At 46.0% G+C, this 141923-nt stretch overlaps 1 protein-coding gene across 1 annotated transcript; it reads left to right on the forward strand.

Annotated features, from left to right (window-relative positions):
* Positions 1-5749: 5749 nt before the first annotated feature.
* Positions 5750-121665, forward strand: GPN1 (GPN-loop GTPase 1). The gene is made up of 14 exons (XM_078650126.1): positions 5750-5923; positions 25717-25810; positions 31451-31490; positions 35874-35940; positions 36484-36518; positions 37252-37330; positions 37648-37742; positions 39300-39345; positions 51277-51423; positions 88523-88605; positions 109013-109052; positions 112093-112183; positions 120221-120328; positions 120708-121665. Exons 1-14 carry the CDS (start codon positions 5792-5794, stop codon positions 120815-120817), a joined length of 1167 nt encoding a protein of 388 aa, XP_078506252.1. The 5' UTR covers positions 5750-5791; the 3' UTR covers positions 120818-121665.
* The last annotated feature ends 20258 nt before the right edge of the window (positions 121666-141923 follow it).

The raw sequence follows: 141923 nt of genomic DNA on the forward strand, positions 1-141923 counted from the left end.
CTCACATACCAAAATATATTCTCTGCAATGAGGCCGAGGCCAACACTGCCCCCCCCCCGCTTCCATGGTCAAGCCTGTATGTCAGTTTACAAGACTAGATTGTCCATGTTATATTCTCGGAGGAGTTGGGTGGGACAGACACTTGCGTAGCGACAGAGGCAGTAGTCTATTATCGTGCCTTGAAACTAAGTCAAATGTTCATATGCTACGTCCGGTGATGACTATAGCCCTAATGTGTGTGAAATCGCATCACCTCTACTCTTCCCTAGCCATTCTACCCAGGAACACCTCCTTATCCCCGGCCATCAAATTGACCTCAAAGTTCTCCTCCCTAAAAGATACTTCCAAATCAAAGGTGCCTTCCCTGGTGAGAAGGGAGACCCAAAATATGGAGTGTTCCATGCACCTTGACTATGGAAGTATCCTCCTCCGTGACTAGTGGATTGAGAGTCTGCCAGTGATTGCCGTGAATCCTTCTACCTATTAATGGTGTTCATTTGTGACATGCACATGTCACTTATCTTGTGACACACTGTTTGCTACCTTTTGCATCGTGCTTGCTTCCTATACTTGCACAAGTGCCAATATTGCTTACGTAACATTTGTACTTGTGTAAGACTTCTGCCATGTAATGCAGTTATACATCTACTTTAACAATGCACGCTTAAGTAACTCGCACTCATGACACTTCTTCCTCCTGGGAAGCACTGATAGCTACTTCTTGTATTCTTTGCCCATGTAAGTCACTATGATCCCTGTAACTAGTGTAAGATTTTGCAAGGTGCTCACTACAAGTGCTCCCATGTACTAGTTCTGTCCCTAATGAGGAGCGCCTGACACCTTCTGTTCAAGACCTTGCTAACTACGTGCCAAATAAAGGCGAGATAAAGTATGAGTACAAGACAAGAACTGCACAGGGCTGTACGAAACGAGAGAAGCCGGTAGGAGGAGCGAGATGTCCACCACAGGGACAACGGGCAAAATACAAGGGGCAACGGCTGAGGCACAACTGAGCTCTGCTCATGACTCCACCCGCAAAGAGAACTAAAGAGAGTGCTCCTAAATGATGGAACAGGTCTGAGTGTCCTTCTGCCTACACTCAGAGGACAGGCCCAGCCAAACCTTCCGTCGCAAAGTGTTATTACAACTCGCCCTGGAAGAAAGAGTGATGCCCCAAGGCAACAGAAAATAGACTGCTTGGAGTAGGCGCTAGATAATAATGCGGACTGATTAACCACAACCTTGCGCTCAAATATCAACTCATGCAAAGAAGTCGAACAAACCACACCACCATGAGGCCACATTCCATAGTGCCTGCGACCGTGCCACGCGCTAGAACTGTCTGCTCAAAATACGTGATGAGAAACTACCGACGAGGCAAGAGCAGCCCTTTGTCTAACTGAAGGAGACATGAGACCCCGCACGCAGTAAGTCCTAGGGGATAAGCATAAGAGACCAGGGCAGCCCAACCCCACACCTTGATAAGCAACAACAATCTAGAATCAACAAACTCGAGCAGAGATGTATAACAAGTGTTGGAGTCTTGTCGTCTCTTCGATAAATGGCGAAGCAGGCAGAAGGAATCACACAGGAAAAGGAATGACTCAACTTTGATTTCCTGCCCAATGCACAACCTCTGCCGAACACTCTGTTATTATAAAACCCTTGCAGTGTCTTCGCATTGCACTCAAGCATGATGCTGTATGCAAGACACTTTGCCCGACTTCGACCAAATGAGTCCCGGCACTTCCCTAACTAGTAAGTCTCTAGGACGCGCCAGTGCGACAAGGGGGGCATCCTATTGTAAATTAAGGACGCCAGAATAAACAAGACTGCAGAGGCACGTAACCGCGAACCTGGGGACCTAGTGATACTGAGCACCCCGCGAGCGCGCCAAGGGCAGTGCCACAGCCGAAGGATGCTGAATAGTTACAAGAATAAGTTAATAAAGGATTAAAGCGCTCCTCAGGACCAAAGGCCCACTATTGCAATCAGGTTGCCCAGAAGACGATGCAAAACAAACATGGAGCCTTGAACACGCCCAGGTACTAGTTCGCGCATCCTTAATATTTGGAGCCAATTAACAATTTTCTATGCTCCGTAGAGGAGGAGGGGGTCTCAAACATGTGGGCGCCATTTTAAAATGCAGGTGGCCCCTTGGCAGAGTGCGGGAGCCTGGTTCCCGTGGCGGCATTTTACAATTTGCTCGTGGGCCCCTGGGTTGGGGGCCCGGGCCCGTGGGAGCCATATCGCAAAACGAAAGTCAACTCCTGATACCGGGAAGAACCCGGGAGATAGTTCTACAGACTAACGATCCCCCAATTAAGCCAGACGGCACCAGACATTGCACGCAACAAGCCCGGCCCAGCTCGATACTAATCCAAAGATAAAGAAACGCGTCTTGTCCGTGTTGAAAAACTAGCAAGTTCCCACAACATTAGGACACTCGAACTCACAGCATCCCGAGACCGGCAAGAGACCCTCTCCACGAGGCCACAAAGATGCATCATCCCCGGGCGTCCCCCCCCCCCCCCGCAAGGCTTGGACTTGCAGCTTATAGATAAGGGCTGCTGACCGTCCCCGGACCTGGGAGCGATCAGATGACCGCAGGAGTCTTGTATAACTAGTTGGAAAACACAATGAGGAATAACATACCAGGAGCAACCGATGAATGATAATTTATGTACTAAGCCTTGCAAGGCATCAAATAAAAGGTTACCGGAGCCACACGCCACAGCACCGTGTTTGAGACCAGGGGGGAGGGGAGTGTGCGGGACCGGAAACGTACGCACCGTAGGCAGCCCCTTGAAGCCAGAGGGTCTGCCCCAACGCCTCGCTACTAAATGTAAATGTTTTTGAGCTTGTAAAGCGCACTGCTACCCGTCCATAGGTCTCCTGGCGCTGTATAACTCTGGGGAACCCGTCCTGGCTTTCCCTGTAGGATGGTCCCTTCCTGGGAGTCCCCAAGGTGGAGCCAGGCATCCCCGGAATTGGTGGGGCCGTTGTGGAGATTAGGCAAGCTAATGCCCAGAGTTGCCGAGTGGAACCCCTGATTAGAGTAAGCACCGAAGCGAGAATTATCGAGTCCGCTGACCAAGGTCCACGACCCTGCCACGTCGGGAATTGAACCCTCGTCCCGGGCCGACTTCTGCTCTCGTGCCTGCCGCCTCTAACCAGTGAGCCACACGACTCCACAATGTCCCCCATTTAGCCTTCGACCCTGCCCCAAGCCAACGATCGCTACTTGCTTGGCTACCGCAGACCCTGCACTGAAGTCCCAGCACGCCCGATAACCCGCGACCTCGGGGAAAATAAACGGGCCAATTCCAGTCGTGCCAGGGCCCCTAACCCCCAATGCAGCAAGCTCCAAGATAGGGATCCCCGAGGAAACAAGACATAATTACCGCAACTCCCCGAAGCCACGTCCAAGCAAACTAAGGAATAAGATGCCTAAAATGCCAGGTGCGAGCTATAATTCCGGAGAAAAGGCCAGGAGAAAAGCCGCCCGAAAAGAAGGGAAGAGAAGCCAAGATGGCCGCACCCCGGCGCCATTACACACATGCGCGGTACACCTATGTCGCCTAGGCTAGGCTGAACCTAAGACACGCATAACACAGGTAGTACACAGAACACTGTGCCAGACGTGCCAGACGAAACCCCGAGCTCGGGGGCTCTGGTGACCACAAAGACTTCCTCTCCCGCCCTCTCGGACCCGAAGGAAGAAAATGGCCACCCGCGTTGCCGCCATTTCACCGGGGCCTCTCCAAAGTCAGCCGAAAGCCTAAACACTTGTGACTCTCTCGGCCCATCCAAGGGAGGGTCCTTGGGCACAAGGGGGGGACCGGCAAACGCAGTAATGTGCCAAAAACAACTGATGCATACAACCGGCTCCCAAGACCCCTCTGCCTCGGCCCAGACTAGGTGAAGCCGCGAGGAAGACCGCAACACCTCCCCAGCCCAATTCTGGGACCCAGTAGCAAGGAGGGAGGGAAAACGCGGGTCGCAAGGCAAAAAATCCCCTCTTTCCTCGTGGCCTACGAAGGCACGTGCCAGAAGGTCAGACGAGGCTGTGCAATATCCCCCCCCCCCCCCCGAGGACCATGCGGACACCGCCGAAACGTAAGCTTGTTAAACAAACAAGTAGGACCAGTGACCACATCCCCGTGGCCAAAAGCCGAACGGGGAGCACCAGCGCCGTGCCCAGATCACCACCCCCGAACCGCACAAATAGCACACAATAATAATAATCAATCATCAACATTCCATGCCAGCATGCCCCAGCTACAGCGGCCCGCTAATATGCAGGCGAAGGGGGTAAAAACGCTCACCTCGATCCAAGCGATTCCTGGGCACAACCAACAAACACCCGATGCTAGATTGCGCTGCATAACATCGCCCCCTCGGAGCAGACTGCTCCCACCCCCACCTAAGCGCACCGCCACAAACCTGGGCAGATACCGCTTAGGTAACACGGCTAGTAGTGGGCAGTGGATCACTCACCACACACAGCTCCTGAACACGACCGAGGCGATGACAATGACAACAAAGGGAGCCCCAACGGCGAGTACGACTATCAAAACGGCGTCAGGGTGAGGGGGCAAAGAGACCGCCAGGGGGGCGTGGGAGGACTTTATACTACTCCCCGCCCCCCGGCCCGACCGAAAGTGACGAGCGGATCCACTGGGGTCCGGAGACACTAGGCTGCTCCGTGTGCCATCTTGTGGCACTAAGGGGGCCGCTCTCTTATGAGGGTCCCCTGCATAGGCAAGCTTCTTCTTCTTTAGTAAAGTCTGTTGTGCATATTAATTTACACAATACAAGGTTAACACGGGGTTAAAAAGTTACGTGAGAGGATTGCGTCCGAGCAAGTCTCTTTTCTACGAGTCCTTGCTCCTTCATAGCACTTCAATAACTTGATTGGGTGCTGAAGGCTATTGGGGGTCTATGCAATATGGTACTGGGGGTAAATTGAGTTCTCTGTCAGAAAGGGGGCTACTGTCAGTGGGGCTCTGCACTCAAACCTCTCAAATTCTTGAAATATAGACTGTTAAAGAGGTTTGTGCTATAGGCTTGATGAGGAATACTATGGGGTGCAGTCATATATTATTCATAGACACATAAAACAATTAAGGCCATGTAACTGCCAGCCGTAACATGTCACTCGACATGTCACACGTATGAAAATGTCACATCTCAAATGCAGGAAAGCCACACAAAATGCAAACTGAAAACTTAGCAAGCCCAGAACATAAATAAGAGACACGCCAAGCATTTAAAGATGGCCGACAGCTGGGCCTTCTTTTCAGTCGAGGCGCAAATAGACACGACTCCATAAGGAAGCAAACATTTCAAATGCGTCAGAGAGCTTGATGTCGATCTTGCTGACTTCTTGTTAGGTGTGTTTATCTAGCAATCAAAAATTCTAGATCCTTTAAATGATTCTAGAAATATTTATTGCATTTGGTTTGAATTTACAGAGCAAATATAACCGTTTTCTAATTAGATATAGCTACAGTCAATTAAAATACATTTTAAGTAGTAAAATATGTTGATATGTTTTCTAATGTATATCGAGAAATTCTGTAGGACGATAATGTATGCAAGCATTATAAAACCGACTACTAAACCTTATAAGTCCGCAAGGGCTGCTAAGTGCTGTGCAATGTTCCACACCACTTCAAGATGGCCGCTCAAGAGCAGCTAGCTGATCGGTCTTGTCCGTCGTCCAGTTTTACGCCCCTCTGACCTGTCTCCCGGTGTATACTGGAAGCGGCGCGAAGCTACGGAGAGCATGGCGGAGGCAGCTGCGAGCACGGAGCCGGCAGGAGGGGCGGCACAGGCCGCGGGGGCAGCCACAGAGGGCCCCCCAATCTGCCTGATAGTGCTGGGCATGGCGGGCTCTGGCAAGACTTGCCTGGTACAGGTGAGCAGAGCAGGGTGCAGGGCAGAAGAGGAGACCAGCAGCCAGAGGTGCATCCCTGGGTGGAGACCAGAGAGTAGGTGCTGGGGAGGGGAGTAGAGGCAGGTGGATGTCGGGCATAGCCTGGAAATGAACAGCCTGACTCACATAGGTGAGAGAAGCCACAAGCAGAAAAGTAAGCTAAAAAAAGAGGTAGTATCACCAAGCCTGGACATCTCAGTCAATCAGCAACTGGTATTGGATCTTTGAGGTTTGATGCATGATTAAACTAAAAATACAAGTTTTCAATGCATCATGCATTAAGCTGTCTGCTAGAAAACCATAGCCGACTCGATACCACCCGTGCTTCTTTCTTCCACCACACTATTCTCCCACCACACTATTCTCCCTGCCAAAACTCACTCTTGTGGACTCTTTTTTTTTCAACCCCATTTCTCTTTTTTTCACTGTTTTCCATGACGCTGGCGTTAGTGTCTTTTAGGGCGATTATCTTATTCGCAGGCTGAAGTTAGCATCTTATTAGGCAGCATCTCAATTGCATGCAAAATGTTATGTAAAATACATTCCGTTAAATGAATCTTAAATACTTAACCCAACTCGATTTATCAGACTTTGCATTGCTACAATAGGATTGTGTTGCAGTCACAACACATAGTACTAATGCGTCTATTGGAATCTAGTCTGAAGGAAGACCTTTTTCTAATATAACATGGGACATCTCTGCCACCTTCAAAAGTCACGTTGATCCTAATGAATGGTTCAACTCGCTACATTGTCTATATGTAATTGTCTGAGGTGGTCTAATTGTGTCACAACAATATATGTGGCAATGTTTCAGAACAATAAAGTGGGAGATTTTGAAAAATAAACCAGGGAAATGTATTTCCGCCATTGACTTAAATTGATGCAGATGCAATTTTGGGTAGGGGATAGCCTACACAAGTTATTTTTCGCTTAGAATAAGGGTCTGTTGACATGTATTCAACAGGTGACACCAAAGTGCTCGCCCTCACCTCAGTGCATTCCCGTGCCGTTATCTTCGAATAAGTAATCCTACTTGTCCTAAAAAAAATTATGCAGGCTCACAAATATTTGTTTTCACATAACACCCACCTACAAGGTCCAAGAGGATTTGACCCGAGCCAAACAATTTCTGCAAAACCATTGCTGTACACTATCTGTACGTAAATTGTGTGAGGCGAGTGAAATTTATTTCAACAGGTGACACCAAATGGGCCACCCTCACCTCAATCGATTTCTTGAAACACACTTGTCCTATAGGAATATCACTTCAGCGAACAAATATTGTTTTACAAATGCATCACATCCCCTATAAGGTCAGCCTAACCCAAGCAATTATTCAATCAAAACATGGGCCAACTTTACCATCGTACTTCCAGTGCCTTAATTTTCTCTGATATCAGTTCATCTGAGTTCTTGGAGATTCCCGTGACATAATAGTTGTATTTGTTGGAAGCTGGCTCTGCATATGGTATTATTTCCAGTAGGTGGTTGTACCATGCATAGAGTTCAGGGGCTCCCCAAAAGTGTACAGGGCTCAATGTAAAACCCAAAGTGCTCTATTAGGGGTAGCGAGCAGCCTAATACAGAGGAGTGCAAGACATTTATTGCACAACATTGCCAAATAATGGACATATGACTCAAGAAGGAGACATTATTCTTTGTTTATATTTTATTTAAAGACCAAGATCTTCGTTATAAGGTAAGTACGTTTTTTAAGGTAAGTACGTTTTTAAGTTGAACTACTTTTCAGTTTGAAAAGTTGACACTTTAAAACTTTTCAGAATAGTTTAGTGTTACCCTATGGAGAAAATAATATTGCGGTTAAACAGGTAAGGAATGCACTTACAATTCAGGACCAAAAGTCGGCAGGGGCCGGTTGAGTAGCAAAACTGCACCACCAGCAGCACAGGGGAGGCTTATTAAAAATAAATTATTGGAATATTGTGATTCATTGATGCACATTTTTTTATTGAACGATTGTCTGTGGTGAATTATCTTGGAAGGTAGTTTATTATAGGGAAGAATAACTTAGATAAACATTTGGTTATAATGATATATTATTTTTCCTCATTAAAGAATATTATTTTAAAAAGTGAAGCAAAAGTGGGTTTTACTTTTTAGCAAGCTAACTGAATAAAACAAGTTTAATTATAGCTGTATAGCAGGGAACATTACTTTTTGAATATTAAATATTGCTCTTTGTATTTAACAAAGCAAAAACAGGTTTACATATGTTCTCCAAAAATGGCTTCTCAAATTTATAAACTTATTTAAAATAATTACAATTTTTTTTTAATATATATTTATTTTCTTAAACAACTATAACAAAGTAAACAAGCATTGGAAATGCAATAGGTCTCGCAATAACGCGAGTCTGAACTATTAGCATTGTAAATGATAATGCCCTTTATTTTTGCGTTCTGGTTTTTGGAACATAAATAAAAGGCTTTGTCATTTACAAGGCCTATAGCTTAAATTTGCGTTAAAACGAGACCTATTGCATTGCAATGGTGGTGGTGCTGCTGAGTTTTTTCTGAATCTGCACTCTGAATCTGCACCCACAATCTGCACCCACAATCTGCACTCTGAATCTGCACCCACAATCTGCACCCACAATCTGCACTCTGAATCTGCACCCACAATCTGCACCCACAATCTGCACCCACAATCTGCACCCACAATCTGCACCCTGAATCTGCACCCACCCACAATCTGCACCCACAATCTGCACTCTAAATCTGCACCCACAATCTGCACCCACAATCTGCACTCTGAATCTGCACCCACAATCTGCACCCACAATGTGTGAGTGGCGTTGCGTGGCTGAGTGGCGTTGCGTGGCTGAGTGGCGTTGCGTGGCTGAGTGGCGTTGCGCTTGGCTGAGTGGCGTTGCGCGTGGCTGAGTGGCGTTGCGCGTGGCTGAGTGGCGTTGCGCGTGGCTGAGTGGCGTTGCGCGTGGCTGAGTGGCGTTGCGCGTGGCTGAGTGGCGTTGCGCGTGGCTGAGTGGCGTTGCGCGTGGCTGAGTGGCGTTGCGCGTGGCTGAGTGGCGTTGCGCGTGGCTGAGTGGCGTTGCGCGTGGCTGAGTGGCGTTGCGCGTGTGAGTGGCGTTGCGCGTGTGAGTGGCGTTGCGCGTGTGAGTGGCGTTGCGCGTGTGAGTGGCGTTGCGCGTGTGAGTGGCGTTGCGCGGGTGAGTGGCGTTGCTTGGGTGAGTGGCGTTGCTTGGGTGAGTGGCGTTGCGTGGGTGAGTGGCGTTGCGTGGGTGAGTGTGGTGTTGCGTGGATGATAGTGGGCTTGCGTGGGTGTGAGTGGCGTTGCGTGTCTGTAAGTGTTGCTGTGTGGGTGAAAGTGGCACAGAGCCTTTGATGTGGCCTGGCGCAGGAGAAATGCTGCTGCTGCTAATTAAATACAAGAGCGGCCGGGAAGCGGCCAGGAAACACAAGTACGGCCGGCCACATAATTAGGGGAGGAGAAGCCGCACAGCACACGCTGGGAGAAGCCCTTTGATGTGCTGTGCGGCCGCGATGCGCGCTCTGTGCTGGGGGAGGGCCATTAGCCTGAACTCGCGGCAAGATCAAACGAAGGGTGGGAGGGACATTGAGGAACAGATGGCCATGAAAGTGTATGGGCCAAATGCGCGTGCCTGTACGTGCACTCGAAGAAAACGCCACGGAAAAAAGCGGTGGTTTGACAATCAGTTCGAGCACTTGAATTCTCCCCCATTTCCCATTGCTTCGCAATGGTAAAGGACGAGACCTAAAAATAAAAATGTTAATACAACATTGACTTTTATTTATGGAATGCTTTTTTAATTTAACCAAAAGTAGCATCCAAGTAACTGACTAGCCTATCCACATGTACTTGCATGTTTCACTATACTAATTCAACACTAATCCTCTATGGGTCCTGGAGTAGCGTGCTACTCGCCGAAAAAGCGCTTCGACGCCTCGTCAGGGGTAGTAAGCGCTATATAAATGCAATTACAATCAGTGTTAGAAGTGGGCGGGAACGGAAGGGCAAGGCGTGCCCCTACTTCTAAAAATTATGCTAGTCCGTTCCCCTACTTCTTGGTTTTGAAAGACCGTACCGGGACTGTAGGAAGAGCCATACTTTAAAATGACACCTTTTTTTCCCCATGAGTGGTGCAATGTGAATATTGACGAAGGTCGGGCGCGTGGCGCAGCGTCAATATTGACAAAGGCCTCTGCAGTGCGCCCGACCTCCTCCCCTTCCCTGCTGTGTCTAGGGGCCTGCAAAGTGAGACTGAAAGGGCCAACAGTGTAGCATATAGCGCGAAAGCGGCTACCTCTGATGGCCCTGCGGCTGACTGTCGTGAGCCCGTGATTCACACCTCATTTGTGAGGACTCTTCCAGGAGAAAGGCTTCCAGGAGAAAGAGACTGCTGAGCAGCAACGATCAAAAGGGTTGCTGGCAGAGCAGCTCTCAGGAGACATGCTCAGGTATTTTCTTTCTCTCGTGCTCGTTGTGCTAAATTAGTGCTGGACAAGTCCTCCGCATGTCTTCCAGCTGTAAAGTTTCATACTGAGGGTTCAGAAAGTGTTGATCCCCCAAAGGTTGTCTTTACCATGTCTCAAAGTTTAAGCACTTTAGTTATGAGTTAACGTGAATAGACGTAAAGATTAATCTAAGAACTCCTAAAAAAACATTGTTTATAGATAACTTGCACACTCCGTTCTAATGCATCGCATGCCGAAAAAACAATACACACCTAAAGACACCTGTGCATACCTAATCAACCAGGTTTATTCCAAGCAATGGTTGAAGTCCATAAATAAATTATGTGAAATGTGACCCTAAGTGCAATCGAGGCTGAATCAAAAATGTGGTTACAACGAATAAAAAATTCTATAACTATTTTTTGGGTATTTCATCTTTAGGTAACTGCATATAAATTAGCGCACATACTTTAAAGAAAAAATAACAATGTAATCAATGGGAAATGTACTCTTTGGTGTTATGAATCCTCAACTGGTTAATGCGACCACTACATATGCCTTTTTGTATAACCAAAGTCACAGAATTGAATCCTGGTTGGACTTGTATATTAATCGAGCACGAGGTCCATGCCTGTGTGAGAGACCACTGTGAATATGCAAGCAAACATTTTAAAATTGTATTACATACAGTAGAAGATATGCTGCCACAAAATGTGCAAACATTTGGTGTTAAAGATAAATGCTTTGAAAATATAGATTTCAGTAATACGCAATCAGACTATACCTAGAGCAAATATTTTTCTGTTCAAAGTAAATGTAAATGTATGAAACTTATATAGCGCAGGACTTACCCTGGGGCATCTCCGCGCTTGCTTAGGGAACCCGTCCTGGTATTCCCCTGTGAGAAACCCCGGCAAGGTATCCACAAGGTGAAAGCCAGGCATCCCGCCGCGAGGGGCCGATGTGGAGATTAAGCAAGCTATTGCCCAGAGTCGCAGAGTGTGACCCAGTGAGTCGAGTAAGCACCGGAGCGAGAATTGTCGAGGCCGTGGAATTTATGAGCCCGAGACCCGCCGAGGCGGGGAATCGAACCCTGGTCCACGGTCGATCTCAGATTCCGGGTCTGCCGCCTCTAACCACTGAGCCACACTTCTCCACTCCACAAAGCAGTGCTGGACTGACTTTACCTGGCATTGGGCGTTTCCCTGGAGGCTGGAAAGGTGAGGCCTGGTTTTGCAGTGGTGCTGCGATATCCTCCCCCAGTAACAAAAGCAGCAAGCGTTTCCAGCCTCCCGGGGCCAGACAGTGCTTCGCCAGGGGCTGGTGCGAGAAAATTGCCAGGGCTGGTTTGGTATCCCTATCCAGCCATGATTCCAAAGACCAGTCCTGAACTCCGCTGGTAACACCCTAACATTACCTCTCAAAAAGAATAAAACTTCGTAACCATAAAACTTCCATTGATCTGATTATTAAAACCCATAATGGCTCCCAAGCAGCCTTCGTAGTTGATGTTTAACAAATTGCAGACATTTACATTTCTTCCAGGTCGCAGGTACCCTTCAGAGGAGACTTGTTTCTTCCGCAGGTCTCTGTCCCTCTCCTTTACAGCACAGGAGAATCCACTCCTTCACTTTAAGCCAGTGACAGGCACCGAAGGTCGGCATTACCTGTCCAGAGGCAGTTGTTTTTCTACAAAAAGCGATGAATCTTTACAAAACAAAGTTCATCCACCTCAGCTCCACCTGGAATGTTTTGGGTTGATTCGTCAAGCGGGGTCTGAGAAAAAGGGTCCCAAAACCCGTTTCCCTCATGCAATTCTAATTAGGAATTTTGAACACCACTACTGCAAAAACTGATGAACAGAATTACACCAAGTTTGGTAAGAAGCTAGACACTTACCCTGAAAGTGTGCTTTTTAGGTCTCGCGCCTAGCATTGCAGAGTGCAGCACGAGACATTTAGTAGGTGAAAACGAAGCGTAACCTGCAATTACAGTACCGAGGCTCTGCTGATGCCCTTCAAGTCTTTTTTATGCCCGCTCGCCCTATGTGCCCCCTGGGCATTTTGCAGTCTATGGATGATATGCCAGGAAGTGAGGGTGGTGAGGGAGGGCTGGATCCGGGTATACTAGAAGCAGGGTAATGAGAAATATCAGGAAGTGAGTGGGAGCTAGGGGAGTACAGGATGTGGGTATGCTAGAAGCAGGGTAATGAGTGATGCCAGGAAGTGAGGGGGAGCGAGGGGAGTGCTGGATGTAGGTATGGTAGAAGAGGATAATTCCGGAGAGCATGGGTGGTGAGGGAGGGTTCAATGTGGGGACGCTAGAAGCAGGGTAATAAGTGATGCGAGGAAGTGAGGGTGAACAAGTGGGTATGCAAGAAGCAAGGTAATGGGTGATACCAGGAAGTTTGGGTGGCGAGGGAGGGCTGGATCCCGGTATACTAGAAGTAGGGTAGTGAGTGATGCCAGGAAGTGAGGGGGAGCGAGGGAATGCCAGGATGTGGGTATGTTAGAACAAGTTTAATGAGTGTTGCCAGGAAGTGAGGGGGAGCGAGGGGAGGCCAGGATGTGGGTATGCTAGAAACAGGGTAATGAGCGTTGCCAGGAAGTGAGGGTGGCGAGGGAGGGCTGAGTCTGGGTATGCTAGAAGCAGAGTAATGATATGCTAGGAAGTGAGGGGAGTGCTGGGTGTAGGTATGCTAGAAGCAGGGTAATTCCAGAGAGCATGGGTGGCGAGGAAGGGTTCGATGTGGGGACGCTAGAAGCAGGGTAATGAGCGATCTGATGGTGAACAATTAGGTATGCTAGAAGCAAGATAATGGGTGATACCAGGAAGTTTGGGTGGGGAGGGTGGGCTGGAGTTGGGTACGCTAAATATAGGGTAATGAGCGATGCCGGGAGGTAAGGTTGAGGGGGATTGCAGGATCTGGGTATGCTAGAAGTTGGGTAATGAGGGATGCCAGGATACAGAGGGGTGAAGAAAGGGCTGAATCTAGGGATGAAGAAGCATGGTAATGAGTGGTGCTAGGAAGTAAGGGTGGAAAGAGGAGAAATGAACCATGTAAGCTAGAAGCTGGGGGAATGAATGATTCTAGGAAGTGGGGGTTCCGAAGGGAGGGCGAGATCCAACTATGGCTAGACCTAGGGCAATGAACGATCCCGGGCAGTAAGGGTGGCGTGAGGAGGGTGGGACCTGGGTGTTCTAGAGTAGGGCAATAATAAGCGGTGCAAGGAGGTAGAGGACGAGGGAAGGGCTGAACCTGTCAATGCTAAAAGCAGGGTAATGATGTCTAAAAAGTAAGGGTAGTGAGGGGATGGTTGGATCTGAGTATGCTAGAAGTAAGGTAATTTGGGATACCTTGAAGTAAGGTTAGCAAATAGGGTTTAACTCTAGTAATGCTATAAGCAAGGTAACTAGCAATGCCAGGAAGTAGCGATGGCACCGGAAGGGCTGAATCACTCCTAGGACTAAGGTAAAGAGCAATGCCAGGAAGTAAGGGTGGTCAGAGGAAAGCTGTACCTGGTATCCTCCAAGTTTTGTAGTGAGTGATTTCAGAAACTAAGCAGGACGAGATGAAGGCTAGATCTAAGTTTGGTAGAAGCATGGCAATAAACTATAACATGAATTAAAGGCGGTAAGGGAAGAGCTGAAGCTGGGTATGCTAGAAGCAAGGTAATGAGTGCCAGGAAGTAAGGGTGGTGATGGGAGGGCTGTATTTGGGTATGCTAGATGCATGGTAATGACCAGTGCTAGAAAGTGAGTATGGTGAGGGGAGAGCTGGCTCCTGACATCCTAAAAGTAAAGTAATCAGTGTTGCCTTAAATAGGGGTGGCAACAGAATGGTTTGATCCTGGGGTGCTAGAAGTAGGGTAAAGGACAATGCTAGGAAGTAAGGTGACAGGAAGGATATATCCTGTATGCAAGGAGTTGGGTAGTTAGCGAAGCCAGAACCTAAGGGTGACGAGATGAGGGTTGGATCTAAGTATGGTAGAAGCATACTAACGACTATGCCAGGGGCTAAGGGTGCAAGGGTAGGGCTGAACCTGGCTATACCCTAAGCAGAATTTTGTTCAATGCCAGGAAGTGAGAGTGGGCGAAAGCAAAGCTGGATCTGGGTATGTTAGAAGCGGAGTAATGTGCGATGGCAGGAATTAAAATTGGGGAGGGCTAGATCTGGGTTTTCTGGAATCAGGGTTAAGAGTGAGGCCAAGATGTAGGTTGGCAAGAGGACGGCTCAACCCTGCTATGCCAGAAGTACGATAATGAGCGATGCCAGGAAGTAATGGTGGCAAAGAGAGGACAGAACATGGGTATGTATAAAGCAGGGTATTGATCAATGCCAGAAGGACGGTGGGAAGGGGGGGCTCGATCTGGGTATGTTTTGCTATTTTTAGCCACACCTCCGACTCCGCCCACTAATCCAATCCTCTGCCTATTCCCGCCCCCTGAGTCTCCGCCCACAGTTCCCCTACTTTTTTGCTCCCACTTCGACCACTGATTACAATACAATACAATGTGTAGAGAGGTAGGGTAATAAATTGTATCCCCCTCTACAATATCTGTACTTGCTGATATGTTTATTGAACTGAAGTTAGAATAGTAACCTGAACCCCTCCCCACTCAAATATTTGAACTTTTCCCAGTGTACGTGGGACTGGAGCTAAAATAGTAATTCTATGCCCAAGCAATATTCTCATTGTTCCCAGTGTTTGTCACTAGAGTTAGAATAATGAATCTGCTGCCACTCCCTGCCACCGACCCTACCCAAAAATGTATTTTCCAATGTTTGATGGATGGGAATTACTCTAGTACATTTTAGCAATTTTCTTTATATATAATGTAATCAATGAATGTGAGGATGGGGGTGGGATAGTATAACAAATATAATCTAAAAATAGTTATTAAAATAATAGTATTTATGTGTTACTTATAATATTGAGTGATCAGTGTTTTCACATTTTTATTGTTTAAATCGAGATGATATATTAAATTAACATTCAGTTTTAAAATGATTTCCCTTTTTTTAAAGGAATAATTTCTTTTTTTTTTTTTTTTATTTTTTTATTTTTTTTATTTTTAAAAAGATTTTTTTAACCCATTTTTACAATGTACACCAAAATAGCACATAGACAATCAATATACGGAGAGAAAAGAAGAGTAATAAAAACCAAAAAAAAGAGAAGAGCAAATCATGCAAATCAATCTCAAAAAATAAAATATTCAGTGACAAAAGAATCCAAAACAATACAAATACTCATATTCTAATGTGTTTTGATATTATCTGCATACAATAGTACAAACTAGTGCAAACCTATCCTGAGCGTTATTTTCTGACTTTTAATCCATTTCTACTCGCTCCCGCCTTGAGCCTTGCTCTGCTTCCAGCGAGTTAGAGGTTGCCAAATTCTTTCCCCCAGCACTCTCGCCCTCCTACCCTTTCTTTCGTAAATAGCTTTTTCCAGATTGTAAGTGGAAATCAATCTTGCTATCCAGAGTTCAAAAGTGGGGGGGACCTTGTCAAGCCATGCTCTCGCGATTCCAATTCGATACACTGCTATTGCCATAAACATAAATTCTATATGATGCTCCTCTATTTCGCCCGCGATTCCTAAGATTATAATACCATCTGTCAGCTTTTGTGTGATTCCCAACGAGTTTTCCAAGAAGTTCTCAATTGCCCCTTTTACTGTATGAAGTTGTGGGCATTGAGCGAACATGTGGACAATATCCGCCTCTGATGAGTTGCAGCGTGGGCATGTGATTCCATTGACCCCCCCCCATTGTGCAATTCTTGCTGGCGTGTGGTATAAAGAGTATATAGTTTTAAAATGCTGCGATTGTAATGTTGCAGAAGCTAAAACTGTATGGCCTAACTTCAAAGATGTCTGTAAGTCCTCCATGGAGGCACCCACCTTTTCCGCCCATTTAGTGGCAAATTTAATTATATCGTCGGTTTTTAATGTATACAATTCTGCATAGAGCTGTCTGATTGTGCATCTATCCGCCTTCTCTATGTACTCCATGATTCTATTAGATTCGAACCCTATTGGTCCACCTCTTTTGTCTGCTAGATAACTTCTTAGCTGTAAATATTTAAAAAAATTGTTCCCACTTATGTCATATTTCCCCCTTAAGTCCTGAAATTGTCTAATTGTCCCCTCAATATCCATAAGATCTCCTATCTTTCTAATCCCTTTGTTATCCCATTCCTTCATAATTGAATCGCTGAATATTTCCCCTGGTAATGAATGATTATTATATAGTCGTGTGTAATGGTTATATCTGCCGAGCCCCAGCTTCTTTGCCACCCCTCGCCAGATTTTATAAACCGCTTGTAAAGTCTTGAACTTAGTATGTTTAAAATAATTATAATCCACTGTTTTCAGCAGGCCATTCTTGGCTTCATCCCCAATAAGTGCTCTATATACATTTGTGTCCTGCTCCACAGTACTCCCACCGCCTAGCATCCCTTGTGCGTATTGCAGTGATGCTGCCCAATAGTAAAGTCTAAAGTCCGGAGCACCCCACCCTCCCTTCTCCCTTGGGAGAACCATGTACCGATACGCTCTTCTCGTCTTCCCTTGGGCCCAGATTAGCCTATTAAGTATTGCTTCCAGTTTCCGAAACCATGATTGTTCAAAAAATAATGGGATCGCTCTAAAAAAGTATAAAAATTTTGGGAAGGTGATCATCTTAATAACATTTATTCTCCCCATGAGCGTCAGGTGTAGGTTGTGAATCCTTTCGGTGTTCCTTTTAACTTTATCTAATAATGGGGTCATATTGATTTCTACTAATTTATCTAGGTCCGTGGTCACCTTTATCCCTAAATATGTAGCTACGGGGACAATTCTATTGTCTTGATGAATTGTATATTTATTTTGAACGATCTGGGTTTTGCCTTTATTAATTGAATATCCTGCAATCATGCCAAATTTCAAAGCCTCCTGCTCTATTTCAACTAGCGCCCTCCCTGGTTTTGGTGTTATAATGGCCACATCGTCTGCATAGGCGAATAGTTTGTACTCCCTCCCGTGCAATATCACTGGGTGGATACTCCTATTAGCCTCAAATTTTCTAAGCAGGGGATCTAAATATAAAGCAAACAGCAGTGGCGACGCTGGGCAGCCCTGCCTAGTCCCTCGTTTGATCTGAACTTCCTTCGTATAGTTTCTATTTATTCTTATCCTGGCTATTGGGTTTTCATAAAGAGCCTGAATTGCCTTAATGAATCCCTCTCCTATCCCGAACCATTTCATAACCCTCCATAAATAGTCCCACGAGACCCTGTCAAAAGCCTTCTCAGCGTCGAGAAATATGGCTGCGACAGGATCTCGCAGTACCTCAGCTGCATCCAGAATGGTTATCATCTGCCTAGTGTGATGTGTCGTGCCTTTTCCAGGAATGAATCCATGCTGTGCAATACTAACTAACCCTTCTATGATTTTACTAAGTCTTTGAGCTAATGATTTTGAGAAGATTTTTGTGTCTGCATTTAGGAGTGTGATTGGTCTGTAAGACCCTGGCTCCATTGGAGGCTTGTCTTTTTTGAGAATCACTATTATGTCTGCGCCTGCCCATGACCGTGGTATCGAGCACCCGTTTTGTGCCTGTCTAAAGGTTTCTAGCATATCCCCTCCCAGTTGCTCCCAAAAGATTTTATAAAATTCTGCCGGGATCTGATCTGGTCCTGTGGCTTTCCCCCCCGGTAGATGACTTACGGCCTCCCTGATCTCCTGTAGTGTTAGTGGTAGATCTAATTCTTCCTTGGCTGCAGTGTCTAATATATCATGGTGTATTCCCGCCAGATAGTCTGTGATTTCTCCATCCACGTTTCCTATACCTGAATCGTATAGGTTACCGTAGTAGCTTCTAAAAACCTCCTGTATCTCCTCTGGAGTGTCAACCACGTTGCCTAGCCTATCTTTAATTTCTTTTATATCCCCTGCTGACAAGTTTTGTCGAGTGCGTATTGCTAATAAGTGTCCCACCCTTTCATTAAACTCATAGCATTTTTCCCTCTTTGCTAAATAGTTCCCTGCCGCCTTCTGAGCCAGATTTATCCCTGCCTCTGCTTTATTTATTTCTATTTCTAGAAGTATTTCCTCCAGTGGGTCTCGCTTGTGGATTGCTGTGATTAATCTTTCTTCTAGAGCCTCCAGTTCTCTCATCCTTTCCTCTGTCTTGATCCTCTCTTTCTTAGTTCTTTGCAATGTATAACTTAATGTTTCTCCCCTGATCCCAGCTTTGAATGCGTCCCAAATCATATTAGTAGTGGCTGTGTTCCTATTCTCCGCCCAATATTGTGGTATCCATTCCTGCATATGTCTTATATAGCCTGGATCGCTTAATAAACCTCTCTCAAATGTCCAAGTGCTATTTTTACCCACGCTCCTAATGGACATTGGAATACTCAGCACTAGTGGATTGTGATCCGAGACCACTCTCGGTAGTTTTATTAATTTAGCATCTTTTATGATCGATCTAGAAATGAAAAAGAAGTCTAGTCTGGCCACCATCTTATGCGGGGCTGAGTAAAATGTGCTCCCCGACCCAATTGGGTTGTTTTCCGCCCAGACGTCAACTAATGCATTATGCCGCACCATATAATGTATGGCCTTACACGTTTTTTTCTTTCTACCATTATACCCTCCCCTGTTCGACAGACTCATCCCATTTAGTCCATCAATGTTAAAATCCCCACAACAAATTATTGGTTCCACCCACAGGGCCAATTCTCCATCCAGCATTTCAAAAATATCTGGTTCATCCTCATTTGAGGCATAAACTGACACTATTGTGTAACAGCTCCCCTGTACATCCACCTCCACAATTACCCATCTTCCCTCCTGATCTTCTTTTTTCTTTTTAAGTTTTGCGACCCCTTTTTTAGCTAATATTGCCACTCCTCTTGTCTTTGTCTCTTGCTTTGAATGGGCAAGAATGTCAAACCCCATTTGTCCCAACAAGAAAATTTCTTTACCTGCAATATGTGTTTCCTGCAAGCATATTATCTCTGATCTAAGTGATCTCAGCAAAGCAGCGACTTTTTGTCTTTTATCCGCATTGTTCAACCCGCATACGTTCATGGAAATCACCCTTAACGCCATTTTAAATCACAAAAATGTCCCTACTAAAATGACAAACTCTTCGACAGTGACATACTCTTTTAATATTTGCCAACCAAATATTTACTGATGTTCTTTCCTCTCCAGTATATTCTTTCCTCCCTTTTCTCGCTATTTGTGCTCTTATCCTACACCTTACAACCTTCCTTTTGCCCGCCCACCCTCCCAGCGCCCCACCCTCAAGACTCCCACCCTCAGGACTCCCACCCTCCCCCCCATCAGCCCTTCCACAGGCAAATAGGTCACACATGACCTATATGTGGCTGCTATGTCCTGTAGAGTCGCTCCCCTCTCCCTCCCCGATTACATATCCTGTCTTCCTTGCCCCACACCCTGTGTTGCCAACCTGTCTTACCGCTACCATTTAGGCCTTTATCTGTTTCCCCCTCTTCCCTTATTTTTCTCAGTAAGCTCTGTTAAGTATTCCCCGGCCTTTACCTCTGAAAAAAACATTCTCACATAGCCCCCCACGATGGTCTTCAATTTTGCAGGAAACATTAAATAAGCCTCCGCTCCTTGCTGTTGGAAAGGTGTTATCATATGCCTAAGTCGCCACCGTCTCTCTACCGTTACGTGGCAGAAATCGGGGCGAGCAAAGAAAGTTACTCCCTGGGCTGTTTTCTTGGCATCTGGTCTAGCTTTTTCTATTATCTCTTGCCTTGCCAGGTAATTGCCGCAGAAGACCAACATGGCCCTAGGCTTATTATCCTGTCTCTCATCTTTCCTCTTTTTGTTAACCAGTGGGAACCTGTGCGCACGTTGTACTTCTAGTTCCCATTGCCAAGGTACTTCAGGGAAGACCTCTTTCAACAATTTAATGACGAATCCCCTGGGATCCTGTCCCTCCACCCCTTCCTCCAGTCCAAGAAGTCTCACATTACTCCGTCTTTGCCGATTCTCGAAATCTTCGATTTTCCATTGCAGGTCCTCTGCCCTTTTAGTCTGTTCCATTTTAAATGCTTGCCAGTCAGTAATCTCGTCCTCGACTCTGCTAGTCCGTTCCTCAACAAGCCCCACTCTTTCTTCCACTTCCTGGTATTTTTTGTTCATTTTCCTGATTGAGGTTTGAATTTTCTTAGTGTCATGCCTGGCTCTTCTGCTCTCTGCCCTTGCCTCGGCCTGCATCTGTTTAAGAGTGTCAAACAACGTGTCCATCGTGACATTTTGTGAGAATTCCGGGACCCCTCCTCCGTCCGCCCCACTACCCCCTGTTGGGGTTTCTTGGAAGGCGCTTGCAGTACCTGGTGCTCCAGCTGCATCTTGAGAGATATTTATAGAGTGATTATCGAGGGTGTCGCCTAGCTCTTGGCCCTGATACTTTTTAGCGGCACTGCCATAGTCCCATAGCAATTTCCTGTTTGTACTAGATGCGGCTCTATCAATGCCTCTTTCTCTTCTTATCATAGTGCGCCTTTTTTTCCGCTGTGTATCTTTATTTATCTGACCGCTTGTCTTGGACCCTTCAGAATCAGACTCAGAACCTATTGAGAAGTCAGTAATGCTATCCTCCTCCTCATCTGAGGAATAATTTAATTGTTTTAGAAATTCATGTTTAAAGACAGTTTCATTGTTAAATGGCATGAGTCCATATTTTTTACATTTATAAATGTATTTAGTTATAATTTTCCTTCTACTTTTTGATATTGTGAAAGCTTTTGTAGTTCGTGTAAAATTAAATTGAAAATGTATTGCGAAAGCATAGCTGTCTAAAAATGCAGATATACTGTTTTAATATATTAATCTTTTCTTAAATTTATTTTAAAGTTGAATGCATTTAATTTTATATAGATTGAATGTTTAACCTATTTTTTATATATATATATATTAGCATTAAATACTTTACTCGAAATTGGAATACATTAATTGAATTTTTTTGAGTACTGTTAACTATATTTTTTAAATATTACGGTTAAATCTGTTTACCTTTTTTTGCACTACCGTCTTTTTCTACTTTATATTTTGCAATTGATATTTTGTTTCTACTAACCATATTTTATGTTGGTTACATTGTGAATATTTTAATTTGCAATGCCTAAAATCTATATTTTGGACATGATCTTATTTCAAAATATTTTATCAATATTCTGACATACATGTGTAGGAAGACTCTGTCAACCTTTTGAGTAAGTGTGGTGAAATTTCTACCTTTGGTCTTAATGACCTGCTCTTCTGTGTTTGGGATATAATGGGGGGTTTCTCTGGGGGTGTGGAGAACAGGGAGTGAATGAACAGGTCCCAGGTTGGGGGGAAAACAAACTGTCCTCAGTTTATAGCTAAATGTTACTGCAAGGTTTTAGGTCTGGATAATTGCTTCTAACTCTTTTAAATTGTAAGCCTAGTTTGAGGGAACTATGTCTGCTCCTGTGTTAGTAGGTTGGAAGAGCATTAGCTATGAGACCTATTGTTCACGAAAGCTTGGTCTTAGGTTATTTTTCAGTAGATAAATATTTCATCTGGCCAAAAAATGCTTTTTAACCCATGGCTAGAGGAGTTAATTGCCTTCTTACAAATGTCAACTATCCAGATGGTGGCTGTATCAGTTATTAAAAATAAAAAAAATGCTGGAGGCGGTGATCTTAATCTTTTAAGAAGGATAATAGCTGTACTTGAGGATCTGCCAAATATAAAAATTAATTTTGCTAGCTTTCATGCTTCCCAAACGGATATCGCTGTATCTTTATGTGAGCTCCTCTCATTTCTGACGAACATACTGGGCCTTGTGTAATCTCCATAGGAATGCATTTGCTTTGGGTTGGCACAGTGGGCCCAGGAAGAAGTATTGCTTGGCTCAAGCTAAATCCTTATGGAACTTGTAGCGGGCTGTAGTGTGTTTGAGACAATGTGATTTCCATTAAGACAACTGATTAAATTTAACATAACTGCATAGAAATTGATTAAAGTGAGGGTGTTCCGTTTGTGGCCACTTGTGACAAATTTTGTTTGCCTCAGAAAATGTACATGCAGGTAGTGCAGAGGGGTGCCGCGGATATTAAGATCAATATGAATTTTGAAGGTGGCACAGTAGTCTCATGTTTTGGTGGAAAAGTTTTGTGCCTCAGACTGAATTCTAATAGGTGTAATAGTGGTACGTGTTATAATTAAAAAACAACATACTCATAGTATGGCAATACAAAGTCTGATAAACTAAAGTTGCCTGAACTGCAAGTTTCTGTAAACTTATTGTATTTTATACAAAATTTTGCCTGCAAGCTGGCTGCATCTGATACAAACTTCAGCTTGTGCATAAGATGCTGGCCTGAGTAGGAGGCTAACTCCAGCATCATTCGTAAATGTTTATTTTATAAAGACATTCATTATAGTAACCCAAAAAAAACCTTTAGGATTTTTTTTTTCTAACGTAGCGAACAGCAGATGGGTGAATGTGAAAATGGGGAGAAGCACAGGTTTGACCAGTGAGATTGGGTGTCACACAGCCTAAACTGCCCTGCAGGATTCCAGCAGCCACAGAAACCAGCAGCTGGCGATTAACCGGTACTCCGGAGCAGCCCAAACTAAGAGCTAGATGTGTCCTGAGGCCACTTTAGAGCGGTTAGCAGCGCTTTACAACAACCCGCATAAAACAATTTAAACTTAAATAAAGAAAGGGGGAGGTGAACGGTTGAATTGGTGCCCTCTGTAAAGCAGCCGCCATGAAGATAAAGTGCGGTGTGCCATGCTGCTTAAAAAAATCTAAACAAATAAAAAAGGATTTGGGCGAGCTGCGCTATAAGAAAGAGCAAAATGGAAAGGGGGTGTGTTTTCCAAGATTGTAGCGCTAGCTAAGTAACCATAGTTATATGAATGTTTGGATGTGGGTCTTTAGATATGTAGGCACATGCACTTGTATGCACTAGCACTGTTTGGTAGTTGTTGGTCGATCGCACTGTTTCGCACTAGCCCTTTTTTGCTAATTTTGTTTTTTAAAGACATATCTATGGTGTATGTATTTTAATGCTGTTGTACGAATTTTATCCATTCCTTTTTTGGTCCGTATACCTACTCAATAAAAACCATTAAAAAACCCAGATTAACACACCACATTAAGAAACAAAAAAGAGGGAATACCATAGCTTTAACTGTCATTCCTTATAGATTTGGTGGCTCAAGTTCTGTTGTACTGCATTATAGGTGGTAGTACGATGGAATACTTAGCAGGGCAAAGAATAGGGGTTTGAGGAATTAAACTACATTGTGAGAATATTGGTATTTGAAAGTCATTGTTTTGTTTTTACTTGTTACAGAAAAGTGCAAATGTGTGCAAAATTGGCTTGTGGTTATTGTAAATATTGTGATTTAGTAGTGGTGATGCTGCACAGTGCTTACTTTACCCTGCCATTGTGACAGCAGTAGGAGTGATGTAGTGATATTGTTTCAGGAGGTTATCTGCAATGGCGGCTATTTTGTTTATGATGTTTGGTCCTTGTTACAGTAATATGGAAATAATGCCCCCTTCCTGTTTATTATCTATGTTCAACTACTTCACCCCTCCTTTAAGAGGATGCGTTGTACTTTCAAAGTTGTGCAGATGGCACCCATATAGTTTTCCATTGGTTACGAGACCTTACATGGGTCCAGAGAAGTGTGACGAGGGTTTCTTTTCTTTCTAAATTTCACTTGTGTGTCGATAAGAACTGCATCAGAATCAGTGAAGCGTGTCACTTCCTTTGATCCTTCGGGTAGGAGAAAAGGAAATTGAGGTAAAGGACCATGTTAATCCCCTTTTTAAACTCATTTTTATTGGGTTTTGAATCTTCGGCAAAAAAATGTTTGCATATCTTGTTTACTCATAGGATGGTAGAAGTATTAAGTAGCAAATAGCAGGCTTTTTAACGTGCTTTTTGCCTGTCACCTTAGGAAAGCAAGAGTTAAAGCAACAATCAACAATAGCCTACTAAGTCCCGTAGTGACAGCCACAGCTGAATTAAAAGTGTGGAATTGAAAAAGGGTTCAGTGGGACTAAGAAGTGGGGAGTATTTGTTCTTGTACTTAGTGGATTTATAGGAGTCGGAAAGGGCAGGAGTGTCTCATGGGGGAAGAACAATCCCAACCAGCAGGTCCAAGGGAGAGTCCACTATTTGAATAGCCTCTCAAAGGAGCATCACATGCTCTCCTGAACGACACGTGGAGCGTACGCATTATCTCAAATACAATGGATAACAAACAGTTCAAAGTAATGTAAAAAGAGATTTTGAAATTAGGTGTTCCCTCATCCCCTTAAGAGGGTAGTATGTTATCACTGGGGTCGCCCAAAACGCCTTAGTCTTCAGCTATTGGATGTTCCCGAAAGCCCCTATCCTCCTTCTCCTTGTGTGGAGCCCTACTATTGGCCTGGGCTCAACAGAGGTCTACCGATCACCATGTTTCACTGAGGGTGATGAATCCCCCTTGATTTACGTTGGCTGTCGTAGATTCTTACATGTACGTGAATTGCCATGTGAACAATATAATCACCTTGATTTGCCGTCTAAAGTTTTAGAGATCTCATTAAATCTTACTACAATCATTGAAGTAGAGGAAAGCTACTACAATCATTGAAGTGAAGTGCTTCAAACCTCAGCAGCTGGGGCAGTAAAAAAGAGCCCACGTCTCCCATACTTTGGAAAATATGCATAGGCTTCCAGTCTCAGATCTGGTCCAATATAAGACCTATACTTTAGATCATAATGCACTATGTAGAAAAATTCCCTCAATTTAAAACACCTTAAACTTTGTCTGCCTGAGTGAATTTTATGATCAGCCGAATAAAAGTTGCTGACGCCTTTAAGAAGTATTGAGAAGAACACTAGTGGGAGGACTTTACATAATCTATTCTGCTTATTGTGAAATTCCCTACCTAACTGCTATTGATGGGAAGAGTGTTCTAATTCAGAAGCGTTGAAAGCACCCCCCTTCAGACTGTCATTGCTGTCTGTCAACAGTAATCCGTAGTTGTCTGTCCAGGTGTTAACGATTAATAAATGCTTTCGATGATTACAATAATCTAGATGAGTTTAAAAGATGCAGAAATATTATTAAGGTGTTCTTTTCCGAGTTCACCCTTTAGCAATGCAAAGACGTAAGGTGGAATCCAGTATGAAAGGCTATACAGAAGGTTTGTAATATATTTAGTAAGAAGTTTACTGTGGTATGTGATTGATTGTTTGGCAACCAAGCATTGTTTGACCAGGCCCTCTCTCCCTTTTCTTGCCAGAGGCTTACATCACACCTGCACTACAAGGGGTCACCACCATATGTTATTAATCTGGATCCAGCTGTGCATCAGATACCGTTTCCAGCGAACATCGGTAAGTGTCCATGGTGTGGTCGGCATCTCACTCTTGGCAAAACGTTTGAGAGCACAGGGCATTAGATGTGAATTTACTGAAAGTGTATATTTTACTTGAGAGCGTGCAGGAATTGTACATTGTAGCGGAGTCTACAAACCAGTCACACTATGAAACATGAATGGAATGAACACACACCATTCTTTCTTTTCCATAATCCTTGTCTAAGATAGTCCTATTAGAGCTGGTGTGAATCCTTCAGAATCGGCACGTGTAATTTCCCTCGGTTTTAGCAGTCCAAGTTGGAAATAATTATTTTCTATGGTTCACATAAAATCATAAACTCTGAGTTACCATTTAGCCTTTTTCTGTCTCTCACAAGTCCTATTGGTGTAAGTCCAGCCAGTGGCTATAAACAAGCATTGGCAACGTCAGTAGATTGTACCTATACAAGGGCTATTGGCTTTGCCAATGTGTTTCAGCCATGTTGTACAACAGCTTGACTACTGTCCAGCATGGTTTAAAGGTAGTGGTCTGGAGTGTCGCGAGTGGGGTGTCGTGAAGTGTTGTGGAGTAAAGTATGCATGGTGTGGTAGTGCATTGCCATTACAGACAACATATTTTCAATTGAAACTACCAATATATTTGCACAGACATTGAGATTTACTTATAAAACTGTTCAGTGCACAAACGATAATGTGAAAAAATGGCATCACCTAGTGTATTGATTTTTGATCGTATTAAAATATGTTTCCAGGACACTTGTGCTTCATTTGTGCTTTCCTAATTCTGATATATTCTGACATAGTTACACAGTTCATTTACAGACATTTACATTTTGTCTACTAGAAAAAATCCTTTCCTCTCTCACACCCCAGATTGTCCGATAAATCCATTTGCTTTGAAGTCCGAAAAAGAAAAGTAAACAGAAAGCTCCCTCACAAGATAGAACCCGACATTTGACCTCTGTCTTTGAAAGCACAGCAAATGTGACTAGAACAAAAAGTAAAGGCTTGTTTACAGAAAATGACAATTCATGGAAGAATACAGGTGGGACAAAGATAGGCTGTACAGCTTAAAACAAATCAAGCCAGTAAACAGAAAGCATCAAATGTGAGTTGCGATTCACAAAGCCAATGGTAAGCAGTGGGCAGAATGCATTCTTAGTTCAGCTTGGCCCCAGAAGTCTTTAGCAACCAGACAGCTGTGCTGTCTTGTAGGCTTCAATTTAAAAACTGCAAATATATCCATATAAAGTGAACACTTGGGCTAATCCATAGCTGCGGGTTATAATGCCTGAACATGTCTTTATACCAGTCTCTGCTTTTCCAACCTCAATAATTATTCCTTTTTGTGAATTATTCAGTTTGTGCCTCCCATTTTCTCTTGCCACTTTTCATTCCTCCACTCAGTTTCTTTGCTTATGCTGATTTGCGTGCATGTACTCCAGTCTCTGAAAATATCCAAAGATACTTGCCTTCAAACACCATCCTTCATCTTTACCACTGACTTTTTTTGTGCCCATATGCCTTCCTTTAAACTACAGCTTCTCCTTTAAACACCCTCTTCCCTCCTCTCTCTGTACCTTATAAATTTGTCCCTGTCTTTCCCCGCTATTCCTAGGAGTATTGCTCAAGGTGGGATATCCTGCTGCTCCCTTTTCCTTCGCCCCCGCAAATTTTCTCACTCAGCCTTATCTTTCAACTTACTGAGGTTACCCTTTCTTCAATCACATATCGCAACATTGATGCACCTCTAATTAATAATACTCTTCCTAGCTTACCTTTCAAGCTGTTCCTACTCTGTACAGAGAGCTGCATCAGTTCCACATCTATAATCACTTCAGGGGGCATCCATCAAGAGTCTGCTATTGGCCACCTCCTTTCTTCTATACACAACAACCATCGGCTACACCATCTTGTCATTCATTTTTTCCCAGGAAGCTATTTGCTGAGGAGACTCAGACCTCCTTCCCATCCGTTACAAACTCTCTGATTCCGGAATTTGCACACTGCTTAATGGACACCACCATCTGCACCAAGATCTTAGTCTTGTTCATTTCACCCAAGGCCATTCTATGTCCAGTCTTTCATCTTACAGTTTTGTCCACCACCCATGGGACCTGTAAGTTTGGACCTTAATCTTTTCAACCTTTATCTTCTACCACTTACGTAACGTCCACCCCTACCCACCATGGTGGTAATTTACATTGTGATTTTTTTTCTAAGTCTTTGTAAAGTACAAGTTGCATTTCGGTGCAAATCACAGAACACACTTCACTTTTTATGAGTCACTATTTCTTATGTTTCTATGTTGATGGCACAGTTTTTGTTCTTTGCTAGCATTCTGTTCAGTAGTGTAGTCTAACTGCAGAAAATCCAATTATTCCATAGCTCCGCAATTGTGGTGCAAGTATTACATTTTCGGTACCACCCCTAAAGGTTTGATGCAAGTACAGTCTGTGGTCTGAAGGTCAGTCATTTAGTCTGTAATATAAGTGATGCAAATTTATTAGGGTGATGTTGGGAGCCAAGGTTTCCATATCCTTTCCTGTGTTGTTTGATTGATGAACAACAGTTGTCCACTCATCTAATATCATTATGAAGCCCACTAGTGGGTGCTGTTTCTAGGTTGTGAATTGCTTAAGTCTTATGTCCTTATTTATGGAAATAGAAACTTTCCATTCCCAGGGCTTTTTGTTGCATACATGATGTCCTTATCCCAAAGGGAAACACGTTTTCATAAAATGTTTAAGATTTTCGACACCTAGCTGAAAAAAAAATTGACATTAAATCTGTTTGCTATCTGTGCACAATGAACACTGTTTTGTCCACTAATTATTTTAGTCAGTCGTATTAAATATTTCCCTGCTCTATTCAGATACATAAACGACTGGCCCTCTTTCAATGTAACTTTAACAAACCTTCTCATTGGGGTCATCCCTTCCAGCCCAGGAGTCCATTGAGCAGACCTCCTGTAGCAGAGGCCCTCTTCTGATTTTGTCCACGTTGCGTTGTCTCCCAATTCCAAGTAAGAGTTACTCAGTGTAGGAGCATTCTTAATTTAATACAATCTAGAAAAAATTGTAGAAAACTGACGTAATTTAGTTTTTTTTTTCTTTTGGGCGTTTTTTCTGCCAATACCCCTTATTCTTAACTGCCTAGAACATTTGAAGTAGGACCGAGTGGAAACATGAGCTGGCGATAAGTCGGTTCACTGGAGATGGCGAACAGCACATTACAGAAAGTCCAAAATCTGAGTATAAGAAGTCTACAAAGGCTGGACCCTCACCAAAAATAAAATTGAGGTTATAAACGCTGAGAAACATGAGAAGTGAGTAATCTCTTACTTGATGTAACAGAGTAAAATCGCAAATGTACATCACCAAAATAGCCACTATATTAAAATGCCTCTTTGCATTATTGATAAAATGTACAGCGATCTGACTTCATCTGCCTCTTTTTGATTATTTCCCAAATCACCCTATCCAACAACACATGACGTAGACATGCTGGCAGTTGATGAAACAATTTTATTACAAGAGATGGAATAAGCTCTAAATTGCCGTAATAGAATCAGGCTTTGGGCATGGGTGGGCTTCCAGGGCTGAAAGAATCCTGCACAATTTCAAAAGTATATTAAGGGCTTTGTGGGAGAAAGACACTAGGAAGGATCATTATAGGTGGGATTATATTCTTTCCTTTCAAAACTGACAAGGGAACATTTATATGGCTACAAATATTGCCCGATTACACCCATCTACTTAGTACTCTGTGTACATTTTCCCATACATTTTACTGTGACCACATTTGTTGCTATACATTGATTTACTGACTCCTACAATTCCACTTCCTGTTAATAATGAAGACAGTTTCTATAAAAAAGGCATCCTAAGTGGAATAACATGCTTGCAAAAATAATATTTGGAAAGCAATTTATTTGGGGAAAATAATTAATTGTTAGTAAGTTTAGGGAAATGGCCTTTTAAAGATTTTTCATAGCTGCCTGTTAAAAAAACAAATAGCTTTCTCCATATTTCTTCCTATTTGTGGATTCTAAGCAGGAGTATCCCCTGTTCCAGGTTTATTTTGTATTGTTTTTAGAGCATATACTGAAAGCATTTGGGATTAATATTCTCTTTAAAAGTACCACCTTCATTATAAATGATACATAGCCAGCCGTTTCTTTGTTTCAGCTCCTGTTTGTCCATTCCTGCTTTAATATAGTAATTCAAGCGTGTGCGGGTCTCGGATTCAAGCTGATATTTTATGTAAAAACTCGGCTGTCATTCACTTGAGCCTCTTCTCAAGAGGTTATCTCTGTTTTTGTATTTTATTAAATCACACAGTATGTCTATACAGTTTCTAAGGATCAATCATAATGGCTAGTGGTCATATTACACAACTTATTCTAGTATTCAAATCTGTCTAACTCTACTTGTCTCTCTACAACCTTAGTTTTCTCTTCAGTAGCAAACCCACTTTAGTCTCACTCTACAAAGCCAATCTGTAGGTCTAACCTCTAAATGATTCAGGTCTCTTTCATGCCTGATTCCCTCCCACCTTGGAGTAAGAGCTGCCACAAGAAGCATGCATGCTGGAATCCCCAAACCTTTTGCTTTGTACTTGTAGCAAATTGTGCTATTGAGGAGAACGTGTGAGTCGGTTTTGAGAATCTGAATTGTTAAACTATGATCTTCAGAATACAACTGGAAGACTGTAGACTAATTTTTGATCACTGAGTTAGGACCGTGTACGCGAAAACCTTTTCGTCAGGAGATATTAACTTGAAGCAAAGTGAGTTTGTATTAATTCAGCAATAAACTGATGCCATTTAAACCAACTTGCAGAATGACGGTTTCTCACATAACTGAACATGTATTTTATGTATGCAATGTGCACGTTCACCCCAAAGGGCTTCTTGGCTCTGGAAAACAGATGTTTGTTACCCAGTTTAATGCCACTCGTTCTATTGCCCTCGGAAGGATGAAATGATGAGCGAACCACCGGTATCTGAACCTGTGATAGGTGATGAGTCAAACACATATGCCCGCAGTGGTGCATTCATCCACAGAGTCACCAGGCCTGGCAATACATTTGTGGTTACTTGCTTGAAGGCAACACACTAGGAAAGAGGTTCGGTTTCACAGTGTGGGCCTGAAAATATACAAAGAAGTGCTACGTTTTTAGTAGGGAGTTCCTACCACTTTGAGTATCTTTTCTAAATGGCATGCAGTTACCATCGTCTGTAAGTGACGAGAGACCTTGTCGCCACAGTCCCAATTGAACAGTTTCTCTTTCATAGAATATATCTTGAACAGTCTATGGGTATTAAGTTGCTCTGTGTGATTTAAGTGGGGTCATTATCTTCCAACGTCTCATTCACAAAACACTACTCCATCAATTGGTTTCGTGTAATCTTCTGACATTAAGTTCCTCTGTGCTAAGTTTATTTTCTAGATGCAACAAAATATTAAGCCTATTACTGTGGAAAAGCATCGATGAATAACCTTTCTGCTCAAACGCCTTTCTCTGTATGCGGTTGACAGATTAATTCTCTAATGCAAGCTGTCTCTTGTTCTTTACTACAAGTAAGCATGTTTTCGTCATAATCTTATGTAGTCAGAGAAAAAATATTAAATGCATTTATTTTATTTTCTAGATATCAGAGACACTGTCAAGTACAAGGAGGTCATGAAACAGTATCCTTTTCAAAAGAACTTCCATCATTTCACAACCACTGTGAAGCTCGGAACAGAGCCTGGGATTCAGAGCCACTTGAAATCTATTTGGTTTTCTTTTTTTTCTTTTTTTTATATTTCTTTTTATTCGCAATAAACATGAAATAAACATAACAATGCATTGGAAATAAATCGACAGTATTACAAAGTGCCGGGAGCAAGGGATGTCTGGCGACAGGATATAAGCAGAGTATTAAAAGCCGGGGCTCAAGGGGGATCCGGGGCGTCGTTGTTTTTCTTTTTAAGTATAGATGGGCTTGTTTCCCTGCTAGTTTTGATGTGCATTGACTTATGTCACTTGATATTATTTTGTTACGTTTTCACCATGCAACAGTTTATGAAGTATTGTACAAAGCTTTGTATTGGTCTTTTCTGTTGCTCATAAGATGTGCTTTTACAATGGTTAGGCGATGGTGACTTTCACAATGGTTAGACAACGTTGTGTTTACATTTTCAGTACTCGTAACTTTTCAGATCTGTAATGGTGAGCTGGCACTACATTGTCCCCTCTGTATCACATCACCAATTAGGAGGCGCCAGAGAATTGTGACAAAGATAAATCTTCCCCTAAACCAGAAATTGCCAATCTCTCTCGGCTCATACTGGTATTTGTGGTTTCTACTGGATAGGCGCAGCCTTTAGAATCCATTCTGTCAGTGGTCAATTGTCTCTGCTCCAATGTTTACTCTACAGTCCCTGACCGTGAGAGGAGAGCAGAACATAACCAGTTGGCTTTTGAGGTCTAACAAAATACTCTACATTTATTTACCCCAGGCTAATCTTAATTTGATTTATTTTTGTAGAGCGATACAGCTACCCATAGGGCACCCTGACACTGCTTTTCTGAACCTGGCATAACCGGTATTTAAGGAATTTATAAAGTGCTCAACAGAGATGTTTTGAAGTATTTCTGAAAACGAGTATGTTTCATGTGATTCTGAACTCTAGTGGCAAAGAGTTTCAGGCGTTTGTGTTGAGAAGAGAGAACCCACGACCCTCCAATTGAGCGGTGGTAATGTGGAATCGCTAACGGATTGGCTTGTTGCAATCGTACGACTCTTGGGGGTGTATTATGTTTAAAGTGACTTTGCATATAGGTAGGATGACAACATGAACTACTTCATGACATAAAACTAGGGCCCTAGAGAGGCATCTCAAGTTAACAGTAAGTCGACGAAGAAGTTTTAGATGAGCTGATATGAACTGATATGTGTGTGCTTTTAGTCTATCGTAATATAAATTGCACAGCTGCATTTTGAATGGATTGCAATCTAGAGAGTGTTATATCCTGGTAGAAATTGTAAAATGTTTTTCAAAGTCCATAAAATAAAAAAGTAGCTATAAAGAGCTTAGTAATAAGTGTTTCATTTTAAATCCGTATCTAATATAACCCCTAGATGTTTAACAACGTCTAAAGGGACAGTGGAGGGTCCTAGTTCGTCTTGACACCAACTGGTGGACCAACACGATGTTTCTTCAAAAATAATTACCTCACTGTTAAAACACTTTGAATCTGTCACGCTCATAGTTGCTAGTGCCGTCTAAGCATACTATTAGTCTTCAATCATCTGCATATGAATAAAAGTCCTCAATGAACAAGCGTATTAGAGAAGCTAAAGATGCCACATAAATGGTAAATAGGGTTGGACTTATTGCCAAACTCTGAGAGATCCTGATGTCTTATGTAAAATCTGTTGTGATAGAAGATAAGTGTTGCATGTTTTACTTGAGGTGACTAGACCATCCTTGCAGTTTAGGCATTTTTGTTGTGGGCCCATTCCTGGTATATTTGGAGACTTGCCATATTCATGGATGGACCACTTTCACTTTGAACACTTCAGTGTTTATCATTGTTTATTTCCAACAACTCACTTGATTGTTGCTGTATTGTGTATCCATCTAGACAGTTGTAATAGTTTGCACTCTGGGCTCCTCAAGAAGGCATTTTTCATATTCTGAATATACCATTAACTTGAGACTGATGAGGGGAGAACGGAAGCCCTCTAGGGTGTGGTCACAAACCACCCTGCTGTGGTCATGAGCCGTGGTCACAGGTCATCGACGCAACGCTTCACTGAGGAACAATGATATGAGATGACAAAGATCACATTTGAAGTGTCATTTTATTCGTTAAGTCTTAAGTACATCAGAAAATGCATTTATTAATCGATCAGCCTGAGCAATGAAACATTTGAAAGGCACAATTGAAATTAGTTAGGGAAAGCAGAACACTCTAAAGTCTAGTGCCTAGAAGCACCTTAGCTATGGAGACTATCCCAGCAGGGCCTAATAGCTTAAGGGAACCTAAAATGCAAGGAATTGGGTGTGAATGGAAAATACAGAGCAAGGACAGAGATTCAAAAAGACAGAAGTATTATCTGGCTTAGGAAGTCCACCACCTGAGAGAGAGGAATTGACATCCCAAGTCAGACAATCGGCTAGCCGGAGAGCTTGCATGCAAAAGTCAAATCAGCAGAGCTCTGGCTTGACGGTTGGGTCTGATATACCTGAAAATGCGGAACCAGGTTCTATGGTGACACACTGGCCTACGCCCATTCAGTGAAGGTGGTCTAACCACATGTGTTCTAGGACACCGGAAGGACATCTTTAAAGAACATTTTGTTACGTACATTTCTAAAAATATATGTGAGAGCGGAACCTACGACAGGTGCTGAGGTGCTGTGGATTTTATTTCATGCAAGCTATCTTTCAGAACAATATGTCTGCAAGAGTCCAAGATGTGCCAACTTGTACTGGCTGGGTCTGTGTACGTGTGTGTGTGGGGGGTGTCTTGCAATGGGGCTTGTGAAAGGCTACTGTACTTTCCAGGTTTGCTCAATTGCCTCGCTGTGTTCAGTACATCAGAAATGCACGTTTAAATCTTATTTAGGTCCAGTGGATTTTGTTAACATAAGGCGGTGGCCTTTGGCCTTTGGCTTGGGCCTACAAACCCGGGATTCAGGGGATCCATGGTATTTCATTTGCTGATTTTATATAGTGAAAATTGGTCATTTTAGCCTATTTTCAGATTTTGTCAAGTAGGGCTCACATCAGACCTTCATCCTACCAAGGTCGATAAAAAAGGCCCCTCTATCAAGACCCAACTGCTGCTTTGCCTAAAATTCATTTACCATATCACTGCTGCACTCAGGAAACTGCTAGCTCCCTGAGAGATGAAATTAAAGACCCTTTGCATGTTTCATAATTCTTCCACAGCAACACACATGCCTACCCAACGGAAGGCTTAAAGCAGTACCACCCTTCAGGCTCTAATTTGGTATTTCTTAAACTCTGCTACATCTGCTGAAAAGATTTGGTGGAAAATCTGTCTGTTTGTCAGTATGTACCATCTGTAACACCTCTGCTTCACACTTGAGGGATTTTAAAGTTCACAGAGCTTTGAAAACCCACTTTCTCATCCTACAAACTGGCCACATTAAACTAGGCAAATCAGTCTTGATCATTTCATCAAAATAGTCTGCACCTTTTTTCTAAGAACGTCCTTGACATTTTTGCGCCACTGGTAGAAGATTCCCATTTACATGTATAACTCTAAGGAGGCTTTGAAGGATTATTTAGGATCTTGTACTGTGACCTCGGCCGTGACTGTGCAAAGCCACTACAACTTAAAGACCGCACATTGTACCTTAACCATCATCGTGGCCGCCACCCATTACAAGCAGTAAGGCACAAATTTGATATGCAGCGCATTGCAAAGCCCATAAACTCAATCTTGTATTTATGAGATATTTGTAGACTAGAGCTTTTGAAGCTGTGCTGCTAGATTCAAGGCAGGAACTCTCTTACGTGGGATAATTCTCTGACTCAATCTGCTTCCTTCAGTGATGAGGTTCCAAAAGGTTGCTATTACTTTAACAAAAGCAGACCTGCTAAAGGTTACCAGGGTTATTTGTACAGAGAGCTTCTGCTTCCATTGTGCCAGACATCATCTGGGATTGCACACAAACTAGCCTAAATGTGTTTATTTAGATTTGCTTTGAGTGTTGTGGTGGCGATAATGGACTGTGACGAGGATCACATGAGCATTGCCCTTACGCCTAACCAGTCGATTTAATGCTGATTAGTGTGTGTCCATGTGTGTAGAGGGAGCGTGTCCTGCAGGGCACTGTTGTGCCTAGAAAAGGGCTAAAAGCATGAGTATTGCCCTGAGTTGGAGGGCTTTTCGGTCACACGTTCCCAGTTTGATGGAAGAGCTGATTCGCAAATCGTTGTGTAATGTGGGGGCATACATGTGTGAAAATAGGCTACTATGTCCCATACATGTGATCTGTTTTTTCTTGTGGCCACATGTGGAGCACTACTTTTCTTTAACCATGTGCACAGGTATGGTCTTGGTCCTAATGGTGGAATAGTGACATCTTTGAATCTCTTTGCCACCAGATTTGATCAGGTAAGTTGGTGTGTTATTCTGCTGATGTGGGCGTGTTTTATTAGCTGCACCAGCGAAATATGTACTTGCTTAGAGAGCATTTATACGAGAAATGGTGGCATGTGATATCCGGTTTGCTTGTTGTTTCTGGAGCGAGAACTGTGTACTGCAAATTAGTGGAGCATATTGGAAGAAGCAGAGTCATGCACAGACCAGTAAAGATGCATCTTGCAGCAGGAACAATCCTCAGCTGTTTAAAGTGATAACAAAACTCTGTCCTGCATTTGGCACCTTGATGTAAGGAGGTAATTGGACGAAAGGATAAGGAAGCAGTACTTGGTATTTAAAGCACTGAAAGTTTTTATGTCAAGGCTACCACAGACCACAAATCGTGATGTTCTGGGATTAGATTGCCGTTGGTTGTAGTTATTTCGCCTTGGGCTTTCCACGTTTGGGTTCTCTGGTAACATTTCATCTGATTTTCACAGTGCTGCCCTGCTATGTTAGCGAGAATGAGAAATGTAAAATAAATTATGTTTCTCACCCTTCTCTCTCTCTCACTAGGTCATGAAGTTTATTGAGAAACAAGAAAACTGCAAGTGAGTATTCAGGGAAATTTCATTAATGCTTTGACTTGTTATCCCTGCATTTTGTCTGACTATGTGGCAGTGACTATCTTCTGGTGTACCCAAAACATTGGAACTCTTTAACCAACAATACTGTCCCCTTATTGTTATTAGCTCTGTGTACATGTACATACAACATCATTTTTCTATGGTGACTCTTCTAATGCTTTGTAGATGCTCCAAGCACAGCTACATCCAAATTAGGGATGTTTTTGTGCTACATCCAGGCTGCACAACCCACCTTCTTCTGTAGTTAAGGGAATTGTATCTTCTAGCAACTTGAATTTTGTCCCAATGCCTTATAGGTTGGCATTTCTGTGAAATATTCTGCGCAGCCCACACTGTAGAGGATTGAGCTCTATAAGCAGTTAGTCTCTTGCTTTGTTTCCGATGGGTGCAGGCATTTTCCTTGCAAGGATTGAACAGTTATGAGGGTGTACTCCGTTCATGTCCCTGTAATTAAAGTCTTTCCTTTGGAGTTTAGTTGTGCTTGTGGTAGCGTATACATGTTGATTCTGATATACAACATAACTGAGTCAGATTGCGTTGTACCTTTTATTGTTCAATTTTAAGAAAAGAACTCTAGCATATTCATTCTGTCCCTGCGACTCCTCTTTCTCTAATTAGTAAGCCAGCTTATTGCACACATTTAAATTTTTCTACATGCAAATTGATTCTGAGCCACACTCACCTTTATTTCCTCAAGGTATGTCTTGATTGATACTCCTGGACAAATTGAAGTCTTCACTTGGTCAGCGTCTGGGACGATCATTACTGAAGCTCTGGTAAGTACTTGGGAAGGCCCAGTTAAACCATAGTTTGTTTTGGGGGAAGGAATTAGTGACCTGTAGTAAAGAACTGAGGGATACAGTGCTCAAGGCAGAGACAATGCAAGAGGTCTTTGGACAGAAGCTATGCTTTTTTGTTTGCTCTGCACTGCACAACCAAGTGGCAGATGCTGCTGACAGGAAGGGGTAGAACAACAGCTTGGTTGCTTTTTGCTTAGAGGAGACAACTGTTAGAATCATTGTAAAAAAGTAACTGCATGATTAAATGTTGATTGTAAAGTGTTGATTGCCATGTACTTTCTTCATTGGCTCAGGCTTCATCTTTTCCCACAATTGTGATTTATGTGATGGACACTTCTCGCAGCACCAACCCAGTGACCTTCATGTCCAATATGCTGTATGCCTGCAGGTGAGCCAGGTCCTTTTTTACTTTGTTGATTCTTTTTCTTAGTGCAAAGGAACCGCCTATCACCAAGATAGGCAGCTTAACCATCTATGCCTTTCGCACATACTATAGGCTGTGTGCCTTCGTTCATGACCTTTCTATGAGAGACACTCTCTAAAGTGCACACATTTCAGTCTTGGCCTAACAAATAGAATAACCCTGTGATCCCCCTGAAAGCCTGGCTGCAAACATCTTTATATATAGAAAAACCCCAGGGAGTCATTCAAAGAATGCCACTGTTCTTTCCCGTAATTCACAATAATGATTCAATGCAAGTGCAATAAAAAAAAAAATAGGACTCCAGAACAATAAGTGGAACTATTTAATTAGAAAATGTAGTATAATGGAATGTAGTATTAATTCTAATGTGATCTTTTCTGAGTCAAACAGATAGTGAAGTACTGCATCTAAGAATGTCGATTTAACATATTGGTTCACGCATTAGTTATAGATATGCTGTTCTGGATGCAAACTGTGACAGCCAATATTTGAGTTCAAAAATCTAAAAACAGGGACATGAGCATCTTGAAGACCAGAATAAGGTTAAACTGCTCACCTACTGCTGCCTAAAGCAGCCTCTGACACCTCTGGAGGTCGAAAACGGTCCAAGTTCCTTGAAATCTGTTGTTTGGAGCGCATGATCGAGAAGTGGACAATACTTTCTCAGGTAGTCACAAAGAATGGAGAACAACTATGTCAGAAATTAGTGTGTGATTGGAATAATTTGTAAATTAAAGGCACAAGAACAAGTCTCTCACTTCTTGTCTGCCTATATCATAGTGAATCTCAGATGGTGACAAAGTCACTCAATCACTCAGAGGTGACTATGCTGAGCTGAGTGCCAAGGGAGAAAAAAATAAATAGATCCCCAGATCGAGTGGCGTGCATCCATTATTTGGGGATGCAGGTGTGCTTAACCTCCTATACTTAAAAAAAAAAACAGTGGTTGCCATTGAAACTGGAAAAAATTCCCAACAAGAAACGTAGTTGGAGAATGGGTACTGAAGAAATAAGTCAGATTGGTGAAGAAGGGAGAATACAGATTTTCAGATCTTCTGTAGGTAATGAGACTGTGGAAGGAAATGGGAATTGAGTAATGGAAATGTGTTACAACTCTCAAGTTATTGAAATTGCGTAATTCTATTAATTGATGAGCCACAAGCAGTGCAGAATACGCTGTAGATTAACCAAATTCCGTGATTAATTTAGACAGTAAAAGTATCTGTGTGTATAGGGATTGTGTTGAGTAGATAATCTCTTTAGAATTTGTTCTCTTTATTATTTGAGTAATATCATGTAAAGTGGGGCAGTTGAATTGGTTCCCCCTGGACCGCTCTCCTGGTTTTGTGCTTAATTCTGAATGATCCTCTTACTTCGCTTTGTGAATCAGTGTCTTGAATGAGGCACTAGCTTTGCTCGATTATCTGTTTATTAGATCCTTGACCAGCATCTGTTATTATTCAGTCTTTCATTTTTAGTGTGGTTAACTCCTTACATAACCTTTCCTGTTTCTCTTCTCAGCATCATGTATAAAACCAAACTGCCTTTCATTGTTGTCATGAACAAGGTAAGAGTTATATTCTTCCAAAACTGTCATACTGCTTTAGTGAAATTCAAAACTGTGATGTGTCATTGATTTAAGAGGTTTAGTGCTAAGTCACTGTTTGCGATGACAGCTTTCGCCCCTCCTCTGACAGAAGTTGAAGTGTTGAGTTCTTTGCAGACTCTTTGAGCATTCATCATAAAATGAGGCAATCCCGAGGTTCACGGGATCATGGATAGGGCACATGGGGATAATTTGGTACAGAGTCCAGTGGAAACAACTCTGGATGCTGTCTTCACAGAAAACAATGCATCCACATAGTTGTTTGTTTGGAGCATTTGGGGTGTAGTTTGATTTTCATCTACCGTGACCTAAATACAACCAACCTGCCAAATAGATGAGCCATTCTGATGGACATATTATTGGAATGATTTACAGATATACTTGAATAATGCAGCATTCAGAGGGCTCTTGCACCTTGTGTGCCTGGAAGTTTACTGAAACAAATTAATCTGCTGCTGAGTGCACAATAATAACTTTGATAAGACTCCCAAGTATGCTGTGTTATGGCTAATGCTGGCATGTGCTGTGCCTGCTGCCACACTGGCATTATGAGCGCTTTGTTTTGAAAATAAAGTGTCAAGAATCCTAGAACGTTTTCCAGTGATTCCATTCCCTTTCACATACCCGTAGGCGATATAGTACAGAGCATGGTTAAACCTTTTTCCGGTACATACAATCATCGTTTGAATGGTAAGCAGGGGCTGGGGAAAGTGGCGTCATTCGATTGGTTATGTTTAGAGAGGGGTCGCTGCAGTACCTCCAAATCTCCTTGTTGGCTCATAGTAGCAACACACACTATAAGGTCTTGGAAAGAAATTAATTTGGGCACAGTAGCTCAGTTTATCTGCGCGAGGCAGGGTTGTCTGTGCCACATAAGTCCCAAGTACGGTTTAGAAAAGCTATGCCTCGAGGCCTGTTCATTTTCTGACACCTCTTATATTTATGTCTCCGTTCAGAAGGCACTTGATGGGTCACTAGAGTCACTCCACATTTCAACAAGAGATATTCGACACTAGAGCTTCAGCTGTGCTCCAAAGGGGCGGAGCCAAAGTGCACCCCCACTCACAATTGGTGACTGTTACCCATCATCTCAGGCTTCAATAGACAGTCAGATAGTAGAAGCTGCTTCTAGTTTAGGGTAACAGATCTTTTTAGCTGTCTCCCGCGTCTTCCAATAGCTGAAGAATGGGTATTTCTGTGTTGCAACGAGCTCTGACTCCAGATACAGTGTTATGCTTTATCTGAGTTGCTATCACTCTACCATTCCCTGTTGTAAATCTTTTCTGCTTGCTATTGCTACCTTTGTCGAGTCAGGTGTATAAAAGAAGTAATTTGATTATTGAATTAGAATACAATTTAATTTTAGTCTCATCTATAAACATAAGAAGTGAAACCAGCTTGGTTAATGTAGTGACTTCTATAAAACAATCCTTTCCCCTTCATTGTCCTAACTGGTCCTACAATACTGTGTCATGTAGTCTGTATTTTAGTGCTAGTAGGGATAATTGGTTGCAATGCAGAATGTGATAATATAAAGGTTTAATCTACAAAAATTGTGACTTAATACAATGGCCGTACATTTGCTATTACACAAGTATTCCGAGTGGCTTTGCCTGAGGATACATCGTATTTTCTTTGGGCCAAAAGTGTACTTTACTATATCTCGTGTTTAATCGCCAAACATTTGAAAAAAAAACACTGTTAAGGCTCCACTGCCCCCAACAAGGTATGCAACTTACTGAGGTGGACAAATTCAAACACCCAACCGCCTTCTCCAGAAATGGTACAGTGGGAACGTTTTAGCCATGGCACTAGCATGGCACATGGCACTCAATGGTTAATTCTGACTTTACCACTTTGCAAAAATATACTGGTTTTGAACTCTTCATTAAGAGCCTGGACAGGTTCCACAACGTTTCTTTGGTGAGGATACTCCCTAGGTTTTACTATCCGAAACACTCGCACCCCGGTTGGCTAAAACATTAAAAACTTGGAACCAGAAGACATGTTTTTATTACTTCTGTGCTCCCCTTATGACTAATTATGTGCTCTTGGACTGTCACTTTTGAACATATTTCGTAACTTTTTTTTCAGAGTTACGAAGAACTTCAATCAAACTAAACACTGGTAGTACGTATATGATAAAACAAGACTGTAACCCAATCATGACTGGTTATAACCAATGGGGGAGAAAACACTGATCTCATAGTCAACTCACTTAAATGTTGTGGGGTGAGAAAATTACGGACCTTGAAACAAGAAGGCCTTTACTGTGGTGTTGGTACTCCTGCTTCAGCAAATTGGGCATGGTCCAATCATGTCTTGGCATCCCTTAGTTGCCATTATGTGATAGAGGAGGGTGAGCTACTAAAGGTAGTGCTAAGTTGAAGCCAGATGCCTGGGTCTAGCTCATCTTGGAGTTCTTTTGGATCCTCAACTGCAAAACGAGCTACACCTTCACAAGGTTTCCGTCTACCACCGACGCGGTAGTCTCAGGGTTTAAGAATTAAAGAGAAAGTGTTAGCTTTTGATGTAAAACGAGATGGAGAAAGAGGTACCTATCTAGTTTCTGAATTCCACAATGTGAAACTAGAAAACCTAGGATCAACCTCAGATCTTTGCTTGACCAAATAGTGTGTTAGGCAATTGTTATTTCACCTTGCCTTTCTCTTTCTTTCATTATCAGATATGAAAGCACCTTAAATTAAAGGAGTTGAGGATATTCATTATACAAAAATGTCTCTTGTGTTTGATTTAAAAGACTATAATGTTGTTCCATTTACAATAACACCCGAAGCCACATAGAGGGTGCACATGACCGCTGACTTGCCTCTTCGTCCATTAATGTTGTCATCAGAGATTGGCAGGAGCGCATGAATGTTTCTAAATTAATGGTTGAAAACTATCACTTCTAATAAATGCCACTCGTTGCAGTGATATAATATGATGTAACACTTGCACATGTTAGAGAAATCCACTTTCTAATAGATATTTCTAACTGCACATTCTTCACCTTTAGAATATCCGCAGGCGCCAGACTGGATCTGGAAGATTTTTTTAGCATAGCCCCTGCACGCCGGTAGGCGGTATAGTACGGCTCCATGCTGACCTCACTCTCGACCCCCATCCGCTCTCCCCAGAAGTGACGTCTGAAGCCGTGAGGATGTCTTGTTGCCCTTTGGTCTTTTACTGAAGAGCTGGTTCCACATTCGATCATGATGCATTACAAATATGGAAGGCCATTGGCGATGCCACGACAGATTGAATGTTACGAATCATTGACATTAGGGGAACCAGCATGGTGGTACAGCGCCATGCATTGATGAGGTCCACAGGCTTCTCAGGTGGTGCTAAGGCGTCACTCATGGATATGCGTTTTGATAGGTCTTGCTTATATGGCAAGAAAGCTGACTTCGCCCTTGAGTGCTTTAAAGAAAGTAAGGCTGCTCTGCATAACCCTCAGTCTTTCCAAACCTGCAAGGCAGTAGCTCCGACAGTTTTGCCCCTTTCAAGGCATTGCCAGGGATTTCTCTTGCAAAAAGTGCCAAGCCCAACACCCCAACAACAGGTACCCTAGTCCTGCGCGGGCAAGGCTTCTGGCAGAAAGTGTCCATGCCTGCAGGGCCAGCGAACCTCCCAGATCCCCCCTCTCCCTTCCTCTCGCCCCCTTCCCCAACACCAGCCTCCAAACTGCTACCATTTACCTTCAGCTGCACACAAGCACGCTGTTTGTAAAGCAGAATCCGTCATTTTCTCCACAGGTGGTAGGCCATAATGTCCTCAACAGGAGGATCCTGCAGATAGTTAAACGGGGCTGCGCCCTGTCAGTACTGTCCACCCCACTGCCTCTTCTACCTACATCAATGTGTCATTTGGATGCACACTTGTCTGTTTTACTGATGGAAGTTCAGGCTTTATTTGCGAAAGTATCCTTAGAGAGAGTCCCAGTCTTGGAAATCGGAACTGGCAGTTACTCCTGTTATTTCCTTGTTCCAGCGGGAAGGATACATTCAAGATGCTCATGTTGGCCCAGGTCCTAGCTACCCTGGGTTCAGGAGACTGGATGGTAGCGCTGCACTGGCAGGACGCGTAGTTTCATGTTTCCGTCTTGCAGGCCCTACCTGCGGCTCAAGGTTGGCTATGGGCATTTTCAGTTTGCTTTGTCCCCTTTTGGCCTCACCAGTGCCCATCGCAGTGGTCGCATCGTATCTTTGGAAGTCATGTGCACCAGTCTTCCTTTTCCTCGACGACTGACTGTTAAACGCGACCTCCCCATACTCAGTCCTGGATCACCTCCAGATGACAGCGGACCTCATAACTTTGTTGGGGTTCACCATCACCGTGCAGAAGTCACACCCGACTCCTTCTCAGTGGCTCCCTTTCATTAGAGCTATCCTGGATGTGGTACACTATCAGGCCTTCCTTCCAGATCAACGAGTTTAGGACATCCAGGGTATTATCCCGATGTTTCAGCCTCCTTACTGGGTCTCAGTGAGAGGTGGCTCTGAGTTTTATGGGCCTTTTGACCTGCATCCTTCTCGTGGGCCATGACAGATGGCATATGCAGGCTCTGAAGTCTCAGTGGGCCTAGCACCAAGGGAACTGATAAGATTCCATCCAGCTTTTCGAGGAGACTACAAAAGAACTGCAGTGGTGGCGCTCAACTGCCATTGACTCACAGCATGTCCCTCTCCCTACCCACCTCTCGGAGTGTAAAGTGGTGATGTATGAATCACTGCTGGGTTGAGAAGGTCATCTGGAGAGATGGAGAGGATTCTGGCCTCCGGCAGAGTCCCGTCTCCACATCAACCTGTTGTAGTTATGGACCATTTGCTTGATGTTGAAAGCCTTCTTGCTGTCCACTGAGGGGAGGCTGGTTCAGGTCCTCATGAACATCACCTCTGTCAAATGCTAGTGCAACAACCAGGGTGCAATGGCTTCCTGGACCCTGTGCAGGGAAGTCTTGCTCCTCTGTAACTGTCTGAATCGTCTGGCATTTTCCTGGTCGTGAACCACCTGGTGGGATCTTTAAACACCTGGGCGGACAAACTCCTGTGTCTTTGCCTAATGGATTGCTAATGGTGGAAAACACCCGAAGGTGGTGTAAGATGTCTTCCAGCAATGGGCCAACTAGGAACAAGTGTTCACCTGGAACTCATTTTCATACAATGTAAATACACTGCCTTCTGTGCAGAATGAATCTATGAACAGCAAATGAAAATAGAGCAGATATGTATTCTGCAAGGACTAAATCTTATTGCAGACTTGAATAATATTGTGGCACCCAGATCTCAAATCACTTCATCATCAAATCCGATTCAGCCAAACTGAAATTTTATTAAGAATCGCACAAAATAAAATCAACGTATCTTTGTAATTCTAATAAAGTGAGCATGAGGATTTCAGAAGGCAACCCAGTGAAAAAAAACAGAATGAGAGCGCAAAAGGGTGAACTTTGGAATGAGTATGTAAAAGCAGCACAGTTTCCCTCAAAAGACAGCCAGTTTTCATTGCAATATACAGACCCCCCAGGATATAGCGGCATGGATTCGCAAATTTAGCGGCACAAAAATGGAAATTTAGCGGCAATTTTGCAGCATTTTATTTGGCCATTTTTCCTATAACAAACACAGATATCTTAGCTTTTTTAGTTATTTAACAACATAAAGCTATGTATATTTGGTTTAATTACAATGTAAACACTTTGTTTCCCTCGAAAAGCATGTACAGATATTCGAGTGTATCTCTGGATATGGTTTGGGAATTCTCAACGTGTCAAATCCTGGTGCTGGTCGTCGGGAAATGAAGTGGTGAAGTATTCCAGGGGCATGACGTCGTTGGACAGTCCGCACCATTGGTCTCTTGAAGTGCGTGCTCTGCTTGTTGTCGAACCAGACCTGAAGTAGGTGATGGCGTGACCGAGCGAGATGTCAAATGCAGAGTTCACCCCAGTCCACCGTGATGCACACCCTTTGGCTCACAGCCCTACTTATGCCTCGTCCGGTGCACACTATTTAAATATATGTAAATAAAATAAGTATTCAGTGACAGTGCAGCTTGCATTGTGGGCACCCCACCTGCAAAACTGTATGCCGTGATGTGGCCAGGAGTATAGGGGGCACGCACAGCTATCTTCCCTAAAAGACAATAGCCAACAACTCCCCTAAAGAAACGTCAGAAAGATGTACGAGGATAGGTAAATAGACAATATGATAAGAGTAGGTGCTACTACCTTGACTTTAGTCTTCATCTTGTAACATTGGGCCAGGAAAACACCAAGAGCATGGACTGACTGTACATGTCATCACTCCAGAACAACCAACATATGCTTGTGGAATAAAAAATTGCAACTCAATTAAGCACTAAACAGTTGACAACAAATGGAAATATGCCAGATTTTTCTTGCTCATTTTTACTGTGAAATTTACAAGCTGTAAACCTAAAAACAGAAAATCCTGCTCTGGGGCAGGTCCAAGCAAAGCCTCTCCATCAATCAATCAATGTATTGACTTTGCAGAGCACTGAAAACCACTTGTCAGGTTGCTGAGGGCTGGGGGCAGAGGGTCCATGAATCACTAATAGCTATGGGGGATGATTAGTGTGCAGTTAATCCAAAGAAATAAAGGAAAGCAGCACATGCTAGGCTGGCTCGCTTTTAAGAAGGGTGGTGGTTATTCACAGATCTCTTGCAGGTAGACTGAAAAGACTTGCATATGTGGGCCCATGAATACAAAAGCCTTTTACTTTTGCAAAGCCTACACTCCACAAATCCAAATTAATGGGGTTGGGAACACTGTGAATCTTATGAATGTCATTTTTGCGCTGTGGCGTATTAGTAAATATATTAAATATATTATAATGCAGAAATATTCTGAGTTTTAATCAGAAGGAGATTAAATGATTTGTGCGAATTTGCGGGAGATCTAGGACCGTGTTGGATTCGTTGAAGTACTTGGGGACTGATTTGAGAATCTCCAAACCTAGCCGTCATGCTCCAGGAGAAGGACTTTGGACTGCTAAGAACTTTGTAACTGAGGCATGTCTTCTGCATGACTCCACAGGGTAATTAATTCACTTAAAGAAAACATGTTTTAAATTTGTGCAGCGTCTGCCCTAAGTGCAAAGGGTTCCACACACTACATCCGTGTTATGATAAAATGATTTTAATGCGCGATATCCTTTTTATCAATAAGTTTACACGAAAAAAAGTTAATACTGGTTCTTTAATGACAGCGTCTTGATATTAATATTCCCATACATGTAAAAGAAAATCCCTGCTACAGGGCATATGACGGGGTCTTTGTTAACGGCCCTCTGGGTGTGTTCAGCAGTCTGACTTTATCAGTTTGCACATTAAAGCGCGATCCGGTTGACAGCCTCGCTCCCGCCGGCCCCCCTAACACTGCCAATGAATATGGATCTCCTCGCCCGGGCGATGAAGAGAGGCTCTGCGAATCTGTAACGTCCTGGTTCTTCTGGAAAGCAAACTAATGTCATTCGGCCAGTCTCGCGCTATAAAAGAACTGCAAGGAAAAACAAAACAAAAAACAGGACCAGTCCATTATCCCCTCTCCTATCAGCAGTTGATTTCATTTCATAGATATAACTTTCTATTTCTGCTGACGAGAGGCCGCCACATTCATGGAAATCAGGCCACCGAGGGGCAGTTCTCAGGAGTCAGAGCAGGGCGGGCTTCGGAAGAAAAAGAAAGGTCATGCCACTCCTGCAGGATCAATAAAATGAACTGTTAGCCTGAAATATTGACATAAAATATGGGCAGTGGTGTTACTTTCTTGACCACAACAAAAAAACACGACATCTGTGGGTATGTACGGCAATTTTGAAGAAAGCTACATTTCCAGTAACAATCTAATGTCTCCAAACAAAGCAGTGCGCCTGAGGAAATCAAATGAACGACTCGAGACCAATCAGACCCCCCAGGATATAGTGGCATGGATTAGCTTTTGTAAAAATACCGCAATTTTTACAAAAGTGCCGATTTCGCGGGCACTTTGGTAAAAATCGCGGCATTTTTTCAAAAGTGCCGATTTCGCGGCAAATCGCGAAATCGCGATATCCTGGAGGGTCTGAATATACAACACTAAAGGTAAATACACAGTGTGTTCATTATACATAATTCTGGTATGACTCTTATTAATGTCGACGACGTCTCAACCTTTCTTGGGGATGTAAGGGTCTCATCAGGACAGAAGAATAAACTGGGGAATGGTTGTCACTGATGAGTGGTCTATTTTTTTACAGGTAGACCAGGTTGATAGGGTACTAATCATGAGTTCGGTAGGCACAGTATGTATCCACTCTCATTTAGAAGCTGCAAATCTTCTACCGGGAGACCACAATCCCGAGGCTGCCAAGGTTCATTGTTCCTTGGGCCTATTTATCCACATTGCTGTTTTTTTCTCCTTGTTGGGCCATGAGACACAGTGCATACCGAACTACTGATATTACATTGTTGGGTGTGTGTTAGGATGATCTCTACCAGCATCATTGGCTGCTTTGCCTGGATAAGTCAGCACATACTGAATCTGTGCCTTAGCAACCTGGTCTACCTGTAATGAAACATACCACTCTTCAGTGACGCAACCAAGCTCCAGGATATTCTTCTGCCCCGATGAGACTCCTCACACCTGAGCTCCCATTGTGTGTGGCTGTCTAGAGGGAATGCACAAAGCCCAGCTGTCACCCTCTCCAGACGTGTATTGGAGACAGGCACACAGGGCTAAGAGCAGAAAAATTAAATTTTTCTAAAAGTGCCGGTTTAAAAATTGTAATGATAAAATTCTACTTTACCATTAAAGAGTATTTATCATTACAATTTCAGAGGTATGAATCATGATAGATCTAATCCCTTACAATTGGTAATTACAGCTTATTAGATGTAACGAGGAATTCCCAATGTTAACCTATGGGAGGAGTAAGCCTCACAGTAGTGAAAAACCAAATCTTTTTTTTTTTACTAGAAGGACATGTAAAACTTAAAAGTACATGTCCTACCTTTTGATTACACAGCTCCCTAGCCCTAGGGACTACCAAGATCCTACCTTATTGGGTGATTTGTATCTAATAAAAGGGGAGTTAAAGACTTGGCAAGGGGTTTTAAATGCCAAGTCGACAAGGCAGTGCAAACTGCTTATACAGGCTCTGCAGTGGCAGGCATGAGACAGGTTGTAAAGGGCTACTTAAATAGGTGGCACAATCAGTGCTGCAGACCAATTAGTAGTATTTAATTTAAGGCCACGGCACATGAAGTGCACATTACTAGGGACGTATAGCTAAATTAAATATGTAAATTGGGTATATATCAAACCATGTTTACGGAAGTGAGCACAAGCCCTTTAGCACTGCTTAGCAGTGGTAAAGTGCCCAGAGTCCCAAGGCCACTAAAAACGAAATCGTCAAAATTAGAGGCAAGCAAGCAAAAAAGTTGGAATATCACCCTAAGGCTGACAGGTCTAACTGTCCTGTGGAACTTTTGGGAATAAATCATTCAACAGACCTACCACTGGGGGAAGTACTGCTTTGGCACCTATTCTAAAGTTGAGGCATCAGCAGTTTGAAGTATCCATTAGAAGAGCAATGTACCTACCTTTGGTAAATCTTTTTGGTGGATACTCTACCTGCAGGTTCCTCAACACCTTCCCGTTCTGTGGAATTGACTGTATTTAAGATTTGTGCACTGGCAAAAATTGATTTTTGACCTCTGCGTCTCATGGCACGGATAGTGTCAAGAAAGAAACTAACATCAATGTGCCTCTTGGGTGGCGATTATATGCCGGTCCAGCTGTCCGGGGCAGAGTGCGGTCAATACAGAGCCGCACAATGCTCCCTACTGACGTGCACAGGCTAGGTTGAAAAACCTCCTACTTCCAGTTTGGTGCTTGGGGAAATTATAAAGGTTGAGGAATCTGAAGTTGAGTGTTTTGACCAGAAAGAGCGTTACCAAAGGTAAGTAACGTGTTCTTTTTTTAACTTTGAAGAGACTTGATCTTATTACGTACATGCTTGTTGCATGATGGATGTCTTTAAACATGGTGTTCCTGCAGCTAAGGGGTGCAAAATACCTGTTATGCTTCGTTTCCTTTGCTTCAGGTAAAGTGTAACTAAATGCCTGTCTGTTTGGTTAACATTTTTATGAAGGTTAGTGCTGAGTCAAGTAAACAGCAGTCCAGAGCTGCTGTTCATCGAGGGCCATTTGTAAAGGTCAGGCAGACCATATATTGAGTATCCCTAGTCTAGTTGGAGGTGATCATTAATATATTGAGAGAGATGAGACACAACATTTAAGATTTTTTTGCCAAACAAATTTGGTTACTGGTTGGAATTTGTTCGGTTCATCTGTGTCAACTTCTTGTTTTTGTTCAGGATGGAGTAACTTCTCCAACTTTCAGACACTCTTGGACTTTTCCTTTGATTACGGCGGAATAGATCAACTGAGCCCAATAAGTGGAGATGTGTGTGGTGATTTCTTAAATTAAGGAGAGTGTGATTGTGTTCAAAAGTGTATCTTGCTAGCTATAGTCTAGATAATTAAACAATCATCGATTTCTCTGAACTCAGTCTAGAATGGGTTGGTCTTTGGGTTGGGAGAGGAAGTTTGATAGTCAGTTGAAGTATTAGACATTGATTGTTCAACCTTTTTAATCTCCTCTGCGAATAAGTTATATAGCCCATGGCATTTTTCCTCTCAGTTGTTAATGGCTTCTTTAGTTGTATAGCTAGTTTGTAACTTTATAATTTCAAAGAATGTTCTGGGGCGGGTTCTTGCTTGGTCTAGTTGAGATCTGGAAAAAGAGATTTTTCCCTCAAATCACTCCTGTCATAACTCATTTTCTTGTGAAATTTATTCAAATTCTGTGTTGAGGGATTTTGTCTCCTCTCTCTTCCAAGTGATCCATGTGTCTTCTCTCTTTACTCTTTCCAAGTGATCCATGTGTCTTCTCTCTTTACTCTTTACTGTACATACCACTGCAAGGACATTTTTTTTGTCTCAAGTTTCATGCATGCCAACTTATCCATTATAATGCCCACAGTTTCCTTGTAATGATTAATCCAGAAGGTTGCTGATTGCGTTAAAGTCCAGGGTTGGAGTTGAGATCCTATTTCTGAGGCAAGCATATTGGGGCTGATATTTTTAGTGTCTTCAAACCATATTTTCTGACTTACACCTTAGTTAGGCATGTTTTGGAGGAGCGGTAGAAAAGGATGAAGTAGTGGTCAGACCAGTTGACAGGTAGGATGGAGTCAATCAGTAAAACCCCTTCCTAAGCAAGTAGAAAGTTGCGTTAATTCTTTCGAATGGTTCGGCCTTCTGCAGAGTTTAGTTTAGTTGTGTGAGATAAAAGAAGTGTTCCATGGAATTTAAAGTGTTACAGTAAAGGTTTCTTGTCTCTGAGTGTGGTAGACAGTGTGCATCTTAACGAGAATTGTTATTCTTGGAAACAGAGGAATACAATGGAATACATAATTTTGCAATTATTGTCTGACGGATATGGTTAAACTTGGGTCTCGTACTCACTGTGCGACAGGATTCAAGTAACACCAACGACCAGGCCAAAAGAGAGTCTGAAACTAGTCTGGTGTTGCTTGTGTTGCCTTGCCTGGCAGTTTGAGATGGACTGTTCCCTTGAGCAGTCCCTGTACTTATTTTGCATTAGGCTGCCCTCTGTCTATGGTGGCAATATGGACGACAAACGATGGGCTGGAATGCGACCCGATTGATATCAATGGCTGGGATCAATTCAAGCATTCAACCCATCACCTTATTCGTTGAGATTCTTATAAATGGGGTACACTCTTAGATCGTCAAGGGGTCAAGGCTTTAAAACCTGTTTTGTGTTGGCTTGTACTCATGTTTTATTTTGTCATCCACAGACTGATATCATTGATCACAGTTTTGCCGTTGAGTGGATGACCGATTTTGAAACCTTCCAAGATGCGCTGAACCAGGAGACAAGTTACGTCAGTAACCTGACTCGCTCGATGAGCTTGGTCCTGGATGACTTTTACAGTTCGCTCAGGGTAGGTATTTACACTTTGCCTTCTGTCCAAGATCTCTGTGAAAGTGCAGGTACGGTTTGTATAATGAATGAGTGCATCTCTCGAAGTTAATCATATTAAGGAATGTGGGATATGCCATACTTCATGTGACCAGACACCCATCTTATACTGGAATAACATGCAAAATATTTGTATATTAAGGTCTCACTATGAAAGCACTGCTTATGGGACAACAATTCTAAAACGTTTCAGTTTTATGATTTTCGATAAGCTAATTTAATGTATGCCTGACTCTTTGTTACACTAGTAGTTGGATTTCTGCCAATTTTGTGCCTAGCTTAATTTGATATACTTTTTATTTCAATAAGCCACAACTCTTTTGAGCAGTATTGACTATGAACCCCTACTCTTAAAGTGTAAACTGAATTGTAGACTGTGATATGTTATTTCACAAACATAATTATGAAGTGCACCTGATCAAATGGTTTTTCCCACTACATGTTCAGCGCTCACTCACATAGATCAAGTTTAGAAGTTGAGGGCCTATGCCCATAATGTCTACAAATGGCAAGTGTACAAGCATCTAATGGAAGGCGCTGCTATGCCATACACATAGCAGATCTTTGGTATGCAAGTGCTAAATAACGACAATATCTAGTGCCCTCTAGGGTTCCTACATTTGTTTTATGTTGAAAGTCATAATTTCTATATTTTGTGCCAAGTATTAGTCATTTTTTCAAAATACTTTATCGTGTTTGTTTCAGTATCCCATATTTTATTTCAAGCTTCTCCTAATTGTGGATATTTGTAGTGGGTCTCGCTCAGCAGTGCGGAGAACTATTTATTTAATTCATAATATTCTGACTCCATTGTTGTCCCTGTAATTTTTTTAAAAAGTATTGTAGGATTGTGAGGCTATGAATTGCTCACCTCACAAATGGCAAATGTGTTATGGATATGGACTAGAATATTCAGGAATATTCTCAGCCATAGCACCTTTTGTGGAACTTGCAGAAAACGAGCTGGCATCTTCCAGTGCGGTTCGCATATTTTTTGCTCACTTATCTGGCTTGTAAGAGTAAAAAAGAAAATGTTTAATTGTGCACACTTTAATGGGATGTTTTGATACCAGGAATGGTGGCCCAGTGCACTAGTGCAACCATTCCTGGTTCTGTTTTTGACTGCATTGTCACAGTGGGTCCAATCAGCTTTTCATCCTTCCAAGGTCCATAAAATGAATATCATGGAAATGGTTAACAATAAGCGAACATGCGGTCTACTGATACACCGGTTTTGTTATTTTAATGAACACTCCAAATAATTCCACCATCAGCACTGAGTAGCAGTCTTAGAAGAGAGTTTGACTTTCAGACACAGTTATAACACCCCAGTTATCCAGTATTGGATTTTTCATAGATTCACAATCATGAATAATTCCACATTGTTGCAGCAGTATGTAAAACCATAGTAGGCTATAATGGCACTAGTCCTTCAGTTAAATATCCTATTGATGTCCTTTTTAAAAAATGTGCAAACTTGAAACTAGGACCAATCAGGTGTTAGCACCCTCTAGAACATTCCCAAGACAGGCTGAGTCCCTCAGTTTTTCTCTGCATGTTGCTTTGAAAAGAGTCTTCCTGAACTCTGCTCAGTTTTCCTGAGTAAACCTCTAAACCATACTACTGCTACAATGTCTGACAGAAAAGGCCTTTTCCGTCACTACAAGAGCCGTAAAAAGAAAAGGGTACTTGGAAATAACACACATAAAGATTGCCTCTACTGCCTGCACCCCCAGCATGAGGTAGAAGAGTGCAAGATCTGTCACACTTTCTACTCAAAATCTTTGAGGGACAAGGAGGGGAGGCTACTCTTGTGCTTTAGAAAGCCAAAACTCCGAGAACATTTTCTGAGGACGACAGTGACAAATTGTCTAGGTCTCATAAGGGAGCTAGGTCCCTTGAAGGAACTTCTGAGGAGACAAGAAAATCTTTGAAGACTCATCATTAGGCTAAGGACTTTAAGAAACAAAAACAATTCTCCTCCGAGACAGCCTCATCCGTGCCATCTACATCTTCTAAAAGGGATAGAGACCGCCCTCATGACTCCTACTCCAACCTGTCGAAGAGGCATAAATCTTCTGACAAATCCCTGTCCAAGGCACCATCACTGTTGACGATAACCCCGTCAATGGTCCCGTTGACTATGTCGACTACGACACCAAGACAAGATACTTTCATTCCTCCGACGATGACACCATCAACAAGGATTAAGATTGCAAAAATATCCAGGACAATACGTCCTGAGGTTACTTTCCCTAGCAAGGTCTCACCTTTGCCTACCAGCCACTAAACTTGAGGAATCTGATGGTGACGGCCTCTTTGGACCAGCTCACAGCCCTTCGGAGCTGCATGTTAAATGCCAGGATGAGGATGACGATTATAATGATGATCAACATTATTATCCTCGGAGACATTATGAACCCTATGGATATTAGTCTGATCCTCCAACTAGGCAGGATAATGTACAAGTGCCCAGATCATTAGTTCAGGATCTTCAGGGTATGTATCTGTTAAACAGTACAACTGTTTCCTCTATGATTTCGAGGAACAAGGGCAATATCCTACAATAATGCTTGCTATTCTGATTCAAGCATGTGGATCTATAAAATATCCAATATTGGATAAGAAAATAAGTGATTGCAGTTACCCAGTATGGGTATCTTTAATAGATTCACATGTGACCCACCCTCCTGCCCTGAGAGACTCCTCTTAGAGCTAGGGTTTTTTTCCCTCTTGTGCTTGAAAATCCGAGGGACTACGCCTCTCTTGGGATTGTTCTAGATGGTGCTGACACCTGATTCGTCATAGTTTCAAGTTTGGACCTTTTTTAGGTCGAGCTGGCGTTGGAGCGCGAAGCGCTCCCGCCAGCGAGACTATAGTCACCTTCCTCCCTGTCAAGGGAGTAACAGCTGTGAACGAGCCCGATACAGACCTGGGTACGAGCCGACCCAGGTCTGTGAACGCGCTTCAAGGTTGAGCAGCTTGTGCACGTTTGTTGGACGTCAGGCGCTGCAAGCCCGCCAGACCAATTATCCCAGCATGAAACTCTACTTCCTGAGGCCCACAAGAACAATTATCCCAGCAGGAGTCTCCACTTCCTCAGGCACCGCAACAATTATCACAGCATGAGACCCACTTATCACAGCATGTCAACAGGGGCCCCAGGCTGCTGGAGCACTCAACTATAATTAATGTGCAGTTGAGTGCTCCAGCAGCGTGGGGCGGCTCTCTGCATGCTGTGATAATGATCACTTTGGGGCCTCATGCTGTGATAATTAGGGCGGCATGCTCTATTTGCAGCACTGAACATTTTCAAAGAAGGCGAAGCAGTGACATTCATTGGAGACACTCACCCTCACCCCCTCACCCCCTCACCCCTCACACACCTCCTCACCCTCACACACCTCCTCACCCTCACACCCTCACCCTCACACCCTCACCTTCGCACACCCTCACACACACCCTCACATACCCTTACCAGCACCGCAAAACACAGCACAGCACAGCAAAACACAACACAGCACAGCACAACAAAACACAGCACAACACAGCACAGCACAACACAACACAGCACAGCAAAGCACAGCAAAACACAACACAGCGCAGCAAAACACAGCACAGCAAAACGCAACACAGCACAGCACAACACAGCACAGCAAAGCACAGCACAGCAAAACACAACACACAGCACAGCAAAGCACAGCACAGCAAAACACAGCACAGCACAGCAAAACACAGCACAGCAAAACACAGCACAGCAAAGCAAAACACAACACAGCACAGCACAGCACAACACAGCACAGCACAGCAAAACACAGCACAGCACAGCACAGCACAGCAAAACACAGCACAACACAGCACAGCAAAACACAACACAACACAGCAAAGCACAGGACAGCACAGCACAGCAAAGCACAGCACAGCAAAACACTGCAAAACACAGCAAAGCACAGCACAGCAAAACACAGCACAGCACAGCTAAACACAGCACAACACAGCACAACACAGCACAGCACAACACAGCACAGCACAACACAGCACAGCACAGCAAAACACAGCACAGGACAGCACAGCACAGCAAAACACAGCAAAACACAGCACAGCACAGCACAGCAAAACACAGCACAGCACAACACAGCACAGCACAGCAAAACACAGCACAGCACAACACAACACAGCACAGCAAAACACAGCACAGCACAGCAAAACACAACACAGCAAAACACAGCAAAACACAGCACAGCAAAGCACAGCAAAACACAGCACAGCATATCAAAACACAGCACAGCAAAACACAGCACAGCAAAACACAGCACAGCACAACACAGCACAGCACAGCAAAACACAGCACAGCACAGCAAAACACAGCACAGCACAGCACAGCACAGCAAAACACAGCACAGCAAAACAGCACAGCACAGCAAAACACAGCACAGCAAAGCACAGCACAGCAAAACACAGCACGGCAAAACACAGCACGGCAAAGCACAGCACAGCAAAGCACAGCAAAGCACAGCACAGCAAAACACAGCACAGCAAAACACAGCACAGCACATCACAACACAGCACAGCAAAACACAGCACAGCACAGCACAGCAAAACACAGCACAGCAAAGCACAGCAAAACACAGCACAGCAAAGCACAGCACAGCAAAACACAGCACAGCAAAGCACAGCACAGCACAGCAAAACACAGCACAGCAAAACACAGCACAGCAAAACACAGCACAGCACAGCAAAACACAGCACAGCAAAGCACAGCACAGCAAAGCACAACACAGCACAGCACAGCAAAGCACAGCACAGCAAAGCACAGCACAGCAAAACACAACACAGCACAGCAAAACACAGCACAGCAAAACACAGCACAGCAAAACACAGCACAGCAAAACACAGCACAGCAAAACACAGGACAGCAAAACACAGCACAGCAAAACACAGCACAGCAAAACACAGCACAGCAAAACACAGCACAGCAAAACACAGCACAGCAAAGCACAGCAAAACACAGCACAGCACAGCAAAACACAGCACAGCAAACCACAGCACAACCAAGCACAGCACAACCAAGCACAGCACAACCAAGCACAGCACAACCAAGCACAGCACAACCAAGCACAGCACAACCAAGCACAGCACAACCAAGCACAGCACAACCAAGCACAGCATAACCAAGCATAGCGTAACAAAACACAACAAAACAGCATAGCATAACAAAACACAGCATAGCATAACAAAACACAACATAGCATAGCATAACAAAACACAACATAGCATAGGATAGCAAAACTAAACAGAGCATAGCATAACAAAACAAAGCATACGATAGCAAAACAAAACATAGCCTAACAAAACATGGCATAACAAAACATGGCATAACAAAACATGGCATAACAAAACATGGCATAACAAAACATGGCATATCAAACACAACAAAACATAGCATAGCAAAACAAAGCATAGCAAAACATAGCATAGCATAACAAAGCATAGCATAACAAAGCATAGCATAACAAAACATAGCATAGCATAACAAAACATAGCATAGCATAACAAAACATAGCATAACAAAACATAGCATAACAAAACATAGCATAGCATAGCAAAACACAACACAGCATAGCATAGCATAACAAAGCATAGCATAACAAACACAACAAAGCATTGCATAGCATAACAAAACAAAGCATAGGATAGCAAAAAAACATAGCATAGCATAACAAAACAAAGCATAGAATAGCAAAACAAAACATTGCATAGCATAACAAAACATACCATAACATAACAAAAATTAGCATAGCATAACAAAACAAAACATATCATAGCCTAGCAAAACATAGCATACCAAACACAACAAAACATAGCATAACAAAACATAGAAAAACAAAGCATAACACACACAACCACACACACACAACCACGCACACATAACCACAACCACACACACAACCACAACCACACACACAACCACAACCACACACACAACTATCTATCTATCTATCGCCCTCACTCTGTCTATCTATCGCCCTCACTCTGTCTATCTATCGCCCTCACTCTATCTATCGGCCTCAGTCTATCTATCTAATCGCCCTCACTCTATCTGTCTATCTATCGCCCTCACTCTATCTATCGCCCTCACTCTATCGCCCTCACTCTATCTATCGCCCTCACTCTATCTATCGCCCTCACTCTATCTATCGCCCTCACTCTATCTATCGCCCTCACTCTATCTATCGCCCTCACTCTATCGCCCTCACTCTATCTATCGCCCTCACTCTATCTATCTATCAATTTATCTATCGCCCTCACTCTATCAATCGCCCTCACTCTACCTATCTATTTATCGCCCTCACGCTATCTATCTATCGCCCTCACTCTATCTATCTATCGCCCTCACTCTATCTATCTATCGCCAGCACTCTATCTATCTGTCTAGCTATCTATCGCCCTCACTCCTATCTATCTATCTATCTATCTATCTCGCTCACTCAATCTCTCTATCGCCCTCTATCTATCGCCCTCCCTCTATCTATCTATCGCCCTCACTCTATCTATCTATCCCACTCACTCTATCTATTGCATCACCACAGCATCACTAAGGGGCACAACAACATCACTATGCGCTACCACAGGATCATTGAATGCCACAGCATCACTAGTCGCCACCACAACATCTCTCAGCCCCACCACAGCATCAATCTGTGCAACCATTTACCAACAACTGGGTCAAATATGATCTCTCAATGTTTCAAGCTTTATTACAAATGTCACAAAAAGAGGTTAGTATTTCACTTCTGTTCTTGGATTTTCGTCACAATAAAATACACTGAACATATTCTTCACAAAAGTTATTTACAAAAGTTTAAGCTATTGCCATTATAAATTACAATAACTTTTATTTAAGTATTAATTATTAAAAAAATTCGAAGCCATTGTTATTTGTAATATCAATACATCTAAGTCACGTGAATACAACACATATTGCATTACAAATGCTATAGGTGTCACAAGTTATAACTATTGGCATTGTAAATGACAAAGCTATTATTTTTGCTATTTTCAAAACCAACACATATATAAAAAATGTGTCATTTAAAATACCAATAGCTCAAACTTTCCTAATGCGAGACCTTATGCATTGCAAATGCTTGTTTTAAAATGTCATAGTTAGGCTATTAAACTGAAGGCCTAGTGCCAATATAGCCTATTATGGTTTTACATACTGCTTGACTATGGTACAGTGGGACTCCCACTTCGACGAAGGGGAGTTATTCAAGCATGTGAATCTATGAAAGACCAGTACTGGATAATTGCAGTTACAGGAAGTTACTTATTTTCAATGTCATAAACCATTATTAAAAATAAAACCCAACATTTCAGGAAACCTAAAGTACAGTTAATGTTTAATGCAAAATAGCAGGCAGCATTGGAAAAGATCAAAGACAATTGTCTTTTCAACTGACCAGGACTTTCACTCAAAAATGACAAGTCAGTTTATCTTAATTATGATAGAAACATCTAATTAGCAGGTGGCAGGATATTCTCCCAGAGGTAGCTCTGATCATCCTTGAAGAGAAGATATCCTTCATGTACACAATACATCTGTAAGTTCGAGGCATGTGGGCTGCTGAATTCATATCTTGTGCATAGATCGCCGCCTAATGTTGGGTCCGGATGATTGCACATTGTTGTCCTGGAAGAGTCTTCGAAGTATCACAAGATAGGTGGCTCCTCCCCTGGACTACAGTGCGCATGGGCATCGACTCCATCCTCAGATTGTTTTTTTCCGCCATTGGGTTCAGATGCATATTGGTTAACAAGTTCGGAATCGATAGAAAACTTTCTTTTTGGCCTAAAGGCCTTTAGTTATCATCGGTATTGTCTTGCGATCGGTGCCCAGTTCTTGTTCCAGGTCGGGTTCCGAGCCGTACCTCCAGAGGAGCCGCGTGGCTTTTCGGCACTGAAGGCCCGGTCGACGCCAGAGGCCTCATCGACGAACCATCATGGAACGGAGCCCGTTCAAGAGGTGTCCCGTTTGCAACTCAAAATATCCTCATATCGACGTCCACCCGGTGTGCAACAAGTGCCTGTCTCCGGATCACGATGAAGCCAGCTGTATGGCTTGTTCTCGTTTCCGCTCCAAGAAGACGATTCAACTTCGACGCGCAGCGCGCAAGGAGGCCCAGAAGACGGCACCTGACCCGGTGAACATTTTCGATACCGAAGAGGATGAGGGAGTCGAGCAGGAAGTTCGAGAGTTTGATCCTGTATCGGAGATAGACTCCAACTACGACGCAGATGTCGAGATGCTCGATATTGATGAAGTCGTCGACGAGGTAGGAGACGACGATGTGGCCTTTGGGGCCGTAGAAGATAGCTCGGGCGAAGAGCTAGACCCGATCGTTGGTACGGGGTCAGAGAACAAGACACTCAATAAGGCTCAGGTCGAGGGATCGCCACATGGCCTTACCCAAGATCGTACACTTAGTTCTATGGCCTCGCCTCAGGGCCCGGCTACGGACATTTCTAGCGAGCCACTGGTTGCCCGATCGAAACCGAAAGAGAAAGCATCAGTGTCTACACAACCGAAAGCACTGGAGGCAAAACCGAAACCAAAAGTGCGTATTGCTTTGGTCGGCCCGAAGTCCTCCGAGCTATCGGCGCCGACGAAGCAGAAGAGTGTTATCGACTCGGTGAGGTCGCTGAAGGGTATCGAGCCGAAGACTGCGACACCGAAAAAATTGGTCAAGGACGTCGACCCGAAAAAGTCGGCGCCGAAGGCCGTCGACACAGCAAAAGGACTCGGAGCTCAGAAGGTTCTAGATCCTACGCGTCGACCAGATAAGGCTAAAGGCGGTACACAAGATACGGCTAAAAGCGGTACGACCCTCGAGCCCACACCTGGTGGTGCCTCGAAGGAACCCGTCGAGTCGACACAGCCGTCTGCCTCCTTCTCCAAGCAGGTGTCAGAATCGCTGAAACGCATTAAAGAGAAGGCTTCTACTGTCGGACCGACAGACACTCCAACACCGAAGCCTACCACTAAACCTCAAAAATCGTCGGCGCACATCCAGTTCACACTGCCGCCGAAAGTGGTACCTAAAGCCTTCACCCCTAAACCGGCCGTCGAGGCGTCCCAAGAGGGTGTCCACGGGGCCGAAACCTACAACTGCGGAACTTGTCACACGGCATCGACAGCCCCCGCTTGAAGAGCAGTCGAGGCAATTCATCGACGCAGACACGGGTAGACTTTCTCTTTATAAACGAAAGATCGCCCCTGAACAGCCTATGGAGTCCTATAAAATTCCATTGAAAAAGAAGGATTCTGCTACATCACCTCTTCTTGTTGAGCCTATTTCACCACATGGCCAAGTCACTGCTCCTATCTCGCCAACTTACTCGGATGTGGAGACAGGGGAAGGTGACAATGAGGAGTACAGTTATCCTATAGACACTGATCCTGAAGATCACAATGAACCCTGGGCGGACGCTACTGACCCAGGAGATCCTCACACTGCCCCAGACAGTCAGGTGTATGCTGTGAAAACCTCGCCTACTGAAGACTCCGCGGCGTTTAATGCGCTTATTGAAAGGGCAGCCAAAAATCATGATGTCCAGCTCCATGCTGACCCTATTGAAGTGGATTTTTTGTTTGACACCTTCTCCACCTCAGAGAGAACTGTCAAGACTCTACCAATGCTAAAGGGTGTCTTAAAACATGCTGCAGACATTTTTAAAGAAAACACTAGAGCAAGGGTGATAAACCCCAGAATTTAAAAAAAGTCCAAACCAGCACCTGGGAACCCCACCTATATCAAGGGACGATTGCCGTTGGACTCTCTAGTTGTTTCAAATGCCCGGAAGAGGGCAAACTCGCAAACAACGGGTGATGCTCCTCCCCCTGACAAGGAATCTAAAGTGCTAGAAACATCAGGAAAGAGGGTGGCAGCTCAAGCGGCCAATATCTGGCGCATTTCCAACACTCAAGCACTCTTAGCCAGATATGACAGGGCTCATTACGATACACTTGAAACCCTGTTACAACACTTGCCAGATGAATATAAGGAGGCAGCAGAGATGCTCATTCAGGAAGGGAAGCTTATATCAAATGCATCTATCAAGTGTGCGCTGGACGCAGCAGACACCGCGGCCAGGGCAATTAACACAAGTGTAATGTTGCGCCGACATGCCTGGCTTAGAATCTCCGGTTTCAAGCCCGAGATGCAAACCACCATACTAAATCAGCCTGTAAACCCTGACCACTTATTTGGACCAGAGGTGGACACCACCTTGGAAAAGATCAAAAAGGACACTGAGACTGCAAAGTCTATGGGGGGCTCTACAGTCCCAGCAGTTCAGGGATAGTTCTTTTCGTCGCTCAAACAATAGAGGAGTTTCCAGAGGCCAGCTGTCGCAGCAGACACAATACAATAAAGGAGGCACGCAAACCACCTACACCAAACAAAGTAGAGGTGGCTATTGTGGAAACAGCACCAAGGGTAGAGGTCGTGGAAACAACATCTCCCGATCCTCCGCCGCTAACAAACAGTGACGCCTTGACACTGCTCCCCGACCATGCCACACCCGTCGGGGGGCGACTGCAACAGTTCCTACCAGTCTGGACGTCCATCACTACAGACAGGTGGGTGAGAAAGCTTATCCAGTACGGTTATTGTCTGGAGTTAACGTCCACTCCACCCGACATGCCCCCAAGACACCGTCCTATGTCCACAGAGCATTTGCACTTATTGCAGCAGGAGGTACTCGTCATGCTGCAAAAAGGAGCGATAGAGCTCGTGCCTGTGTAGGAAAGAGGTACAGTGGTGTACTCGCTGTACTTCTTAATCCCAAAAAAGGACGGGTCCCTCAGACCCATACTAGACCTCAGGCCCCTAAACCAGTACTTCCTATCAGAACACTTTCACATGCTCACATTGCAGCAGGTTCTACCGTTACTCAGTCAGGGAGATTTCCTAGCAACATTAGATCTGAAGGATGCATATTTCCATATTCCGCTACACCCGTCACACAGAAAATACCTCAGATTCACCATTCAAAATCAACATTATCAATTCAAGGTCCTCCCTTTCGGAGTGACGACGGCACCCAGGGTGTTTACAAAGTGCCTGGCGACAGTGGCTGCACACCTACGGAGACAAAATTTTCACGTCTACCCTTATCTGGACGACTGGCTTATCCAGGCGAAGTCGGCCAAGCAGTGTGCTGCCCACATGTCCCACACCATTCACCTTCTTCACGATCTGAGATTTTCACTGAATTATCCAAAGTCCCACCTTCAGCCCGCCCACGTACGGCAGTATCTGGGCGCGACAATAGATACTCTGGCAGCCAAAGCACAGCCAAATTCAGTGAGAATCAACAGCATTCAATTGCTGATACAAAAATTCAGACCACAACACTCACTTCCGGCACGAGTGTTCGTGCAGTTGATAGGCATGATGGCCTCCTGCATCTTCATAGTCCTGCACGCGAGACTACATATGCGTCCGCTTCAGGAGTGCTTAGCACGTCAGTGGAACCAGGCTCACGGACAGTTGAAAGACCTAGTGTTGGTGACCGGTCGTGCATACAACTCTCTGCATTGGTGGAATCCACAAAACCTTTGCAAAGGCCGACCGTTCCAGGAGCCTGTGCCACAAATTATTCTGACAACGGACGCATCTCTCCAGGGATGGGGAGCTCATGTACTCCACTACACAGTGCAGGGACTATGGACAGCGCAGCAAAAGAAGATGCACATCAACCTTCTAGAACTGATGGCTATCTTCTTGGCAATGAAAGCATTCAAAGTACATCTGTGCAACAAGGTTGTGTTGATCCGGACGGACAACATGACGGCCATGTACTACATAAAGTCCACATTTGTAAAGCGCACAATCACCCGTAAGGGTCTCTAGGCGCTGGGGGCCGTCGGGAAGATTAAGCGAGCTATTGCCCAGAGTCACATGGTGCTGGGCTAACCTGCCGCCGGAGCCGGTGATCGAACCGTGGTCCCCAGATTCCAGCGTCAGTCGCCCTGGCCGCGGCGCCACAACTATGCCTGGGAGGTACACACTCTCCACAGTTGTCTCATCTGGCTCCGAGCATGTGGAAGTGGGCCATTCAGAGAAACATCTTCCTTATGGCAGAACACCTCCCGGGCAAGGACGATCAGATAGCGGACCTGCTCAGCAGGCACAGCCACCAAATGCATGAGTGGGAGATACATCCATCTGTACTCCACCCGTACTTCCAGCAGTGGGGTCATCCACAGATAGACCTGTTCGCCACAAAGAAAACGCCAAATGCCAAAGCTTTGCCGCCAGGTTTCCACACCCACAGTCGCAGGGCAATGCGATATGGATGAACTGGTCAGGCAGATTTGCGTACGCTTTCCCCCCAGCACCTCTAATACCGCTGGTGGCACGCAAGCTGAAGCAACACTCGATGACACTCATCCTGGTTGCTCCGACGTGGGCACGCCAACCATGGTACACCACTTTTCTAGAACTATCCGTGTGTGAAACGGCAGGGCCGATGTCGACCAAGAACCTTCAGTGTTTGCCCGGCGATAGTCACCTCTCATACCATTCAATATTACCAAACAAAGAGGCAGGCGCTGGAGACAGGAAGGCAGAAAACAGGAGTTTATTCCGACGGAGCAGAACACGTCAAATCAAACAACAGGGTATCTTCTCGAGGTGCTCTAACCCCATCTCTGAGGCCTGGCCTCTTATACACAGGTTTATGGCTTTATTACATACATTGCATCCGTAATGTTTCTTTGAAGGCCAGAAAAGACATCCTCGGAATCCCCGGTCCAGGCCCGTTCCCACACACATCTACAGTAGAGTTCCCACCCCGATCTCGGCATGTGGTGGTTATCGCGCAGCTAGACATTCCGCTGGGAAGGGGAAAGTGGGCGATAGGTTGGATCTGGAGGTGTGAGGGTATTGATTAACCCCCGCTCCTTTGATATGGGGTGAGTTCCTACTGTAGGGGCAATAAACTTCAGCTGCAAGGCTAGGTGGTGGCCTGGGAACGGTTCAGATAATGGACGAGGAGGGAGAGTTTATCAAAAGGCCCGCTCGCGTGAGAGAGATGAAAGGAGTGTGAGGGTTCAGCACGGGATGTGGCTCTGAGGCAGGGTCGCGCTGGAGGTGCGTTTATGGTCCAGGCAGGAGAGATCGGGGGCTATCAGAGCGCGGGGGATGCTTGCGAGGCCGGAGAGGGAGGGGGAGAGACGCGCTGGCTATCAACAGTGGGCAGAGAGGCCATGGCAATCAAAACGGCTTCTGCTTACGCGCACATATAGATCTGAAAAGGACAAGATGGCGCCGATAATGTTTACGCCACAATCTAGATTTTAACAGTCCTCCCTTTTCAACATATCTAGCCAGCTTGTCAATTTATGTCTATCCCCATTATATTACGTATTTCGATATCATACAAAGCTTTCATGCGTTCAGCTTCGAAGTTCGGAGCCTTAGGGCAAATACACTTAGCAAATAGTGAACACAGAGGTGGCAAGCATTGAATACCCAGGCAGAGTCCACATATTACGACGATTGGTATCAGTACGATCATGAACAACCTCCATCCCCAGTCCTTTACAGCACTCCAGAACCAACTCCCAAGCGACCATCCTTCTTGTTCCTGATGAACTTCTGAGGAGAGTCTGTGGAGGTGTTCAATGGCCTTGTAGACTGAGGGTGAATTGTCTGGTATGTAGGTACAACAGCTGGACCCGATGATACGACATGCTCCTCCACGGTCCGCCAGAACCACATCTAGGACAAGGCGGTTTTGAAGAGCCACCAGACGGACCGCCTGAAGCTCGGCTGTATTGTTTGTGAGGATACCAGCTGTAATGTTCATTGTTGTCTCGACTGCTTGGGATAAATGTCGAATGGCACGACTGTTCGCCATCGGACCCCAAAGTGGAACAAGTCCTTTCATTGCATCCAAGAATTGTGCTCCAGTGGAGTCGGCCTGCTCAATGTCCTTTGCTCGTCTCTGTCGGTGATGGTTTGCCGGAGCCACATAGGTTGGAGGAAGGATGAAGGCAATGTAGCAGGTACCTCCCCAGCCCTTTGGGAGCCAGGTGTAGGCTTTTGTACCACAGACGAAGTGCATGTTTGGAGAGGTGACAAAAGAGGGTGGGTCGGTTGAGTCCAAAGTTCTGGTGATGCGGCAAGTGCTGTGGCCCACCATTTGTGTCCCATGGCCTGTGATGCATACAAGGCCCGAGACATTGACGACAGATAGGGCCACAGTCACGGTGGCAGCTGTTCGTTTCCGGAGGTAGGAGAAGGTGGGTCTGGCTGGATTGTTGAATATTTGCATCTCCACCATTTCTTTGGCGGGGATGTCCATGTGAACAGAGGCATTGGAGGATAGAGGGCAAAAGGGAGCAGCAGTTCTTCCGGTTTTGTTCAGCCAGACTCCATGATAAAAGTGTGACATAGTTTCGCTGGAAGTGGCATTGTCTCTGTAGCTCTCTTGCAAGAGGATCAGCCAAGCAAGGCAGGAGCCATGAACAGAGAAAGGTGAAGGGATGAAGGGGATGGAATGTCCGGTGGCATGTGGTATCAACCCACAGATCCAGCAATTCGTGGCATTGGCAGCAAGGTTGTGTTGGTGCAGCAACTGTACGAAGGAGTTGTTCCAGAACTCCTTACGCCTTTCTTGGATTTGAGGTGAAAGAGAGACCAGGTAATGTTCTTTCGTCGCAGGTTATACCCTTCTCTGGATGGCACAGTGGGATCAGGGAATTTCGCCAATTCGAGTGTCTCTGTTTCAGGGTAGCAGCTCAGGGATGGACGGTCTTTGGGCAGGAGCTCTTCTTGGGTGGTCACGTCTTCGGTCGACGTCAGGGTCGGAGAGATTTTCTTGCAGTGATGTGCATGCAGCCAATTTCGCTTCCCCTCCATTCGAAGAGCTGTTCGGGTGGTGATCAAGACTTGCCAGGGGCCCGTCCAGCGGGGTTCCAGACTCTTCTCCCGCTGGAAGTTCCGAATTAGGACGAAATCTCCGGGCTGGATGGTATGTCCAGGGCCCCTGGAAGCATCGGGGATGGCCTGCAGCACCTGATGATGAATAACAGACAGTGTTTTAGTTAGGTTATGCAGATAGTCAGACATTAGGACGTCCGGGACGTTGTGAATAGATGTTGGTTTGGGTGCGGACCAGATACTCATGGGCCAGCCGAAAACGACCTCGTAAGGGGTCAAGTGGTGTTTGGTGGGGGTGGAACGCATCGACAGCAATGCCAGGGGAAGAGCGTCTGGCCATTTTAGTCCTGTGGTGGCCACTATTTTCGCCAGTTTTAGTTTCAATGTGGCGTTGTGCCGCTCGACCAGTCCAGCAGATTGGGGGTGAAAAACTGCGTGGAATTTCTGTCGTACCCCCAGTCCTTTCAGGATAAGCTGGATAACCTCGGCTACGAAATGGGGGCCATTGTCACTCCATAAAATACGGCAAAGGCCGTAGCGAGGGAAGAACTCTTTCAGTAGTACTTTTGCAGTGGCAATGGCAGTGTTGTCACGCGTCGGGTAGGCTTCCACCCATTTGCTAAAAGCGCATACAACAACAAGTATATACTTTAGTCCTTGACATCTCTCTAACTGGATATAGTCCATCTGTAGGACTTCAAATGGATGGTTGGGGACCCCAAACCCTCCCCGGGGTACGACAGTTCCTTTCCCAGGGTTGTGTTGCAGGCAGACTAGACATTGCTGGACTAATCGTTTGGCTGAATCTGCAATTCTATCGTTATGCCAAACTCGGGAGACAAGTTCGGTCATAGGGGCAGATCCTATGTGTGCAGGGGAATGAGCCATCGTCAGTATGGGGATCAGATACGAGTTGGGTAGCAACCATTTGTGCGTGTCTTTTGTCCGCCAGCAGCCTTCATCGTCTTTTAATCCCACCCGTGCCCATTCAGTCAATTCGAGTGGTGAGCTGGCATTTGGATGTCCCTAATAGTTTCCCTAGCGTCCGTCCATTTTTCTGCTTGTGACCTAGTCACGTACATGTGAGTCGTCGTCCTATTCTCAGCTGTGGTTCGGGCAGTGATGTCGGCCAGTGCATTTCCCTGTCCAATGATGTCTGTCACCTTTTTGTGTGCTTGGCATTTGATTACGGCAAGTCGTTTGGGGAGGAGAACCGCTTCAGTCAGAGCGGAGACTAGATCTCCGTGCAGGATGGGTGTGCCATGAGATGTCAGAAATCCCCTCTCCTTCCATAAGAGCCCAAAATGATGAACCACCCCGAAGGCATACTGGCTGTCCGTGTAAATGTTTGCTGTCGTCCCCTTTGCTAGGATACATGCTCGTGTGAGGGCAATCAGTTCTGCCGCCTGTGCGGATCGTTGCGTGATGCGGGCGGTTTCAACTACAGTTCGGGCTGTGGTAACTGCATAGGCAGCTGAGGTGGTGCCGTCAGGGAGTTTAATGCAAGAGCCGTCTACCCATAGCTCTCCGTCAGGGTTTGGGAAGGCAGTGTCTCGGAGGTCAACTCTACTCCTAGTCTGTTTGTCCTTGAGGGTCATGTATAGGGGGCACATCGGGATCATTCTCAGGCAGCAAGGTGGCTGGGTTCAGTGTGGTGCATCGTTTCAACGTGATGTGAGGTGCGAGCAGTGTCAGTTCGTACCCAGTCAGTCGTGCGCTGGTCAGGTGTTGTGTCTTGGTCTGGTTTAGGAGGGTGTCAACAGCATGAGGCACTAGTACCGTGAGGGAATTCGAGAGTACGATCCCCTCACTTTGTCGGATAGAGACAGCAGCAGCAGCTACTGCTCGAAGGCAGGCAGGCAAAGCCCTTGCTACAGGGTCAAGAGTGGCAGAGAAATAGGCACATGGTCGTTGTTTGGGGCCGATGGTTTGAGTCAGGACAGACAAAGCGCATCCCTCCCTTTCGTGAGTGTAGAGAGAGAAGGGTTTTGTATAATCAGGGGTTCCTAGGACTGGTGCTGAACGAAGGGCGTCTCGTAGTTCCTTGAAGGAGGATTGACATTCAGGGGTCCAAGGGAGCGGGAAGGGGACATCCTTAGCCAGTAGGGAAAGTAGTGGTTTCACAATGAGGCTGAAATTTGGCAACCATTGTCGACAGAAGGAGGTGAGGCCTACCAAAGAGCGGACTTGCTTCGGGGTTTTAGGGATAGGGGTCTCTAGAATAGCCTGAATTCGATCGGGTGTGAGTTTTCTCCCATCTTTGGACAAGAGGTGGCCTAGGTAAGTGACTTGAGGCTGGCAGAATTGCAACTTCTTCTTGGAGACCTTGTGGCCATTTTCCGCAAGGAAGTGCAGGAGTTGGATGGTGGCTGTGACTGCAAGTGGAGTGGTGTCGGCCGCCAAAAGGATATCATCGACGTACTGTATCAACACCACTCCATCCGGTAACTGGACTGCATCCAGCTGTCTCTTGAGGGCCTGGCTGTAGATGCTTGGACTTTCAGTGTAGCCCTGGGGTGCTCTGCAAAATCTATATGAGCGGGATTTTAAAGTGAAGCCGAAAAGGTAGCGGCTGTGTGAGTGAATGGGGATGGAGAAGAATGCGTTCTTGAGATCGATTACCGTGAAGGTGGTGGCAGTGGAAGGAATCAGGGTCAGAATGGTGGTGATGTCTGAGACTACAGGGTACTGAGGTACAACTACTTTGTTGAAAAAGCGTACCGCTTCATCATCGACCTACGAGAAGTCATCTCCCTCACCTTGCTTCTTCACAATGGGTAGGATAGGGCTGTTGCACACATTGCTAACAACTACTTCTACCACTCCTGCGTCTACCAGGGACTGGATGATTTCTACCAATGCCTTCTCGCCTTCGGGCGATATCCGATACTGTGGGAGTTTTGGGAGCACTGCGTCCTGTCGAACAGTTATGTGTACAGGGTCTATCATCATGCGTCCTACGTCCGAGTCAGTCTTTGCCCATAGGTACAGAGGTAGGGTGTCGAGTAAGGACAAGTCGGCGTCAGTGATGGAAAACATGCGTTGTGTGCGACAAGATCTGAGCAGTGTTGGGTTGTCGTACAGAATGACTCGAACTCCGTCTTGTGAACACCTAATAGTGGCTCGAAAATGTTTCAACAAGTCAAGTCCCATAATGGCGTCGGGGGTGTTGGAGGAGAGCAAAAACGTTGTGTCAGTGGTGTTATTGTCCAAGTTAAAAGAGATCGGTGTGGACAAGGGATTAGTGGAGGGCGTTCCATCAAAACCTATTGATGTCACATGTGAGCCAGACAAGGGTGCCCTGGGAATCAATCGTTTAGACAACGCACTATGTGTTGCACCAATATCTACCAGAAATGGAGACTTCGTACCTAGGACCTTAGCGGTGACATAAGGACCTTGCTGGTCAACATAGAGCTCGACTGGATCCCTTCCTTGCCCTTGGCAGTCCTATGCAAAGTCGTGGGCATTGTCGCAGTCAGACTGTTGGCACTGATTCTGTCGGGGACGGTCAAACGTGTTCGGTCTGCCAGGTCTGTCATTGTTGGCGTCGTTTGTGTGCCCTCGTCCCTGTCCTCTATTTCTCGGCCCGCCTGCTACGTCTCTTGTGTCTTTATTTCTGAGTGCTTCTTGCAGAACTGGACATTGAGACTTCCAGTGGCCAAATCCTTTGCAAAACGCACACTGGTCCTCATCGAGGTCTGTTCGTGGAGCGCCGGGTGCGGGTGTGCGGTCTCTAGGGGGTGGATTTCTAGGAGCATTCGACTGGTAGTTTCCTCTATACTGTTCCCTTCCTATAGTCACCCCTTGCAACTGAGCAATCATCACCCTCTCTTTCAAGTCCTTTTTCTTTTTCTCAGTCGCTTGATCGTTCTCGTTCTTATGTCGCTCATAGTATTGAGCCATCTGAAGGATAGCTGCGGGCTTGGAGGCCGCCCAACTACTCTCGCTAGTCTGTAGTTTCTGCGACAATTCTGGTGTCAGGCCTTTCACATAGTTCTGGACCAACAAGTGATGTCCGGTTGCAGTGGTCATGTCCTGGCCGCTGTAATCTGAGAACACCGTTTCAAACCGGGAGAAATATTCTGATACGTCTTCCTGCGGTTTCTGGCGACAGGCCGTTACTATCGACCAGTCCACCTTCCTTTCTGGGACTAGGGTTTTTAATTTCTGCACGATCTTATCTGGTAGGTCTAGAATGGCTTTCAAAGGTTTCTGTCCCGGCTCTCGCTGTTTGTCTACATCACCGAGTTGTATCCAGGTATGTCCGAACAGCTCAAGGTGGTCGACTTTCCGGATTTGCTTCCACACATCAGCTGGCAGACATAGCCCGAAAAACAAGTCGATATCCGCTAGGGTCATAATTGTTAAACCCAATGCGGTGCCTAATTCTGTATAGAAGGCTGTGGGGTTCTTTCGCAGATCAGGCAAGGACTTTCGGAAAGTCAGGATGTCTTGCCGATCCCATGGTTGGTAAACCCAGTTGTAAACTACCCTCCCTCTCGCATCTTGGTGGTTAATATCGTTGTGTGTTACCTGCCCTCGTGGGGGAACCCAATAGGGAGCGGCCTCCTTTATGGGCATCATCGTGGCAATTTTTTCTACTCTGGCTTCAGTCGCTGCAGGAGTCGTGGTGTTAGTCTCTGGTTTCTGTTCCGTGAGGTGGCGAAAAACTTCAAGCGTACGCGTGAAGAGGTTCGTCACATCACACTCGCCTCCATCTCCGACATCAACTTTCCTATACAGGGTCGTTGGGGTTTCAGGGCCTTTTCCTTGGTATCGGTCTTCATAGGCATTAAGGGTATGGTAACAAAGGCGTACGACAAAGTGTCGTCTGTGGCTATTGGCATATGTATTGTACATATCCGTTACATAATCCTCACTTTCCTTTCGCACCACCAGTGTCTTTACAATCTTATCGATCCCAGCTCGTTCATCCTTACTTAATCTATTCGATCTAGCACGGTCTTTCCTCCCAGCTTCGGGATCATCTGAAGTCGCTGCTCGTGCTGCGCTGAGTACGAGGGGTTCGGTCGGCGCAGAGGCCATGAGGACCGAGGCTCTGGCACTACTCTCGCCTGTCGTTGGGGGTTGCGGGTGCTGCGCTAAGGGTTGGGAAGGGGCGTATGGAGGGGGCATGTAGATGATCAGGGGACCTAATAGTAAATCATCGTTCGTTCGCTGTTTCGAAGGTAGCTCGGGGTAAAGTGTAGAGGGTGTCCTGACGGGACACTGGCCTGATGATTCGGAATCTTGTTTTAGCTTGGTTTCCTCTCTTTCTTTCATTTCTTCCTTCAATTTGTTAGCGGCCAGGTGAGCTGCTTTGCTTAATTCTTTTTCTAACCTGACCTCATTTCTCTTTTTCCGCTGTTCTGTTTCTTTGCGCCACATGCCGATGCTATCGAGCATAGTGGATGTTGTCTTATTGTTATAAAGGGCTGTTTCCAGCGCGTTTATTTGATCGTTATCAAAGGATCCTATCAGTGGCCACTGACTTTCCCAATCCTTTCTCGTGTATTTATGCCACAGCTTATTATAAGCCACGGCGACTAGTCCATATTTAGTAAACATGTCCTTATTAGGGGTGCCCTCCAGCGGAGCCGGATGGTTCACCTCTAATAAGCGGTCCGGGCTGAACCAACTACCAACAAACGGGGCAAAGATAGGCATGACGGGTTACAAAGGGGACAAAAGTCTGCACTACCTATCCTTCACTATTCACAAGGACTAAACAGAGTATTGCGACTCTGTGCTTATTTGTAAATAGAGAATAACGCAAAGAGAACCAATTCCGAACGATCAATGTTCGGACCAACAATCAATCAAATGAGGGATAAAAATAGGCACGACGGATTACAACGGGGGCAAAAGCCTGCGTTACCTATCCTTCACTATCTGCAAAGACTAAACAGAGTATTGCGACTCTGTGCTTGTTTGCAAATAGAGAATGATCCAAAGAGAACCAATTCCAAAACAGTAAATGCTTGGATAACAATCAATCAAATGGAGAGGGAAGCAGGCACGACGGATTACAACGGGGGCAAAAGCCTGCGTTACCTACCCTTCACTATCTGCAAAGACTAAACAGAGTATTGCGACTCTGTGCTTGTTTGCAAATAGAGAATCTCTCAGAAACAATCAAATGAGTAATACTAGTATTTTCAAACAATCAATTTCGCAATTCGTCGTGTTACACGACCTTACCCGGACCGCATGGACGGTTTCTCGTCTTCCGCTTCCAGCGCCCGATCGTCCTCTTTTTTTTTTTGAGTTTTATATAGCGCGAACTAGAACCGAACCGAACCAGTTATCAGAGCTCTTTACATAGCACCAGTTACGTTACATGAGGACACACTTTCATTTTTTTTTTTTTAGGCACGGGGAGATTAAGTGATTTGCCCAGAATCACAGGGGGTTATTGGCGTCGTTACCGAGACTCGAACCCAGATCCCCAGGTCCGAGGTCGAGCGCCTTAGCCGTTAGGCCAACCCCTCTCCCTCTATTCTCCGTAATTGCTGTGGCACTCCTGATGGTTCCCAGTCAGGACCGTAGATCACTCGAGAGAGGTCTGCTCGGAACCGGTGAAGTTCGGATGATCGGCTGCCAGACGAGGGTCTATCGGGCAGGAGCTCTTCCCGATCGTTGCAGTCGTTCACTCTGTCGTTGGGACCTCTCCCACTGGATCCACGTGTCACTGATGGGCCCCACGTTTGGGACGCCAATTGTGAAACGGCAGGGCCGATGTCGACCAAGAACCTTCAGTGTTTGCCCGGCGATAGTCGCCTCTCATACCATTCAATATTACCAAACAAAGAGGCAGGCGCTGGAGACAGGAAGGCAGGAAACAGGAGTTTATTCCGACGGAGCAGAACACGTCAAATCAGACAACAGGGTATCTTCTCGAGGTGCTCTAACCGCATCTCTGAGGCCTGGCCTCTTATACACAGGTTTATGGCTTTATTACATACATTGCATCCGTAATGTTTCTTTGAAGGCCAGAAAAGACATCCTTGGAATCCCCGGTCCAGGCCCGTTCCCACACACATCTACAGTAGAGTTCCCACCCCGATCTCAGCATGTGGTGGTTATCGCGCAGCTGGACATTCCGCTGGGAACGGGAAAGTGGGCGATCGGTCGGATCTGGAGGTGTGAGGGTATTGATTAACCCCCGCTCCTTTGATATGGGGTGAGTTCCTACTGTAGGGGCACTAAACTGCAGGTGCAAGGCTAGGTGGTGGCCTGGGAACGGTTCAGATAATGGACGAGGAGGGAGAGTTTATCAAAAGGCCCGCTCGCGTGAGAGAGATGAAAGGAGTGTGAGGGTTCCGCACGGGATGTGGCTCTGAGGCAGGGTCGCGCTGGAGGTGCGTTTATGGCCCAGGCAGGAGAGATCGGGGGCTATCAGAGCGCGGGGGATGCTTGCGAGGCCGGAGAGGGAGGGGGAGAGACGCGCTGGCTATCAGCAGTGGGCAGAGAGGCCATGGCAATCAAAACGGCGGCTGCTTACGCGCGCACATAGATCTGAAAAGGACAAGATGGCGCCGATAATGTTTACGCCACAATCTAGATTTTAACACGTGGTACCGCATCAAAGGCTGCACCTCACGCCCAGGCTTTTGACGCAGAACCATGGCGACATTCAGCATCCAGATCCGCAACAGCTCGACCTGGTGATCTGGCTCCTGAGGTCTTAGAGTTTGGCTACCTCAACTTGCCTCCCGACTGTATGGATATCATACGAGAGGCAAGAAAGCCCACCACCAGAGCATGTTATGTGGCAAAATGGAAGCGGTTTGTCATTTATTGTGCAGACCACAACATCAACCCGCTAGATGCCTCTACTCACAACATCATTTGTTATCTGTTACATCTATACAAATGCAATCTAGCCTATGCTTCCATTCGTATACATTTGTCCGCAATAGCAGCTTATCTCCAAAACAGGCAGCATCTCTCGCTTTTCAGAGTACCTACCATTAAAGCCTTTCTGGAGGGACTCAAATGAGTTATTCCTCCCCGGACCCCACCAGCTCCTGAATGGAACCTAAATGTGGTCCTCACCAGACTGATGGGTCCACCTTTTGAGCCTCTACACTCATGCGAGATTCAGTTCTTGACGTGGAAAGTGGCTTTCCTGATAGCAATCACATTGCTGCGACGCGTTAGTGAACTCCAGGCACTAACTATCCAAGAGCCATTCATACAGATTCACTCCAACAGGGTGGTACTCCGTACTAACCCTAAGTTTCTTCCTAAGGTAGTTTCCCAGTTCCATATCAATCAGACTATAGAACTGCCAGTGTTCTTCCAAAATTCAGAGTGCGTGGCGGAGAGAAAGCTCCACACACTAGGCGTCAAGAGAGCTCTAATGTACTACATAGATAGGACCAAAGCTTTTCGGAAAACAAAACAACTGTTTGTTGCCTTTTCGCCACAACACAAAGGCAACCCCATTTCCAAAGCAGGTATAGCCAGGTGGATCGTTAAGTGCATTCAAATTTGCTATCAAAAAGCCAAGCGCACATTACCGGTTCCCCCACGGGCCCACTCCACGCGAAAGTTGGGGGCCTCCATGGCTTTCCTTGGAAATATTCCTTTAGAAGACATATGTAGAGCAGCCACATGGTCTACCACACACACATTTACAAAACACTACTGTGTAGATGTACACTCCAAACAGCAGGCAGCTGTAGGGCAGGCTGTTCTAAAAACACTTTTTCAAACTGCTGCAGCTGGCACAGGCGGCCGCCGCTAATGGAGGGACTGCTTTGTATTCTATGCACAAGATATGAATTCAGCAGCCCACATGCCTCCAACCGAATATGCTACTTACCAGTATGCATATGTTCTTGGCATGTAGGGCTGCTGACATTCATATCGCCCGCCCTCCTCCCCGGCGCCTGTAGCGGCTGCAGCACTTACAATTACTCTTAGCATGGTCATCACTCACGGTGTTACACTCCATCTTTGCCACAATGGCTAAAAACAATCTGAGGATGAAGTCGATGCCCATGCGCACTGTAGTCCAGGGGAGGAGCCACCTATCTCGTGATACTTTGAAGACTCTTCCAGGACAACAATGTGCAATCATCCGGACCCAACACTAGGCGGCGATCTATGCACAAGATATGAATGTCAGCAGCCCTACATGCCAAGAACAGATGCATACTGGTAAGTAGCATATTCGTTATTCTCCTAAAATCCCACTTTTCCTTACAAAGTTGAAAACGACGCTGCACTTTTAGGAAATGTTCAAACGTACAACCCTAAGTTCTTTGGTTTCCAGGCCACAAGAAGGTTTAGACTGTCAAGAATGATATTCATGTTACAGTAAAACTGTTGACAACATTCTGGGGTATGTATGTGACTGCTAACACATTATTAAACGGGACTATGTGAAAATGATAGACAAGATTTACATGTTCACACCACCAATACATTGTCTACCTACCATACACAGTGTATATTGAAACCGAAACCTTGACACCTAAAATCAAGCTGTCCCAATAAAAGGCTACATTACTTTGTAATTTCATTTGAACTTGATTAATGTATTCTTTGATCCCTTCCTCGAGCAGACAGAGAGACTGTGCTCTGACTTGGCCATTACTGGGTCAACATGAGTACCTTTTACAATGCTGCTATTTTTGCAAAGACCTGGACATGTGAGGGGAACAGCGTAAAAGTGGGAGCAGGAGAGGGTTAAAAAAGTATAGGGGTGACAGGAAAGGGGCACCCCGCCATGCAGAGTTTTCTCACCAATAATTTCACTGCAAAAGTTGCAGTGATATTATCAATGATGTCATAGAAGATGGCATGGATGATGTAATATGTGGGGCATTTAGCAGTGCATGGTGTGAGCGTGAGTTATATTTACCTTAGGGCATGCGTTCTAGTTACTTGAGATAACTAGAACTGCTGAATTTCTATGGTTTTGTGTGTGTAAAATCTGAATATAACTATGATGTCCTTGTAACCTTTAATTTTTTTTTTGTGAATTTCTAAGGTTTTTTAAATTCTATTTCCTAACTATAAAGTCCCTGTAACCTTAGTTTTTTTCATTCAGTTTCTGCGGCTATTTTCTTTGTTTTTTTGTTTGCTGTGAATTTCATCATTCTTAGTTTATATAAATTATCCTACAATTTGCCCAATAAGTTCAGTTTACTAATATGTTTTCTCAAGTTTTTAAATACATTTTATTCACACATTATTCTTATATATTTTAAAAATGAAAAAATTAATGTAAGGTAACTTATGCATTTTTTCTATAAATGCAATGCACTTGGTCTTTAATTTTTCAAACACATTCATTTTATGGATCTGCGGATCTGTTGCCAATCCTTAGAAGAATAAGGGGTGTCTGCTGGTTATATTGCACACATTCAATACTAAAACAAAAACACATGTAATGGAAACATATGCAATTGCAATTTCTATAAGTGTATCACTGATGGTGTGAGAGTAACTGTGGTTGTGTTAGTGGCTACGTGAGTGGTTGTTTTGGTGTGTACGTAGGTGCGTGAGTGCCTGTGTGGGTGTGTGAATGGTTTTGTAGGTCTGTGAGTGTATGTGTGGGTGGTATTGTGGGTCTCTAACTGAGTATGTCAGTAGGTGTGTGGGTCTGGATCCATGTATCCATTATAATCCACAGAGATTTGTGAGGATCCACAGATCCTCCCACACTAAAACAAAAATATTGGGACAATTTCTTGCCTATGAAGGGTCCCTCCCCCCCCCCCCCCCCCCCCCCCCCGATCAGTCCAGTAGTGGCAGGGTACCTCTACCCTGAACCCCATCTATCATTTTTACATTTTTTTTTTCCTCCTGGGAACTGTATCCTGATGCACAAAATGATGGTCGCAACTACCCACTTAAGTGGCAGGACGTCAATCACGCCATTGCTGTGGGCGGGTGGATCCGCCTATTTGCGGAGGATCCGTGGAAGATCCGTGTCTCTAGATATACATTAATCTTTTAACTTCAATAACTCCAAACGACTGAACAGATTTACATCAAATTACACAAATACTCTTTCTCGGCCATGGTCTCGCTTTCTGCCAAATGGTGTAATTCCATTCAGCGGTTCTGGCTGTAGTCGTGTCTAAAATCCCTATGGGAAAATACACAGGGAAAATGTGTTTTGGGACCCCACTCCTTTTTTTTCTTGTCCGCCGCTTGATCACCCAGGAACTTTCCATAAAGCAGCTGAACTTACTGGCAAACTAGTTTTGAAAACACCACACTCTTTCCACACAGCAGTGATGTAGCTAGACATGAAGTTAGTACCTCTGTCTGACAAGACCTTCTTAGGGAACCCAACTCTGGGAAAATATTCCCAGGAGGGCCCTGGCCACTAAAGTAAAGTAAAGTCCACATTTGTAAAGCGCACAATCACCCGTAAGGGTCTCTAGGCGCTGGGGGCCGTCGGGAAGATTAAGCGAGCTATTGCCCAGAGTCACATGGTGCTGGGCTACCCTGCCGCCGGAGCCGGGGATCGAACCGTGGTCCCCAGATTCCAGCGTCAGTCGCCCTGGCTGCGGCGCCACACCTCTCCCTGTAGTGGTCCTAAGGGAAATAGCCTCTCGATATACAATGGCATGGTCCACCACCACTAAGATAAAACAATTCCAGATGTTGTTGGAGTTTTTAAGGGACCTACAATGTCTATACTTACCATCTCAAGGAGAAACCCCAGCCACTGGTAGTGGTATTAAGGGGGCCTTTGTGGGGCCTTTGTAGTGCCCCAGACTCACACTGGCTTGGCAGGTGACACAGGAAAGACAAAACTTCCTGGCTTGTTCAGACATGTGGGACCAGTTCCTTTGTAGGTACTGATATCATCTCCCTCAGGAGGCTGATTCTTACTTCGAGTCTGGGAGGAGACTACATTTTTACACTTCCTGCTCCTTCTTCTGGGAGTTGGCTGCTCCATATTTTCAGGCTCCCGGGCTCCCTCAGTGCCTAACTTGGCCTGAGCCCTAATGACAGTGAAGTCACTGGCTGAAATTCCCATAATCTCTGCATGAGTCCTGAACTCTACTTCAGAGCAGTCTGAAGTTTCCAAATCATTGCCCAGTAGACAGTCCACAGGTAGGGCTGAGGGTACCACAACTCTCTTTGGGCCAGTTACCCCATCCCAGCTTAGATTGACATCTACCATGGAATTATCTGACCAAGTGGAATCTGCTCATGATACACAAGTTTCTCTGTTACCATAGTGACACTGGCCCCTGTGTCCCTGTAAGCTACAGCTTCCTGACCAGTGACTAGAGCCTGTTGTCAATTAAATGAACTTTATTCGGTGCATATGAAACAACCACAAAAGTATGCTTAAAAACAAATAAATTACAAATGATTAATATCAGATAATTACATGTCAAACAGCACTTATTAGACAACACGGGGTCAAAGTTAATCACATCATAAGAACACATAAAATGTCAATCTAAAAAAGCAATTCAGTTTCATCAAATCATCATGGGCTCAGTGCTACATTGGGACAATTATACTTTTACGTATATTAAGTGCGTTTATAATAAAAAGCGCCACGTTGAGACACACCCTGGCATCATTAAGTTCAGACAAATATTTTACGGCAGCAAGATGCGATCCATTGCTGTATGCAAGCAAAAGTGGTTTTAAGTAATAACTTCTAAAACCAAAATAAAAGTCACAAAACAGCATGAAGTGCACCGTGCTCTGTTTACTCCGTCCATCGCATGGGCAAGGGAACCCGTCCGAAGGACAGGTTTGCATTGTGTGAAAGTCAACTAAATGATGGACAATTCCCAGTCTGAATCTGACTAGGACAAAACGATGCATAAGCTTGGGAATATAAATTGGATAATCCTGACCGACGGCTGCTAAGGTAAGTGTTAAATAAAACATGACTGTAGGTTTCCTGCTTTCACTAGCAAGCCGGATTTCCCTCCTATTATTTATAAAAGTGTCTTTGATAGACGGCTTACTAAGTGATAAAACTTGTAGGGGGTTAGTCTGGACTGACATATTAAATAATTTACTATACACAGAATTAATATAATTTAGCCAGGGGATTGTCATGGCATTATCCAAGGAAAAGCAGTCTTGTATAATTGCTTTTGTAAAACTAGTTTTTTCCTTGGTTCATATAGAGTGCCATAGCAATATGGGGCGTGATGCGAATGTATCAGTGAGGTACTGGAGCCCTACTTCTCTGTGTGTAATCTCAGATGAAGCCGAAATGGGCAGACTAAGAAGACGTTTGAGAAAAACATTTTTCTTCGTCTGCAGTGCTTTACTACTGTAGTGGCCCCACACACCAGCCCCATATGTTGCGATAGACAGAACCCTTGCCCCATAAATAGCAGACATCTCCTTGACTGGCCTAGAACCAAGCTTGGCTGAAAATCTAAAAATACCATGGGTGCTTCTGACATTGGTAATTTCACGAGTCCATGAACCAATACCAGAGAAAGTAATGCCCAGGTAGCAGAATGAATCGACAGAAGTCACAGGTGACTTGTTCATAAAAAAGGTTCTACGATTTGTAAGCCTGTTGTCTGTATTTGCCCAAGTTAATTGGATTTACATTAAGGGTGGCAAGGTCAGTGCCACCATCACAGACTAGAACAGGCTAAGCGGGTTCTTGACTAGGCCAGAACCCATTTCAGTAACCCAGGTTAACCCAGCTAAACTCTTGGGGGCACTGCTACCACCAGTGCTACTGCTAGGGGCACTAGGAGGTGTAGTAGTAGTAGTAGTAATATCGGTGCTAGACTTGAAGTAATTGGCACTCTTTGCCCTATGGCCTTTTTCATTACACAAATAGCATCAAGGTTTCTTGTCATGGAGAGGGGGCAGAGGATTGGGACCCACCCCCAGAGGAAGATTGTTTTTGTGTTTCCTTTACTCATATTTCCGAAAGGCGCTAAAAACCTTTCTTTTCTCACAAGCCTTCCCATGATAACGGTCTTATTCTCCCCCTCCTTCCTGATCTTCCTGCCCTCCTGGGCTCAGTATACTACAGCGCCATGAAACCGCCAGGTGAACGTGCGCTTTATAAATGCTTTAAACTCAAACTCAAACTTAAACTTTAGATTTCTACCAACTTTTTTCCTGGGCCTTAGAAGAACCTTGCTTCTTCTGTTTACCACCTCCATGAGACTTCCGTTTCACCCTGGTGCGGACCTACTTGTCTGCATTTTTTCCCCCCAATTCTTGGGGAAATGCCAGAACCCAATCCACCGGGTACTGGTGTAGTTGCTGATATTGACAGTTATTAAAGTAAATTGTACAGTCCTTCATAATCATGGACGTTACTTCCATGAAGCTAGCCTTCCAGAGCCTTAATAGCACTATCTACAAAATCTACAGAGTCTTGAGTGTGTGCCTTCTGTGTGTTCCTAAACTTAACTCTGTATTTCTCAGTGGTTAATCCAAACCCATCTGAGGGCACTCTTCAAGACTTCGTAATTGTGCACATCTTCTTCCTTTGCAGTAAAGAGTTTGTCTCTACCTTTTCTTTTTTTTTAGTAAAGTAGAGCCACAGGATAGCTGCCCATTGCCCTTTAGGAACCTTCTGAACTTTACAGGCCCTCTCTAAAGCAGTAATTAACTTATGGATGTCATCCCCCTCCTGTTAAGGAGGCACTATACCTGCTCACGTTTCTAGTGTCAAAGGAGTGTTCTCTAACTCTGGGTTCACTACTTCTGCCATCATGGGATTCTAATCCCAAATTCTTCATAGCCCTCTCAACTTCTAGGGTTTCCTTATCTAGGGCCAACAGTTCTTTGTTGATTCTGAGCTTGGCTTTCTCACGTTTGAGAAGTTGGTATTCCCTTGCTAAAGAATCCTCACTCTTGCTAGAGATGGAGGTCCCTATGGAAGTGACAGAGGAGGTTGAATTAACAGAGTAGGACCTGGACCTGAACTCTTTGTACCCTCCCAGGAGGAATAAACAGGATGCTACCTCTAGGGCCTCCCAATGTGTCACTATAGCTATTCCCTGGGTATTAGAGTTCTCAAGTAAGAAGTCTTCAGACTCCTGGATATGCTCAGAAGCAGAGTCATGGGTGTTGGACACCCCAGGGTCATTTTATGAAGCATCACTACCCATATCCAAGTTATCCTGCCCTTCTGAACTATCAGGAGTTTGAAGGGCATCCTGCAGGAGCATCTCCAAGAGCTGCTCTTTGTTAGGGTTCCTAGCTGTCTTTGGTTTCCTAGAGGCAGCCAGGGTCCCGTTTTATCACAGTTCATCGATAGTGTAGATTTAATGAAATAGAACCACAGTGTTCATAAAAATAATACTCTTTATTATGTAACATAATCAATAACAAATTAGTCTATCTCCTAACTGGAGATATCAACAATAAACACAAGAATACTTCAAAATAATTAAGTAGCTCAAATATACAGTGGTCTCCAGGGGGAAACCAAGCCATATACTAAGAAAGTGGAATGCGAACTGGAAAGAGCGATACTTGGATCAGAAAACTCAGAGGAGCTAGGGACATGGAACCAACCAAGGTAAGTTGCGAGGAAAGCCACGGAAGCTGAGTGGAAACAGCTGCAGGACCAATGGAAGTGAATAGAAAGGGGAGAGGGGAGAGGGGTTGGCCTAACGGCTAAGGCGCTCGACCTCGGACCTGGGGAACTTGGTTCGAGTCTCGGTAACGACGCCAAAACCCCCTGTGATTCTGGGCAAATCACTTAATCTCCCCGTGCCTAAAAAATGAAAGTGTGTCCTCATGTAACGTAACTGGTGCTATGTAAAGCGCTCTGATAACTGATTCGGTTCGGTTCAAGTTCGCGCTATATAAAACTCTAAAAAAAAAAAAAAAAAAAAAAAAAAAGTCAAGTTGCAGTTTTAAAGAAGGACCCTTCCCAGACGACCCCGAAGAAACCCTTTGATAGACGGAAGGTTGGAGAGCGACCCCACCCGTAGCTGACCCAGGAACCAGATTACCTAACCGGGGAAGCCTGGTGCATTGAGGTGAATTGACGTTGGAAACTGCCATAGATGACCGTGGAAGACTTTGAATAAGGTGCCTCTGTAGAAGCCTGTGAAGGAATCACATGGAATTCAAGAGTGGATTCTTGAAGAGGAAAACCTGCTAGCAGAAACAGCAGAGTCTATGCCACTCGGAGGTGACCAGGCGGCAATGAAGCACAATGCCCACTGATGTCTGAAGGTTCAGGAGTGAAAACGGTGACCTTGTTGCTGCAGCTATGAGGACCAGGTGACACTGAGGAAGACTAGGAGCTGTCCCACATCGGATGTTGGTGTATAGGTGGTCAGTGTCGGGCGGGAGCACCAACAAGCCTTGGTAGCTGCAACTGGAATGGAAAGCGAAAATATGCAAACGTTGGGACCAGCAAGGTCCAACGAACCATGTGCAGGAGAGTCGGAGCAAGCCCCGAGCAAGCAGGGGAGCCTATGAAGCTAAGGAAGACCCTCGAGCAGACCCACAGCCCGATGGCACAGGAGTTGCAAGAGAACCTTGGGCAGCTCACCAAAGATGAAGACTACCGGTGCAGAGGATGCAGTGAGGATGCTGCTATTCGGGGAATGAGTAGTTGGAGGCTGGAGCTTCATGTAACCCAAAGATCTCTGGAGTGCAGAGCCAAAAAGCCTTGGCAACAGCAAGTCGATGCTATGCAAAGGGGTATGGTCCCAGCGGTTCCAACGAGGAATACTGTCAGAGAAGAGAGTTCAGGCTACCTATGTTGCTGGGCCTCAAGAAGTCCATAGGACGACAGGAGCAGCAGACCGTTCAGCTTTGTTGCTGTGCTTTCTGATGCAAGGGAGTGACTCTTTCACGCCAAGTGAGATTACTTTTGATGTCCTTGATGGCCACAGGCCTTCAGGAGAACCTGGATGAAACACAGACGATGCAGAAGACCTGAAGAACAGCCAGAACAGAAGCAGCAGGAGTCCTTCTTTGAGGCAGTCTTGGTTCCAGTTGAAGTCAAACGAAAGCCAAGTGTCCAGACGGTCGAGGAGTGTCTTGGTTTCAGAGATGAGTCTTGTTCCATGACTAATCAGAGCACCCACCCACATGGGAGCGCTTAAGTACCATGGGAACTGGACACAGGGGAGGATACTCCCCTGTCCTTTGTCCAGTTTTGTGCTAAACTGGGAACCAAGGTTTCCTGAATGGACTCAAACCGAGGTATGCAAGGAGGGCACTAAATGTGCTCTTCAAAGCAGTCCGGTGGTGCTGGAAAGTGCCCCCACCCCAGCACAATGCACAAAGGTCTGTCTGGGAGGTGGTCACACCTCCCTGTGAATAAAAAACGAAATCCTTTGGACAAGGCTATTTTATCTAGACATCAATCAATCCATACATTATATTCAAGTCTAATTCCTCACAATTGACATTCACTCGTCCATGCTGAGGAAGATTGAAATACTATACGCAACGGTAACCAGGTAAAAGCTCGGGCGCACAACTAGATATATAGGCAAAATTATTGAGAAACAAACAATACAATGAGATGAGTGCTTCCAAAGAAGAGGGATTGGTTACCACTTAATCCCACAAAACCCAGACTGAATTCTTGGTATAACTATAAATGCAAATAGATTCTCCCTGAGCACATCAATTATTACATTAACACCTTGCCTGCTAGGGCTTTTCCCGCTGGGTGCTGAGGTCCTTGGATTCCCATTGTTCATGACAAGGTCAGCTCGTCATAAGCACAGCTCCAGTAAACTGCATGACGAGCTGACCTTGTCATTAGCATGGAAGTGGTTAATATGAGTACTTGTATATACTTTTGAACTTTATTTTCATATATAGAAGTGCCAAGCAGTCCAGTGTTCTTTCTTTCTTCAAAGACAATTTCTTTTCTCACTGAAACACTCCTAAAACATCAGAGCACAAGTATCCAATTCTTCATCCAAAAGTAATTTATTCAGAGGAATTTTCTTCACAGCCAACACGTGTTTCGTCTTGCACTGTATATATGCATCAATGAGTTCGTCAGGGCTTCAGTTATGCTTATTAAGTCCTCTGAGCAAATAAAATTTCTGAGTCAGAAAGTATATCTGAGTTTTATAATTATGCTCTTCATTCATGTATTCTTTTGTCTTTCTCCTCCTGTATCTCTGAAACTCCCCCGTTTCTCGATTCCCCATTCTGATACGCCTGACCTCATGTAAAAAAGAGAAGTTCTCTGATGTTGTAGCTATAGCTAAATCAACTGTGTCCTCGTTCTCATTAGTAGAGACATTACTTGAAGAGGAATTCAACTCTGAACTAGAGGGGGTCATTTGTTTTTTGGTAACCTGCTCCTTATTAACTAACCAATAATAGGTGAGGTGGATCTGTTTTTTGTTATATGGAAGTACGCTGAGTGTTATTTGAATGCTGGAAGGGTGGAATATTAAGTTTAGATTGTATGCCAGTATGTATAAGTGGAGAGAAGATTAATATATATATATATATATATATATATATATATCCATCCTAAAAGTGATTTTTATATTGAGGTTCAAGGCAATATGTCTGGAATATGTTCTATCAGACTCCTGTTTGTGCATTGAGGACTAAGTATATTGAGAAGGGGCCAGGATGTATTATTATATACATGAATGAATAGCATAATTATAAATCTCAGATATACTTTCTGACTCAGAAATTTTATTTGCTCAGAGGACTTAATGAGCATAATTGAAGCCCTGACGAAGTCATGGATGCATATATACAGTGCAAGACGAAACACGTATTGGTTGTGAAGAAAATTCCTCTGAATAAATTACTTTTGGATGAAGAACTTGTGCTCTCATGTTTTAGGAGTGTTACCGTGAGACAATAAATTGTCTTTGAAGAAAGAAAGAACACTGGACTGCTTGGCACTTATATATAGTTTTGAACTTTATTTTCATATATAGATGCACTCATATTAATGTAATAATTGATGTGCTCAGGGAGAATCTATTTGCATTCTGAGGAAAATTGAACCACGTATAATCAGCAGATTAATTATACAGAACACAGATAAAATAAGACAAAAGATTGGTTGACATGATTTCTCACAAAATTCATTAACAGCAGACCTATGTACAATACAGTAACATGAAATAATAAAAGTCAAAACAATAAAAAAAAACACGAGAGTAACTAACAGACAAGCATAATATGTCATTTGAGATTTACACATCCGTGATATAGCAGTGCCTAGAGCATGGAACTAGGTATTTCGTAGTTTATACTCATTATCCACTGTCCATGTTCACATATTGTGTAGTTAACTGAGCGTTGACTCGTTTCGATGGATAAATTATACTTCCATCTTTCTCAAGACCAAACACTTGACTCTCTTATATTAAAAAACTTGCACATGACTGATTAAAAACCTGTATAATGAGATACAAACATCAATCAGTTATCCCTAATATGCAACAATGTTAAGAAAATTATCATTGTAATACAGGTAAGTTACATATTTGATATATATATTTAAAACCGCCATTCCATGGGATACAATGTGGGCTATCCTTGATACACTTTAAGACACACTAATTTGTAATAATACATCCTGGCCCCTTCTCAATATACTTGGTCCTCAATGCACAAACAGGAGTCTGATAGAACATATTCCAGACATATTGCCTTGAACCTCAATATAAAAATCACTTTTAGGATGGATATATATATATATATATATATTAATCTTCTCTCCACTTATACATACTGGCATACAATCTAAACTTAATATTCCACCCTTCCAGCATTCAAATAACACTCAGCGTACTTCCATATAACAAAAAACAGCGCCACCTCACCTATTATTGGTGAGGAAAGCCACCATCCGTGTGCATGTCAGGTACTTTTCATAAAATTTAGGGATTAGCCTCCTTAAATCAATCCGGATAGCTCTACGAATGATCTGAAAACATATAGAGGTGTAATCATTATAATTAATACCTCCGAATTCCTTGAGCTGGCCATACTCGTAGGGGGACAAAAGGAGACCTTCCTTTACTTCTCTTGATCTTTTCCCTTCAAGTTTGCTTGTTATAAATAAGTTGGCCAAAATGTATCATCTTAATCCAGACACAACATAAAACTGGCTCTGACAAGCATAGATAATATAGTTCAAGAATCAACTCTTGCTTAATGGATATTATATAAGAAAAAGGTAATCTTATAATATTTACCTTTAATTTGAGCGGTTATATTTTAAAGACGGACTCGGGGCTCCTTAGGAATCGTGCCGTTAGTCCTCCTATGATTATTCACAGGGTTTCTGCCTTCGTGGTTTCCCTTTTATATTTAGGGTCTGGGATCATAAGTGACCAATGTTAGAAGCCTATTGGTTACTGTCCTTAAAATACCCTTAAAGAGGTTACAAAGCTGTCCAGTTCCGAAAGATTCAAAATGAAAGATATAATCTCTTCCTTAGGTGTCTCCATAAGACTCCTGTCATATCGCGTTTTAAATACAGGGCCGCCCTACGAGCCCTGTAAAATCGTAAAATAAACCCCGTTTTATATGGTCCCTTTCGTAATCCTGTACGCCTACTAAAATACTGTATTGGCTCGGGCATTAAAATGATGCCATAAGGACCCATCATGACTCCCATATGCTGACTTTAAAAATCGGGACCAAGGCGGCTGCAGTTTTGCGATCAAATAACTCGCACAAATACAGCCTGCCACTTTCTTTGATTGATGCGAGCTTCCGCGTAGCATCAATCACAGGCAAGAGGTAGCTTAGCACTGATACAGCAACGACCTGGTTCTTTCATACTATCTAATTTATAGGGAACACCTGATTCTAATCGGTATCGTCCCGCCCCCTAGTGAGACGCCATGTCATCTGACTTAAAATCTTTATTACTTCCGGGTTACACCTTCCGACTATAGAGTCCCTAACGCGGTCGATAGGACACAATCGTCACTATCCGGCGCCATCTTCACCTATGTGAAGTCCATACGCCATGGACTTCTCCCAGAGGATAATAGAAACTAAAGGTCAGTATGTAGAACCTAACGGCTGCCTAGTGCATAATTGCATAACATTTAAAGCCGGGACCTCTCTATATCTTAATACAAGAGGTCCCCCTACTTCAGGGAGAAAAATATACCCCTTCTATAGTTAAAAAAAGAAAAGCACCTCCCTGTGACAGGAAAAATATTGTTCTACCTTGCCCTGCTTGAGCTTCGCTCATCAGCAGGAGGACAGAATTGTGTCTGTGGTCGGCAGCAGCACTAGCTTGCTGGTAGACCCTGAAAGGCTTTTACCGGGAGTGCAGGGGGTTCCCTAAGGAGCCCCCAGTTCATAGGATCATACTTCCAGCACCGTAATTGTTGTTGGGGGAATGATTCCAACATGTTTGATACCCAACAAGACCATGTTCGGTGCAGCGATTATATAGTTAGACATCTCGTAATGAGCGATGTCCACTATATATCTTTAAACGGCTGACCCCACTTACTAAGCCAGGAGCATAGACTCCGGGATTTGTAGGGGTGTCCTGCTCATGCAGGGGCACTCTCACACTTTTAACCAAGCACCCTGCCCTTAGGACTGAAGGGCCTGGCCATAGGGGTGACTTATAGGTTTTAAGTGCAGTGACCTTAGATATAGGTAAACTTATATCTGTTGTGAGGGGTGCAAGCACCATCTCACACAGGCTGCAATGGCAGGCCTGTAGTCAGAGTTTATGTGGACTCCCATGGGTGGCACAATACATGCTGCAGCACATGGGAGACCTCTGGAGTACCTATGCCCTGGGTACCTCCGGACCATATACTAGGGACTTATAAGAGTACACCAGTTGCCAATTATGGATATACCAAAGTACTCACCAAAGCCAATTTAGGAGGGTTGCTGGGGTCTTGATTAGCAGGATCCCAGCATACTACAGTCAAAACACACTGACACCAGGCAAAAAGTGGAGGTAACCATGGAAGCAGATCCTACTTTCCTACATGTCTGCATTAAACGTATTATTGCTTTTCATCTGTTGTTAGCTGAAAACGGAATATTGCCACCTTACACATCCTGCTTATGAACTGTGTGGAGCTTTGTTTATTGTAAGAACCACCTTCCCATGCCTAATCTATGTCAAAAATGCACCTAGCCTTCTAAACATCCTTTCTTGTTTTGCAGGTGGTCGGGGTGTCTGCAGTGACTGGGACTGGCCTGGATGAATTCTTTGTGCAGGTGTCGCAAGCTGTAAAAGAATATGAAAGGTGAGAAGCAATGTCTGTTTGACACTTGTTCCTATTAGAAGAAGGAAGACTCCTGCATCTTTTACTTCTTAATTTCTTTTGTTGTTTTATCATGTTACCTCGCGTTTTAGGTATGGCCTAGAGGCAGCTTCTGCTGTTTTGCAGGGCCATGGTTAAATAAACAAAAAAAATATAAAAATATAAATTCTTATAAGGAGACTTGGAAGTGTAATTTTTTTTTTTTTTTTTTTTGAGAATACAAACCAATAGTAGTTTATTCAAAGTACACTCAGAGCGGAGCCCTCTCTGCTCAGTCACTAGGAGTGCTGCAGAGGGACTGACATCAGCAAGCATAACAATACATTATGTACATTTCGAAACCAATGTAAGCGCGCCCACCATGGAATTTTCCAGAGAGATGCAGCTGGACCATAAATTACAAAGGAGTACGTTTTGATGCTGTGGCCGGGCACACACTATCTACCAGTCAAGGTCATTCTGTCCATGCCTGCCACTAGACAATTGGGAGAAGGCCTACATCTAAAAGGAAAGGTATGAGCTAATAAGAACAGTGCATTCATTAGTGTAGCAAAACTCAACTTCCGAAGAAACATAACTTAGAGAAGGCAGTTTCTCAGAAGTGGCAAATAATTGGTTTCTATCATAATACAAAATGGCACCTGTACACAAAATGGCACAGCGAATGCTAACTTACGTAAAACAATTCGGAAGCAAGATTTTTCTTCCAACAAATGTTAACTCCCAGACATCCAACGTACACACCAACACTGGGGCAGAAGTAGAGCTGGCCACATGAGTAAGATATCGGTAAGTAAGAAAGTGCCAATATGTGCACATTTGTTTAGTCTGCTAATGTAAAGGCTGCTTAAAAGCCAATATTGTCTTTAGATGAGGGGAATGAACCGCAAACAATGTGCAGATGCTGCTGAACGTGACCCGGCATCTGTAAAATTACATCGGGACGAGTTCAGCATTTCTAAGTGGGGCCCAACTTCTTGGCAGGGTGGATGGCTTTTACCCTGTGAAAACAGTGGATAGAGGCTGTTTTCTTGCGTGTACCTCCAACATGTGCCCTGAACATAACTAAATATACCATGTGCACGGGCTAGCAGGTATACCAATACCTGTGCGTGCAAGCCACCAGGAATGCAGTTACCCAGAGGTTTGAGTGGGCTGGGTGTATCAGGGTCTCAGACACGGTAGTAAATTAAAATGGGCACTATAACACAACAAACCTGTACCGTCAGCCCATCAACACGGACTGTTGCTATAAAGAAAATTACATAGGGGTGACAACTGCCTCTCTGAATGAAATAGGCTGTCTGCTTTAGGCGGGCTGATAGGCGCGCTGATTTGTCAAACTGAACAATGAGGCTGTTACACACTGCCTGCAGCACACACACACCCTTTACAGTATCAGCCACACTACAGGAAGCTATCTCATCCTCAAACTAACAGTGAAACACCACTAACAGCCCTACAGTATCAGTCACTGACTAACAGAATCACTTACAGACCCTTCACAATAGTGACCATGATCTAGGATTTGTGTGCAAACCTGAGCTGGCGTGCTGTGCCCTGATGATATAAAATGACTTCAGAACGGTATTTCCTGACCTCGCCCATCCATCCCAAAAAGTTGTGGTGTTTAGCATCATTCCCTTCAGATCAAAGCACACAAGGTGTGAATTTTTAAATATTTTTGTGAAAATAGCTCCAAACAAACCACAAAGCTGCAATGACTGCATATGAAAGCGGTTGGTCAGTACTTAGATAAGGTTTGAGGTGCCCTGGTCTAATACAAATAGTGGATTATCCTGAAGTCTGAAAGGTCAAATAGAGTTTCCAGGTCCTGCTGTAGAAAGGGACTTTGTCACTTTTTGAGAAGAGAAATGCTTTCTGAGAAGGCTGTTGCTGAAATTGTAGACTCTACTGTGGAGCTAAAGGCCAGGTACCTGTTTCAGAATGAGAGCAGTCACTTTTTCATAGGTGCTGAGAGCCTAACCTGGGATAAAGTTGAAATTCAATCCGATGCAGTGTAACTGCAGGTAGTATACTTTTTCCTGCAGGACTACCTGAAGCTCTGGAGGAAACATTTTTCATAGTTTACAAACTTTCTTCTGGTGGCCAAACAACCATAGGAGTACTCTTCTAAGGCCCAGAAGCTATGGGGAAGGTGTCAGACGGAGGCCAACAGCAAACTCCAGTCACCAGTGGTCAGCTGGGTACTACAAAAAAAAAAGGCCTCTCGCAACTTGTTGTGTAGAAACAATGTGGTTAGTCAACGGACCTAGTGAGTCCACTTCTTTGTCCTGGGTGCAAATGGGGACAGAACCAGCCTTTATGGGCTATTCTGTGGCTACAACAGCACGTTCAGTCCTCGTTTCCTCTTTTGTAGTTCCAGTAACTGTCCCGAGGAGGTGCTCTGGGGTGCCAGATTTATGCCTGGCGCCAGCTTGTGCTTGGGGGATGACTCCTGAGCCTTGTTGCCGAGGGACACGAGGGACTTTGTTGGTGGTGAAAGACTGTTGGGATTCTTGCCTTGTTCTGGACCTGCCCCTCGCCGCACCCGCTGCGTGGGTGCCGCTTCGCACTGTCACCTTGCCGAGCTGATTGGGGAGCCGCTGTGTGTTTGTTTTTCAGCCGCTACGGGAGTGAAAAAAGGAAACAGCCTGAAGACCGGGGTGGAGCCGCGTTGCAGGGACTCACTCTCCCAGGAGTCCCTGCCTGACCGTTGTAATCTGGTCCGCGCCCCCTGTATGCCCCGCCCCCGCGCTCCCTTTATAACTGAACCAGTCTACCGCTGCGCGGGACGCGAGTGGGGACGCCGGCGAAGCTCGGGCAAAGGGCGGGCCTTCTGTGGCCCTCAGAGGCTCGAGGAGGCCGGGCTTGGCCACCCCCCCTTAGTTGTGCCTCCTGTAACTGCGCTCAAGGTGACTCTTGACTTTTCCTTTTTCTGACATTTGTTCCTCCTTTTTTGTGCACGTCTACACCTTGTGGTTGTATTACAACTGTATTTAAGGGGGGTACTGTACACTATACCTGTAGTCGTGCCTAGGAATTATAACATGGATACATCTAAAAATACGCCAATGTCGACCAGATCCACCTCAAGGAAAAAGGCGCAAGTTACCACCCCCCTCCCAACTCTCACCGCAATTGATAGAATGCTTCAAAAGACAATAGGTGTAGTGGTCAATGCGATTGAGAGTACGGAGAGGCGCCTCTCTTTACCCCCAAGTATGTGTCTATCCAATCAGTCAACTCAAATCATTACGAATGTTAACACCTCTAATAATACCGTGTGCTCTCAGGATTCTATCCTCATGCAATCATTCGCAGGTCTCCCAAATATAGATAGCAACCAGATAATCCCACTAGATCAAACCCTACCACCCGACTTTGCCAACAGGGAAAGCAGGTTGTCACTGACTCCTAGCCTGCAGATAAATGTAGAACCCTCCAACCTCATTCATGAGCTAGATGGAGAAGAAGGGACTGTCGCTTGCATCTCTAATGAAGTCTGTACTTCATCTGATTAAGGGAGCCCCCTAAATGAGTGCTCGAGAGGGAAAGAGTACACAGACAATTTGTCACCTAGAAGAATCAAGAGGGCTTCCAGTAAACTCAGGGCAAAACCGAAGATTGCATGGCATAAACCTAGACCCGGGCAGAGGAGGCACGAGCCATACACAGAGGATTACCCACAGGGTGCCACAACCTATCACATTAACAGCCCAAAATCAGATAACAGACACCCAGGGAGACACAGGGCAAGACACTATCGAATTAGCAACTCAGGTCGGTGATAATTCTACTTGTGTAAAGACTCTTATGGAAAAAATGGAACATCTAATGAGGTCTCTCATGCTCCCCATTCATGAAAGGGTAAAAAGGATAGGGGGGAAACTGGAGAAACTAGAAGTAGCACAACAACAAAACAATGAAATCTTGACAAAAGTTATCAAATCCCACAAACCACAGCCTCAACATAAACATAATGATAAACCATCGAACTGACTAAACAACAAAAACACCCAAGAAGATGTATCGGATACACGTAAGTCAGCTAAACAGATACAGACACTGATACCTCTAGATAGAAGTCACAATGTGCCTCAAAACAAGCAAGGCGAATGCAGGGTCGTGTTGCCCCCTCCAGATGTACAGACAAGGGATGCAGCAGCAGAAAATGCTAATGGGGGGGACGGGAGTGAGTGGGCGGCAGAGGGCTTGACCTCTACCGTCAGTAATAGCCAGCCAGAGCAACCCAAAAGATCAAGACCCGTTAACAAGAATGTGCGCATAGATCTACCCCCTGAATCCCACCCTTTTACCATGGTCATGATAGGTGTACCATCACTAGGAGAGGGGAAATCGGAAAATCATAGTGAACTAAAAAATAAAGTTAGCCATTGGTTAACCAGATATAGGCCAATTCCCTCATACCTAAACGGCCAAATACTTAATGTTAGAAGGGTAGATTGGGTGGGCCAGAGAAACAAGGTTTCAGAAGGTGACTGCATCATCATAAATTTTAAAGATAGGCGTGTGGCAAGCTATATTAGTGGTTGGAGAGAAGGCGACTTAGAAAGTAGGATTCAAACTGTCGAACTCAGTTACTTCTACCCACCAACTCCCATGACCCAAAGAAATACGTCTCAACATTACACAAAGGGAAGCAGGTTCTACGATCATTATGATTACCAACAGATGACTAATGGTAACCCACACCCAAATTATACCCATGAAAATAGGTATTACGACTTTCATGATAATCAATGTAGGGTTCCTATTTTTAATCGATTTAACGCCTTCCACTCTCAGGGAGACCTTGAAGCAGTGGATTGACTCTGTGCAAAGACTCCGCTCTCCGTTAGTTACAATTCTTTTGAATTACGAAGTGGGGTAGCACACAGGGAACAGATGAAGGCAGATCAGGCTTTTTTAACTGCTGCACGGGATACGTCTATTTCATTTATAGATGATACAGCTAGGGCAACTGATGTGGCTGAGCCGCATCTAGGGCAATTAGTGGCAGATAACGTTCCCCTGAATCATAGAGACCTAGATAAAGTATATCTCGTAACAACCTGTGAAACCACTCAAGTGTCAAAAACTATCCAGAGAGATGACACTAAAGCTAATATAATCGCAGGGGTTAGCACTGAAACCAGTCCGGTGGCTCCCCCAGAAAAAGCTTTAGCTGCATGTGTGATGACCCCTACTGAATCGCTGACCTCTAGATACAATGTAATCTCCTGGAACATCGCTGGGCTGGCAGGCGAAATTAGTGATCCGACCTGGGTAGCCTTCATAAGATCTTTTGCAGTGGTATGTCTCCAAGAGACATGGCTGGTCGGGAACAATGCATCCATAGAAGGGTATAAAAGCTTCTTTGTATCTGCGGAGCAGTCACGTAGCGGTAGAGCCAAAGGGGGATTGGCTGTGTTTATTGATCTAGCATTAACATGCACAGTCAAAAGGTACTCCTTTTGTAACACTGATATCCAAGTGCTGTTGGTCAAGAAAGGGAAAGACTCACTAACCCTGATTAACTTTTATAACGCTGTAAATCACAACGGCGAGTGTAGACTCGTGGACCTGGGTAATTTCCTTAGGAATAATATGGAGAGCCTCCCACACCAAATACTTATTGCAGGGGATTTCAACGCACACCCATGTGGGAACCCACGGGATACTGTAACGGGTTCACTGGGTTGCCACAGACAGAGAGGTTTTCATTTCGATCACACAAGGCGGGGTAACTTGTTGAATGACCTGAATGAATTTAATCTAACCCCGGCCATGTCTGTGGTGGCTGACCATACCCTCCATGATGTACCCACCTTTAAAGGCAACTCAGGGGTTCCTACATTGACCATATACTTCTTTCTGGTGACCTTGGTACCTCTATCTTGGACTTTAAAATACAGGAGAACCAACATAGCGATCATAATCCTGTCTGTATCCAACTGGGTGGTGCGATATTTGAATCGCGTAAGAAGAGGTTAGATGGTGGTGTCTTAAAATGTACTGATGGCAAACGTCGTTTAAAGTGGGCAATGGTAAACTCGAGCCACTTATACGAATTAATTAACAACACGTGTGGCCCTGAGTTGTCTCTCTGTGTGTCTTTGGCACCTCCACCCCAGGAGACCCTGTCTGCTTTCGACGGTATCGTTTCTAAAGTTGGGGCAATGTTAACCGTGCCCTCCACGGGGCCGGCTCGCAGTGGCCCGAAATGGTTTGCTCACTCTTGCTCTAAGGCAAGTCGTGATTTAAAGGCGGCCCTAAAGGCCAGGCCTAGAGACCTGGCACGAATTAGGGCATCACGCACTCATTATAATAAGGCCCTAGCGAAACGCAAATCAGAAGTGAAGGCCTCCATCTGGGAAAACCTGTTAGATCCCCAAATCCTTGGAAACAGTGCAAAGTTTTGGGAAATCATAAATAAACCTCTTTTTGAATTAACAGGTAACTCCGCTGTAGGCTCTAACATACCAAGAGAAGAGTGGGTCTCTCATTTCAGCTCTATTTTCAATAGTAACTTACCACAAGCAGATTTTAAAAATGGTGTTTTAGAAGATAACCCTCTGTGGTTTTCCATTAGCGAGGTTGAAAAGGGAATCAAGGGCTTAACAAGTAATAAAGCTCCAGGGCCCGACGGCTTGCCCCCGGACCTTTTTAAGTCATGTATATCACTGTGGGCGCCTGTTCTTACTGCTGTACTTAATGCAGCTGCTGTATCTGGATGCCCCAGGTCGTGGGGGGTCTCCACGATAGTTCCCGTGTTCAAGAAAGGGCACCGTAATAGCACGTCCTGCTACAGACCAATATCTTTAATTGATTCTGTGGTCAAAGGAGCGGGGGGTAATCTTGAACAGATTAACAACCTGGGTTTAAGAGCATAACATAATTTCCCCGATCCAATACGGTTTTAGGCCAGGCCACTCCACGATCTCACAGTGTCTCAATTTGTATATGGTCCTGGGAAAATACACTTTGGCATGTCAGGGCACAATACACATGGCTTTTCTGGACCTCTCATCAGCCTTCGACTGTGTCAATTGGGCTAAGCTCTGGGAGGCCATGGGCCACATGGGCGTGGAGCAAAATCTAGTTAACTTGCTGGCAGATCTGCACCAGGATACGAGAGCCAATGTACGCTACTCCCAAGAGCTAAAGGTAACAAGGGATTTTGGGGTGCATCGGGGAGTCCGACAGGGCTGTATTTTAGCTCCGTTTCTTTTCAATTTATATATTAACAATTTGGAGGAGAACCTTTTAAACACCGGAGCAGATTACCCCTATGTTGGGCGCAAAGGTCTACCCGTTTTACTTTATGCGGACGATGCCGTTTTGTTGGCAAGGACCGCAAAAGGGCTTCAATTGTTACTTGACTCCTTTTACAGCTTCATGAAATCCTGAGATCTCGCCATTAATAACACAAAATCCTTTGTAATGAACGTAGGGAAAGGCCACAAAGAGAAGTTCTCATTTTATGTTAATGGGGAGAAGATCCCAACTACAAAAACCTTTTCATACTTGAGCGTCTTGTTTGATAACCAGTTGAATTGGGGCCCTGCAGTACAAAGGAAAAGGGGGGAGTTAACTCGGGCTAACACGGCTATCTTTAGCTTTGCTAGGAAAATGGGCAACCGCCCAATTGCTGCACTGCTAAAAATTTACCAGGCAAAGAGTGTGGCGTTAGCCTGTTGTGGGAGTGAGCTCTGGGGGCACACGGCAATCAATGAATTGGCGGTAGTAGAAAATAATTTCTTGAAACAGATGCTGGGGGTCCCAAGGGGAACGGGCAGTTTTATAGTGCATGAAGAACTGGGCGTCCCCTTTTTAAGCGATACTATAGCTCTACGACCTCTAATCTGCTGGCTAAATTGTTGGCTAAACAAAGATCTGCCACTTAATCACCAACTCCTGAGAGAAGCCTTATCCTGGCACAATATGCACAAAATCCCGTGGCTCAAATACCTGAAAGATCGCTTCTCAGAATTGGGGCGTCCTGAGCTTTTTATAAGTCCTGATTCTATTAGCAGATCTGATGTTACATATGTGAGGAAAACCTTTTTCCTTTCTCGGCATCTGCATCGAGAGGAGGTGGAACTGAACAAAAGCAGTGTCCGTAAATATGTTGTAATAAAATCTACACCCAGTATGGAACCGTACCTGTCTTGGCCAATGTCGGGCTTTGATAGATTTTTGCTAACAAGGTTCCGTCTGGATTTTTTTCACTTACTGCTTGCCGTTCCCAAGGGGAGCCACCGAGGACAAGTGCTACCGTCTTGCGGCTGCGACAATGTGTCTCCGCAGGACTTGGTGCACTTCCTATTTATTTGCCCTTACTATGACATACCTCGGAGGCTCTACTAAAAGCCCCTGCTCAAAAATATAAACTTTACACAGGTTAGACCTGCACTTTGTTACTTACAGCTGCTAACCCACGATTGCACTTTATTTGTAACTGGTTTCTTCAGACTAGCACTAAAATTTAGAAATAGCATGGAGGGTTAAATGTTTTAAATGTTTTAAATTGTTTTTAATACTGTATTATACATGATGAATTGTGGTTTTTAAACTCTGGAAGAGAGCTCTATATCGTTTTAACCTATTTTTATTTTTAAATCTGTCTATTGAATTGTGCTTTTATGGTTGTTTGTTTGAATAACCGAATAAAGATCTTTTGATTTGACTCCTGAGCACTCCTAAAACAATGAGGTAAAAGTTCCTGGAGGCAACCCTACCCGTTGGGGGATTGTATGCAGTAGGACTAACAGCAGCAGTTCCTGTTAGCGCTACTGCAAACAATCCCACAGTACTCTTCACTCTCAAAATCAAAGACGAGGAATCCCTTCCACCCTTGGGCAGAGTCTGTGTGCCCACCTAGAGGTGTGGCCACGGTCATAAGCAGTCCCCTTCTGTGGTGGCCACTCAAAATTTATTTTGGGGGTGGCTTACCTGCCACTTTGTTTGTTCCAGCCTGACTATGGGGACAACAACTGAGGCTTTCCAGGTATCACCTAACAGTGGCTTTTGACAAGGCAGGCCCCTTTGAATTTAATTAAGTTTCTGATACCCCCCTCTCCAAAAACCTGGTCTTTCTGCCAGGGGAAGAAAACACCTTCCCACTACTGAGCCATTGCCTCTGCTCTCAGGGGAAATTACACACCTCTTTCATACCTAATTCCAGCCAAGGTCTGGCTGGACAGTTGCTGGAGAGTTAATGCGATCAGCCTCCATCAGCTTCTGGTAGGGCAAAGGCAACTTTTCAATAGTTACCGTTCCCATATATTTAATACAAATCTTACTTTACCATTGGATTGGATTTTTACTAAATATAAAAATAAGTATTTGAATGAAGTCTGTTGGTGGTACTGGTAAACAGTTAAAGATTAAAGTGTATAATTTGTACTTTGACATTTCCATATTTGCCAGCTGCAGCCTGACTGTTGTTTTGGGCCTAGACAATGGATTGACGTGCCATTTCTGTTCCACTCTTAAAAATGATGCACGTGTGGGCTGCAAGCTGTGCATAACGGTGACATATTTAGTATTTGAAATCAGTTTTTTTATTTGTCAAGAGTGATTTGGACAGGTTGTCACAGTAGGGTTCAAGCTGTTTGCCAGCCAACACAGGGTAGGCGAAAAGCTATATTTAACTGCTGCTGTAGTGGATGGCACAATATGTGCTGTAGTCCACAAGCAGCATTTTACTTTCAATGTCTGGGGCTGTATTTCTTCACCATTTACTCTGGCCTTAATAGGAAGGTTAGAAGTGTCAATCTGGCTTTAAGCCAATATCAACATATTTTAGAGTTCAAAGCACATAAACTGTCCACTGGACAGCAGTGAGTTTAGAATTACCGGTAGGCAAGTACTAAAAAAAGGAAAAACTGGTGAGACCACCCAAAAAGAAGTCACTTTTAAACACTCCTTGCTATTGGCTGTTTTGGTGTATTCTTCCACTTTAGTTGGAATGCATCTCAAAAGAGAACTCGCATCACATGTTTGTTTCAGCTATGTGTTCGAAACTGGGTTTTCGTTCCCGTACCTCCCCCCCCCCCCCCTACTTTCTGTCCCCTTTTTAGCTGCTAGATGCTGGTTTAAAAACCCTGACAGTTCCCTGAGGCCTGCTAACCAGACCACCGTGCCAGTGCTCTTTCCTTAAATCAAGTTGCTGTCTTATTGTTTTACAATTGGCGCAGGACTTTAGCACCCCTGTAAGCCCCTAGTAAATGGTACCCCTCGTACCTAGGGCCTAAATAATAAAAGAGGGTCCCTAACGGCTGCAGCATATCTTTTGCCACCTAAGGGACCCACACATATATTCCACACAGACTGCCATTGCAGCTTGTGTGATGTGGTGCAAACCACGAGTGAAAACATGACATGGCACATTCCTGTGTGACCTGCCAAAGTCACTGCATTTAATAGAACTAAATCGCCCCTGCCGCTGTCCTTTGAGCCATAACACAAAGGGCGTTATATTTTATGTGAAGACTGTAGGAAGCTGGCTCTTTATGTGATATATCAAAAATCTGATTATACTGTGTAGAGTCCAAGGGTTCCCTTACTAGTGGACAGTGCTTGTTATGCAAGCCTGAAAAGCTCTATTAGAGGGTAGTGTGGTTGAGCAACCTTTGGCTTAACACAGAGGAGTGTAAGACATTGCAGACACACACAGTAATTAATAAATGAGAACATGTCTAAAGAAGGAGATCCACACCAACCTATAAAAATATCAAGTATCTTTATATATGTTTTATACACCAAAAGCAGTATAATCGGGCAGGTGTGCTTCAGAAATACTCTGGAAAACAGTTGTAAAAGTGCTTAAACACAGTCCAGTATTTACTGTGATGGTCCATGTAGAATGCACGGCCGTATCCTGCATCACTCTCAATAATTTAGTATTGTAGGCAGTGGTGGAAATCAGGTGATGGACAGGACCTTCAGCCAAAGACCACACAGGCTTTTGTTAGTCTTTTGGCAGGGGGCTCTTGTGGGTCGGACATTGTTTCTACTCTTTCAGGGCAGAGGTCTTTGGGGTCCCAGGAGCTGAGTGGAACAGGCAGTTTGATTAACTTGCCCAGGGACTCTGGATGCAGGGACACGTGGAAATGTCCGTAACTGGGGACAAGTGCGCTGAAGATGCACCTCGGTCGGTCCGTTGATGAACAGTGGTCATGCCAAGACTGTTTCTGACAAACAGTCGACTCCTCCAAACGGGAGATGAAGAATCACAGGAGTGGGGTCGTTTTTTAAATAAGTTGCAGGTGCTATGGAGTGCCCTCTTGCTGGAGCGAAGACTGAAGTGGTCGATGGTGGGATCGGCTGCCAACAAACCTTGGCTGCGGCAAATGGTGTTGAAAGGGACCTCACCTGCTGGAGGTGGTTGGGAGTGCGGTAGGGTCTAGGAACGTCAGTGAGAGCCAGTTTCCACTCTTGGAGTGCTCTTGCCACTTCGCTTTGGGTCACCACCTTGACTGACCCAATGGTGAGCACTTTGTTGCTGCTTCGGACTTGGCCTGCGGCGTGCTGGAGACTGGTTCCACCAATCCAGCACAGGGGCACAGCACAGGGGCATATCTGCTCATGCTGGTGTGCCCTCATATGTAATATTAAGCACTCTGCCTTAGTGCTCTCAGGTCTGCTGTAGGGATGACTTACAAATATTACATGCAGTGTAAGGGCCATGACACGTTTTCTCAATTGTCTGCATCAAGACACGCAGGCTGCAATAGCAGTATTGCATGTGCTTGTGAGGGGTCCCTGAAGGTCCTTAAGGACCCTCTTTAGTACTTCAAGTTACCATTTACTAGGGACTTAAAGAGGATGCTAAAATGTTTGCCATTTGGGGGAACAATTGTTCAGTTTTGGGAAATAACTCTGGGACTGGGGACCTGGTTAGAAAGAACTCTTTGCACTTCAGTCAAAGTTGCATGAATTACCAGGCAAAAAGTGGGAGGTACTGCAACAAAAACCCATTTTCCTACAAGGACATAGCTGTATGAGCAGATATGCCACTGTGATGTCTAGTTATATTACTTGATATTGCAAGTGAATAGGGAAGCCATCTTCAGGTATTTACTGGGAGCTGGGAAAATCGTGTTACCCAGCTACATAATGACTTAGCTGTAACATTTAATGTTTGGTATCAGACACCTTATTAATAAACCTACGCTGATTCCAGTGATGAATTTATTAATACCTGCATCGAGAGGGTACTTTAGAGGTACCCCCTGAACCCTACTAGTCCTCTAGTGTGCTGTCTGACTGGTCCTGTCCAACCTGCCAACACAGACGAGTTTCTGACTCTCTAGGAGGTGAGAGCCCCACTCTAAGAAGTCAGCAGAAATGCCTGATCTAGTAGGGGGTGTATATACCCACTCCAGCAGGAAGGTAAGTAAATTAGCACGTCAAGACAAGGAGCTTCAAAGAGCACACCGCCTTTGACATGCAAACCTGTCTTCCCCCTAGACCTGGAGGATGGCGCCCCTGTCCTGAGGCCTATTTGGCACAAGGACATGCGGGAAATTAGCTATGCAAGGAAGCGTGTTGAAGCTCCAGGCTAGTCACAGCACTCAGTTAGGTTACCTGAAGTAAACATGAAAATTAGGATTTCACCATTTTTGTTGTGGTGAAATTAGAAGCTTGCGGACGGGGCAGTGCCCTCTCCTCACAGGATTGGGTCATCTAGGGGGTGCAGGGGCCCCAGGGGAAAGTAGCCCATTGGCTTCTACACTTCACTTCCCTTATTGCCCCTAAATTGAGTATTTAGGTGGCCCCCTGACACCAGGAACTCAGATTTGTCTGCCTGGAGAAGAAAGAAGGACAAAGAAGAGACCCCCACGTGAGAACTGAGGAGCAGCCCCTGACTTGGCACCAACCCTGGCTGCCTGCTGCCCCCTGCCTCCAACAATTGCTTGGACCCAGCTCATCCAGAAAGCGGTGTCGGCTCCAAAAGCTGTGAAGGAGCTCACCTGGCCAGCAGCATCCCCTGGAGCAGAGGAGCCGCTTCCCTGCACATTTGCAAGCATCAAAAGAACCAACACAAGAGCCTCTAGAGCGTGACCCCGCCGGGCAAAGCTGCTCTGCACCTGAGCCCTCCAGCCAGAGTTCTTGTGAACTGGCAGTGCCCCTAAGGCAGAGACCCTCAAGAGCAAAGCCCCATCTTGGTTTTAGCCCGACTGGCCCCCCGGTCTCCTTCCGCAGCCTTGTTCTGCAGGAAAGCAGGTTCCATGACAGCCTTTTAACTGCCGTGACCCGACACCTGAAGAGACCACTGCACCAGAGACCCACAGCCTGAGGAGAAGTGGACCAGCTTTGCCCACGGGGTCCTAAGACACTCCATAGCAGAACCCACCTTTGGGTTTGTCCGGGCTGTTCCCCCAGTCCTTGCCTGCATCCTGTTTTTGAAGACTGCCAAAGACAGCAAGTGCCTCCCGCAGTGCAACCCCGCTGGAGAAAGCACCACTGCACACGAGCCCCCTAGCTAGAGTTGCAGTAGGCCAACAGTGTCTCTGCTTGCCAGAGACCCTCAGGGACCGAGCCCCCTTGGGTTCACCCGGACTGGCCCCCTAGTCATTACTTGCAGCCTCTTATTTTTTTTTTACCCGACTGTTCCCTATTGATTTAAACCGGGCATCCGACGATTAATGTTCCTCTGCACCTGGATGCCCCAGAGCTGGCCAAAGTGACCTGTTGGTGCAGCCTTGGACCTTGCCTAATGCTTACATTAAAGCCAGAAGGACAGTGCCGTGAGTTGCTGCTAAGTACCCTTATGCAGTAAATGTCTCTTTCCCATAGGATGACATTATCGCTTTAACAATACAAATGCCAGTGTAATCTGAAAGAAACAGGTTAGTATTAGATTCCTTACCTTAGAATATCCCCAGGCGTCAGTCTGGATCCGGAAACTTTTGCGTAGCAGTACCCCTGCGCGTCGGTAGGCGTCGTCTGCAGGCGTCCCCTGCGGCTCCGCGTCGTCGGCGTCGTGCGCCGTGATGACGTCGCTGGAGTATATAGACGCCGCCTCCGCGCGCTGACGTCAGTTCTTCTTTTTTCCGCGCCAGTTAGCGCAGATCCGAAGAGCAGTACTCCGGTCTTTTGACCAAGTTTTTTGTTAACTAATTGATCTTTACGGTGCCGGTAGGATGCCCGGTTTCAAGAGTTGTGACGAGTGCGACCGCCTGATGTCGGTCACCGACCACCATCGACTCTGCCTCCGGTGTCTGGGCGCGGACCACGACGTGGAGTCCTGCGTCGACTGTCGGGCCTTGACTGGAAAAGCTAGGCGGGAGCGGTCCCGCAAGCTTCTCGAGCTCCGGGTGTCGGCCCCGCGTCGAGAGCGGTCCCGGTCCGGTCGGAGGTCGAGGGAGCGGTCGAGGGAACGGTCGCGGAGCCGCCATGGGCGCTCCGGGAGTCGCCACCATTCCTCCGGCTCGTCAGGTAAGCACAAGAAGTCGGGGCGTCGCCATCGCACCCCCGACTCCCCCCGACGCCCGCGTGCTGCGGCCGGGGGCTCGGGTGACCCCACCCCCGCGGTCCCGCATGGGTCGCCGACGCCGTCTACCCCACACCTGTCGGTCCCTGGGGAAGGCGCGTCGCGTGAGGAGATCGAGGCCTTCCTCATTGCTATGAGGGCGAGGTCTTCTCCGGCGGGGCCTTCGGCGCCTGCGGGCCCGTCGGTCCCGTCTGGGGGCCCGAGCGGTTCGGGTGCTCCTGCCCCGGCGCCGCCGGTGGCTCCGGCCCCGGCGCCGCTGGTTCCCTCTGGTTCGTCGCCGGCTGGTCTCCCGGCCTCTCCGGCGTCGGTTCCTGTGGGCCAACCCGTGGTACCGCCCCCGCGTGGTGCAGCGACTCCGCCGTCGGCTCCGGCCGGCGTCGGGTCCCCGGCACCGACGCCGCGCGGCGCCACCCCCCTTTCCTCCCCGACTCCGGACTCGGAGCCGGACCGGCGTCGGCCGACGCCGGATCCGACGCCGATGGGGCCCGTTGACCCCGATGTCTATATCGTCGATCCAGAATATGGGTATGATGAGGAGGAGTATGGAGAGGGTTGGGAGGGGTCTGAGGACCCTCTATCCCGTGCCTGCCAGTATGATGTGGACTGGGTAGGTGATCTGGGTGATGCCAGTGGCCTGGACGAGTCGCCCAACCCTGGGTTTGTCTCTCCGTCCCCTGTGGCGTCCGAGGCAGGTGCTGCCTATTCGGTGGTCCTGATGAGGGCTGCCAAGGCCTTACACCTTGAGCTCCCCGTCGCGAAGGTCAAACCGAATATTCTGACGGAAGTTTTTAAACCGCAGTCATGCCCCCAGGAGCCTCTGCTGCCGTTTAATGAGGCCCTGACGGATGTCCTTCTGGGCACCTGGTCTAGGCCCGCTTCTGGTGCGCCGGTTGACCGGAACGTTGCCAGGCGTCACCGTCCATGCTCGGACGACCCTGCCTTCCTGTCCACCCATCCCTCCCCGGAGAGTCTGGTGATCCAGGCCTCCACTTCACAGTCCGCATTTCCGTCGGCTCCGCCCGACCGGGAATCAAAGAGGTACGACCAATTTGGTAAAAAAGTGTTTTCCTCTTTGAGCGCTGGACTGCGGTCTTGTAACACCGCGTGCCTCTTGGGCCGCTACACCCACTCCCTGTGGGATACGGTCGAGGAGTGTTTGCCGCAATGCCCCCAGGAAGTGCGGGACAAGCTCACCCGGGCCTTGGTTGAAGGCCGGGATGCGGCGCGGTACTCGATCCGTTGTGGTCTGGACACCACAGACTCACTGGGACGGGCCATGTCCACTACGGTGGCGATTCGTCGCCATGCCTGGCTGAGATCTGCCAACTTCTCACCAGACGTCCAAAATACACTTATGGACATGCCATTTGATGGCAGTCGCCTATTTGGTGACAAAGCGGACCACGCGCTGGAGCGCTTCAAGGACTCCAGGGTCACGGCCAAGTCCTTGGGTCTCTCGACCCAGCGCCAGCAGACGGGTTCGTTTCGGCCCTTTCGTGGCCAAGGGAGGGGAGGTCCCACACGTGCTGCCAGCCACGCGGCGCAGAGCGCTCCCCAGCGCGGTGGCGCCCGTGGTTTCCGCCGTGGTGGCGGTAGAGGCCAGCGTCGTGGTCAGTCCACGCCTCCCTCCGCTGCGGCATCCAAGCCTTCCTAGTCCGAGCTTTCGGGCTCACGTGACGCCAGTGGGTGGCAGGGTTCGCCATCACCACTCCCGCTGGCGCGCGATAACATCGGACAGGTGGGGGCTGCAGCTTGTCCGAAGGGGCTATGCCCTCCCCTTCGAGTCCACTCCTCCAGCCATGCCACCGCAGAACCACCGTGTGTCGGGGGACCACTTGACACTTCTGCAGGAGGAAGTTACGGCCCTCTTGGCCAAGGGGGCCATCGAGCGCGTTCCTGGGCCAGAAGTAGGGTGTGGTTGCTACTCCCACTACTTTCTGGTACCCAAGAAGGACAAGGGAGGCCTGCGTCCTATCTTGGATCTACGGAACGTCAACGGCTTCCTCCGGAAGGAGAAGTTCAAGATGTTGACTTTGGCTCAGGTCTTGGCTGCTCTAGACCCACAAGACTGGATGGTAGCGTTGGACTTGCAGGATGCGTATTTTCACATCCCCGTCCTGCCGGCCCACCGGCGTTACCTGCGGTTCACGGTAGGCCACGAGCACTTTCAGTTTATCGTGCTCCCATTCGGCCTTACCAGCGCCCCACGGGTGTTCACGAAAGTGATGGCGGTGGTCGCAGCTCATCTGCGCCGGTTAGGGGTTTCAGTCTTCCCCTACCTCGACGACTGGCTGTTGAAGGCGGGCTCGCCCCAGACAGTCGTCCACCACCTTCAGATGACGGCAGACCTCCTGCACGAGCTGGGGTTTTCCATCAATGTGCCGAAATCACACCTGTGTCCCTCTCAAAAGCTCCTTTTCATCGGAGCGGTTCTCGACTCGGCGCAGTTTCGGGTTTATCCTCCGGAACGGCGGGTCCGGGATATTCAGGCTCTGATTCCCATCTTTCAGCCGTTATCCCGGGTTTCGGTCAGGTTGACGCTGCGGCTTCTGGGGCTGATGGCCTCCTGCATCCTTCTGGTGCATCACGCCAGATGGCGGATGCGGGCTCTGCAGTGGGACCTGAAGTTTCAGTGGGCCCAGCATCAGGGCAACCTATCCGACCATGTCCTGATCTCGGAGGGCACTGCGAGACAGTTGCAGTGGTGGCTTACGGACCGCGATTGGGTCAGGGGCAGATCCCTCTCCCTTCCCCAACCGGAGCACGTGGTTGTGACGGACGCGTCCCTCCAAGGCTGGGGTGGCCACTTGGGAGAGGCGGAGATCAGAGGCCTCTGGTCTCCGGCGGAGTCCCGGCTCCATATCAACATGTTGGAGCTGCGGGCGATTCGCCTAGCACTTAAGGCATTCCTCCCCTTTGTCAACGGGAGTGTAGTGCAGGTGTTCACGGACAACACCACCGCCATGTGGTACTGCAACAAACAGGGCGGTGTGGGGTCGTGGACCCTTTGCCAAGAGGCTCTGCGCCTCTGGCAATGGCTGGAACGTCAGGGCGTGACTCTGACGGTTCAACACCTGGCAGGTTCTCTGAACGCCAGGGCGGACGAACTCAGCCGTCGGTGCTCGGTGGATCACGAATGGCGTCTGAACTCGGATGTGGCGAGAGGCCTCTTTCAGCAATGGGGAGAGCCTTGGTTAGATCTATTCGCCACAGAAGAGAACGCGCAATGTCATCAGTTCTGCACGTTGGAGTTTCCAAGACGGCACTCGCTCGGCGACGCCTTTCGGCGCGAGTGGAGTTGCGGTCTGTTGTACGCCTTTCCGCCTATACCACTTCTGCCCAGAGTGCTGAAGAAGATCAGGCGCGACCGGGCCCAAGTTATCCTTGTGGCTCCGGACTGGGCTCGAAGGTACTGGTATCCCGAGCTACTCAGCATGACAGTCGGTCCCTCGATCCGCCTGCCCCTTCAGGAGGACCTTCTGTCGCAGCAGCAGGGGACGGTCCTCCACCCGAACCTGTCCAGTCTCCACCTCCATGCGTGGAGATTGAGCGGCGACAGTTGAGGCCATTTGACTTGCCTCCTGAAGTCTGTGATGTCATTCTGGCAGCCAGGCGTCCCTCCACAAAGTCGGTATACGCCTGCCGGTGGAACAGATTTGTGGCATGGTGCACAGCGAAGGCTGTGGATCCCCTTTCTGCCCCTCTGTCTGAGGTTCTCCTCTTCCTCCTTTCCCTTGCCCAGCAGGGCTCTGCTCTGGGCACTATCAAGGGCTATCTTTCTGCCCTTTCCGCCTTCTTGAGGCTACCTGATCAGCCATCTTTGTTCAAGTCCCCTCTTGTGTTGAGATTCTTGAAGGGCATCACGCACATGTATCCTCCAACTCCGTTCGTGATGCCTCAGTGGGACTTGAACCTGGTTTTGACTTTCCTGATGTGCGCTCCCTTTGAGCCCCTTCATTCCTGTCCTCTCCGTCTTCTCACCTTAAAGACGGCCTTCCTGGTAGCCATCACCTCTGCCAGGAGAGTGAGTGAGCTCCAGGCTCTTTCTATTCAACCTCCTTTCTTGTCTGTTCATCCTGATAAGGTGGTTCTTCGGACTAGACCTTCTTTCCTGCCCAAGGTAGTCTCTGCTTTTCACATTGGGCAGTCCATCACCTTGCCCTCTTTCTTCCCGCCTCCGCATCCTTCAAAGGATGAAGAGCGGCTCCATCGTCTGGACCCAAAACGTGCGCTTTCATTCTATATGGATCGCACACGCCAGTTCCGGGTGGATGACCAACTGTTTGTTGGCTACGTGGGTGAGAAGAAGGGAAGGGCGGTACAGAAACGGACCATCTCTCGGTGGGTCGTCCTGTGCATCAAAGCATGCTACTCTTTGGCTCGGAAGGAGCCTCCTGTTGGGCTGAGGGCCCATTCCACTCGGGCCACGGCGGCTACTACTGCCCTGGGCCGGGGAGTCCCTTTGCAGGACATTTGCCAGGCGGCCACGTGGGCCTCGCTGCACACCTTTGCGAGGCACTACTGCCTGGACAGTCAAGTCCGGAGGGATGGCTTCTTTGGCCGTTCGGTCCTCCAGGACTTTCTGGTGTAGGTTGTATTGGTTCGCAGACCCACCACCGGGGTTGGTATTGCTGGGGTATCTATTCTAAGGTAAGGAATCTAATACTAACCTGTTTCTTTCAGATGAACAAGTTACTTACCTTCGGTAACGATATATCTGTAAGAAACAGTAGTTAGTATTAGATTCCTTACCGCCCCGCCCATCCTCCCCGTTCTGCGAACTGATACCTAGGGTTAAGGACATCCCTTTCAGGGCCCTAGTTTCAACTGGCACCAGTGTTGGTTCTCACATGGCTCTGCGTGTTCTGGCGCGGAAAAGCTGTGTGCAAAGAACTGACGTCAGCGCGCGGAGGCGGCGTCTATATACTCCAGCGACGTCATCACGGCGCACGACGCCGACGACGCGGAGCCGCAGGGGACGCCTGCAGACGACGCCTACCGACGCGCAGGGGTACTGCTACGCAAAAGTTTCCGGATCCAGACTGACGCCTGGGGATATTCTAAGGTAAGGAATCTAATACTAACTACTGTTTCTTACAGATATATCGTTACCGAAGGTAAGTAACTTGTTCTTTATGTATACTGAAAAACTCTGATATCTCAAAACATAGTACTTACCCAATTATGAAGTTCTTGTTGTTAAAGATATATATAAAAAAGTGATATTTTTCTAAATTGGTGTGTATGTGTGCATCATTTATTGACTGTGTGTGTAACACATGTATAACACTCCTCTCTGATAAGCCTACGTCTGCTCGACCACGCTACCCTAAAAGGAGATCCTTGCGATTTCTAATGCAGGCCCCTGTCCACTCCTAGGAGATACCTGGACCCTTTACATAGCATACCTCTTTATTGGCATACTCTATAAAGGTTCAGCTTCCTACACTCTGCATTGTATTCTCAAAGCAATCCTTTTGTAATTCACAGCAATGAATGAGGCATTTTTATAGCTTTTGTGAGTGCTAGAGTGAGAGCGTCTAGGGTATTGCCATTACTGATACTTGTCTTAAAAAACATGTTTTGTATTTACATTGTTCTCTTTACAAAAGGACTAACTTTTCTGCTACATTGATCTTTCAACTATATCGCTGTATGTTTCAGGCCCATTCCCCTTGAAAGCAGATCTACATCTGTGATTACACCGATCAGACAAGGCCATGCTTTTAGTCCATAGTTAATGTGTATTTTGCTAGTAGACCAGCCTTTGCAGTCATCCTAGACAGACTTTGCCCATTGCAAAAGAAAAGTACTATAAAAATACTGTATTTGCACACCTAGTATCTTACATCCTATTCTGACTCTTTCTGTTTCTCTCTGTAGTGATTACCGGCCTGAGTATGAGCGCCTGCATAAGAAGCTGGTAAGGCAACGTCTGCTTTTCAGTATATGTTCTTAGAGGGGATTCTCAATGCAGGTCCTTGTTAAGATGTAATGGATGCTTATGTCTGCTAAGGATATCTTTATAGCGTGGGTAGATGCAGATAGACATGCTTTGCATACTCCTGCCATCTGGTGCTCGATGCAGATGTTACTCGTTTGTTTGAAGAAGTGTTTGGTCTCGAGCCTCCCTCAGTTCACAGTGCACATAGTCGCCACCTCATTTTTTCCTCCCACCATCTGGTTTGGGCATTTTCAGCTCGAGCTCCTGGACAGTTGTCGACCTGTCCGCTTGTTTCGGTTTCAGTTGTTGGGAGACTTCATCAATCACCACAAAAAACACCTACTGCATCAGTGACCTGCCATCACCCATTAGTTTGATTTTGACTCCGAACCACACCACAGTATTTTTTTTTGTCCCTGAACTAGTTTCTAGTTTGAGAAGCGATGGTGGAGGGTATTACGTTGAATGACTTATTCTAATTTTGCCCAAACTGTTACAATATCATTTGTGATTAGATAACCGTAGTGTGTGTAAACTGTGCCTATACCCAGAGCACAAGAAGTCAATCTGCTCAGTCTTCAGGCCTTTCGAGATCAAAAAACAGATAGCACTCACAAACACCATTGGGCTAATTATAAAATGCAGCATCAAGACCCATCTAGCACGCCATGCCGTTTGGCTCCAAGGACGTGGAGAGAACAGAGTATGAGGGCGGAAATCAGTGAAAAAAAATACACCTGCTCAAAGAAACCAATAACCACTCTTTATGGCTTGAGGCACCCACCTCAACCACATGCCGATTAAGGCTACTTGCACGCAAAAACAACAGGTTTGCCATATCAACTACTTGGTATTGGCAGCAATCCAATTGCACCCTGAGCCTTTTGCACCCCCATTTTTAAATGTAGTGACTGACAACATGACTGCCATGTTATTACATTCGGAAATAAAGGGGAAATCATTCACCCCTGCTGTTGGTGCTCACCCAAATGAAAAAGGCATTGGGCTATTCACAGTCCAATGCAGTTGCTCTTTTAGCATGGACCTGGAGAGGACAATGACTTTGAGGACTTGCTCAATAGGATGCATCAATAAGTACACAAATGGCACGTGAAACCCCAGGTAATTCAAAAGTACTTTCAAAAGTGGGGCACGCCTGCAATTAATCGGTTTGTCATTGTCTAAAACGGAAAATGCAAAAGCTCCGGCTCCAGGCGCCCATACCCACAATCCATGAGCAATGCCCTATGGATGGAACTGGCCAGGGTTCTTTGCTTCAGCTTTTCCTCTAGTTCTCTCCTGATCCCTCTCATGGTGAGGAAAGAGACCAACATCTGTGACTCCCATTCTAGTCGCTCCAACTTGGGCACCACAGCCAAGGTATTCATTGCTTCTGACATTGTCAATTCTGCCTCACAAAATGTCACAGAGACCAGAACCCCTCACACCATACCAGGGGCAGCAGAGACCTCTGTATCTCAAGGAAATGAACCTAGCAATTTGGCACCTGTGGTCTCAGATTTTGGTTACCTTTAAAATCCCAGAGAAATGTATCTAAAGTCGATGGGAGGCACGCAAACCCACTACCCAAGGCTGTTATGCAACCAAGTAGAAAACATTGGCATGTTACTGCTTAGAGGAATATTTAGAGCCACTTACACCATCAGGTCAAGATGACATGTGCCATTCAGTGCATCTCCAAAAATCAGGATTGGCATACAGCCCTAGTTTACATTAAGATGCTGTCCCATCTTACCAACAAGACACAGCATTTGTCCTTGTTCAAGATACCTGTGACCTAGGCTTTCATGGAGGGCCTCAAGAGGGTAGTTTCTCAAAACCTCCCACCCACCCCCAGCCTGGGATCTCAGTAGTATTAAGAAGACTAAAGGGGACTCTGTTTAGGCCACTACACCTTTCTGAAATGCAATGTTTGTCTTGTGAGGTGGCCAGTTACCTCATTGCAAAGAGCCAGTATGGTGCAAGCATTAACGGCAGAGAACCTTTTATCTAGCTATTCAAAGATAAAGTGGTTTCACAAACAACCTCCACTTTTTTTGCCAAAGATTGTTTGTACTTTCCATGTAAACCAGACATCTAAGTTGCCATTTTTCCCCTTACCCACAGTCAGTGGCATAAAGGGCATAACACATACTAGATGCCAAAAGAGCACTAATGTATTATGTTGCTAGAACAAAATCCATGCTCAAGACCATGAAACTGTTTGTTGCTCTTGGCAAGCCTCATTTAGGAAACTCTCTTTCCCAAGGTAGCTTTGTCCGATAGATTTATATACAAGCGTGGTTTGGTAAAGCTAATTGTATTCCACATGCACTGCCTAGAGCACATTCCACTCAGAAGAACATAGCTACTACATCCTTCCTACCAAAACAATCCTATAACACGCGTCTGTAAGCATACTACATGATTAATACCACATACGTTAACTAAGCAATGCTGTAAGGATAGTCATGCGTGTCAAAAGGCTTTGGTTTGCTAAACAGTGTTGAGAACCCTGTCTCAAACATCTGTATCATTCGCGCACTAGCCCCACTTATGGGAGGCAATGCTTTATAGTCCATGCAAAGCAGCTGTATATACAATGACACATGCTACATACAGAGAATGTTACTTACTTTTTAACCGTCTGTAGCTTGTAGTGCTGTCGATTCCCTTATGCCCTTCCACCTTCCCGGAAAGGGAATAATTATTCTCGTATCTTATATTGTTAGTCACAATGCACAATACATATTTCCTGTCTTATTCCACTTCACTCCAATAACACTACTCCGTTGCTGAGATAAACAATTAGCAGTGGAGTCTTTACCCTGGTGCATTGTGGGGTAAGAGAGGAGTCTGGCTTTCTTAAGCCCGAAAGCTTCTTTAAATGAAACCAACTTGCATCGTCCACACCCATCCTAGATGACAGGAGTGTGAAAAGCATGTGAATCTACAGCACTGCTTGGTACAAACAGATGGGTACAGGGTAGGTAACATTTTCCTTACTTTCCTTCTGTAGGCTGAAGAGCAGAGTAAACAACAGAAGGAGCAGCTGGAACGTCTGCAGAAAGACATGGGTGCTGTCGATCTGGACCCAAATGTTATGCCAGGTATGGGCATTGCCTCAACGAAACGACCCCATAAGTGACATTAAATGTACAAGTTTGATGAAGAAAGGAGAAAGATGGTAAGGTGGCATCCCCTTTTCCTTCTGGGGTGCTCTGCTTGAAAACCTGAACGAAATTGGGTTCTGAAATGACTGGATGTGCCATCTTGCATCCTTGTTCTGTGGCAATGTAACATTCTGTTACAGTCGTTCTTTTGTTTTATAATAATCTGGTGCATCACACTTCTGAGGGCCTCCTTTTGGTCATAATCCACACTTTGATGACTGAATATTCAGACCAACAAGTGGATTTCTCATTGTCATACCCCTAATGTATGGGAGCCAATAAGTTTGGACCGCCGTAAACTACCCCAGTACTCCGTCCAATTCCGTTCTGATTGTCCTCTATGTTCTTCATTCTCTCAAACATTTCATATGCTGTATCTTTTTTTTAAATAGATGTAAGTAACTTAATTTTCTTAACACTAAATGTCCTATCAGAACTTTGAGATTTGGCTTTTGATGACTTTAAAAATGTTGTTTGTTCTTTCATGTTTCTACTTGTTAGAGCTTTATTCCCCTTATCCTTGTCTTGTGAAACCGTGCAAGTTAACAGGTCAGTCCTTCACATGGTTTCTCAGATCTTCAACTAAACAAAATAGGATTATGGTTAGAGTTGATCATTATAAGCCCATTGTCCCTTAAAAACTCACCTTTGTGTATCTAAGGCAAATGCCTCCAATCTGCGTCTTGGTTCTCAAATATGATCTCAAATCTTCTTATTCTGATAGTTACTTTTAACTGAGAGTTCCCCACCTATTGACTATACCAAAGTATCAGACTGAATTCCGAGATTTTTTTCACCAATGACTCCCGTGCACTGCCACATGGCGCCTTGCGGCTCTGTGACAATCTTGCACTGTACAGAAGGGACACAGTAGATCTGCATATAAGCACCAACTCTGGGTTACTGCCTTGACTCCAATTTGTGCAAGAAGCACCATGATGCACCTCAAGGCAATCTGAAAGAGACTATCAGATATAGATTCCTTACCTTAGAGCTACACCCAGGCGTCAGACTGGATCCGGAGAATTTTTTCTCAACAGTACCCCTGCACGTCGGTAGATTGTATCGCTCGACTCCGCGTCAGTCGTGATCACTGGGAAAAGGTTGCGGTATCTACTTAGACGCCGCCTATGCACGCTGACGTCAGTTCTTTCTTTTCCCGCGCCAGCCATCGCAGATCCGGAGAGAGCGGTACCCGTAGTCATATTTTGACTAAACTTTTTCGACTTTTGTCGACATCTTTTTTGAAGTCTTATGACTCCTGGTGCACATGGGATGTCAAGTCGTCGACCTGACTTCAACACTTATGACTCCTGTCACAAGCTGATGTCAGTCACTGATCCGCATCTCTTGTGCCTATGGTGCCTGGAGCGTGACCCTGACCTGAAGTCGTGCTCCGACTGCTGGGCCCTGGAGGCCCTGCCGTCGGCTCCGCGCCGGTCGAGGGGAAGATCGCGGAGCCGCCACCACCATTCGTCATTGAAGTCTTCATCATCGGCTAAGTCGAAGCACAAGAAAAAGGCGGAGAAGCATTGTCACTCTTCTCCTTCTCCCAGTCAGTCGGCCGACACAGGACACGGAGGGTCGTCGTTCTGCCATCAGAGCCTGCTGGGATGACTCCGCACGTCCCTCCTTGTCCGGGAGCTGGAGGGTCCCCTGCCCAGATGTTTTCTTCCGCCAGCTTAGCACTCAGGTCAGTGAACACAGCATGTCTCTTTGGGCCGTTACACACATTCGGTGTGGGTCACAGTTGCGCAAGTGCTGCCACAATGCCTGGAGCAGGCCCGGGCCATGCTCGCCCACGCTGTTGCTGAGGGTCGAGGCGCAGCGAAGTTCACCATCCGGTGTGGGCTGGATACCACGGACTCGCTGGGTGGGACGATTTCCACGTTGGTAGCCCTGAGGCACTACGCCTGGCTGAGGACCTCTGGATTCTCGGGGGATGTCCAATCTAACCTTTTGGACATGCCCTTGATTGTTTGGTGACAAGGCAGACAATGTGCGTGAGCACTTCAAGGGCTCTAGGGCTACGGCCAGGTCCTTAGGCCTTGCAGCAACTTCTCGCCACATTCAGTCTGCCTTTCGTAGTCATGTAAGAGGTGCCCCACCACGTTCCACCCAGTGCCACAGGGCGGCACAAGCCACCCAAACTCTGCGCATCCTGGGACCTGGGACCCAGCGTTGTGGGTCCGGGGGCCAGAGGGCGGGTCAGTCCACCAACACCCCCGTGCAGCTGCCTCCAAACCTTCCTAGTCCGACTTTTCAGGGCCACCAGGTGCCAGTGGGTGGCAGGATCCGCCATCACCTCCCCCACTGGCACAACATCACGTCAGACAGGTGGATTTTTCCGATAGTCCTAAAGGGCTGCTCCCTCCCCTTCTAGACTTCCCCTCCCTCCATGCCTCCAACACTCCATCGCATGTTGGAGGATCACTTGGCCCTTCTCCGTCAGGAAGTTATGGCTCTCCTGCCCAAGAGAGCTATATTGAACGAGTCCCTGTGCAGAAGTAGGTTGTGGTTTTTATTCCCACTACTTCCTGGTACCCAAGAAGGACAACAGCCTGCATCCTATCTTGGATTTCAGGGACGTCAACCGCTTCCTCCAGAAGAAGAAGTTAAACATTTTGACATTGGCTCAGGTCCTGTCTGCCCTCGACCCTGGAGACTGGATGGTAGCATTGGACTTGCAGGATACTTATTTTCACATCCCTGTCTTGCCTGCCCACCGGCGCTACCTGCGGTTCACAGTAGGCCATGAGTATTTTCAGTTTACCGTGCTCCCCTTTGGCCTTACCAGCGCCCCTCTGGTGTTCACGAAAGTGATGGCAGTGGTCGCTGCTCATTTGCGCAGATCAGGGGTTCCAGTCTTCCCCTATCTCGACGACTGGCTGTTAAAGGCAGACTTGCCCCAGGCTGTCATTTCCCACCTTCAGACTATGGCGGACCTCCTGCATTCGCTGGGGTTCACACTCAAACTGCCAAAGTCGTACCTGATTCCCTCTCAGAAACTCCTTTTAATTGGAGCGGTTCTGAACACATCGCATATCTTCCTGAGCAGCGAGTCCGGGATATTCGGGCTATGATACCAATTTTTCAGCCTCTATCCCGGATTTCGGTGAGCATGACCCTGAGGATGCTGGGCCTCATGGCCTCCTGCATCGTACTGGTGGATCATGCCAGGTGGCATATGCGGGCCTTGCAGTGGGTCCTGAAGTTCCAGTGGGTGCAGCATCAGGGGAATCTTTCCAATTGCATCCAGATCTCGGAGGGCACTGAACACCAATTGCAGTGGTGGCTAATGGACCAGGATTATATCAATGTTCGATCCCGCTCCCTTCCCCAACCATAGTTCACAGTGGTAACCAATGCGTCACTCCTGGGATGGGGTGTCCACCTGGGAGAGGCAGAGATCAGAGGCCTTTGATCTCTCGCAGAGTCTAGGCTCCACATAAAGCTATTGGAGCCACAGGCAATTCGTCTTGCACTGAAGGCATTTCTAACTTCTGTCAGTGGAAGAGTAGTGCAGGTGTTCACGGACAACACCACTGCCATGTGGTACTGCAACAAACCGGGTGGGGTGGGGTCGTGGACCCTATGTCAGGACCTCTGTCTTTGAACATGGCTGGAACATCGGGGCATGTCCCTGGTGGTTCAACACCTGGCAGGTTCCCTGAACGCCAGGGCGGACAAACTCAGCCGCCGGTGCATGATGGATCACGAATGGCGTCTTCACTCAGAGGTGTTGCAAGGTCTCTTTCAGCAGGGGGAGAGCCTTTGTTAGATCTGTTCGCCACCAAAGTGTCGCTGACTCCGCCCTGTCGTGGATCAAATCCTTTCTGGAAGAAAGAACCTTCCAAGTGTCGGATGGCACCGTCCCGTCCAAAGCCCTGACACTTCAGTGTGGGGTCCCCCAGGGCTCCTCCCTGAGCCCCACACTTTTTAACGTTTACATGTCCCCTCTAGAGGACATTATCGCCCCATATGGCATAAAAACAGTCATGTATGCCGATGACACCCAGCTGGTGGTTTCTATTAACCAGCTGAGCAATAGCCTAGATAATCTGGCAAACTGTCTCGAGAGCGTTTTCCATTGGATGTGTGTATTTCGATTAAAACTGAACGGAGAAAAATCTGAGATACTTCTCCTGGGAAACCCTCACAAACTCCCTCCATCCCTCTCCTGGCCGCCATGCATGGGAACGCCCCCTACCCCCAAACCCGAAGTCAAAAGTCTTGGCATTTGGTTGGATCAAGACCTCAACTTCAAAACTCAGGCCAGAAAGACCTCGGGCCCCTGCCTTGGTCTCATCCGTATGGCACGAAAAATCCTCCACCTGATCCCATTTCAATCAAGGAAACTGCTGATGCAGGGGTTGGTGAACTCCAGACTGGACTATGGCAACGTCCTGTACCTGGGGGCACCGGCTTCAGTCATCCACAGACTACAATGCGCCCAGAACGCTGCTGCCAGACTCCTAACCGGAACCAAATCAAGACTCTCGGCCAAACCAGCACTCAAAAGCCTACACTGGCTCCCGGTCAAAGAAAGGATTAGCTTTAAGACCTTATGCATTTCGCATAAAATAATGCAAGGCAGAGGCCCCCCGATTCTGAGACCCTTTGTTAAGCCCCACCACTCTAACAAACAACTCAGATCAGATTCTCTCTCCCTCGCCAACGTTCCCAGAATAAAAAAGTCCCGATCCGGGGGGCGCTTGTTCTCTTACAACGCCCCAAAACTGTGGAACGCCCTCCCTCTTGCCATGCGGAGAGAACAAAACCTCCTAGCCTTTCGGAGGCAATTAAAAACTTGGCTTTTCCCATAAACCTTTAATTCTTCTGCTCTCACCTCTGGAACTTAGGTCATGTCAGCGCTGGGACGCCCCAGGGTAGCTATGCGCTTTAGAAATCCCAAAAATAAAATAAAAATAAATAAAGAGAAAGCGCATTGTCAGCAGTTCTGCACGTTTGAATTTCCAACGCGGCACTCGCTCGGCGACGCAAGTGGAATTGTGATCTTCTATACGCCTTTCCGCCTATACCTCTTCAGCCCAGAGTGCTGAAGAAGATCAAGCCCGACCGGGCCCAAGTTATCCTTGTGGCTCCGGACTCGGCTTGAAGAGTCTGGTTTCCTGAGCTCTTGAACATGGCCATCGATCCTATGATCAGATGATCAGACTGCCTCTTCGGGAGGATCTTCTGTCTCCGCAGCAGGGGACGGTCCTCCACCCGAATCTGTCTAGCCTCCACCTCCCTACGTGGAGATTGAGCGGCAACAGTTGACAGCTTTCGACCTCCCTCCCGATGTCTGTGATGTCATCTTGCCAGCCAGGCATCCCTCTACTAAAACAGTATACGCCTGTAGATGGAACAAATTTGTGGCCTGGTGCACAGCAAAGGCTGTGGATCCCCTTTCTGCCCCGCTATCTGAAGGTGGTCTCTTCATTCTTTCTTTGGCCCAGCATGGCTCTGCTCCTGGCACCCTTAAAGGCTATCTTTCGGTCATTTCAACCTTTCTTAGCCTTCCTGATCAGCCTTCTATTTTCAAGTCCCCTATTGTACATAGGTTTCTTAAGGGCATTACTCGCTTCTTTCCTCCTATTCCTTTCGTAATGCCCCAGTGGGACTTGAATCTGGTCTTCACTTACCTCAGGGATGCTCCTTTCAAGCACTACATAATTGTCCTCACAGACTCTTGACTTTAAAACTGCTTTTCTGGTTGCCATCACCTCTGCTCGCAGGGTGAGTGAGCTTCAAGCGCTATCTTCTAAACCTCCTTTCCTTGCTTTCGATCCGGACAAGGTTGTCCTTCGTACTCGGCCTTCTTTTCTACCCAGAGTAGTTACCTCTTTCCACATAGGACAGACCATCACTTTATCCACTTTCTTTCCGCATCCTTCCAAGGAGGAGGAAAGGCTCTAATATCTGGATCCAAAATGTGCATTATCATTTTATCTAGATCACACAAAACAATTCCGGGTGGACGATCCACTCTTTGTTGGCTATGTGGGCGCCAAGAAAGGTCTGGCTGTGCAAAAATGGACCATCACTCGATTGTACTTTGCATTAAGATTTTCTATTCCTTGGCGGAAAAGGAGCGTCCGGTAGGACTGCACACCCATCCCACCAGGGCGGCAGCAGCTACTACTGATTTGGGAGGTGGAGTCCGCCTTGGTAAGATCTGCCAGGCAGCCACGTGAGCATCACTGCACACGTTCACTAAGCATTACTGCTTGGATAGTCCAGTCTGGAGAGACGGCTTCTTTGGCTGTTCAGTACTCCAGGACTTTTTGGTGTGATATTAGTTCGCAGACCCACCTCCGGGGGTAGCTATTCTAAGGTAAGGAATCTGTAACTAATAGTCTCTTTCAGATGAACAAATTACTTATCAGCAACAATATATCTGTAAGAGACATATATAAGTTATAGATTCCTTCTCGCCCCACCCATCCTCCCCGTTCTGCGAACTGACTTCCAGAGTAAGGGACTCCCTTTCAGGGCCCTAGTTTTGTGCACCAATGGTCAGTGTCTTGCATGGCTCTGCGCTTCTGGTGTGGAATGTCGTGTAAAAGAACTGATGTCATCCTGGCGATCGTGACGCCGATGACGAGCGCAGAGTTGATCGACGCCACCTACTGAAGCACAGGGGTACTGCTGAGAAAAATTCTCCGGATCCAGTCTGACGGCTGGGGTGATTCTATGGTAAGGAATCTATAACTAATATATGTCTCTTACAGATATATCGTTACCGAAGGTAAGTAACTTGTTCATCAGGGAGTGGAAGTGAAGGTTTACAATTGCTGGACATAAGAGGTAACATTTGATGCAGTGTTCCCAGTCACTTGGCTAATCCCACTTGAAAGTGAACACTGGTAATTCAAAATCAAAAACTCTTCATTAGTGCAAGAAAAGTAAGTGGGGGTTCAAACCGCCCCCCCCTTCAGTCCAAGTCCGGCGAGGTGCTACGAGGTCAGCATTCAAAGAGCCCCTTGAGTTGTTTGACACGGCCCTGGTCCCAACAAGCCCAGTGTTCACCAGGCCATCTTAGACTCTAAAGCAGATCGAGTCCTTTAAAGAGGTTATACTGCAAGTTTTTAGGACGCTGCTGGCTACTTCTGGAGTGCCATCGGGCCCGCAGTGTCTCCAGGGCCTCCAGTCAACGTTCTCTCTGAAGGTCCTTGTAGGAGGGTTAAATCCGTTGAAGCTTCACCACCTGAACAGTGAAATTGCTTCTTTTCAACACCCTTCATTGTATTGCCTTCTAGCAGAAGCAGTGAGAGCAACATTAGTTGCATTGTAATTCAGCCCAACATGGACAGACACAGAGAAGGAATTGTAATTGGAACTAGGGTGTAAAATACAAAAGGGGTAAGTTAAAAAAGTGTTGGCTTTTTAAGCGACATTTAAATTCATAATTTATTTAAACATTCTTTCTGTTCAGAGGCTTGAATGAAAACATTGACGTATTGTTTATTAAAACAAACATTTGTTATGTTTTAGGCTCAATCTTGTTCACCATAAGCAGTTTTCAAGTGCTTTCTAAGTATTTCATGTGTCCCACCCACCTCGCACTACACCGCTCAATAGGTTGCTTTTAAAAATCAGAGGCAGCAAAAAGGGCAACAAATCCTTTTCTCCCCTCTGCTTCCCTCCCACAAAATACCAGTAACCATTTCCCCCTATTGCAAATTCTTACTTATCGCAGATTCATATCCATTTGAGTAAAAATCAGATTTATGTTCTTGCCTGTCATTTTGTCATATCATTTCAAGCAATGTTTATGTATTCTATTTCCGTTCAAATCTTTAACAAAAGTGCATTGTGGTGCTCGCTTAGAGACCAAGATGGGAACTAAACATGCATAGAGAAGTGATCCCACCCTCTTAGCTGTAGCGATCCTTGCCTTGATTGAATAATAGCTTTGATTGAGATAGTTCTGCTCTGTAAGAAAATCTGCTTCTATTCCCTCCCCAGGCTCAAATGAAGCTGTTCTGGGCCCCTCAGACCTGATCATCACACGCGGAAGTGTGGATGTTGAAGAAGACGAGGTAGACAGCGACACAGATGACATAGATCATGAGAGTAAGTGGCGTTCAATCATTCCACTGTTTTATCCAGTAATTACACAGCCCTCATTAACACAGCGGTTCACAAGTGCACCATGCAGCCTCCCTTTCCAACTCGCCCGTAGGTTCCTCGAAAGAGTCTTACTGGTGAACCCCCTCTTGACAACTTAACCTTTTAATTATTTATGGTCAGAATCAAGAGTTCCTATGTTCTTCTGCTTTTTATTGCCCTTGATAGAATGGGTCAATTTTCTAAAGTCCTTTGTGCAACCTATCTCCCTGAAATATGCTAGACACAGACCTGGGATAGCTGTTAAAAATCTTACTTCTCATAATTGTATTATTATCGCATAATTAGTTTTTACTCGTCTCTCTTTTGTTCTTCTTCTTTTTAGCTGCTGAAGAGGTCCAGGAGGAACCAGCCTTTAAGAACTTCCTCCAAGAGAGACGCACCAAGTACCAGAGCAGGAGCAGCGATCAAGAGGAGCACTCTGGGGAAGGATAAGGATGCTGGCAGATTTCGTTTTTTCTGTTCCTAGACCTTTGGTGGAGGATGAAAGGATTCTGAGGACAGACCACTGTATGCGATCACTGCCTTGTGCTCAACGCAGCGACTGCAGCCTGCCTCCCACCTACAATTCTTTTCTACACCCACAACGCTTGCAGTGAGGTGTGCCAGGCTCATCCCTTCTTCCAGAGTGTAGTTCTGTCCACTTTTATTATGCTTCAGCTTTTTGCAGTTCATGTTACCTCTAGCTGCCACAACTGGAACTGTGAGGTTTGTCATTTTGACTTTCCCATGCATTTCTTGGTTTCACCTTCTCTTGCCATTGCCTTTAATAGCAATAGTGACTCCTCCTCCCTGTCATTTGCCAGAGAGCCTCACAAAAAAGCCATGAATGCCTTCAGCCCAGACTTCTCTTGACGTGCCCCTTACCAGGTGGTTGCGGTCACTATTACTACTCCTTGGACTTTAGGGTTGTTGAGACCTCATCCTAAACACCTTTTCAGCCGTTTGTGAACAACCATTCTCAGCAAGCTGTAGAGCTAAATGATACAGGACTTCATTAATGGAAGTAACTAAAACACTGTTAACCAGTCTTATTGTTTGCAAGGAAATGTGTGGGTCTGCTTGGCAATAACTGAAGTGTGATTCAGAAGTATGATAGGCTGTCTTAACCTGGAGAGGTTGGATTACCCACATTCCAGTATTACAGTGCTGAATAGACTGAACCCACCCAGTGATCATGCTCGCTCTCCCCATCAACATACTCTGCGTGGAGTTCATTGTTTTTGTTGCATATTGGATTTCCTTTGTGTAATTTATAGTAAAATATTTTTTTAATACTTTAAGGTGGTTCCTCCTGATTTTTATATTTGTGACAGAGGGGGGTGTATGGGGAAGAGTAAAAGACAGGAAGCGGTGCAGAGCAGAGGCATTGGATGTAAGCTCCTGATCCTTCCCTCCCGCAGGTTTCGTGAATCCGTCACTGGTGCATCTACTGTCTGTAGGAATAATGTACCCAATATACTGAAGTGTTATCCGAGTTCTTGCTGTCTTCCAGTGGGCACGTCTCATTTCAAACATATACACAGCCCAGCTTAACGCGAATAACTTATTTTATCAGTAAGGAAATATTGGCAGCTTTACCCGTCTTTAAGGTATTCATACCCTGATACTTAGAATCCCTTACATCCACCCCCTTTCACCATCCCACAAGCAGTTTCCTGTGCTTGGTTTCCGGTCATCCTGGCCACACTTATGTCCCATCCACATATAGGGTCCTGAAGAACTGACACTTGGGCCTCAACTCATATTGGATTTGATTAGTTTGTCTTTAGGAAGATAAAGATGAGTAGACCTCATTTTTTTACAGGTCCCTATCCCAAGCGACCTGCTTTTTACAGTCACCCTTTACGTTTCAGGGAAATCTTTTAGGCAGATGGCTCATCTGTCTTTGGACACCATTCAAAGTATTTCATTGTGGTCACAGAACCCACCATTGCGGGCATTAGGACTGATGCCACGCCTTTAAATCAGGAGATGTTCAAATTCTTGGCGGGGGGTCTGGAGGTTCACTCATTTAGATGTCTGATTTCAAGCCACATTTCTCCAGCCCCAAGTTAGGTAATTAATTGTTGGCGTTTTAAAATCCACCAGCTTCCTTAACACCCACTTGTGTTTTATACATTTTTTATTTGGTTAACATGGCTCCAAAGTGTGGCAGATTGACCGTCTTTATGGTTAAATGAGGAGACATAATAAACTAGTGTTTAGGTAAAAGAAGAATTTGGAGAAGACTTATTTTTTCATCTTGAAGCCAATTGATCAAAAGTTTTAGTTGAAATGTATTTTTATTTTGGGCGTCAACCACATTCTGGTCTGTGATGCAGCTTCCCTATCACGCGCAGTCTTGCGCCTAAGACTATTGTCATTGTTTATACTCCCCACCATTGTGGTCAGTCTTAGGGGAGCATAGCTGGAGATGTTCATTGAAAAACCATCAGACAAAAAATGAATTGACATTAGTGGTGATAGGTTATTAATATCAGTTGTTATGACCCATATTATAAATAGGGTGCGCAGTTCCTGTTTGTGCTATGGTGTTCTTTCAATTTGGTGTGCTGGTGCAAACGGGTACAGAAGTTATTACTGTATGCGATGCCCCCATGGCAGGCCGCAAACTTGTGCATCTTTGGGGGCAGCACATTAGTGAAAGGTGGAGTGGCTGCATCCACAATGCAAATCAGGAAATGCCCTCTTAATATAGTGCTGGTGCTATTACAGAAGAGGTTGCATAAACATCTACTGCTCTTTAGTGCCCTTAATACTATATAACACCTAAATTTACACTAACTTGTTACAACATTTCTAACATTAAATTTCAGTTGAAACAAAATACATCATTCAGTAAACCGTTAATAAGCTTTACTAATCTATTGGTTGTCCATGAAAAATTGAAACTTTTCTAAAGTGTCCATCATGGTGGTAAAGCACTGCCACAACAAATAATGGAATGCTGAATGAATCAAACATTCACCCCCACTCAAGAGATCTGGGTTAAATCACACTCTTCATGGTAGTAAAGCATATATTTTTATTATTTATTTTATTTATTTATTCAAAGTTTTATATAGCGCGAACAGGATCCTTACAGATATCAGAGCGCTTCACAAAGACAGGGTAGGGGCAGTAGGAGTCAACAGAGATAATGGGAGCAGTATAATAGTCAATAACATGGTAATAACAGGGATAATCATAACATACATAAAACAAATCAATATACAATCAGGTAAAGAAGTAATATAAGACAGCACAAGTCATTGATCCCACTACAGAGGTGTTCAGGTACCCCTTGGGTGTGTGGATGGCTTATACCAATGTTTTAGTATAGAGAGAACAATGAGTGGAGGCATCGGGAGAGTGGATCAGTAAACCAACGTGTATCATATCTTGGTCGGTAGTAAGAGAGTAGCGTAGTAGTGCCCCCATCAAGTAGAAGTATAGTGCCAAAGGACAAGGTGAGCAGTGATACAAAGCAATGCAGAGTCTCTGATCCAACACCTATAAGGTTCAGGAGATCTTGGCCAGAAGGATGGTTTTCACCTCTTTCTTGAAGAGTGCAGTGGAAGAGATAAGCCTGGTTTCAGGAGGGAGCGCATTCCAGATCCTGGGTGCCATTCCAGAGAAGGAGCGCTTGTATGTTTTCTCTTTCCGGAATCTACGAGGTTTCAGGAGTAGATTTTGTGTACTCCTATTGGATCTCGAACCTCCTGATATAGACAGCTTTTGAGCGAGGTAGTTGGGTGCCTTGTGGTGCACGGCCGCGTGTGTCATAACTGCAATTTTTAGCTGTATTCTGGCTTCAAAAGGCAGCCATTTTAGAGACTTTAAGTCTGGGGATATGTGCGAATGCTTTCTTGAGCCAGTAATGAGTCTCGCGGCAGCGTTCAGGGAGGCTCTTAAGGGTGCTGTTGTGGATAGCGGGAGTCCGCTGAGGGCCACAATTCCGTAGTCTATTCGAGGGATTACTAAAGCTTGTACAGCAGTTTGGAAGTCTTCGGCAGGGAGGAAGGGTTTAATGTTCCTGAGTGTGTTAATTTGGAAATTAGCTGCTTTTGTGGCTTTGCTAACGTGCTGCTGCATGTTGAGCTTGGCGTCCAGTGTGATGCCTAGGGATTTTGCCGAGTCCACGATGGTAGGTTGGACATTGAGTGCTGTTAGGTTGTTGAGCCAGGTTTGGGTGGTGGAAATTTTCGCCTGGGGTGAGATGAGTAGGAACTCAGTTTTCAGAGCATTTAGTTTGAGGTGATTGTCGGCCAGCCAAGATTGAGTGTTAATAAGCGTGGAATTCAGATGTTTGATATCTTCCGGGGATTGTAGTTTTAGGTAAAGTTGTGTGTCGTCGGCGTACATATGGAATTGGACATTGGAAGCTTGGAGCAGCAAGGTGGCGAGCGGTTCCATGACGAGGTTGAACAGTGTGGGGGAGAGGGAGGATCCTTGTGGAACACCTAGATCTGCAGGCACAGGTGTAGATAGCACATTGTCGATCTTGAACATCTGAGACCGGTTGTGAAGGAAGGACGAAAACCATTTGAGAACAGTTCCCGATAGACCCATTCTAGTGCTTAGCAGCTCCAGCAAGTTCTCATGTTTGACCGTGTCAAATGCTGACGAGAGGTCAAGAAGGATGAGGAGGCAGGACTCATTGCGATCAAGAATTTGTAGGGCGTCATCAATTATGTGTGTCATAGCTGTTTCCGTGCTATGTTTCGCTCGGAAGCCTGATTGATGAGGGTTGAGGAGGTCATTGAAGGGGAATGACACTTGCAGTCCTAGATCGGTTAGAGTAGCATTTTTACATTTGTTCTACCTTCTCTGACAATTTAGGATGAAGTAAGCAAATAACTCGTGTATAGCGTGTGATTACCCAGAGGGTGTCTTGGTGCTAGCATTCCAGAGGTAACCACAGAGCTGAAACAAATTGGCTGGATTCTTTAACCTGATGAGAGAAAAGTCACGTTTTTAGCATTTTCCTAAACCGCTATAGGTTTGATTGCGATCTTAAATTTAACGGCATAAAGTTCCAAAGCTTGATGGCACAGAAGGAGATACTCCTGCCGCCCCATCTTGCCTTCTTTACTCAAGGAACCATCACTAATCTGGCAGTGCGGAATGTGAGCCTACGACCGGGAAAGTGCCAATGGAAGATTTTTTTAAAGAATTCAGGTGCAGTTAGGTGAAGGGCTTTATGAACCATTCACAGTGCTTTAAAAGTAACCCTCTCCTTGCCTGGTAACCAATGAAGGTCAAACAAGGACTGAGAAATGGAGGTGAATTTAGGAATTTTCAAAAGCAGCCTGGCGGCATTTTTTCTGAAGACTGAAGTTTTTTTTTACCAGACGCTTCTGAGCACCCCGATAAGAAGCTTTAAACCAGTGGTCCCCAGATTTTTTTTCGGCAGGGCCACATCAACTTTCCTTTCTGTGATGGGGGGCCGGGGTCAGTCTTATAACAGGAAATGATATGGGCCAAAGTGACAATCAGTATTAATGTGGAGATTATAATAAAAATTTTTTGCAGCTGCCCTTCGCTGGGCCTTGGCGCCACCTGTTGGTTTGCAAAAAAAGTAATAGAAAGTCTTCTCGTGTTTATTTGAAGTACCACAGATACTCCTTTTATTTTATAGATCTAGATTAGATTCGAAAATAAAAAGACAAGCTGATGATAATTTTTTTGCCACACAGTGAAATAACATTAATACAGAATGATTGTAATAAACAGGCTGACTTTAGGGTGGTCCTGGAAGCATGCAGGCCCTTCAGGAATGGCAGATTAAAAAAACACAAGCAGCCCATCAGCAGATGACATGCTGCAGTCTCATTTTGTATGTGACATCACTGTTCAAGAAACATGTAGCCTATAATAAGAGCATTACTATACTGAAATTTTTTCATATTCATAGGTACTGAAATCAGCAGACTTACCATATCAGTGTGAGCTGTGGGCTTGCTTCTGACTGGTGAGGAGATTGATGTCGGGTTCCATTCCAGTTACAGCCAGTCTCAGAGACTGATGCAGGTGTTGATCTGAGAGTCTTGATCTTGTCGGATTTTTTATCAGCTTCATGTGTGAAAAAGTTTGCTCACAGATATATGTGCTCCCAAAAACTGTGGACATCTTCACATGCTTTCTGATGTTGGGGTAGGTCTCGTTTGGGAGGGAAGCATAATACTCTATGAGACAGTTGGGCTTGAATGCGTCTTTCAGCACATCACAGGTCTGCAAATCAGCCAGTTCAAATTGAAGAGAAGGCAGGGTGTATTTAATGTCGGCAGCAGAAGGGTTCTGGAATATGCACATTTCTTTAACGTGGGCATGAAGCTCACGGAACCGCATACTGAACTCCGCTCTCAGCGTTTCCAGTGCGTCCTTGCACTTCTTGGTTGGAAACGGGACCGCTGGCCCCTCAGCTGAGAGGCTCCGAGTAGCAGGGAGATGGGTGAAGTCTTGTTTTTGCACTTGTCCAACAAGCAGCGCCATTTTAACCTCAAATGCTTTGACGTGGGAATACATGTCACTGATTAATTTTCCCTTGCCTTAGAGCTGTAAATTGAGGCCGTTTAAAATTTCTGTCACATCTGTTAAAAAGGCAAGGTCCCATTTCCATTCTGTGTCGATCAGCTCTGGGACAGTTTTTCCCTTTGTCAGGAGAAAGGCGTTAATTTCGGGTAGCAGCTCGTAGAAGTGCTTCAAAACTCTACCCCGGCTTAACCATCTGACTTCAGCGTGGTAAAGCACGTCTCCATGAACAGACTCCAACTTGGATAGAAAAGCTTGGAACTGCCAGTGTTTTAGTCCGTTTGCTCTGATAAAGTTTATGCAAGACACAACCACCTTCATGACAGATTCCCACAGTGCTTGCTGGTGAATCAGGCAGTGGACTTGTAGTGGGGGGGTGAGACCTTGTTCCTCCATTTCTCTTTTTATGCGCCCCACTAGCCCCCTCGACGCACCAACCATACTCGGAGCACCGTCCGTTGTGATGCTAGCCAGCTTAGCCCAGTCTAAATCCAACTCTTCCATCGTTTGGCGTACTTTACAAAAAATATCCTCTCCTGTCGTAGTATCCGTGAGACTTTGTAGAGCTGCCAGCTCCACGGACACTTTAAAAGTTGAATTAACTCCCCGAATAAAAATCAGCAGTTGTGCTGTGTCCTGCACGTCATTGCTCTCATCCATTGTCCATGCAAAACACTCAATCTTTAGCTTTCTCTTTCAGCTGGACATGTACATTATGCCCCAGTTCGAACCATGTGGGCTGCTGACATTCATATCTATAGCATAGATCGCCGCCTAGTGTTGGGTCCGGATGATTGCACATTGTTGTCCTGGAAGACTCTTCGAAGTATCACGAGATAGGTGGCTCCTCCCCTGGACTACAGTGCGCATGGGCATCGACTCCATCCCCAGATTGTTTTTTTCCGCCATTGGGTTCGGATGTGATTTCGGCAACTCCTGTTCGGAATCGTTATAGAACTTTTTCAAGGCCAAAAGGCCTTCTTCGAACCGTCGGTATTGTTTGGGTTCGGTGCCCGGCTATATTCCAACTCGTCGAGTCGGATATCCGGGGAGTCGTGTGACTCTTCGGTAATCGAGGCCCAGTCAACGCAGCAAGACTTCGACGGCATGGAACGGAGTCCGTTCAAGAACTGTCCCGTGTGTGGTTCCAAGTACCCACACATCGATGTCCATCCTGTGTGCAACAAGTGCCTGTCGCCGGACCACGACGAGGCCAACTGTATGGCCTGTTCCAGGTTTCGATCGAAGAAAACGATCAGGATGCGGCACGTGGCGCGCCTCGAGGCCCAGCGATCGGCTCCAGCACCGGTGGACATCTTCGACGACGCGGAAGGGGACGAACAAGAGCTTCAACTGCAGATTTCACCTCCATCGGGGGTGGTCGAGTCCGACTACGAAGCGGACGTCGAAGGCCAAGACCTAGAGGAAGTCGTTGGTGAGGTAGGGGACGACGACAAAGCATATGGGGCCATGGAAGATAGCTCGGAGGAAGAGCTATGCCCCGTTCGTACTCTTACAAAGGCTCAGGTCGAGGGATCGCCACACGGCCTTACCCAAGACCTTACACCAAGATCCACGGCCCCGCCTTCCGGCCCGGCTACGGACACCTCAGCGGAGCCGCCATTATCAAAATCGAAACTGAAACCCTCGGTGTCGACGAAAACAAAGATGGCCGAGACGCCATCGAAACCGAAGACGTCTGCTCCACCATCGACGCCATCGTCTTCGGAGGCCTCGAAGCCACGGAAAGCTGTCGACCAGGCAAAGGTGCCAAAGGTGGTCAAGGAGCTAAGCTCGAAAAAGGCCGTCGAGCCGGTGTCATGCAAGGCAGTCGAGCCAAACTCCAAAAAGGCTGTCGAGCCTACCTCGGGCAAGTCTGCCGAGCCACAAAGCAACAAGCCTGTCGAGACCAAGTCGGCCAAGGGCGCCGAGCCACGGTCTGGGGTCCTGACGCAAAAAGTCAAGGCTGCCGATCCGAAGCAGTCGGCGTCGACGTAGGCGGCCGTGGACAAAGATCCAAGCGCACCGGTCAAGGATGCTCCTGCGCCTCGGACAGACAAACAGAAGTCATCGACGCTCGGGTCGTCCCCTGGGGGCGGACCGAGGTCATCGGTCCGGTCGACGAAACCATCCGCTTCCTTTACGAAGCAGGTCTCGGACTCCCTCAAGCGACTTAAGGACAAGGCTTCAGCGTCGGAACCGAAAACGCCTTCTGCACCGCCGCCAACTGCCCCACCGAAAAAGACTTCCATGCCGATCCTCTACACGTTACCGCCTAAGGTGGCGCTGAAGGCCTTCGCACCACGGTCGGTGCCCAAGGACTCTGAAGTGTCGAAGCCAACTCACACGGGTGGGAGTTTGAGTCATCGACAACCTTTATTAGAAGAGTGGTCGGAGCATTTCATCGATGCCGACCCCGGGAGGCTCACGCTTTATAAGAGGAAGATAACATCACAGCCTTTGGAGTCATTTACAATTCCTCTGAAACGCAAGAAGCCTGCGCCAGAAACACCAGTACTGGTTGAACAGATTCTTCCGCAGACTGGGAGGAGTGCAACACCTTCACCCACTTACTCTGATGGAGGGGAAGGGGAGCAGGATGAGGAGTACAATTTTCCTGCAAACACAGAGCCTGATGAGCATCAGGACTCGTGGATGGACACAGGTGATCAAGGGGACCAGCAGACGGTCCATAACCCTCAGATTTATAACGTAAAAACGTCTCCCACTGAAGACTCTGCGGCATTTAATGCCTTAATTGAAAGGGCAGCTAAGAACCATGATGTGGAAATGCATGCTGACCCTGTGGAGGTTGACTTCCTTTTTGACACTTTCTCCACTGCTGAAAAGACTGTCAAGACTCTTCCAATGCTCAAAGGGGTCCTTAAGCATGCGGCAGACATTTTCAAGGAACCCATGAGGTCAAGGGTTGTCAACCCCAGAATAGAGAAAAAATACAGACCGGCACCTGGCGATCCAACCTACATAAAAGGCCAGTTGCCTTTGGACTCTTTGGTGGTCTCTAATGCCCGCAAAAGGGCGAACTCCCAAACCACGGGTGAAGCTCCTCCCCCAGACAAGGAGTCAAAAGTGCTGGAGGCATCGGGGAAGAGAGTAGCAGCTCAGGCGGCTCAAACACACAGGCACTGTTGGCCAGATACGATAGGGCACACTATGACACCCTAGAGCAGCTGATGCAACACCTTCCAGACCAGTTTAAAGAGGGAGCTGAAATGCTTATCCAGGAGGGAAAGCTCATCTCCAACGCTGCTATAAAGTGTGCGCTAGACGTTGCGGACACGGCAGCGAGAGCAATCAATACTAGTGTGATGTTGAGGCGTCAGGCATGGCTCCGCATCTCAGGGTTCAAGACAGAGATACAGACTACTATCCTCAACCAGCCAGTTAACCCAGACAGGTTATTTGGTCCAGAGGTGGACACCACCCTGGAAAAGATCAAAAAAGATACTGAGACTGCCAAGTCCATGGGTGCTCTCCAGTCGCAGCAATTTAGAGGGAACACTTTTCGTCGCTCAGGCAATCGAGGTGTTAACAGAGGACACATGTCGCAGCAGACGCCATTCAATAAAAGTGGTGCGCAATCCTCGTACACCAAGCAGGGCAGAGGTGGATATAGAGGAAACAGTGCCAAGGGTAGAGGCAGAGGCAACAACAGTTCCCGTTCCTCTGCCACAAACAAACAGTGACTCCCTGTCACTGCCCCCCGACCATCCAACACCTGTCGGGGGGAGACTCCAACAGTTCCTGCCAGTCTGGAAGTCCATCACCGCAGACAGGTGGGTCAGGAAACTTATCCAGTTCGGCTATTGTTTGGAGCTGACATCCACTCCACCAAACATACCCCCAAGACAACGTCCTATGTCAGCAGAGCACTTGCACTTATTGCAGCAAGAGGTTCTTGTGATGCTGCAAAAAGGCGCCATAGAGCTCGTGCCAGTGGAGGAAGAAGGCACAGGGGTTTATTCCCTGTACTTCTTAATCCCAAAAAAGGACGGCTCACTCAGACCGATTCTAGACCTACGCCCCCTGAACCAATACATTCTTTCAGAACACTCCCACATGTTAACACTGCAGCAGGTTCTTCCATTGTTAAACCAGGGAGACTTCCTCGCAACCTTGGACCTCAAGGATGCTTACTTTCACATACCACTCCATCCATCCCACAGGAAATACCTCAGGTTCACCATCCAAAACCGGCATTACCAGTTCAAGGTCCTCCCTTTCGGAGTAACCACTGCCCCCAGAGTGTTCACGAAATGTCTGGCGACAGTAGCGGCGCACCTCAGGAGACAGCGCATACATGTCTACCCGTATCTAGACGACTGGCTGGTTCAAGCCAAGTCGGCCCAGCAGTGCGCCGCAGACATGTCCCACACCATTCACCTCCTTCACAGTCTGGGGTTTTCACTAAACTATCCAAAGTCGCACCTTCAGCCAGCCCATGTGCGGCAGTATTTGGGCGCGACGATAAATACTCTGGCAGCCACAGCTCAGCCAAACCCAGCGAGGATCGACAACATCCAGTCGCTAATCCAGAGGTTCAGGCCGCAACACTCACTCCCAGCGAGAGTGTTCATGCAGTTGATAGGCATGATGGCCTCCTGCATCTTCATAGTCCTGCACGCACGGTTGCATATGCGTCCGCTCCAAGAATGCTTGGCGCATCAGTGGACTCAGGCTCAAGGACAGTTGAAAGACCTAGTGTTGGTGACCGGTCGGGCGTACAACTCTCTGCATTGGTGGAATCCACACAACCTTTGCAAGGGCCGACAGTTCCAAGAGCCTGTTCCACAGATCATCCTAACGACGGACGCTTCTCTCCAGGGTTGGGGAGCTCATGTGCTCCACTACACGGTGCAGGGACTATGGACGACGCAGCAAAAGAAGATGCACATCAACTACCTAGAACTGATGGCAATCTTCATGGCAATCAAGTCCTTCAAGGTACATCTGTGCAACAAAGTCGTGTTGATCCGGACGGACAACATGACAGCCATGTACTACATCCAGAAGCAGGGAGGTACGCACTCTCCACAGTTGTCTCATCTGGCTCAGAGCATGTGGAAGTGGGCCATTCAGAGGAACATCTTCCTCATGGCGGAACACCTCCCGGGCAAGGACAATCAGATGGCGGATCTGCTCAGCAGGTTCAGCCACCAGATGCACGAGTGGGAGTTACATCCATCAGTACTCCGCCCGTACTTCCAGCAGTGGGGTCATCCAGAGATAGACCTGTTTGCCACAAGGGAAAACGCAAAATGCCAAAGCTTTGCCGCCAGGTTCCCTCATCCACAGTCGCAGGGCAATGCGATATGGATGAACTGGTCAGGCAGATTTGCGTACGCTTTTCCCCCAGCACCTCTCATTCCGCTGGTGGCAAAAAAGCTAAAGCAACACTCGATGACTCTCATCCTGGTTGCTCCAACGTGGGCACGCCAACCATGGTACACCACGTTTCTAGAACTCTCCGTGGTACCGCATCAAAGGCTGCACCTCACACCAAGGCTCTTGACGCAGAACCATGGCGACATTCAGCATCCAGATCCGCAACAGCTCAATCTGGCGATCTGGCTCCTGAGGTCTTAGAGTTTGGCTACCTTAATTTGCCTCCTGAATGCATGGACATCATCCGGGAGGCAAGAAAGCCCACTACCAGAGCTTGCTATGCGGCAAAATGGAAGCGGTTTGTCATTTACTGTACAGAACACAATATCAACCCGCTAGATGCATCCATTCCTAATATCAACTGCTATTTGTTACATCTTTACAAATGCAATCTAGCATATGCTTCCATTCGGATACACTTATCCGCCATAGCGGCTTATCTCCAAAACAGGCAGCATCTCTCTGTTTTCAGGGTGCCTGCCATTAAAGCATTCCTAGAAGGGCTGAAGCGGGTCATCCCTCCCAGGACCCCGCCAGCTCCTGTGTGGAACCTCAATGTGGTCCTCACCAGATTGATGGGTCCCCCATTTGAGCCTCTACATTCATGTGAGATTCAGTTCTTGACATGGAAAGTGGCTTTTCTCATTGCCATCACGTCTCTGAGACGTGTTAGTGAGCTACAGGCGCTCACAATACAAGAGCCATTTATACAAATTCATTCAAACAGGGTGGTGCTGCGCACTAACCCCAAGTTTCTTCCTAAGGTGGTGTCGCAGTTTCATGTCGATCAAACCATCGAACTGCCCGCGTTCTTTCCAAACCCTGAAACTGTGGCAGAAAGAATGCTCCACACGCTTGATGTCAAAAGGGCGTTAATGTACTACATTGACAGAACCAAACATTTTAGGAAGACACATCAACTCTTTGTTGCCTTCTCAGCCCAGCACAAAGGCAACCCCATTTCCAAAGCAGGAATAGCCAGGTGGATCGTTAAGTGTATTCAGATTTGCTATCAGAAAGCTAAGCGCACTTTAACAGTCCCCCCCAGGGCACACTCCACACGCAAGTTGGGGGCCTCCATGGCATTCCTAGGTAACATTCCTTTGGAAGACATTTGTAGAGCAGCCACATGGTCTACACCACATACGTTTACCAAACATTACTGTGTAGATGTGCATTCCAAACAGCAGGCAGCTGTAGGACAGGCTGTTCTTAAAACACTTTTTCAGACTTCTGCAGCTGGCACGGGCGGCCGTCGTTAATAGAGGGACTGCTATGTATTCTATGCTATAGATATGAATTCAGCAGCCCACATGCCTCAAACTGAATATGCTACTTACCAGTATGCATCTGTTCTTGGCATGTAGGGCTGCTGACGTTCATATCGCCCGCCCTCCTCCCCGGCGCCCGTAGCGGCTGCGGAATTTACACTTACTCTTAGCATGGTTATCGCTCACACTGTTACACTCCATCTTCGCCACAATGGCTAAAAACAATCTGGGGATGGAGTCGATGCCCATGCGCACTGTAGTCCAGGGGAGGAGCCACCTATCTCGTGATACTTCGAAGACTCTTCCAGGACAACAATGTGCAATCATCCGGACCCAACACTAGGCGGCGATCTATGCTATAGATATGAATGTCCTCCCCTTTTGTATCGCTTTGTTCGCCCTAAGTGTGGCAGGGTATGCTCAGACGTGAGTCCCTTGTTCACTTGGCCACTGGATTCAAGATAGCCTGGCTGATGAGGATTATGAATCCGAAACCGGTCCCAGGATGCTTGTTTCCGGTCCAGGGAAGACATGGCTTGGCAGTTCGGGCTGTACTGTTCCCATGAGGCACAGGGTCAGACTGATTTGCATATAGCCATGTCTGAACTGGGGTGGCTGAGTGAACTAAAGAATGGTGATGGATTAAACCCAGATCAGTTGACTGGGGGTGAGTGTTTGATTTATTCAAACGCTCCGTCCATCATCCCCTTTTGTATCGCTTTGGTCGCCCTAAGTGTGGCAGGGTATGCTCAGACGTGAGTCCCTTGTTCACTTGGCCACTGGATTCAAGATAGCCTGGCTGATGAGGATTATGAATCCGAAACCGGTCCCAGGATGCTTGGTTCCGGTCCAGGGAAGACATGGCTTGGCAGTTCGGGCTGTACTGTTCCCATGAGGCACAGGGTCAGACTGATTTGCATATAGCCATGTCTGAACTGGGGAGGCTGAGTGAACTAAAGAATGGTGATGGATTAAACCCAGATCAGTTGACTGGGGGTGAGTGTTTGATTTATTCAAACGCTCCGTCCATCATCCCCTTTTGTATCGCTTTGGTCGCCCTAAGTGTGGCAGGGTATGCTCAGACGTGAGTCCCTTGTTCACTTGGCCACTGGATTCAAGATAGCCTGGCTGATGAGGATTATGAATCCGAAACCGGTCCCAGGATGCTTGTTTCCGGTCCAGGGAAGACATGGCTTGGCAGTTCGGGCTGTACTGTTCCCATGAGGCACAGGGTCAGACTGATTTGCATATAGCCATGTCTGAACTGGGGTGGCTGAGTGAACTAAAGAATGGTGATGGATTAATCCCAGATCAGTTGACTGGGGGTGAGTGTTTGATTTATTCAAACGCTCCGTCCATCATCCCCTTCTATTTTCCGTTTCCCCAACAGTTTCGACATTTTGTTGTCTGTCTTTCTTCCGTTCTTCTCGGGCTGGTAGGGGAAGTAAGGGAGACCTGATTACAGTGGGCACAGATAAAGCCCTCTCTATGTTTACTTCTTGTGTACAAACGGTTAACAGCGTTTACCTTGAGCTTAGGAACACCCAGTGAGTAGAAGTCGTCTATAGTGGTTAGTTAGAAAACAGCACTCCTGTGTAGAAACGAAAAAAGATAAGCGTCCCAGCGCATAATCAAAGCGCTCCAGCGCGAGGTCCAAGGTATTCACATAAGTGCCCCAGCTCGTTGTCACGAACTGAAAGTAAAGCGCTCCAGCGTGGTGCCAAAACAAACAACAAGTAAAGCGCTCCAGCGCGGTGCCAAAACAAACTCAGGATATCGCCCCAGCGCTGTGCCCAAACAAACAACCAAACCCCAAGTAAAGCGCTCCAGCGCGGTGTCGAAATAAATCCAGAATAGCGATCCAGTGCTGTGTCAAAACAAATGCAGAATAACGCTCTTGCGCGGTGTCCAAGAACCTCAGTAAAGGTCACGAACACAGGTCTCAAAACATGGTTCCTACTTGCGTAGAAGCAGGCAAAGGACAGGCATCAATCCGAAGCTCTGTGTTGGCGGGAACTTCTGTGTTAAGCGATTTCCCCCAGAAGCGCTGTGAGACGCCCCAGCGGTTTCCGGTCGCCTGGAACTGGACCGTCAACCGCCTGCTACCTGGAAGTGAGGAATACGCGTCTCCGCATGAGACAAGAAGCAGAGGATTGTTTGGGATCGTTAAGTGGGCGACTCCAGTTGATTAGACGGGCCGGATGTGGCCCGGGGGCCGTAGTTTGGGGACCCCTACTTTAAACTAATCAATCCTGGTGATGACTAGAGCTTTAAGGACCATCTTACGCAGTTCCATAGGAATAAATAGAAAAATCTTCTTTAGATTTGAATCATGAAGAAGCAGGAGGGGGTGGCCTTATAAATTCGATCTGAAAACCACAACTGAGTGTCAGACAACTCCCAGATTTTTAGACTTGGACTGTGAATGGAGGAGAGCCAGGATCAGATGACCACCATGAGGCGTTCCAAATAGTGGAATCATTGCCGAAACTAGAGTACCTCAGTTTTTTGGGAGTTCAACTTCAGACAATTTCTGCTGCAAATATTTTAGCCACCTCTTCAGAATCAGATGAAATTGACACCACACTTTTTGTCTTGTCAACATAGGAAATAACCTCAAAACCAAAGCTATAGATCAGATTGGCCAAAGGGATGACATAGATATTAAAGAATGTGGACCACAGAGAGGGCCCTTGAAAGAATCAGAGAGATAGTCTCCATAGACCCATCTCTGCTCTCTGTTGCACAAGAAAGAACTAAGCAAAGCTAATGCTGACTCAATGCCAGTCCTCCCATGCCGATTAATAAGGAGAGTGGTTGATCGTGTTGAAGGGGGCGGAAAGATCTAATAAAATCAATGCTGCCTTCCCACCCTTGTCAACCATCATTACCTCAGTGGCTGATAGTAGGGCTGCCACTGGCCCTACCCTTTTTAATATCTACGTGGCCCCACTGGCAAGGGTGGTGAAATCATTCGGCCTGGAGGTGTGGTCTTACGCTGATGACACTCAAATCATGGTTTCTATTACTCAATAGGTCAAAGACTGTATGACAGCCGTCTCCTCATGGATGGTCCAAAATTATCTTAAATTAAATGGCGAAAAGACGGAGGTCTTGATTTTTGGGGATAACTCTGACATCTGGTCGAGTGAGTGGCGGCCTGAGTCTCAGGGCACCTGTCCCACTCCTGTATCTTATGGAAAGAATCTTGGAGTGGTGGTCGATGACTGCCTTTCCATGACTCGTCAGGTCTCCAGAACAGTGGCCACATGCTTTGGACTAATTCGAGTCATAAGAAAAATTTCCCAGTTTTTGTCTTTGGAAGCGCGGAAAAAGGTGGTTGTGGCCTTAATTCTGGCCAGGCTGGACTACTGTAACGCCCTCTATCTGGGAATTAACAAGGGTCAGCTGCGTCGCCTTCAGCTGGTGCAAAATGCTGCCGCAAGGCTGGTGCTGAATCTCCCCAGGCATTATTCGGCCTCATTTTCTTTCTGTTCGCTGCACTGGCTCCCAGTGGACCGCAGAGTTTTGTTTAAAACCTTATGTCTCACCCATAATGCATACTATGGACATGGCCCGGTGGGCATAAAAAACATCTTCCATAGGTATCCTCCCGCCAGAAACCTCAGGTCAGTTAATAAAAATCTGTTGGCGATTCCCAGATTTAAAAAGATGAGATGGGGCGGGAGAGCCTTTTCGTTGGCTGCAGCCAAGGCGTGGAATTCTCTTCCCATTTCCCTCTCAGGCCAACAAGCTCATTCAATCTTCCATAAAACCCTTAAGGCCTGGCTGTTTCCTGTGAGACGGGTTTGAGCACGTATGCTGGTTTGTGTGTAGGCATGTCTGTACACAGCGCTTTGATGCCCTTGGGTTTAGTCCACGCTTAATAAATTTCACATTCATTCATTCATTTGGTGCAGTGGTTAGCTCTAAAACCATACTTTAGCCAGGAGTCAAGAAGATGATTATAATCCAGAAAGGAAAGAATTTCTTAATTTATAGACCTTTCCGGCACCTTGTCTGGCAAGGGGTGGCAAGAAATAGGCTTACAGTTTTTTTTTGTTGTTTTTTTTGAAGACCTTTATTGTAGGTACAGAGGTAAAACACAGCTTTTGTGCCTACAACCCAACGTGTCGGGCCGGCAGCAATAGTACTGAGAACGAGCAACAGTCCGGGCCTTGGGCACAGTGTCAGCTACTTACACAGCATGTCGCCTACAACCCACTTGGGCCGGCCGCGATATCTGTTATATAAAGCTGTAGAACAAAGCATAGTACTGCAAGCAACCTATCCGACAATGTCCATTCGTACTTTCTTGAGGTCTAATTTTAACTTTTTGTTGCACTTTAGACATTAACAACAACTCGTAACAATACCCGGGAGGTCAGTCCCATTTCCTATTGAGTTCCCCGTCGGGGGCGTGTGGCAGTCCAGTTCACTGGACTCCAAGGCCGGCGTGTTGTGGCTCTGAGCAGTGGAGTGGGTGTGCTTGTGGTTGCATACCTTGGTGAGCGGTCAGTCATGCGCTCCCCACTGGGAGAGGGGGCGCGGGGGGGGGCTATGTGTATAGTCTGTGCATGTCTCCTGCCATGGGGGGCGATATTTCACCCCAAATGCCAAGACATGTGAATGCGCGGGGGAGGACAGGAGGGGAAGGGGGGGGGAAAGGGGGGGAGGGTGGAATAGGAGGGAGGGTGAGGGAAGGAGGGGAAGAGGGAGGAGATTTGCCGGGCCAAATCACTCCGCTATTGGTTCATAGCTCCTACATTCGTGCGTCCCAGGAATGGACCGAGGACTACCACATACATCCCACAGTGGACTTTAGGAATCGCGCGTAGAGGAGCATCGCAAGCAACAAATCCCAGCCAGGCACCCTCCAGCAGGCGGGTGGTAGGAGTGCCGAGTCTCGTCCTCACAACTGAGGGGAATCGTCGTGCAGTCCACCAGGCTGCCCTACGTGCCCCGTGTCCTCTTGGTCTGCAGCACTCTCTTCAGCAGTAGACTGGGCGCGGAGTAGATAGGCGGCAAGCGGGCCCCATAGGTCCTTGGGTCGCGATTTTTGTGGCAGCAGGTCGGCATAACTGTGTAGCTGGTCTTGCCAGGTTGACATCGTCGCCAGCCATAATTTGAATTTGGGGGCTCGTCCACGACCCCATCTGCACGCCACATGGCGCTTCGCAAGTAGGAAGCCCATTGCGGTAAATTTCCGGAATCTGTTAGTTGTTGCAGCGGGTAGCCCCAGCAGTGCAACCTTGGGACAGGTGTCTAATTCTATCCCTATCATTGTGGACACGGCCTCAGTCACCTGTGTCCAATACAGCGCGACCTCTGGGCATGACCACGCTAAGTGCATAAGGTCAGCTCCCGCTCGTCTACATCTGGCGCATCGATCATCCTCTCGAAGACCAAATCGGTAGAGATTTGCTGGGGTGTAATATAGGCGGTGGAGAAATTTATAGTGGATCAATCTAAGGCGAGCATTTCCCGTCACCGATACTGTATGCAAGCAACTGTCTTCCCATTGTTCGTCTGTAAGGGGAGGATCTAGGTCCGCGGCCCAGTCTCTTCTGGCACGCAGTTCTGGGGGAGCGGAGGAAGCATACGTGTGCTTGTAGAGCATAGAAACAACGTGTTTCGGGGTGTCCTGTTGTAGCAGTGCATGCAGGGGCGCAAAGGTTTCCGGCTCGCCCGGGAACTCCGGTGTGATAGATTTGATATTCTGTCGGAGTCGCGTGTATAGGAATGTGTCCATAATAGAAGGCGTTTGTTCCCCGAAAAATTGAGCCTGTGTACGGAACTGGCCGTTTACGTATAAATCCCCCCACTGGCAGAGGGCCAGTTTGGAGAGCAGTTTACGGCCTATTTCTTCTTGGGCAATACTCACTCTAGGGTCATGTGCCAGAATCATCCTGGGGGAGTACATAAGGGTCACCCCCATACGCTCCGCAATCCTGCGCCATGCACGCACTGTACAGTCTACCGTGGATGGGTCCCGATCCGTTACACTAACCTCCCTATAAAGGTACCCAGACGGTTTTTCTGGTCTCATATATCCGTCTTCCACAGCGAGGTGCGCCATGAAGGGCGGGGGGTGAAGCCAGTAGGACGCAAAATGGCCCTGTGCGCAATCGTAGTACAATCGGAAGTTCGGCACTTCAAATCCGCCTTGGTGGTAGGGTAACATGAGCGTCGCCAGTTTTAGCCGAGCTTGTTTCCCCCCCCATATAAGTCTGGAGAGCTGGGACTCCAGCGCCTTAAAGAAATGCGGGCCTGGACTATAGGGAATATTGGTGAATAGGTAAAGCAGCTTAGGGAGAATGACCATTTTTATCATGGATACTCGCCCTGCCATGGATAACGGCAGGTGAATCCATTTCGTTATGCTGTCCGCCAATTTATCTAGGACCGTACCGTAGTTCGCCCTGATCAGTGCATCCCGATTCCTAGTCACGATGACCCCCAGGTATTTTATCTCGTCGTGTGCCCATTCGAGCGGGAAGTCAAGGGGGAACTGGGGAGTGTTGTCAGTGAGGGGAAACAAGGCTGACTTGGACCAATTGATTTGTACCCCCGCTATCGCTCCAAACTTGGTAATTTCGCGCAGTAGGGGATTGAGGTTATCTCGCGGTTTGTGTACGTATAAGGTCATATCATCCGCGTATAAGGAGATGAGCAGCTGTCGTTCCGGGTAAATCAGGGACCTATGGTTATGATGCTGGCGAAGTTTGGCCGCAAGTGGTTCGATAGCTATCGCAAACAATACGGGAGATAATGGGCAACCCTGTCGGGTTCCTCTTTGTATCTCGAAGGGTGCGGAGCGGGACCCGTTTAGGAGTACCGAAGCTCGTGGTTTGGTGTATAGTAGTTTGATCCAATCCATAAAGCTGAATGGAGTACCCATCCTTTCCAGTAACTCCAAGAGGTAGTCCCATTCCAGGGAATCGAATGCTTTGGTAGCATCTAAAAATATTGCTGCTGCTTCACAGTTGGGGTTTATATCTTGCATGACCGCCTGTAGGGTACGAAGATTGTGCGAAGTCGCACGATTCGGGACAAACCCCGCCTGATCTGGGAGGACCAGCCTTTCCATAAGCAGATTCAGGCGAGTCGCGAGTACTTTAGCCAGTATTTTAACGTCAGTATTTAAAAGCGACAGGGGTCGGTAGGAGTCACATAGCTCCGGGGGTTTACCCGGCTTAAGCAGTGACGCTATCAGTGCTTCTCTCATACTGTCGGGCAGTACTCCTTCCTCGAGAGCTGAGTAATATACCCGCTTCAGTATGGGGGCAAGTATGTGGATGTAGGTTTTGTAGAAATCTATCGGCAGCCCATCCGATCCCGGAGATTTGCCAGATTTCATGGACATAATGGCGTCCTTTATTTCATCGAGCTCAAGTTCAAGGTGTAAGAATTTCTGTTGCGTCGGGCCCAGCCACGCGATAGCCGTATCTGCAAGGTATGTTTGGAGCACCAGAGGCTCTCGCCTTTGTGAGGAGTACAGTGCCCTGTAGTGGTTCGTAAGCACCCGGAGTTGTCCAGGTAAGTCCCTTTGAGGCACCTGGTGTTCGTCGCACAGGGAAGTTACATAACCACTATGTCTAGGGGGTTTTACAGCCGTGGCTAAGGCCTTTGCCGGCCTATCTCCCTCCCCATATATTCGCGCCATGTAGGGTTTGCCTCGAAATTGACATTCTCTTTCCGCCGCTTCCGAATACTCATTGATCTTTTCCCTGAGTTGAGCCCGTTTCTCATATTCCTCCGCGCCGAGAGCTACACCCCTCTCAAGCGTGCGTATCTCGGACTCCAACTTGCGTAGCTCTCCCCGCAGGGATTTGAGTACACCCCCTCCCTTGGAAATACACCAGCCCCTAACGGTGACTTTGAAAGCCTCCCAAACAGTAGTAAGGCTACTAACAGAGTTGATATTGCGGTCAAAGAAGTCTTGTATGTCCAGCTCCAGTTCTGACTTAAAGGCTGAGTCTGCAAGGTGCGTGGGGTTGAGGCGCCAGCTTAAATAAGGGGAGACTTCATGGGGGACGCGCAGTGTGAGGAGGACAGGTGAGTGGTCTGAAAAAGTACGGGCCAGGTGCACGGTGTTAATTACTCAGGGTGTGAGGCCTGCCGTGAGGAAAATGTAGTCTATGCGAGCCCAGGTAGAGTGAACTGCGGAGTAGTGAGTACCTTGGCGCGTGGTGGGGTGCATATGTCTCCAGGCGTCAATTAAACGGTGATCTTCCAGTATGCCCAGTAAGGAGCGTTGGGTGCTTGTGTAATGCGACGGTTGCGGGTGTGATCTGTCAAGAACAGGCTTTACGGCTGTATTGAAGTCCCCCCCAAGTAGTACATAA

Source organism: Lissotriton helveticus, chromosome 6 (assembly GCF_964261635.1).
Source record: "Lissotriton helveticus chromosome 6, aLisHel1.1, whole genome shotgun sequence".
Classification (NCBI taxonomy): Eukaryota; Metazoa; Chordata; class Amphibia; order Caudata; family Salamandridae; genus Lissotriton; species Lissotriton helveticus.

Excerpts from the sequence above, each read along its gene's own strand:
- GPN1 (XM_078650126.1), top strand. The coding sequence starts at position 5,792 with ATGGCGGAGGCAGCTGCGAGCACGGAGCCGGCAGGAGGGGCGGCACAG. Across the intron at positions 51,424-88,522 it reads ACTTTTACAGTTCGCTCAGG|GTGGTCGGGGTGTCTGCAGT; the intron begins GTAGGTATTTAC and ends CTTGTTTTGCAG. Across the intron at positions 120,329-120,707 it reads AGATGACATAGATCATGAGA|CTGCTGAAGAGGTCCAGGAG; the intron begins GTAAGTGGCGTT and ends TCTTCTTTTTAG.